Below are 144,179 nucleotides of genomic sequence, written 5' to 3'. Positions count from 1 at the left end.
ACTATCATTTATTCTGCATTTCCCCTCATGGCTAGAAATAGCGATATATATATATATGTATATATATATATATATATACATGCATTCCCTTTCATTTGTCACATTCTACGAATTTCACACATTTTTCGAACAATGAACACATAAATGATGGCTATTAGAACATAATCTTCATTTATGACATTTTATTTACAAGACATGTACATACATGTATAAATCTACCATTTTCCATGGAAATACAGTAAACCTCGCATGAGTCGAAGCTCTCGGGACTGACAAAAATGCGTCGACTTAAGTGAACTTCGACTCTCGCGAGAGTCGATTTTTTTTTCGACTCACAGTTATGTACATGTATTATAGTACATTTGCATGCATGTGTGTGTGTGTGTGTGTGTGTGTGTGTGTGTTTGTGCATCCGTGTGTGTGTTTGAATTCAAATTTGTCTGTTCTTGAAGATAACATTCTTATTTTGTTCTAAATTGAACATGGAATTTGTATCAATACTAGTAGTTAAACATAGTTCTGAGAATGTCTGCGCTAACGTGGCAATGTGCATGTGCTATGTCTATGGTGCAACATAGCTATAGGTAGCCATCTCTGTCAACCTACCCTGAGACAAACACTCTCCCAGGCCCATCCCACCTCCATTGAACAAAACTATACAGCCAGCCGGGCACGCACAAACAAGCTCCGCCCACTTGGCCTGTCACTAAAATATCAAAGCAGCGATTGGTTGACCAAGGAGTTCTGGCTAGACATGGATGAAGTATGGATGTGCTGTGTGTATGGATAAAGTATGGATCGATGTGCTGTGTGTATGGATAAAGTATGGATCGATGTGCTGTGTGTATACATGTATACATGTGTATGTATTCGACATGCGTGCGGAGCGGTACGGTGAGTGTGCATGCTTACCTGCAGCAGGGCAGGGACGGGGTTCTGCGACATGCCGATTTTTTTTGTTCTCATGAGAATGCCAGACAAATCTTCTTCGGCTCAAGTGATGTATACTACGTGTATTTTGTACAAAAGGGACTTAATTTTTTACTTCGACACAGCCGAAATTCGACTCTCGTACTTCGGCTTATCCAAATATTTCTCAGAGAAAATACATAGGGAAAAATCGGGACTTTTTATTTGGCTTCGAGTTAAGTGATTTTCGACTCACTCGACGTCGACTTATCCGAGGTTTACTGTATACCACTCGGGAATACAAGATTTTCAGCTCAGAATATCTGTGATATAAATCATTAAATACACTCCAGACACCAGAGAGAGAGAGAAAAAAAAAATAATATAACACAAGGGCAGAAGTTTACATGGGTAATGCACTAATTAACAAATTTATCCATTGCTTAAATTTCGTCCACAAACTATGTTGTATACCAAGCAAAGAATAGGCACACCTTGCACGTGATCATGCAGATCTATGTGATCATGCAGTCGATATAAGATGTGTGCTGGCATACTGATGTGTTTTGTACATTTATGCAAGGTCCAAATGTGCATATTCCACTGACTAGATATGTACACTATATTTGTGAATTCTGGCCTGATTTCTAACTTTAATGAAACATAGAGAGCTTTAAAGTATCAACTGAAGTAATATGAAAATAGTCATGAATTGAGATTTACTTTGCAAAACCAAACTGAACACTTCATTTGTCAAATTAGCTCAGGAAGGCTATCAACTAAAAACAGAAACATTTTCAAGATAATGTGGAAAAAGTCATGAATACTGGTCTCTCCTTCTTTTAATATACATGTACAATGTACCTCTTCTTCAATTGTTTTAATTTGATGAGGCAACACACAGTACTTTGGGCCTAATATTCTCTTACTATTCAAATATGCATTTCAGGCATCATTTTCCCAAAAAATTTTCAGATACCAATAACAAAATGGCAAAAAAAAACAAACCACACACACACAAAGAAATACAGAAACAAATACAGAAGCAGCTAGCTTGCACCTATCTTGGGAGATCAGGGACACAGTGATAGCTTTGTGCTAACTTCCACATGACATTTGATTCTTATGATTTTTTTTTGTTTTGTTGTGGATGTCACTTAGATGTTTGACAAGATGTTTACACTTGTGTGCTGTCTTGGAAATGGTCAATATTTTAAATGGCACAGGTGAGCATTAGAAAAACATGTATTGATGAGAGAAGAGTACAAGAACAATCAAGGCTTAGCTACACATTACCATACATTCAGCAGATGGCAAAGGATTTGCAAAATCATTTCAGAGCTTTTAGTACATTGGAACCTACTTATAACAAGCTGCTTAGGGCCACCGAAATCTACTCGTTAAATTGTGTATTTCATTTTTTTCAGGGTTAAAGACAAAAGCATAAAAAGGTTGCGACCTTCAAAATGACCTCTCTATATCAGGTATTTTGCTATGTCTGACCTCGTTATATGCGGTCCCACTGTATCCACATTTGTACTTCTTCATTCATGTGTACAGTCTGAGAATATCTTGAAATTCTTTCTGTGCCAATCCCACCAATTACTGGCATTTTCTTTTATACATGAAAGAGATTGTGTTTGTTTCATTGCTTGAGATCTTGATGGTCATACAAGAATAGGGAAATAATTGAAGAAAATTAAAGCAAACACATCTATAGACAACACAAGGGTTGACTATGTATGTGAGTGGTATTACTACTAAATGCAGTTTACATAACTGCAACAAAAAAAAAATGTTAGTGCATCACACGACTTTATATGTATTCATATCTAGTGATAAAAGCAACAAAAAGAAACCATGTACACTCATTATATACATGTACCAGTACAGGTTACTCATTGTCATGAAAGTGGACAGGTGATATGTAAACTCATCCGAATAAACCTGCTGAGCAAAGAACAAGATATTTTTTCTAACCATTCTGCTTGGAGGAAACAAAATTCCACACTCAAATACTTTTCTTTTTAACCTGCTCTGTAATTCTATGTAAGATAAAAGCGAGAGCGCCTGGCTATTTAATACTACATGTACAGAATGGCAATGCATGCTTTCTTTGATACATGTTGCTGACAATGCAGGATTGTGAATTTTCTCCATGCCTGCCCACCCTTAATTTCATCAGCAAGGAATGCACAAAAATGAATATTCAACATCTGAATTTTCACCCACTGTCCAAAATGTTTTACTATTAGTAGAGTAAACAATACTAGGAAATCAAAGTTGAATAAACACGTAGCGCTTTCTTACCTGGAAAAATGAGGAATACTAGTACTCTTTTCATCAGATAGGAATAACTAACAGGCATTCTACACGATGAACTGCCGAAATGACAGAGAGCACCATTTGAGAAGGAGAGCTGAAAGCATGGCACTAATTTCAAGTGAGGTTATGGGATTGTCATCAAGAAATGATTGAGTGATAGCAGGGCAGTACCGCATAGATATGATACAGCAGATGGAAATTAAAGGTAGAGGTTAAGCACTGAACACTAATGCATCTTAATTCAAGAGGATTTACTATAGAGTGTTGCCAAAGTCTGATCTTTTCCACTGCAATCAGAACTGTGCAAAACCACAGCTTTGTTTGATGCTTTCGTATCAGATTTACAATCCTTTGAAGTAGAAATTACTCTCACTTCTAAGTGCAAGAAAGTATCATTTCCCGTCACAGAGGCCATTTGTCATTTGGTTTTTAACTTTTGAGAAAAACTTCCCATCAATCATGGATCGTTCAATCACACTGGTGCCAAAGTGCCACTGTTTTGTACTGTACATCTTTACGGTTCCCCCACCAAATGTCAAAATTATCACAGCAAACATTCAGACATCAAACACATTACAAAAGAAAGATAATACAAGTATGTTAAACTCAGTAAAGTGCTTTCTGTTTAGATGTGTGATTAATCTGTTCATACTCCGGGGTGTGACGCATGTGTTCAAAACTAATACTGAGACTACATTCAATGTATGGCCAAAACAATATTTACATACTCCCTTTTCTCAGGACGAGGAAATATTTACTCATTGATACACTGTTTTAATTTTGAAATACTACTGACTGGAATATTTTCTCATGCATTCAATAAACCATATCAGCTTTTTGCATTTTCAATAGCTATGAAGCACCTCACATATGCATAAAGGAATAACACAATCAACAAAGCACCCACATTGCTAATCAACTGATATCTTTGCTTTCGCTGGATATATTAAATTCATAACTAAATTGAAAAAAGAACAAAAAAAATGTCAGTTAGTACAATATGGTCCTTGACATACATCTCTACACACTGATGTTATCTAAAGTGACATTGATGTTTTTCAAATTGACATAATGTCAGATTCCAGTGTTTCTCTTTCTTTTGTTTGTTTGTTTTGGGGGTTTAATTCATACTTCACAATGTTTGATATCTGTACATGCATACTGTACAAGAATTTTTATTTTTTCCATTTTTGTCTGTGGTTTTGATAAACATTATCAGTAAGAGTCCGGCAAACAAACGGAAGAACCATCACATTGACAGCTCAGAGCTGGTCCTCCTCTCTGTACCGCCCCCCTTTGCTTGGCCCCTTGGGTCTGGCCGGGGTGGGGCGCCTCTGGTACGGATGGGCGTCATCGGACGTTCGCTCAGAGCGGTCAAAGCGGACTGAGCGGTCGGAGCGGTCAGAGCGGTCGGAGCGGTCAGAGCGGTCGTAGCTGTCGTGGTGTCTCGTGGGACGCTGCTCTCGGTCACGCTGGTGTCTGAAACGAGTAAGATAATGAAAGAGAGTGTGTAAATGGTACACATCAAAGGGAAGGCAGTCATATTGTAGGCACCAATGACTGTGATTCCTATCCACTGTATCAGGGCATTTATCCCCCCCCCCCCCCCCCCCCCCCCCCCCCCCCCCCGAGGACAATTACCCCCAAGCTTAATACTGATTAGTGATAAGGTCGGAGTAAATAGTTCAGACGACAAGCCCTAACCTCAAGGTTAAGCTCTTGCCCCCTAACTTCGACGTGCATCCACACGACGAAGCTTAACCTCGAGGTTAAACTCCTGGCCCTTTGAGTGCGTTGATTTTTGTGTCCACACGGTGCTTAACTACGAGTGGGGACCCCCCACGGCTCGTGGTTAGAGCGCAATCCATAAGATATCTTGTGGCTCTTAACATCGAGCTAACCTTGAGGTTAGCTAACTACGAGTGCGTCTACACGGTCCCTAACTACAAGCTTAACCTCGAGGTTAAGGCTTGTCGTCTGAACGTAACTAATAGAGTTAGGGTTAGGTTTAGGGTTACAGTTTAGATAAGGATTAGGATTAGGGTTTCGGTCAGGGGAAGGGTCTGGGGTAATTGCCCTAGAACCCCTATCCACATCACCTTTTTCATGTTATAACCTGCATTGTGCCCACCAAGTTCTCCAATAGTAGCAAGGAGCCAATTATCCTGTGCTAGATTTCTGTGGAGACTTTCAGAGCAATTCAACTTTATGCTCATGTTGACTTTGAAAAATGAAATAAAATCAAACAAACAGACTGGACAAAATTTAACTTAACCTGGACACAAAGAACATCATGGAATTCACCATACAGTTTATAAATATTGGTCAACAATCATATTCATAAAGCAAACTACAATTGTACATGCAGCTGAGGTGACACTGTTATCTACTCAACACCTCTGCAAACAGCTAGGGCAAAGGTATCATCAAAATTATGTGTTCCATTGATAATTTAGCAACTAACAAGAGTAATTTCTCCCCACCCCCCCCCTCCCCAAAAAAAGTCACCATTGCTTGGTCATTGCAACTATTCAAACATATGTGAATACAAGGTGTTAATTTTGTTTGTCTGACTTTTGTTATAACCGTGTTCGTTATAATGGGAGTGCACTGTATAATCCTTTGCACCTTCCACTGGAGCAGGTAAATACTTGGTAGAATTTGTAGTAATTTGTGGAGCTTTTGTAAGGGAACAATATCACTTACTCTCTTCCATCTGTGATGGCAACCATGGGGGGCGCGGTCCGCCCGCCGGTCACTGACCGCCCCCCGTGGCGAGACCCCGTCCTTTGTTTCCATTCAGTGTCGAACGTATGAGCCTCACCTGGTGAAGGATGGAACATAAAACGATAGCGTCTTCACATGCATACATGATGAAACATATTATTTGATTCGGTGACAGGTTGGGTTATCAGTGGTTGTTTGTCTGTCTGTTTGTCTGTCTGTGCAGGAGATACACGGACAATATGCTATGTTAAGCCCTGGCACATTTTGCAGCAGTTGCATCTGTGCTTGGAATAACTTAATATTATTCCATATGACCCTCAAAGTATATTACACATCATACACAACTGCACACCACATCATATTCCTAGAAGCCCATTTTCAGCAATACATTACACACAATCACATGTAAGTCACTTGCATTATATATCTACAACTGTACATATCAGTGCTACTTATGTATGTCTGAATCCAGTGGATTCTTTTAAATATCCTGTTCACTGCTATTGGTGTTGCACAGTATCTGGACATATTTACTTCAGGTGATTCAAACTCCCTCAATAACACAGAATTTTTTTTTCAAACTCTGAACCTGCACACTCAGATGCTTCACATCTACGGTTATGTTGCAGTGCATTACTCTGTCATACTTCATACTGGTATCAAATCCTGACTGAATTTTATTCAGTATCCTGTTACTCAAGAAGGGATGACCCTGTTTACCATATTAGTGATACATGGCTGAAAAGATAAAAATATATAAATTATCGACTGCTGTAGGAATATGGATGGAAGAAAAAGAAACGGTCCTAGAATTTTCCCGACTGTCTACTTTACATTAAGCTTCTAATACAGCAATTGAAAATTTCCAAAAGATAACATGCTGAGTTTTTCCTCAAAAGACTAAATACTGAAATAAGATGCCTCACACACAGATACTCACCCTCATCGATGTTCAGAAAATCCTGCTTTTCCTCCATATCACCAGTCCTGCTATTTCGAGATTTCTCAATCACGTGTCCCCTTTCACCTTTACCACAATGTAAGGAAGAAAAAAGTGACATGGCTATTGATAATTGACATACAAGAGAATCCCAAAGTAAATCATTAAAAGAACCAAAAACATTTGAAATGCACAACTTTTATTGCCATCCTCATATTGAGCAAATAAATATCTGTTATCAGATGTGTGTCACTGCACTTTTCCACCTTGTCACAGTGATCAAAGTATAGTTATCTTGCCATACACTATCATATGTATGGGTTAATCAAATATCAGTCAAATATCAGTCAAGTATTTGCTGCACACGATCATGACCATGACTACGTAATACTGCATGCGCTAAATATTTCGCGAGGTATTTATTCTAATGAATTTTGCAAGTCAGGTGCTATTTGGGAAATTAAAGACACGCGTATCCATAAAGGCTCTGATCCCGATATAAATGTGACATACACATATGTATTTCTCTGTTCAATACAGCACCCCATGATCGCGAATTTAGCCACTTACGATATCGTCAGAAGTCTCGATTTGCGAAAATTTAGACTCGCTATTATATAGCGTATACAGTAGCAGACCACATAGTGTTCTCCTACGTGCAGTTCATTATTATAGGGATGCTCTCCTTCATGAAAACATTTTCATGCTATCAAGTGGCAAACAATATGAAAGGAGAGGGAGGATTGTACCTGTAGCGCAATCCACAACATAACTTGGTATAAGTTCTACGACACAGACATGGGCTGCTTTACGGGGCACTGTTGATATTATTGCCACACCCCACGGATCTCAACTCAATGCTATAACCTGACAAGCATGCTCCGAGGGTCCTAGCATGGAGTCCAGATCCAATGACAAGATCCACTGCTGACTCCACGGGGGTCATAAATTCAGTCAGCAATTCAATTCAATTCAATCATAGTTTATTTCCAGTCAACGAAAATCAAAAACATAGTACAAAGTACACTGTATACATGTCATGAAATGATACTGTTCAAACATTTGCAAAAGATTCATGTAGTATACGAGATAACTTTCAGAACAACATGTATATACAATAATTAGGAGGAACAATGTATAGATACTTCGTGGGCGAGCGGAAAATAAATTCGATTATGGAAAATAGTGATCCACTAAAAAGCATAAAGCTTGTTGGACGTGGATCGCTAGAAAAATAATGAGTGAATGATATACTATTCAAGTATTTAATATAAGTTATTCAAGTCATTTATAACAATATACATTTAGTTATTTTGAGATACACAGGTCGGGAAAAATAAAATATGACAAGGACAACACATTCATACACACATTCAATTACCCACACGCATATATACACTGTAAGACGCGATGAGGCAATGAGGCTTAGTTCATGGTACAGTACCACTTAAGCTTTCAGGAGATACCTGTACTAGAAGAAAAAAAAAGGAGAAAGGGAATTATGACCAGTGCCACTCACCAATATGATGCCCAATGGCCATCTTTTCAATACCCCTCTCAGAATCTCGGACCGTTCTTCTTGTTTCACGTACCTGTAAACGAGATACAATCACATGTCATTGATGAGTGTGTATTCCCACATTAGGAGGAAAAACTACAACAGAAATACAAGTTTTAGGTACGGCATCAGTCTACTTTTATATGCTTTCTAAAAATGTCCCCCATTCAATCACAGCTCTGAATCAACTTGCCTCACAGAAATGCATGTCTTTAAAGAAGGTCTCTTCTAATTTCTTTATGGGGACTAGAAAAAAATCACGTCCGGACTCCACTTCTCCAATTCTAAAAACACTTGCACGAGATATTCCTCAGTTACTCTGCACTAAAATCAGGTACAATATTACAACTATGGAAAAAACAAAGAAAAAAAATGACAGGCTGCATAATCAACAACTAAACTGTCAAAATACATCAACTAACTAAGTGTACCGGTATGCAGATTACAACCTCAAAACCACTTCTAGAGTTTTCTGAATGACTCATATTGAAGGTACGAATACTACTCTTTCTACTGTTATCTCATATTAATATCATGAATAGTATGCTCCCAAGTTTCATCATGGAATGCTGTATGTCGTACATGTACATGTAGGCCAAAGCAAATCTTAGAGTTAAGTGTCAATAAGGGTTGTAAGATAATGTTTGTAAGAAATACACTGTACAAAAGTCACCACAACCAAAGTGTGCTCAGAAGTCAGATATGACTTCTCGCATATGGTGCTGCTTCAATACAACAATTACCTATAACATCTTGACCAACTTAGCTTTAATATACAATGTACTTCTATGATCGAGCCATGGGGATAATTCTAGTATGAAACATACCCCTCCTGGTGCCTGCCGGGTAGATGAAGATGCCTGGTAGACTTTAGGTGCGCCATCTCCAGTGTTCGAGTAGCTCATTACCGTTGAAGATGAGTAGCAATGAGCATTTGGATTATGTGCCAAGCTCTCCTATAATATACAAAAAAGAAAAAGGGCAAGTCCAAGATAAGGTCCCCTCAGAAGGCCAAATTTCATCTTTGCTCAATATTGACATGTTTGGTATCATTTTGAAGCTTATGAGTTGAAGTTTTGATTTCCGTGGAGGAAAAAATGATATTATGTAAATTTATGCAAATTTCAAGGGCTTCATTTGCATATATGTGAAACACAGCGTTACGTATGGGACATTTATAAAAATTCATATTAATTCAAAGGAAAGCAAATGATATTTGATTAATATGTGGACATAAGAAGTTCATCACATAGTTTAACTTGGTATGAAAATTTAGGGATTATGCAAATGATTATGCAAATTAGCTCGTGTCCTATCATGAGATGTCCCATACGTAACAAAATGAAGTCATTTTTTAGGTTTTTTCTGAAATTGCTAAGGTTATTTTAATGCCCTTTTGGAAAGTTCTAATTTATTGTTTAGAGATATTAAATACCAGAGAAAAAAGAAAAAAAAGTAAAAGAAATATTTTTTATTAGGCATTGAAATAATGTTACGTATGGGACAAATGCATTACGTATGGGACATCCTCATACATATTGCATGTGAATGCATGTAGCTAGCTGGGAAGGTCTCTCAGTACACAAATGGTCAATCATCCTGAAGAAAGCATCCCAACATTGTCGCTACTTTTTGAGTTATAGACACTTGAAACAATACATGAACTTGACTGAACAATTTTCAGAAAGGGGGAGGGGAAAATGGCAAAATGCACAATGAAAAATCAGCATTAAAGGGATGGTATAGTTTTTTGTAGAAATGGGGATTCAGTTTTGAACATTTAAAGAGATGATTGGAAACCAATTATATGAATTACTTAAGAACATAAAATCCTAAGACCAGAGGAATTAAAAGTTTATATGATGGAGATCCAATTTGAAATGGTTGTGATATATATAGGAAAAAAAAAAGTAAAATGATTTTTTTTTATTGCAAGTGATACACAAATTGTCCTTATTCAGTTTTCAGTAGTAGCCACAACAAAATTCATGGGTATACATACTGAGGTGTGACTCGAATCAATGACCTGACTGCTAGATAGACATCATATATCTACTCGATCACTGGGTTCCACGCAGCAGGTATTGCTTATTTATTAAACTTAGTATTTCTTGTGTCAAGTTGTTTTTTATTGAAACTAAATGGCAAACTGCCCTTCATCAATGGAAGTAAACACTTTAAACTACCAGGTATTCAATTTTTCAGCAGTAACTATCCTGATGAAAATAGGGCATACAAGTGTACATACTCAGGTTGGTCATAAAAAATATAGAATATGATTGAATGTGATTATGATGGTAAATATCTGGGGAATATTGTTCCCATGTCAATCTGGATCAGTATTTGAGTAATTTCAACCGATTCCACCTTAATAAATATGCAAAAATTTGTTAATGGGTATTTTGCAAAATCATTTTGCAAAATACCCATAAACATGCTTCTCCACACACTAAATGAATGGGGGACATAGGGCATGCATACCCAGGTTGGTCAAAAAAATATAAAAATATGATTGAATATGATTATGATGGTGAATATTTGGGGAATATTGTTTCCTTGACAATCTGGATCAGTATTTGAGTAGTTTCAACTGATTCTACTTCAATAATTATGCAAAATACCCATAAACATGGTTCTTCACACACTAAATGAATGGGGGACAAACTGTCCCATACGTAACGGTCCCATACGTAACGCGTCATGTCTGTCTTTAATTAGAACCTGTAATTAAAGCTTTTTGCCTAATGACATGAAACTTACCTGTGATAATCTTGAGTGTTGTCACTTTCATCACAGTGAGTTACAAGTTGTAGAATGATATACTTTCAGAGAGTTTTGAGGTTGAAAAAAATGTTCAAAAAAACAAAATTTTTCTGGTCCCATACGTAACGGCACATATTTTCTCTTCTAGAATATAATTGCAAAGGTCATTTTTCTCAATTTTTTACATGATTATACTTCTCCTAGATATCAATCACCATGATGAAGTTCAATATGATCAAAGGCCATTAACACTATTTTTCAGGTCATAAAAGTCTCTGAATGTCCCATACGTAACGTGCGCGTTATCTTGGACTTGCCCAAAAGAAAAAGAGAGAATGGTCACTATTGTATCATCAGTCGATCATTGAAATTTGTCTCTCATCATGCCTGAACATAAGCAAGGCCCAAGTCCATTTGAGAGAAATTTGAGGAAAAAAAAAGCAACAACAATACAAACAAGTTAAAGGAGATGGCTAGTAACTGATCAGTGGGAATCAGTGGGATTGCTGGGGGATTATTGTTCCAATCCTTGTGGGATTTATTTAAGAGTACATTATATATCTATTGTTGTGTGAAAAATAATTGCTTCAGAATGGTCTCATATATATTCAAGTAATGGGCAGTTTAATGTTTCCAGGTTAGCGTGCCTGGTCAGTGACAGGGCATTAAACTGCACATTACTTGAATATGAGACCGTTCTGAAGCAAACAATTTTCACACAACAATATATAATGTACTCTTAAATGATTCCAACAAGAATTGGAACAATCATCCCCAGCATTCCCACCAATCAATTACTAGCCATCCCCTTTAAACATCCCAATATTTTTAATTTTCCAGTTGTGGGAAAGTTATGTGTACAAACAAAAATGTAACACAGCCATCTGAATGACTGCTGTATAAAAGCTGTTATTTTCGGGTACAGATATTTTTGCTAATGAGGAAGTGACAGACATTTTCGCGAGATGTTATTTTCATAAATTGACACCGAGGCTAATGAAAACATGCTAATAGTACCATAGCACATAATTTGCATATCATTGAATTCGCGATCCCACTGTGCTTCACAAAACTCATGAAAATTCAACCCTTGCAAAAATAAAAGCTTATATACAGTATCTATGCATTACTTTGCAAGGGGTCTCCAAAGCAAAGATGAAACTCAAATCTGGACTTGGGCCGTTCCATCAATTTCAAGTACAAAGACCATGTTGTGCATTCAACCAACTCAGTTCCAATGGCTGTACTTGTACATGTAAATACTCCAAATAGAAGAATACCACTGCAGCTGAATCTCAACTTCATATACACACAGATCATAGATGGTGAGCTGGGAGAGAACACATTACTGCACACCATTTCTGCATTCACACTGCAAATACCCCTACAAGATTAAATGTTGCAGTCTCTACTTCCAGAGAGGATAATCTCGTGAACGTCACACTTTATGGTGTGATTTGAATGAATATGTGGTTCAGCCATCACTGTCAGTTGCAAATTTGCTAAGGAGCACCTTTGTAATTCAAGAGAAGTGAAAATGAGATCCTCACCATGTTTCTGTGCATGTTGCCCATCATGGAGTTCAAATTTCCAAACATGGAATCCATCATTCCAAACGGAGACAAAGCCTAAATGATCAAATAAACAAACAATAACAGAAGTTATTATTGCCTTTCTGTAATCACAAGTCAAGACTGAACATACAGTAACTGTACAAATTTTGTACAATGTGAACAGAGACGAAAAAATAACATCAAATGAACTTTGTGACTCAGTCAGTAACAATGCACTGTATGCCTATCACTAGTTTAATCAAAATGAGGGTCCAAATAAATATTGGCTGTATTAAATGAAAAGTGAAATGAAATGGAACAGAAAATTAAGGCATTACATTGTATATCATTTTTTTTTTCTATGTAGCATACCGGTACAATATTGAATCAGAATTATCTAACCTTTTTGGGGTTTAAAATGTTACTAATGAAGCTGTTTTTCCCCCCTTTTTTTTCTTTCTTGAGCTCCATGGTCCATACAGCTATACACATCTGTAGTCCCAGCGACAATGGGTTTTATACAAATCAAGGCGTCAAGTTGAAAGATAAAAAAACAAACAAATAAACAAACCCCAACAAAACAAAAACATGTTTTTCTTTCACAAGCTTATCAACCTTCACAAAGTAGGGGTGATATAATGGAGATAGATCACAGTCAATTCTTCAAGAAAATCAAATGCGCCTCACTGGCCCGACTTACCAGTGGGCCTCGGTCTCTCTGTCTTGCTGCTGCGGACCTTCCCCCTGCATGAGGAGCCTCCACGGCTGGGAACATGAATGGATCACGTGCAAACATGCTCTCCATGGCTTGCATGTGCTGTCTATGAATGTTGTGCATGTCACTGTAAAAAGAGAATATCGACAGTGACAGCTGTCACTCTGTTGTATTAAAGGGATCGTATAGTTTTGGTTGAGACCTAATTTCAGGTTTCTAACATTTTTTGATGAGATAATTTAGAGAAACCTCTTACGAAATATGAAAGAGCATGTAATTCTATGAGGAATTCAACGTTTATTTGATGAAAATTGGTTTTGAAATGGCTGAGATACCCAAAACAGAGCGATTCTAATAAGTGTGGGACCCACACTTTTTTACAATCGCTTTGTTTTTCTTTGTTTTTGGATGTCTCAGTCAAGCCAAACCCGATTTTCATCAAATAAACTTTGAATTCCTCTTAAAATGGTATGCTCTGTACTATTTCATAAGTGTTTTCTTGGTATCTCACAAAAAGTTAAAAGCCCAATTCTCATCTCCACCAATACTGTACCATCCCTTTAAATTCAACGAATGGTACCTAGCAAAACCAATGTCAATGATGATCTGTATTGACATTAATGACTTCAATGGTAAGACTGTGAGTGGCAGAAGTTCAATCAACTCTTTAGCTTTATTTAAACAGATTCTCTCTCAGTCTCACACCATCATTTCCAAAATCAAATGAGCATAGATTAATCTACATTGTAATATCTACATCCATCTACATTTAGGATTTTAATGTTACATGTTGGAAGCATGCTCTCTAGACGTTAGACTGACTGGGTTATAATCATAACAGTTACAGCTTGTACAGTATTGTACATGTTCATCCATAACCACAAATAATGATAGGGCCTAGTATTAGGGGACTGCGACCAGACCGAACGCGAAGTAGGCCTACCGCCGTACCAGTATAACAAGTCAACAACCAACTCTGGGAAGAAGCGCCCTGGGGTTATGGCTGCACGTCTTCATTTCATTTCATTTCATTTCATTGTTTCTGACAGTGACTTTCTGTATGGTACAAATAATCAACTATGATCACTTTCAGAAATATACACATGGTTCATAATAATTCATAGCTGATTTTGCACATTAAAGGTAAGCAAATCACTGACATTGTGACAGAGAACGCGGAGACATAAAATTTACGGTAAACTTTATAGTTTAACAAAAAAGAGTCAAGGTCCAACAAGGCCAAGGACTCGTAATTCATCTAGATCTAGCATCTACTGATCATGATAAAAGACATTATCAATATCATGTTTAATAAAGGTAGAGTTTCTACATTGTTATGTATCTAGTTTTCTACACCGTTTTTACACAGATTGGAAATAATTTACGCTGAAACCGTGGCTGAGCAGCAAGTAAAGTCAACCCAGCGCACCCGGATGCATGCCATTCGAGTCCATGCATGCATGCACCGGTGCAAAGCACCCGTGGCCGCCTTGCACGACCGACCGCGGCACAAGTCCGTGCCCTGGCGTGGCCTACTACTGCGCTGTAGCTCCTATATGAATCTAACGTTAGTGTTATCTTGCTTACCTGAAAAATGGATCGTCGTTCAAGAAACCACCTCCAAATGGTGAGCCAAACATGGTGCAATAGCTTTATATACCCTTGCAAATTGGAATGTAGTGAGACTCACTGAAGCTGTTCAATCACTGAATCACCTAATTGGCAGATATATTTATATTTGTGCGTCAGTGACCCTAAATTCGGAAAACCGGCAACCTAGGACATTCATGCAGGACCTCGAAAATTCGCGAAAAGTGTAAACATACGTACGTGTAAATACGTAATCAACGCGTGCAATTCCAATGAGACGCTGATTCCTCATCAGTGCGTTGAATGAGCTCTGGTACGTAGAATCAGCGAAATGATCAGCCATTCATCACTCCGATCGATCGGTGATCGATCTTTAAAATATCGATTCGATCATGCGCAGTTTAGCACAGTGTGGTGAAGAATTAATGAACCCAAAGAGATTCTATGATGTTACATGTAGAACCTCTTTCAGGGGTGTCACCAGCTTTTTTTCAAGGGGGGTGCGTTTTGACACTAAATGTTTACGAGATTTTTTGGACAGACATTTGGAATATAGGAAGCTCTCAATCCCTAGACTTTTACTGTTTTTGAGGGAAACCAAGCGGGAAAAGGGCACCGGCGTAGCTAGGATTTCATCTTTTTTTTTTCTTTTTCTTTTTTTTTTTTTTGGGGGGGGGGGGGGGGGTAGTATGCGAGGGAGCGAGCAAGGGTGGGGGGAGGGTGTGGAAGTGCCAGAGGGGGTTGTACCCCCTATAAATGGATTATGGAATGACGATGTGAAACGACAAATTACTGGCAGCTATATCAGGAGAATGGCGTAACGACTACATGCGAGCGAGGGGAGCGAGCGAGCTTGAAAATTTTGACATTTTACAGTCCCAAAACTGCCGTTTGTAGCCATATTTTTTTTTTTTTTTGCTTTGTTAATTAAGGGGGGGGGGGCGCACCAGGCGCAACTGCTGGCAATTACTGGCAGCAACATCAGGAGAATTGCATAATGTTTGAATGCGAGCGAGCAAAGAGAGCGAGCTTGGACATTTTGACATTTTACAGTCCCAAAACTGCCATTTGGAGCCATGTTTTTTCGCTTTGGAAATAAAGGAGGGGTGGGGGCGCAACGGGCGCAACTGCCGGTAATTACTGGTAGCAACATCAGGAGAATTGCATAACAATTACATGCGAGCGAGCGAGCTTGAAAATTTTGACATTTTACAGTCCCAAAACTGCCATTTGGAGCCATATTTTTTCGCTTTGGAAATAAAGGAGGGGGTGGGGCGCAACGGGCGCAAATGCCGGTAATTACTGGCAGCAACATCAGGAGAATTGCATAACAATTAAATGCGAGCGAGCGAAGAGAGCGAGCTTGAAAATTTTACATTTTACAGTCCAAAAACTGCCGTTCTTAGCCATATTTTTTTCGCTTGGGGGGGGGGGGGGCGCACCCGGCGCAACTGCAGGCAATTACTGGCAGCAACATCAGAAGAGTGGCATAAAGATTAAATATGAGCGAACGGAGCGAGCGAGCTTGAAAGTTTTGACGTTTTACAGTCCCCAAACGGCCGTTTGTAGCTATATTTTTTCGCTTTGGAAATTAAGGGGGGGGGGGCGCACCAGGCGCAACTGCCGGCAATTACTGGCAGCAACTTTAGGAGAATGGCATTACGACTAAATGCGAGCGAGAGGAGCGAGCGAGCTTGAAAATTTTGACATTTTACTGTCCAAAAACTGCCGTTTGCAGCTATTTTATTTTTTTTTTCGCTTTGGAAATTAAAGGGGGGGGGGGGGACGCCCGGTGCGCCCCTCCCCCTGGATCCGCCACTGGTAGTCAAGGGTGTGGGTTTATGTTCATGACTGGGGGAGGTATGACCAGCGAGGTGGCGTCGAAGTGACCAAGCGGGGAGGGAAAGGATGTCCAAAATCTGCACTTTAGAGCATCCCCTAAACTAATTGTGCGTGTTTGTTTGTGTGTGTGTATTATAAATTATACATGGAAAAGTTAGGAATTAGCCCAGGTCAAGTCTTTTTATTGGGAATGCAAAACGACGTGCGTGTTTGTTTGTGTGTGTGTATTATATACATGGAAAAGTTAGGAATTAGCCCAGGTCAAGTCTTTTTATTGGGAATGCAAGACATTTTTATATAGACTAGTATGTAAAGCAGCACTGCAAAATCAATGATCTAGCTTTGATATAACGAAGCGCAAGGTACAAAGGAGTATACATTCTACATCACATTGCGCAACATTGTAGCGACTCTTCGTTCGGATGTATAACTGCGCACATCCTGCTTATATGCAGAATGCCAATCAGGAATCACAATCTTTTGTCGGGTCCGGGCTTTGTGAACAATGTTTTACACTATATACCTATTTAATTATGGTTAAAAGAAATCATAGAAAAATATCTTATTTCTGGATCACCCTTTCATTCAAAAGCAGTTTACTAACACTTGAACTACTATTTCGGTAAATCTTTTTTTTTTTTTTTTTTACCAGCGGATTGGGAGGGGGTGCACCCCCTCCGTAGTTACGCCACTGCTTTTGGGTGAAATAATTGGACAGATTTCTTGAATTCTAACAAAAAAGCAAGAAAATCTTTTCATCGCGGGAATTATGATTATGTGGGGTGGGGCAAATGGTGCGCTTGCCTCATAATATTTTTATGGGGCAACATTTTTGTTTTCTTTCAAAAGCAAGAAAATCTTCTAATTTCGGGAATTATTAATTGTGTGTGGGGGGGGGGGGGGAGCAAAACTAAAATATGCTTGCCCCTCCAATTTTTTTTCTTTTTTTAATGAGGCTAAGGCTCGCTCTTGGGCTGGCAATATGGATTGGTCAGAAGTAACGTACATAGACATACATACATGTACTTGTAAGTAGCACACGTACATGCAAACGTGTATAAGTGCTCCGTATCGTACGGATGTACAGTACGGTCGATAAATAGTAAACACTGTAGAATACTAATAGATATGTATAAAATCAGTGCTGCCAGAACCAGGGGTGCGAATTGTTTTTGCCGACGATTTTGTGTGTGTGTGTGTGTGTGTGTGTGTGTGTGTGTGTGTGTCCCTGGTGCAGACTGATTTTTATTTTTTTTTAAGGATCTGAAGGGGGGTGCGTTCGCACCCAACGCACCCCCCCTGGTGACGCCCATGTCTTTGGATGAACCCTGGCCTTGATAACGCTCCGCTCATAGCCAGTTGACATTGTTTCACATACAGCACAATCTGAGGAAAATCAAGAAGTTTCGAGTTTTGAAGTTTCATGTTTTCAAAGAGACACCATAATATGGCAACTGAAAATCCATTTTATGTGGCAGAAAGATGTTTTGGGCAGTTGCCTAATTGTATCATTCCATTTATCAAAAACTTGAACATCAAGTACACTTTGCTTTTTGTCAATGATTTAGCAACCATAACCACTCCCCCTGTAAGGACATCATAACTGAGTTATCACAACTCTGCAATAAGTTGATACGAAGAGTACGGTATGCTTTTTATAAATCCAACAGGAAATATGAGAAAAATAAGCTCAGTTTGAGACTTCAGGACTCTGGTAGGTAATGAGATGAAAAGTCACCAGCTCTTCTACTTTGCTTGCAATTTTGATTTTTTTTTTCAACACTTGAAATGTAAACCTACAAAGCTTTCTCAGTAACTGAGACTGATTTAATGGCGAATTCTGTCTCTTTTATTTTACTCTGTTTATCATAACGACCTGGAAGACTAGAGAAAGGAACTGAGCAAAAGAATGAGAGAGAGAGAAAAAAAAATACAAACAACAAAAGATGGGATAAAGCACTGTTTAGGGCACGGATGGAGCCTATAGCTTTCACAGTCGATGTACCGGTACCGTAATATATCTTTGTGATTGAAGATTGTGCTATAATGTTCATCAAACTTCTCCTCTTAATTCTTCCATTTACTTTTCAGATAAGATATATAATTCATGTTTTTTATATGTACCAGGTAATCGAAATGGGCATTACCAATCATCATAACTAGTGCCACCTTTTCTACTACCAGGGGCGGATCCAGGATTTCTGTAAAGGGGGGGGGGGGGGGAGGGTGGGGCGTGACTAATATTTCTGGTGCCACTTCCGGGTTTCAGTTCATTTTTTTCTTTTTATTTCTTTTGTTTTTAACGAAAAATAAAGGGGGGCGTGCGCCGGTTGCGCCCCCCAACCCCCTCTGGATCCGCCACAGACTACCACTTCTTCAACCACAACTCTACCACATTTCACCTTATCTAATGCTATAACACTCTTATTATTCACCCTGCATCGTCATCAAACTCCTGAAAGTCTGCAATATCTTTCCCCAGCATAAAAACTGCACATTTGCTCTGATGGAGTGTTGATCGACCTCTTACAGACTTCAGCCACTATGAAAGCCATAATCAACATCATTACAAGAATCATTATTACTATCACGAAGTATCATTATTACCTAGCTTCACCAGTTTGCATCACCATTATAATCATCAACATGTTTTGTCAACATCATCAGTTTAAAGGGGTGATATAATTTTCGTTGAGATAGGAATTCAGGTTTTTAACTCTTTGTGAGTTAGAAACCACTTACAGTATATGAAATATTATACAGCATAGATTTTTAAGGAGAATTAAAAGTTTATTTGATAAAAATCCATTTTGAAATGGCTGAGATATCTAACACAAGCAAAACAAAGTGGTCCTGATAAAAGATGGGTACCACCCTTTTTATCAAATAAATTTTGAATTCCTTAGAATTGAATGATTATTGACATTTCATATAAATGGTTCTACTCATCTCACAAAGAGTTAAATTTTGAATCCACATCTCAACCAAAACTATACAATCTCTTCAAGTACCGTACATACTCGTACAATCATAATCACAAACGTATAAATCAGAGATATCATTACAAACAGTATTGCCACAGTCATACCATCATTGTTTCTATTGTCAATGGATCTAAATCATAGTCACACCATCATAATCTTTAACACGCATCACCATTATCGACATCAAAAATTTGTCATGAAACAGATAAAAGGGGGTGAGAAAGGAGGGAGAGGGACAGAGAACTACTCCCTAGTAAGAATAGTCACTATCAACATGATTATCAATCGTTGAAGCCAATACAATCATCATCACCACCACCATCATCATAATCATCATCACCACCACCACCATCATTACCACCACTACCATCATTTGAAGAGTTTGTTCACAAAAACCGATAAGTCCATTTTTGAAGATTGTGAAATACGGTCTCTGTCAGAAAGTACAAAATAATACCTTTTAAATGATATATTGGTCATTACATATAAAGGTACATTTTTGAAGTTATGGTCAAAAGAAGCAAAAAATTTCTTATTATTCTCTTTATTTTTCTTGACCTTTAATCGCAAATATCTCCATTTGGCAAATATGGACTTATCGGTTTTTGCGAACAAACTCTTCATTTGTTCTTTACAATGAAACTCACAATTAACAAACGTGTCTTATTTTCCTCTTGCAAATCCTTGATTAAATATAATTGTGAAGTCTAGCTCATGTCTACGTACGAGAGTATAAAGAACAAGACCGACAAGTCACTGATACACTTGGCATCTTGTCTTGTTTATAATATGATGGGTTTTCTTGTTTTTCTACTGAAACAAATGAAAGACATGCTCTTACACACTTGTCTGAGGACTCTGATGGTTACCCTCAACATGATTCCTAGCTCCATGAGCTTCTGTGATTTTACTGGTAAATCAGAAGTGTTTCGTTACCCACAAAACGTATGACTTGATGCAATGACCTCTCAGAGAGAAACATGAGGACCACAAATTCAAATTTCAAAAATTAAAACACACTATTTAAAAAATATCAAAATATGAAATCTACAAAGAGAATCAATACACCATGACTTGTTACTGAGGAGACAAGCACTTGAGATCACATGTGATCTATTAACAATCTTTTGTCATTTACAGCACTGCAATTTACAAAAGCTTCCTATACAGAGAACACGTAATAGAAAAGGGACGGAATGGTGAAATCAAACAATTTACACTCATAATAAACAGAATGTCACCTTCATTATAAAATATATATCATTAAGGTATTTACATGATCTTGAAATATACACATACATATTTTCCTACAGGGCTACATACAGCTATATAAACATACCATGCGCTGGTACCTATTTCATGTCTGAATACATGTAATATCAAATTACACTTTTCTATTCTGCACTTCACAAGGCCGCAGGATATATCTGGAGGAAACGAAACTTGACACAAGGAGTGATTCCATATCCAAGTGCACACAGGCAGGTCAGGGAGTTGTAGGAGTTTTTATGGCCTGGTGGACCTCTGGAACAGTTAAAATGAGTTCATTTGAGGAATACACTTTCATAAGGTAAAAACAGTTACATGAGGAATAAGTATACAATAAATTTCTATACAAATTTCTATTTTGTGTTTAATACAATGTACAATAATTTTGTTTGCTAAAACTTCATTATGTGATGCACACCTTTTACATGCAGCTGTAATATCTCAGATTTGTCGGGTTTTCTCTACATGTTAACAGAAATTCTGCAGTTACTCAGACATTGCTAACCACTGGTCTAATGCCCGGTCAGACACAAAGAAAAATCACTTCTGCATTTTTTTTTTCTACAGTAATTATAAAAAGCTTATTCATGATTCTTACAAGTATGGTTTTAAGCTTTACTTACACATTTCTCTCCTTTCAACATCTATTGTTGTTTTAGCTTCTGATAATCCATACAACAAATGTGAATCAATAGTGCCATATAATCAATGGAAACAGTATTGAGTCATGGACACGAGCACTGCTTTGCCGATCGGAAAACATGGTAAGTATTACATGCCTAGCATGATAGAACGTATGATTGGTTATCATAGAGAACCTGACATTCCTGCTCACATCCAGCCCCACAAAATGTGTAATCGAAGTGTGCGGAACCTTCAGAACAAGAGCAATGACAGATGAATGAGAAAACCACAGCAGCTGTAAGGCAGCGAAGGAAATTCTGCCAGATGTACCCGAGACCCTTAGATCCCCACCAGGCCCCTTTTGAGATAAAATGTCACTTACAACATCAAAATGAGGACGGACCACTTGAGACTTTGCTTGCTTGAATAAAAGGCAAACTTGTTCCTCATGGCCATTGGGCAGTAACACATTGAATCAAAATATCAATTACATTTGAAACTCGATATAAAGAGATCTGTTACAGCAAAATACTTGATATAACAAACTAATTTCTCCAGACCGAATAAATTTATTTCCTTTGTTTTGAATTGTTTACTGACTACTGATATCAAAACAAAATATCTGATATAAAGAACAAATTGTCTTGGTCCAAAGGATTTACTTATATTGAGTTTCTACTGTACGCTGGCTGTTCAACAATACTGCACATGGAATATTGTGCTGATTGAGAAAGACAAAGGTGATAAGTATGTATCTAAATTGATGCTTTATACACAATATCTTAACTCTTTATTTCATGCTTTTTTACAGTACAAAATTCTTTGAGCAATCATGATTCAAATATAGAATTTGAAAGCACAGCTAGTAGTTGGAAATCAAGGTGTAGTCAAAGAATACAATCGAGTTGCTCTATGTTTGTGATTAATTCCATCAAATGATCAAAAAATCTGCACACTTGATGGAATATATATCTATTATTAAGAAGTTGATAATATGTACTCCATAATCACATAAGCAAATCAATAAATATACAAACAGTTTTTCATCAAAAATAGATATTTACACAACACACACACAAAATGCAGTTTCTCTTGTCACAGAAAACATGAAGGTGAATACAGCATTGTTCTATAAACAAATGTTTACATGCTAAACTACCATATACTACACAAAAATAGCACTACTCTATCTGCACAATTTTGTACACGCAGACATTGACAAAAGTCCTCTATATTCTGTCAGTATACACAACAACAAGGCACTTTTTAATCATGACTTGCAGAATCTCTCTCAAACAGAGTGGAACCTAGATTCGGAACCTCTTTAAAGATTCCCACCTCCCTGGTTAGATACAGCGAAATACCTGATATAATGAGGTTATCTTACAGGTGGAATTCCTCATCAATTCTCCTCTCTCCAGGCTCTTCTTTCACTAAGCAATGGTCCCTGCAAGGACTACATACACATGGTGTTACCGCAAACCTTTCTTCCTCCATACATGTACGACATATTCTTTTGTTTGCATCCATGATATAACACAGAAATTTCATGGGTCCCAAGTATCACAATATAAAAGGGTTCCTATGTATCTCATCACGAACCTGCACACACACACACACACATGATCACTTTCTGGAAAATAGCCTCATTTTATTTGATATTAGGCACAAATTTGACACACAGATAAAGGGCATGAATTAGCCCCCTTAACCCTAAAAAGAATCGAGGGGGGGGGGGGGCTTTTTGCCCCCCTCCCCCCGACATTTTTCACGATAAATCTGTAGGCCCCTATCGTGAAAATCTCGCGCCGTGACTTTTCATGTCTTTTTCCTTTGAAGTCTTGCGCAATTTTTGAGACCAAATTCGCGACGCCCGGGTACGTGGTTCTGAAGTTATGCAATATTTTGTAAGTGCATGTCAGACCCGAAATTGCTCAAAAACGTGATTTCATGTACAAATCCAATGCAAATTCTGTTTCTAGCCAAAATTCATAAATGTATCATTACTTTTACTTTTGCTGATTAAAATCAATTAATTTCATGTTGTTTATGATCGGAATAGTGTCGCCGATGATTTCCATCGAAAAAAAACCAATTAAAATCAAAAACATGAAAACAGTGAAATACATAAGAAATTTTAAAAACAATAAAATACATAAGACAAAAAATTTCAACACCACCATTTTTTGATGTACATTCAATAAGAATCCTAAAAAGAGTACCTCGACCAAAAATTAGCAGAAATGGACTTTTATTTACAGATTTACAGCCAATTCTTACATAATAGATAGTTTATTAAAAACAAATTTGAATAATTACGGAATAATTACCTATTCAGTTTTGTAGATTACCTTGTGGGTGATGTGCGTGCTAATTTTCCTTGCGATCATGCGGTCAACGGCCAAGATCTTGAGGGGGGGGCTCATTCAGCCCCCCCCCCCCCCCCCCCCCCAGTCTTGCTAGGCATCAAAATAGCCCAGTCTTTTTAGGGTTAAGCTGCTGTGTTTGTGTTTTGCTTTTGTTGTCATTGTTGTTGTTTTACAAACTGGCCAGGGGGCATTTTGTGAAGCGTTCTGTCAGATAATTTTTCTGACAAACTGTCATAAGCTACTGAAATCCTTGCATCTGACTGGCTGAGAGCAAATATGTCAGAAAAAATATCCCACAAAAGGCTTCATGAAATGCCCCCCAGAACTACGGTGTGCTGTTTTTTCAACAGTAAAGACAACGCTCTTTCAACTCTTGGGTCTAGAATGGTTTTGAGGAAATAGATTGTCACTAAGACTGCCTTGGTGGGACCAGTAACTGTTTCCTATATGACACCATATCAACATGGCCGTCAAAGGATTATCCCTCTTAGGACCACAGAATCAACATATTACTCATTTTAAACGTGTATATACAGGCTGGCAGGGAGTTCAGAACGGATTTCGGGCACATTGCGACAAATCACTGAGTACTGATATCAAACTCATTGGCCTAAATTCACGAAGGTGGTTTAAACCTGGTTTAAACCTAGACCATGGTACAGGTTTAAACCTGGTTTAAACCTAGACCATGGTACAAATTTAAACCATGGTCTGAAATAGGCATGAAATAGGCGTACCTCTGACAAGAGCGTATCAATGAGCATTTGTTACTGTATGTCTGTTGGCATACGCAATCTGTCAATGTTTTTACACAAAAGAAATTTGCATAAGCCCTGGTTTAAATTTGTACCACTTTCATGAATTCGGGCCATTACGCCCAGACAGATTTGTGCATTCACAGTCCCAACATGGCCAGGGTAGTGGCTATATCACACACACATACACACACACATACACACCCAAGCAGTCAGTCCACCAATTACATATATGTTCTGATGCATTTACTGAGCACTGGTAACCAGAGCAACAACTACCTGGGAGGACAGTCATTTGGTTTGCTTCTATTTTCTTTTTCTTTTTTTCATGGCCAGGTTTTTGATAATAACATCATTACCTGGTAATGAGTATCATATGCGGCCTTTGTCGTACTCTTGGAAACCAAAATTTGACAAGACCATCCCCTCTCCCACCCCCCCCCCCCCCCACCCTCTTCCTCACGCGAGCATGTGGTCCCGCAGCTGATCCTAGATATGCCAGAGGCACGAGCAGCAGTTCGTTGGCTCGTAGCAGACTCCTGTGCGCTGCTTCCGGTCCAGGACGGAGCCGGGGTAGAAGTGGTTGATGAGCCAGAAGGGCAGCATGAGGACGATGAACACTGAGGGAGGAGCCAAACGCAGAGAAACGGAGAACAATGACTGACATGTAGCTATTCAACAGATTTCACAACTTCATATCATTCATTTACACATGATGAGAAACATACAAATGCAGGGAATATTGTTCCTGGTATTGCATCACAAATTTCATGATTGCTATACGAAATTTCTTGTCTGTAGCAGCTTTTATACATAGGACTGTTCAGAACTTTGATAAAAGTATTTCCCCATTGATCAAATCAACTTTAAGATGTAAATTTCTTCCCTGAAGTAACACTTTAAGATGCACTCTCTTTGCTGATTTGAACATCCACAGTCTTTTCTTTGCTGACAAAGCCAACTTGTTTCACTTCAGTCTTGAAATTTGAAAAGACCACAACAAATGAGGAAAATGTGTCCATTCCACTACATAGGTGCATTTTGCACCCCAATTCACCTTCATCTGCCACACCTCATAAGTTTCCATTAAGCTACAATAGCTTATTTTTCAAGTACTTCTGTCCCCGGTTTATCGTTAATATCTTGATTCATCAAAGTGATTGTGCTTGAGATGGTCTAATCCATTTACAGGTGTGAGACAAATAGCAGGAGGAAAAGTGCATTATTTTATGGCTCAAAATGGAATACCGCAAGAATCACACATGGCAGAAATAGAGTTAAGAGAATGTTTTCTCACCTGTTGCCAGCATACACAAGATACATGAAGCCAAAGAAAGGTAGTACAGCTCCACAGTACTGTTTTTCTGTGAATTCAAACCAACATGATTGAAACTTGATTATCCAGCAACAGATATCACACTCAACCAGAGAGGTTTGTTCTTATCCAGTATCTCAAAGAAATGAACTGGCAAACCGGTACTGGGGGGAAAAAAAAATGTCATACAGTCAACCTTGCTTAAGTCAATCTCGCATTAAGTTAAATAATTGTCTAAGTCAAAGGTCTTTTCAAGTCCTCTTCTCTTTATAGTCTATTGATTTTAGTCCCTCATAGGTCAGATTTTCTGTTTTAAAGTCAAACCTATTTCTTCAGTCCAAATAGATTCGACTTGGGCAAGGTTGACTGTACTACATGTACTAGTACTTCAAATTTATGCCAGTGAATACAAGAATAACCACATGTACATCTGTCATATAGCTAGTTAGATTATGTATCCATAAGCATACTTCAATCTTCAAGTCATACTGAGTGAGAAGAGTGAGGGCGCAATGTACATTTCTTTGTACAGACACGGCATGAACAGCTCTAGTCTAGATTCCAGACTTTGGCACTTGTAGTAGTCTAAAATAGACCGTGTCAGAGCAGCAACTCACTCCAGAGTCCAACTACCTGCCTTCTTTAAAATGGCGCCAAAAACAGAATCTACCAATGAGACGATAGTTTGGACGACAGCATTTACATGATTATCATCAACATCATCATTTTTTTCCATCATAGTTAATAAATCATATTTATGTTCAAAAGTTCCTTCAACTTTACAGGCAATAGAGTGTGACATACATGAACACAAGAAAACTAGAACTATCACTCATTGTGATTAATATACCCCCACCCACAACTGAGGGAATTAGCTCAACCAGGACTAATTTCTTTTTAATTTTTTAATAGCAAAAAATGTTACCATGGCAATGCACTGTTCAGAAGTGAATAAATGTATTGCTCACTGTTAGTCATATGTCCCACATCTCAAGTCAAGTGCTCAAAAACTGAGTGAGCAAGATAAATAAACTGACAATTTGTATGGTTTTCATTAAAAATTGTGTGTTATCATGGCAACACAATGTTGGACATTAAGAAAAAATGAAGTTTGCACAATAGCCGTTACATGTGCAATTTCAAGCCAAATGATAAAAGGCTGAGGGGCTTAGTTGAATTCACAATACCAGTGTATCATTTTCATTCAAAATATATTGTTACCATGGCAACACATTTTCAACACTGACAAAAGATTTTTTGCACATCTACGTAATGTAGAGGTAACATATGCCAAATTTGAAGCCAAAATGCTATAACACAGAGAGTTAGGAGAATCAAAATGTTTGCATGATTTTCATTCAAAATGCACTGTTACCATGGCAACACATTGTTCCACAATGATGAAATACGAAGTTTGCATATCTCTGTACTATAGTGGTTGCATGTGCCAAATTTCAAGCCAAATGCTCAAAGACTGAGGGAGTTACCTGAATCCACAATATTTTTGTACGATTTTCATTCAAAATATGCTGTTACCATGGAAACGCATTGATCAACATTAACAAATGGTTAAGTTTGAACATCTACGTACTATAGTGGTCACATGTGTCAAATTTCAAGCTAAATGCTCAAAGACTGAGGTAATTACCTGAATCCACAATATTTTTGTACGCATTTTAGTGAAAAGATGCTGTTACCATGGCAACGCATTGTTCACCACTGACGAAAGATTAAGTTTGCACATCTATATGCTATAGTGGTTACATGTGCCAAATTTCAAGCCAAATGCTCAAAGACTGAGGGAGTTAACTGAATCCACAATATTTTTGTATGATTTTCATTCAAAATATGCCGTTACCATGGCAACACACTGATCACCACTGACGAAAGATTAAGTTTACACATCTACGTACCACAGTGGTTATGTGTGCCAAATTTCAAGCTAAATGCTCACAGACTACGGGAGTTAGCCGAATCCACAATATTTCTGTAAGCTTTTCGGTAAAAAAAACTCGTTACCATGGCAACGCATTGTTCATCACTGACGAATGATTAAGTTTACACATCCATATACTATATAGTGGTCACATGTGCCAAATTTCAAGCCAAATGCTCAAAGATTGAGGGAGTTATCTGAATCCACAATATTTTCATTTGATTTTCATTCAAACTATGCCGTTACCATGGCAACACATTGATCACCAATGACGAAAGAGTAAGTACGCACATCTACGTACCACAGTGGTCACATGTGCCAATTTTCGAGCCATATACTTAAAAACTGAAGGAGTGAGATTTATCTACACATTTTTGTATGATTGGTTTAAAAAAAAAACTGCCGTTGCCATGGTAACAGATTTTTTAACGCACACACCAAAGATGTTTTGGCACAACTATATAGTACATTGATCACATATCCCAAATTCAAACTGAATTGTCACAAAACTGAGAGAGTAGTTCGATCCACAACATTTTGTAAGATTTTTATGAAAATCTGCCGTTGCCATGGCAACGCAGTATGAAATACTAATGAAAAAGGTGTCTTGCACATCGGCCTGTGGTAGCAGTCACACATGCCAAATTTGAAATTAATTGCTCAAGAAGACAGTTGTTCGATCCACAAGATTTTAGGAAAATTTGCCGTTGCCATGGCAACGCATTATGCGATATTAACGAAAAAGGTGTCTTGCACATCTACCTTTGATAGCGGTCACACATGCCAAATTTGAGGTCAATTGCTCAAAAAATGAGAGAGGAGTTCGATCCACAAAATTTTGCAAGATTTCTTTAAAATTTGCCGTTGCCATGGCAACCCATTGTGCAATACTAACGAAAAAGGTGTCTTGCACATCTTCCTTAGATAGCGGTCACACATGCTAAATTTGGGGTAAATTGGTTAAAAAATGAGAGAGTAGTTCGATCCACAAGTTTTTATGAAAATATGCCGTTGCCATGGCAACGCATTACACGATACTAACGAAAAAGGTGTCTTGCACATCTACCTTTGATAGTGGTCACACATGCCAAATTTGGGGTCAATTGCTCAAAAAATGAGAGAGGAGTTCGATCCACAAGATTTTGCAACGGACCGACCGCCCGACCGCCCGACCGCCCGCCCGACCGACCGACCGACCGACCGACCGACCGACCGACCGGCCACCCGACCTCAGAGTGATTCCTATATACCCCCCCTACACACTATGTGTGGGTGGGGGTATAATAATCTGTAGAGCGTGGTTTCAAACTAGCAGTTTCAATACCGAAACAAACCCTCCACAGTGGATGTTGTGGCAGGTTTACCAGTCACAGACAATCAACAACATGCTGATGATAACAAACCTACGCTGCAGAATCTAGGTACCATGGTATGCATTTCCTCTTATGACTCAAGGTTGCATGGAGATCTCCTTCCTGATGTAGGCTAATTAAAGGCATCATTAACCATATGCAGACGAAACAAAAACCCAGTTTCAGTGCTTAAAAATAGCTCTATGAGTTAGGGATAGACACAACCAATGTAAAAATGGTAATCAGTAAAATCCATGTTAATTATTGTCAAATATACCAAATATGAACAATAGTTATAATAAAATTGTTTCTAGAATAAACCATCTACAGTTATAGTTTACTGAGGAAAAACAGTTATAACTCCTTATATTTTAGGATATGTTGCAAAATTTCTATATGGTAGGATGTTTTGTGATACAACTAACCTATAATGCATCAAATGTGATACTGTATATGCCGAATATTTCGCGAGGTTTTTATTTTCGCGAATTTTGTGAGTCAGGTGCTATTTGCGAAATTAAAGACACGCGAAAATATTGACTCTGATCCCCGATGTGAATGTTACGTACGCGTGTACATTTCTTCGTTCAGTATAGGACTCCATGAGCAAATTTAACCACTCGCAAAATCGACGGGAATTTCGGATTCGCGAAAATTTAGACTCGCGAAATATATGGCGTATACAGTAACCTGAACATTTTCAAATCACTGCTCCTAATAGTAAACAATACCTTCAAAATCAAACAGCCCCCATAAATACACAAACAAGTCTCCTATCAAGAGACCACACAAACTTAACATCTCTGTACATGTTTTGATGCTTTCACTCTCACTATTGAAGCAAAAACTGCCAGCACTCAACGACTGCTTCTTGTTACCTTAACCCCCCCCCCCCCCCCCACACACACACACAGGTTACATTACACTGTACATTACCACAGCTGAAAGGTGCAAATTCCAAAAGAATCTCACTTTTTAGAACAACTGAAATATCATAAAAAACATGGTATCATGATATCATAGCAAAATGGTATCATCACCAACAACATTGTCGCCTAGTGAAATACCAGCCCTGAAGCATATTTCTTTTCAATCGACTTTAACCCGTTGAGGATGGACTGATTTTGCTAAAACATGCATTTCCCATAGTCACCTGCCTGAGCATTCTCGGGACTTGTCTTCAACATGTTGAAGTTTTGCACATACACTTTGTAAAGCTTTATTTTGAATTGTTCCAGAAGGGCAAAGATTTGCAATGTACATGCTGTGTTTGTTTCTCTCTGTTATACGGGGGACATCTATTTCAACAAAAATCTTCAGGATGTTTTCTTTCATTATATCGAACAGTAGAGTACACAACGTTGCAAAGACAATAATTTTCGGGGAACTTGGTTTTTACTTTGTTGCAAAGAGAATTATGATATAACTGTCTTCATTACAATGGGATTTCTGTAAAACCATCATGCATTTTAATTCTGCGAAATTTAGCGAGAGCCAAGATTTGCAAGATTAAAATGCAGTTGAAAGTTCTTGTTTATATTCAAATGCATTGGATGCCAGTGGCAATTCGCAAAAATTTCAAGTTGCAAAAAAGGCAAGCATCTCCAATTCGTGAAAATTTCATGCCACGAATATTTCTTGCATTACAGTACACTGTATTTGACCTCTTTTTTTTTTTTGCAATAAAACTAGCAATCCAAACAGAGGCAGAGTAAAAGAGTGAGTGTGTGTGTGAGAGAGAAACACTTACACATTCTATAGCCATTGAGGTGAAGATGGTCAGAATGAGTCCGATGGCAAACGACAGACCACCAAAGATGTGGAAGACCAGCTTAACCTCAAACGGCACAGGGTCCATCACGGAGAAGAGCACGACGAATCCTGGGTGAAAAATTGGCATTTCATTATTTAATGGAGTGGCCCATATGATATATCATATTAGGTGATGTAAGTTAAACACCACATATGACTTCAGCAAATTTTGTTTGAAAACAAGCTGAATTATATTGAAAGCATTTATATTTCAACACAACAAAAACACACCATGCATTCATTTTTCACATACATGTATACAGTCAAACCTGCCTTAGTGGCCACCTGTCTATAGCAGCCATCTGTCTATAGCAGCCACCGGAAAATCCCCCCCGAGAGAAAAGCCCTGTTAGTGGGGTGGCTTAGTGACAAATATACTGATAATCGTGACACGCCGGACAAAAGTGTCATTTTTTCCTCAGACACTTGTATATATATGAGGATCAAAATTAGGGGGTGCTCCAAGAAATCTGCCAACAGAAAAAATGAGAAATTACCCTTAATTTGTACATAACAATAATGTCTGAATTCAAAGACTATACACAGGGCATTCGCCAGGTTTCTGTACAATGCAATGCAATGTACATGGTTGCTAGTCTTAAAATTTAGACCCTTAATACAACATATTATGTGCATGTTTACAATAATACACCGTTTTTACTGATTTTCCTATAGTAACAAGTGGTTTAGTCTGTGTTGCAGACCTGAGGGAGGTGTGTTGGAACAGTCCAGTTTTCTTAAGCACCTTTTCATTAAATGATTTGATATTATTTCTGGTAAAGGATCTTTTTTAGTACTGTCTACCTCCTGTAGAGAAATGGCAAAGAGTGACGTGTGACTCTGGCTCAGATACTTTAAATCTTGGGCAATGACTGAACCAGGTGTAGGACGTATGTCACAGCTCATTTTTTCTCCTAGTACCACTAGTTTACAAGTAGAAGAGCTGCATATTCCATTGAGAACTGAAGGTTTTGGGTATTGCCCTACATATTTCCAAACAAATTTAACCCATTTCCTCCACGATTGTGTGAATTCCATATTAGCGCACGGATTACCCGGTTCCCGCAAGCAATTTTTATAGTCCGCACTTCCCCTCTCTATATGTTTCTTATTTCTTATGGGGGTCATTCAAATGTTAAAAAAGGGTAAAATTCACAGATGAAGTTGAACTTAGACAATTTGAATATTTTTAAATATATATTTATATTTGTAATTTCACTCATAAAGACTTAAAGCGGTTTGAATATTTTTGGTCTGATAGCTATGTATAGACATGTTATTCAAAAGTAAAGGCAATGTTTGATCGGTTCACATTATCCAAAGGGGGTGGGATGTAGTTGGCTTGTGAACAAAGTCTATGGGGAAGTTTACAAAGTTGATAAAAATAAAACAAAATCGGCATAGAGCAGAATCTAAATCACAATATAATATGACAAAATTCCCGACCCCAAAGGCGGTTGATTCTATGATGCTTTATGTCAAAGTACATTCCACCCAAAATACATGTGATTGATAGGAGGAAAAAGTATGGTACATTAAAAACAACAATCGTTCAACTAACCCCTAATAGTCCAGCAGCATATGATTGTTAAGTTTTATCGCCTTGTCGATTGAAGATGATGTTACATAATGACAATTATCAAAGTCAGCTAGATCTACTTGTATATCAAGAAACCAAAAAGAAGGGGTGGGATGGGGTGGGGAGAGAAGAATGAAGTAAGTTAATGGTATCCGTAGTTTTGGTTTTCAGTATATTCATTTTAATTTCCTTAATTCCCGTTAGGTCACCATGGATTGGAGAGTTTGTGTACTAGTACTCTGCCAGGAACAAACACAAGAAAAACTTAAAGGTCCTATGTATACTTTTGGGAGAGTGACTTGAAAAAAAAAATTTCAGGATATCACATTTCATGCATAATATGTGTAGGTCTGGGGGCATTTCATGAAGCATTTTGTCCGACAAGTTGTCAGACAAATTTGCTCTCTGTCAATCAGATGCAAGGATTTCTGTAGCTTGTAACAGTTTGTCAGAAAAATATCCGACCAAACTGCTTCATGAAATGCCCCCTGTTGTATCACAAGACATCCTCCCATACAGTTTTTGCAATCAAAGCAAACATATAAGGAGATATCAGTATTTTTCTCATTAAAGTATAAATTTCGGATGGTTTAGTCTGGAAACATTTTATTATAAAAATATTGTTCACATTTTGTGTTATTAACAATACTTAACATTGATATATATACAGATTCATTCTTTTTTAAACAGAGGTTCTTTCTATCCGTAACTCACACTTAAGAATAATATTATTTTCAAGCACTAATTCTGGGTTTTTGCCTTTAATTGTCCACAAAAAGGAGGACTCAAGGCATAAAAGGTGTATGCTTTATTTTTGGAAAAATGTTGAGGAGATCAGGAAAATTATATATTATATTGATGTAGATTTTGGACCTGAAGGAGCAGTTGAAGCATTTTTACGAAACAATGCCTTGTGGCATCGTTCTTATCATCAAAAATTAATAATGACAAACTCAAATGAAAATTTGAGGGGGGGGGGGGGGAAAGAAAAGACGAACATAATGACATGAGACAGCTTTTTAAAGATTAAACGCTACAATAGACAATGCAGCCTCTTTTCTCAGTTCATACTTATCCAGAGTGTGTGCTTTCTTTCCAGTACCGGTATTATTATTCAGATAGGTTAGGGGAATCCATTTGAATTGAGTGATACATCATTTTAAAACTTAGAGTCTGCTCTTTCAGAAGCTGTCCTTCAAGGACAAGTCCACCTTCATGCGCACGTGGATTGAGTGAATACAACAATATTAGTAGGACACATCACAGAAAGCTTGGAAAAAATCGCACAATCCGTTCAAAAGTTATGATTTTTTAAAATGTCTGCACAGTCGCGGCTGGATGAAAAGACTACCACAGTGTATGATGTCACATGCGCACATTGTAAGGAATATAAAAAGAGAATTTCACAAAACCATACTTTTTGAGTAAAGTTCACATTTCTTTGACTTGCTACTGACGCATGTTAAGGGTAATATTATTCCCCCTGCCTTCTGAAAGAGAAGTCGAGTATCCTTTTGTAAGTGAAAACATTTTGAATTTTGTTTATTCATTCTTTATATCGTTGTACACATGTGACGTTACAAGGTACAGTAGTCTTCTCATCCAGCCTCGACTGAGCAGAAACTTCAAAAATTCATAACTTTAGAACGGATTGTCCAATTTTCCTCAAAACTCTCACTGATGTGTTCTACTATTGTTGCTGCATTCACTCAACCCACATGCTATGAAGGTGAAAAATCTTTGTCTGGCGACTTTTTGTTGATCAATTATACCAACCCTGATGGAAATCTCTTCAAATTCATGGACGTTCTAAAGTCTCCTTTAAGTTTAACCAAAATCTATATATGTAGTTGCCATGGCAACGTACCACTTAACACTAATCAAAAGTATTTCAAACCTCTATACATCCCGTCGATCAGTTGTACCTATTCACATGGAATCTCTTCCAAACTGAAAAATAGCCTCCTGTAACTAACTTCAACTACAAATCCTATTTTTGGGTTGCCATGGCAACGTAAAAATCAACAATTATATTTGACCCCTGCTTTATACTCTTGGTACCTTCTATATAACGTTCATATCAAATTTTGTGAAAATTGAATCTTCCTACCTGGAGAAATAAACAAAAACATGATTTTTAGAAAAAGTTCATTGACCTTTGACCTTTGACCTTTGGAAAATTCACTCCAAATTCAATCAAAATATCTTACTTGTTCTCAATATTCTTCCTGCCAAGTTTTATCCAGATTGGATATTCCTGACTTGAGAAATAGCCAAAAAACCTATTTCACAAATAAAGTTCATTGACCTTTGACCTCTGACCTCCTTCCCAGCATCAATTTTTTTGGAGCACCCTATTTTTTGAGAAGGTACGTCATGAAGTACCTTTGGTGAAAAAATCATGCTTTTGTCCGCCGTGTCACGATAATTTCACTAAGCTACCCCACTATGTTAAAGACCCTGTGTATAGCAGCCACCTGTCTAACGCGGCCACCGGCCACAAATTTTTGTTTCCCACAGTAGACTTTAACCTCTCTATAGCAGCCTCAGACCCCATGGAGCCGTAGCGGAGCCGATAATTCAGTGTGTTTTTCTGCTTTGTGGCCATGCCAGTCATTATTGGGCAACGTTCAGTGATCACCACCGCTGCATTCATCACAAATTCAGTCACAGTAATGCACTAGTGTTTAGCTTTCTTCATGACTGTACACACGCTACTGTGCAACCGGTGATAAATGCCGCCATTGTCGAATGCATGAAACACACATGTGCATATGTTATACACATATAGTGTATGCACATGTGAATACTTTATACAGATACAACGATGATACATGTACATGTACAATAGGCAATGCACACAAAGTTGGATAACCTGTCTATAGCGGCCACCTGTCTATGATGGCCACTTGTTTCGTCTCCCTTGGGTGGCCGCTATAGACAGGTTTGAATGTATATGTATTCTTATAAGCCAGTTCACAGTTAGCAGTGTAGGATCTCTGAACCACAGACTTTTAAAAAACCTTAATTACTCTTTTAATCAGGAGAGTAATTGAAAACAGCCAAACACGAAGTGTCAATTTACATCTGTGCGTGTTGCATGAATGTCGTATGTCAATTTGGTTGAAAAAAGAATAAATACTGAACGTACATGCAGACACTGATCTAGTTCATCTGTGCACATAGGATACGTAACATATGTGTACATGTATTTTTCAAGCAGACCTATACTGTTCTTTAAATATGTAAGTTTACAAGGCATGCAATGGACATTGCCTGCATATGCTCAGATTGTAACGGTGAACTGGCTTATTTAATGAAGACTTAACTCTCTTGTCTAAAACAAATAATGTCAAAACTGTAGCATTCTGCATCATGTTAAGCAGAATAAAAATCAAAGGATCTAGTATAGTCTGTAAATTTCAGAGGAGAGAATGGTAAGTAACGTAACTGTCTCCACTGAGGTACCTAATACTGAGCTCATGTATTATGGCAAACTCACTTACACCATGGTAACTTACACACAACAAAACACTTAAATAACTTTGAATGTACTGAAACCAAGACTGTCGGATGTAATTACACATGGCAAAAGTATCAACTTGAGTGTTGTTTTAGTTGGAGTTTCCTTTGCTGTCACTACTGTTGTCGCTGTTTGCCACATATTGGCAAAAAAGTCTGAAGGTGCAATGGATACGCCTATGAGATATCGTTAAAGGGATCGTATAATATTGGTTGAGACCTAACTTTAGGTTTCACAATTTTTGGGGGGTGAGAGAACGAGAAACCTCTAATAGTATGAAAGAACATGTAATTCAAAGAGGGATTCAACATTTATTTGATGAGAATTGGTTTTGAAATTGCTGAGATGTCCAAAACAGAGCAATCGTAATAAAAGGCGGGACCCACCTTTTATTAGGATTGCTTTGCTTTAAAGTTTTTAGATATCACAGTATTTCAAAACCGATTTTCATCAAATAAACTTTTGATTCTCCTTAGAATTGCATGCTCTTTAACATTTCATAGAGTGGTCTCTAGATATCTTGAAAAACGATACCAGCTGAATCCTCACCTCAACCATTAGTGTACAGTCCCTTCACTAAAACCTGACAGAAATGAATTACTACACTCATGAAACTCACCTGTCATGCAGAATGTGAAAACTATGGACACAATGAGCAGATCAAAGAGGTGCTGGCCACAATATCTTGACGAATGTTCCCTTGGGGTAGAGAAACATGAACATAGGATTATCGTCTTCTGTTTCATATTCAAAGAAATAATCAAAGTCTCCACAATAGCCATTCATTATCCTCTTGCAGAGCTACCAACTTTTGTAAAAGCCTTTCAGTACTTTGATGGCTGAAAATCAGTAATTTGCAACTTTTTTTAGTGAAAATCAGTAATCCTCAACAGTGCAATAGAATACATCACAGACAATGATTTCTAAAATCAGTAATTTGCTTGTAACCTTTAGTATTCTTTCCCAATTTCAGTAGAAATTACTGAAAATCAGTACTAGTTGGCAGCTCTGCTCTTGCCCACAACAAGCTGTATAGGTGACTCCACGCCATAGATTTATTATATTGGGTCGTAAGCAGTCTACAGACTCTACGGAGCTTTCTCTACTGTTTTTTCTTTGAGTGTGTGTGTGTGTGTGTGTGTGTGTGTGTGTGTGTGTGTGTGTGTGTGTGTGTGTCATTGTGCCATTGTGTTTGTAAGTGTCTGCTCTTATGAAATGAAGATGGCTTATGAGAATAGCTCAGAACAAGTTTCTGCTGAACTGCTTCACAGTACAGTGTACTCCCATTACAACGCACAGGTTCGTAACGAAATACAGGTTACAACGAAATAAAAATTCAGACTGCAACATTATCTACCCTATGTTTTTTATTGTTTATTTGATCGGTTATAACAAAATTCGATTATAACGAAAGAAAACTGTCGGTCCCGAGGACTTCATTATAACGGCAGTCCACTGTAAGGCATGTACAGATACAGTAAAATGCTTTTTTTTAGCGCTAAGGCATCACCTCATCCCTTTAAAGTACAAATATGGGTAGAAATAATTGTCAAAAATATAACATGGTATTGGCAAATGAGATCGTTGCATTCAATATCTAATGGAAAAAGAGTCTTACCTTGTAAGAACAAAGAATTGTGGAAATATCAGGGCAAATGCAAACAGGAAGATCATAATCCGGCTGTGGAAAGGAGAGAGATCAGGAATTCAGACTGTAAAAAAGTTCCTGTGGGATATGAAAAAAACACTACTAATTATATTGCTACTGATCAGTAATTGCAGGGTCAATATGAAATGTATGTCATGAATTATCTGTAATGCCAGCTTTTTATTGGAAATTACTTTCAAGCTAATTAAAAGCTTCAATTCATTAACACTTACAGAGAAGGCTCTTAAAAAAAAGTGTAGTTAAACTTCCATCTGTACTGCTCCTACACACACATAACTGACCAAAATTTGATCAAGAGAATACACTGTATCTATAAAACTAAAAATCTTACTGAAATCAATCTGTCATTGCCTGTCCAGTATAAATTGGAAGAAGCATGTATGTGTACTTACAAAGTGTACTATACCATGCTTTGAATTGTCAGCCATTTCACACCATGGGTTACTTTTTGTTTGCTCACAAACATATTTAATCAACATACAAATATTCTATCTGTGCAAGAATTGACATGAATTACAGTGTACCAAGAGCCAATGTGAGATATGACTAAGAAAACAAACAAAACAAAACAAAGAAAAAACACTATAATGCAACCTGCACATTGGCATTGGTCCAACAGTCCAGGACCAGTAAAAATCAGTCAGACTAGTAAATTTTTCAGGAATGGACGAGTAAAAAATGGAAAAAGTGGGTACCTATTGGTCTTACAGACAGGTCGGACTAGTACAAAAAAAAACAAGGAAAAGTAGAAATTACGCGGTGCGTAAAATATGTCCCCGCCGGAAGTACAGTTGTAGCATTTAGTAGCAAAATGTACAATATCGGTAAAAAATCAAGGTCAATGGTCAAAGAAGTCAAAGGTCAAAATTCTGTGTAGAAGTTTTGAAGCCCTCACCTAGTGCCATCACAAAAAGCAAACGGAATCGAAATCGGGTTAGAAATGGCAAAGGAGTAGCATTTTGTAGCCAATGTACAATATAGGTAAAAAATCAAGGTCAAAGGTCAAAGAAGGCAAAGGTCAAAAAAACGGAATCGAAATCGGGTTAGAAATGGCAAAAGGAGCATTTTGTAGCCAACGTACAATATAGGTCAAAAATCAAGGTCAAAGGTCAAAGAAGTCAAGGGTCAAAATTCTGTGTAGAAGTTTTGAAGCCCTCACCTACAGACTGTAGTGCCATCACATAAAGCAAACGGAAATGAAATTGGGTTAGAAATGGCAAAGGAGTAGCACTATAATGCAACCTGCACATTGGCATTGGTCCAACAGTCCAGGACCAGTAAAAAAGTCAGTCAGACTAGTAAAGTTTTTCAGGAATGGACAAGTAAAAAATGGCGAAAAGCATTTTGTGGTACAATATAGTACCTATTGGTCTTACAGACAGGTCGGACTAGTACAAAAAAAAAAAAAAAAAAAAAGTTTCAAAGCTCCCATGTAGTGCTATCATATAAAGCAAACAGAATCAAAATTGGCTCATAAATGACAGAGAAGTAGCAAATTGAACATTTTGATCACACACGGACGCACTGGAGACAGACAGACGGACGGACGGACAGACAGACGGACACACGGACACACACACGTACGGAGCCCGTTTCATAGTTCCCTGCTCGAACTCGTTCGGCGGGGACAAAAATGGGTACCGGTACCGTGAGTGTCCAGCCCTGTATTATGCCAGCCATCTATTAAAGTAACCTTTTCCATTACAATTGTTTCACCTTTTATCAGTTTTAACATTGACCTGCCACCTTGAAATCTCACGAGACATTCCCTCAGGCTACCCAGTTACAGTGTCATTGCTTTGTTTATATGTATACATGTACTTCCATCTTGTACTCAATCGAATTCCATGTTCACTAATCTTTACTTAGTAAAAGCATCTTTCCTACACAACACAAGTAGCAATACTAAATATGGCTGATATCAAAAAAAAAAAACAAGAACATCATAACACCTTGGAAACAAAACTTACATCTTTATCCTGTTGTTCTTGGGAAACCATCTGGTCAGGTGGTATACACTATGTGCTATAGTGTACCACCACATTGTTGGAGCCTCAAATCTGAGCTTTCACTGCAAGGAGCATAAAAAACAGAGCAGACTACAATTGTAGTTCTAGTACACGTACTTCATTTTCAAGTGTAGTCCCAAATCCAAATATTCCATTTTGAATCTCCTCAAGACACCCTCTAAATGTTACACACTGCAAATCAATGTATTAAAATCCCTAGACCTATAGCAAATTTACAATGACAGCTACACTGTCCAGTCTGTAGACTCGTCTATAAAAAGAAGATGCAAATGACAAGAACACAAGAAAACTAATGGTGCAAAAATATTCAAGTGTGAAGTATAGATGAGCAAATAAAACAGGTTTGGGAAGAGGAAAAAACACAACTGTCAGTGTACATTTAAACAATATTTAGCAATAATATTATGATTCAAGTGCAGCAGCGATCACCATACATGGGATGAGTGTGAGACTGAAAAGTGAGAGGGTGATGGGGGCGGGGGCCATAGCAGTAGACAGATACATTTTGTAGAACCCAGTAGCATGGTCACTGAGATAACATCAAGGGAGTGTGAGGGCTGGCCCAGCTCAAGAATATTCAAGAATCCCTCAACAAATTTTGAAAAGCTTTGATCTTTAGTACACATATAGTTAGCTGAAGAATCTCAGTTGGAGTTGATCATTGCCAATGCAGTATGCTTCAAATCAATTGAAAAGACTTCATTAGTTATGTTCTGCGCCCACCGCCCCCAATTTTAATATTCTGCCTTTCCTCTCTTTGACTCTGGACAGCACTGTACACTACCTTACCATTGCTAGCTTAACATTGATGTGCACACTCACACACATTGGGGAGGGAGTCCTGGGTAAATGGTGGGGCATGAGTCGGGGCCATGGGGTGCCAGTGTGGGCTTTGGGGGAATGTTGTATAATTCATACAAGCTCATTGTGTACACTGGTACACAGATTAACTGTGACAAGTGTACAAGGAATGCCACATGGTTAACATGTCATTAATAGGTCTACTTTTATCAGTAACTACATCAGGAAGACTTGCCATCTACATTTTCCCCTCAGAGCTAGAACATGGCATGTCTACTAGACTAGATGATAACGGACTGTATGTGTCCTGTAAATCAACTGCTACAAACCATCGCATTTCTAAGGCGAAACCTACATGATCATAAAAACAGAATCAAAGATATGATGTATAAGTCCCCTGTAGCTGTAAGACCATAATTACTAGTATAGTAGATTACTATGCCACACTATTACCACACTCAGACTCTACAGACAGGTTGAAAGCTGTGCAAACAGAGCAGTGTGATTTGTTAATGTTAGAGGTGACTACTCAAGGTACAGTAGTCATGGAAGCATTTGCCATTAGTAAACAATTGAATATGAAACATGAGCTGGGCTGGGAACTGCTGAAACACCAATGCAGAGGTCAGAGTAGAAGGCATCACAACATTTAGCCCGACCAGACGCTGTTAATCCGCTGTGTTGCGACGTACAGCGACTGGGCTGTGTATAGTATACACAACATTCCGTGAAGTGCTTGCAGGTCGCCTATCCATCCCAGTTCGAAAAACCCTGCGTCCGGTTTGAAGGGTTCTCCAGAAGTCATCATCTAGTCACTGTTGTAACTGTTGTACGTTAAATTATATCCTCATTGCCACAAACAAAAACTGTAGGGCCCTAGTCAGCCTAGAATCCCCGAGCTGCCCTACTCATTCATCGAAAGAACTAAATTCACAGATTGGAACGCACTCACCAACACTAACAACAGTCACGGGCATCACAACAAAGACTCCTTCAACTAATCAAAGCAGCAATCCTTTGTTACATCCACGAGCAAAGCAACTAGTTGCTAGGACTCGAGGAGCCTAACTCATGAACTTGTTCGTTTCTTAAAAGTAAACTTCTCATCATGCTCTCTGGATCTGACTGACTCTCTCCGGCTCCGCGCAATAAACAAATGATCACCAACAAGAGCCAGCGCACCCCGTCGGCGTCCGGTTCGGCACAGTATCTAGACAGAACTATGTAGGTCTAGCAAGTAGAAGAAGAAGTGTGGTTCTAGTGCAGACTCTTTCGCTTTCGTTCCATATTTCGTGTAGAGTCTATGTAGAATCGAACGTCTAGCGTCTAGATTTTATTATTCTAGGGCCGGGTTTTCTAGTCTGACTGTGCTGTGTGATCTCATCTCCGTGAAGTGCAGCCAGTGCGAACTGAAGGGAAACTGCATGCATAGCAATGGCAATGTAGTAAAGTACCACGTCAAAAGAAGTATTCGGGACTAAGCAAATATTAATTTTGTAGAATCTAAGCTCAATGCGTATGCGTCATTCGCAGTTTATCTTTCAGTAGGCCTATCGAACATCCTTCCATTACAACAAACAAATACAAATATGAAACAATGCTGTCACAAAACTCACCCTTAAACATATAAAAGTCGTCATACAGGGCCCTCAAATTAGCAAAATAAAGCTAAAGTAACAGGACTTATCACGATTCCGAATGACGTCAGAACGTTGCTGCACGACGTTATGCTCCACATTGCGCAGGCGCATGATGGTTTGGCTGATTAATCTCTACATATTTCAGTACTATTTGGAACAATTTCTTATCAAGTTTTTGTTCAGTGTGTCTGGGAAGTCCTGAAACATCTTATATTTTTCTGAAGCGAAGCGCAGTACCCCAATCTCTGAAAAGGACAAACATTTCTTAGTTTCTAGGATTTATTATCTTATTAGGTACCTCCTTACTCGCCTAAGTCCCTGTGGCGCAATGGATTAGCGCATTGGACTTCTAATTCAAAGGTTCCGGGTTCGAGTCCCGGCAGGGATGGGCCTTATTTTGCATTTTTTTGCTGCAACGTCTTGTGAGCCCATGTCTGCAAATGTAACACTTACTCCATAGCGTTAACATAATAGGAAATAAGATTTTACTCTAAATATATTCGTAACTGAGTAGACAAAGGTGCCTCCCAAAGAGAAATGTAGATTGAGTGAAAGCAGCAACATTAGGAGAACACATCAGTGAAAGTTTGAGGACAAATCGGACAATTACAGATGCAAAATTTATGAAATTTTGGATAAATCTATGATATTTTGGAATTTTGGTGTTGGATCTTTTTCTCGAAGTGTGACTTATTTTTATTGACGGATGGAAATAATTTTTTTGTGAATGTTCGTTCGTTGTTGTTGTTGTTGTTGTTTTACCGCCAATGTGTTTTTGTTTTTGTTTTTTGTGAGCGTGAGAAAGATCCCTGAGGCATGAGACTCAAGCCTAATGCGTGACACTTAGGAGAACCATCAAAAGTACATGAACTTAGTTGAAGTTTTTCGCTTAAAAGTTTCTGAAATTCACGTAAGACAATATCCCAAAAAAGTTTCGTTCAACAATGTATTTTGTTTTTGAAATGCAAGAGTAAGCCGTATTGTGGTCTTCAACGTAAATCTTTTGCGGGTCCTCCTCTTTTGTTTTATCCATTGGTGTCAGTCCTGACTGTAACGTTATTGCTTTATCAATCTATTTGATTGGTTACATTTTGCCAAATAAATTGTTCTCCAGAAGACTCGCATTGTGATAATTCTTATCTTTACTGATGCATTTACGATAAAATTGATCAAAGAAACATACAGACCTTGCACTGTCAGGCCCTGGTCAAGCCAAAGTTACACCCTAACCATACAGCAGTAGCAAAATTTGTGAGACTTTACTATAGTTTTATTTAGCTTTTTTTGTGTGTTTTGTAATTGAACATGAATTAAAAATGAGTTGGTACAATTATAATGGTGTAATCGATATTCGACGAAAAACCGGTGCTCCATGGCTCCCACAACAGTTCTTGTTCTCTCTCTCTAAAAAAAGAAAAAAAATCGAGTGAAAATATTCACTCTTACAAGAGTGAATACAAAAAAAGAGTGAATTTAGAGTGAAATTGGAGTAAATTTAGAGTGAAAATGTTAATTTTCACTCATTTTGGAGTGACCTCAGGGATCACTCGAAGAATTTGAAGTGATCCTTGAGGTCACTATGAAAAGAGTGAAAATGAACATTTTCACTCAAAATTCACGCCAATTTCACTCTAAATTCACTCTTTTTTGTACTCACTCTTTTAAGAGTGAATATTTTCACTCGATTTTTTTAGAGAGTTCGACATGGTGCAGAAGATGCATAAAACATAAAGAATGTAATTACAATCTGTATGTAGGCGTACTAATAGGAATGACTATAAGTAATTTACTTCAGTGGACAAGAAGCTGAATTAACTGATAAGACAATACTGTATAGAAGAAAGTGAAGACCTGAATATAAGAACGACCCAAGTCCAATTTTTGGCCAAATTCAGTTTGACATGGGAAATTGTAGCTAATGCATGGACTCATCTTGTGTATAAATGATAAATCCTAATTACAACCAGAAGTGCCTGAAATGAATGAAGTAAATCTCATATTAATGTAAGAATGAAGGACTTGGGTCATTCTTACATTCATATTATAGCGCCCTCTCTCATCCTTCTCTCATCTCTATAGCAGAGTATCATGTACATTTGTATATAAATCAAAGAACGACCCAAGTCCACCACACAAAATGGCCTCTCCACAATTAATGTAAACGTTAATTATCATAATCATATATGTTCTAATTTGTATATACAATGTTGCCTTCCCATCACAGTAATATTATTGGACAAATAAAAAAGATATGAAGTTTTTTTTTTTAGTTTACTCGAAATGGTCTTCCATAGACTTGAGTCGTTCTTTAAATTTACTCTATTGTTTGTCCAAATTGGAGACATGCAGAAGCAGACATGGCAGACCCGTGTCTCGTCATTATGCTATTTGGTCCGTCAATCTTTATGAAGAATGATATGTGATTACTCGAGTCTTCACACACACACACACACACACACACACACACACACACATATATATATATATATATATATATATATATATATATATATCAATAATAATGTCACAATAGAGGTATGCATTAAATGCCAATTGCCTTGATTTTAATTCAAAATCCGTATTTTCGGGGGCCTCCCCCTTCGTCAGGGATGACAGTGCTAATCGGATTTTGAATTACAATCAAGGCAATTGACATTTAATGCATTCCTCTACTGTGACATTATTGTTGCTATTTCTAGTACTGCCAACACGCGGAGCTACTACAATATATATATATATATATATATATATATATATATATATATATATATATATATACACTCAGCAAAAAAGTAAGTTCCCCCCTAACATTTTTGGATATATCTCAAAAAGTATTTTACGGATGTTCATAATTCGAACGGGAATGGATAGGGAATTTCATTACTCATAACATGAATGGCATATCATTGCCACCAGATATCATTATTGGTGTAAAAAATCGCATTTTATGTCAAAATGCATGGGGAAAAAAGTTGCACTTTAGGCAATAGAGAGCATATTATATACATTTCCTATGTAAGTTATCAAATGATCTTTTTAAATTGTGTAATTCTCAGGAATTTCTTCAGGTACAATGTGCTTCCCTATTAAACAGATGTAAGCATACTTTTTGAACAATAGGCCTTCTCAATATGAAAATATTGGTAGAAGCCATGTGATTTGTAATTCCAATTCAGGTTGATCACATTAATGTGCCTGTGGGCATTTTGCATCATGCCCTCAAGTTGTAGATCAGTTTGCTGAGGGAGATGGCATCGAACGTATGGAGTGGCCTGCAAGATCCCCTGACTGTAATCCAGTAGAGAATCTTTGGGATATCATTAAGTGGAAAGCGAGCAAGAAGTTGAAAGATGACACTTCACTGCAAGAATTTCAGCGCATCTTGCAGAGAGCATGGACCAACATTGAGCAGCGCCAAGTACAAACTTTAGTTAACAGTTTGAGGAGGAGATGGCGGCTGGTCATTGCGGGTGGTGGACATATCAATTATCAAATACTTCACTATATGCTCATGAAAAGAAAGAGATAGAGAAATATGCAATAACCCATGCTTAAATGTTCAGAATCATGAGTGATTGTTTGATTATTTGTGTAAAAGTCATTGCAAATCACTAAAATGCAACTTTTGTTTCCATGCATTTTGACATAAAATGCATTTTTTCACACCAATAATGATATCTGTCGGCAATGATTTGCCACTCATGTTATGAGTAATAAAATTCTTTATACATTTCCGTTTGAATTATGAAAATCGGTTGAATACTTTTTGAGATATATCCACAAATGCTAGGGGGGAACTTACTTTTTTTGCTGAGTGTATATATATATATATATGTACTAGGTGTTTCAAAAAACATTTCCCACTTTTGATTCTTAATAATTAAAAAACTATATATCAGATAGCATTGTCATTGATATGAGTGATAGCTGAATAGTGTACAATTTGGTTGAAGGTGGTTTAAATATGAAAGCATAAATCAGTTTCATGAAATCCATGATTAATTTCACAGTTAGGTTCCAGATTTTGCTCTATTTTCAACCCTCTGTACAAAATTTCACTTTGCACAGGGGTCTATGGGTGTTTATGTGAGTGTGTGGTTAACACCCTGACAATGGTCCTGAACAATAGCCAGGGTTTGAATGCTTCATTATTTATTCGTGAGAAATTCCACTATCACAACTAGTCTTTATTCAGCCTCTGGCAGTATCTGTGTAAAGTCAAACGCCTGCCGATACTGTCGCTGAGTCGTGACAGTGCTCTCCCTACTTCTGAAAAACGAAATTGCAATGAATACCTTCTGTTCAGTGTCGTAAACATGGTGACAGGAAGCAAAGAGTATACACTTGTGTATATGGAGCCTTAAATTAATCTACTGTGAAACAAATCGCCCCAATGATAACTTTGTGCTGCTGAACTCTTTACCAAAAATGATCTCTTCTTATCGAAAAAGCGAAAAATTTGTCAGACTATTTAATCAGTAGACAGTTGTATCAAAATGAGGAACTTTAGATAATTTATTCTTATTTATGTCCAAAATTTAGTGACATGTGAAGCAAAATTTGAAAACGATTGCCAGCTGGAACGAAATGTGGTGTTTGCAAGCACTTTACCCGTGCATGAATTCAGACTAGCAGTGCCCAGGGCAATCCACATGAATTATTGATTAAGCATTCATGGGCCAGGGAGCGCGAGACTGACGCCTAGTCAACAGGTGGTTCAGGCATGTCCATTGTTCAGGGCCATTGTCAGCACACACTCACATACACATCATTGGTTCCTGTGCAAAGTTCAATTTTTGTACAGAGGGTTAAAATTTGACCAAAATCTGAAACCTTACTTCAAAATCAATCTTAGATTTAATGAAACTGATTTATGCTTTCACGTGCAAATTACCTTCTACCAAATTGTACACTATTCAGCTATTGCTCATATCAATGACAGTTTTATCGGATGAATAGTTTTTGAACTATTAATGATCAAAAGTGGAAAATGTTTTTTGAAACACCTAGTATATTGTTATATAACTAGGGCCTAACTTAAATAGGCTCCTATTATATATAAAGATATAGACAGATATATACGCGTATCTATACATACACAAACATACTATGAGGGAGCCATCGGATCCCTACACACACGCAAACACCATTAACACTAAACGCGCGAGCAAGACGGATTGTTATACTATACATTCGAAATTTAAATGAACATCGAATTTGTAAGATGAAAGGAATCATACGGTAATAAAATGTCTTGACAGGTTTGTGACGCACATTTATTTTTTTTTTGTATAATAATTTATAATTTTCTCGTGATTATTCGTTCTGTCAGGAGTATAATTGTATGTAATTTCATTGTGATACGATTTTACAATCAAGTGAGAAACAAATCGTTGAATGGACAATGTCGAATTAAATCAATGCAAATGTCCCATATTCCTACCCTTTACCAAAGTCATAAATAGAGTTGGGTCCAAAGATGTATAGACGAATCCTGCCGGAGACATCGGTGAGTGGCGCATCCAATCTGGGGGGGGGGGGGGGGGGGGGCACCGCGCGCGCTACCCGTTAGGGCCTTTATTTTTTTTCTTTAAAAAAATAAATATAAAGAAACAAAAATGAAACTTTTGAACGGATTATCCGATTTTCCTCAAACTCTCACTGATGTGTTCTACTATTGTTGCTGCATTCACTCAACCCACGCGTCTATGAAGGTGAACTTGTCCTTTAAATTTCGATTGTATAGTTGCCCTGGAAAATTACGCTGAAACCTTTGTTTGTTTGTTTGTTTGTTTTTGCTCGTCAGAAAATAAACCCCGAAAGTGGTACTTTTGTTTGTTTGTTTGTTTTTCCTGTTCTTCTCAGCTGACAACCCGGAAGCGGAGTGGCACCAGAAATAATTATTTACCCCCCCCCCCCCTTTACGGAATTCCTAGATCTGCCCCTGTCGGTAATGCCTCTTGATAGGTCCCTATGATATACAACACTGTGCAAATAACTCACCAGGCAGGCTTTCTAAATGCAAGTTATCTCGAACATAATATATAGACGGATGCAAAGACAGTTAAAAAAAGATCTCTACCCTATCCCCATTAAGCATTGGAAATTTCTTTTTGTGAAAAAAAATCGTGAAACATTGCTATGGAGAGATATTATACTTGCCTCATTTGAATGATGAGAATAGCGCATACGTCTTTAATATCCAGTGCAGCACGGATTTTAATGATAAAAAAAAACTTATATGAAATTAAGAGGTTGAGAGCAGCGACCACAGATGATGGCCTCGGGTGTCTCTGCTATAATACGAAATTTGTATTGCTTGCTTCTCTAAAGTGTATAGTCAAGGCTTTTATACGAGGCGCTGGTCGCCATGAGCCTATATAGAGTAGTAAGAAAGTTTAGTCCTGATTCGACCATACTGGTAATTATATGATTACCTTGAAAGTTCCTGGTTGAAACTATGGGCACATACAAGTATTATTAACTGAAAGACGCAGACGCAGTCCGTATTAAAGTAAATACTGTAGTACTCTTATAGAGACACTGAAGCCCATACCGAGTTTTAACCATTAACTCGGAATTTGGGATAGGCAGAATATATTTGTTCTACATTTGAGATCACAATTTTAAATAAAAGAAGGGGCAGAGCCTACACAAAAAGAAAAACGAAGTCGTGTGGTGGATGCCTTGTTGCGCATGGTGGAATCCTATACAGTATGTCCAAAAAAAAAATTACAACGGGGCCCTCAGCAATGATATCTTTAAAAATAGTGAATCAATCTAAATACAAATTCAGGGTATGAAACTATAACTCATTGCCCACATCTTACAGAAAACCCCATTCGATTTGCTTCAGTGGTCAAAGAGAAATACGGAATTTTGTAGAGGATGTCGGGAATCTCTTCTGTCCAAGTTCTGTCTATTGTTCACACACAAAATCATCGAAATGCTAAACTCGGAAGAATCTGATTCATGACATGCTTTAAAACAATCCACATTTCTCTGTGACCGCTTAACCAAATTGAATGGGGATTTCTGCAAATTAGAGCTAAAATGTTATATTTCAAGACCCTGAAGTAGCATTTGAAAAATTTAATTATATTGGGCATTATCAATGCGAAAATCTTATCGTAATTTTTTTGGGGACATACTGCAGTAAGTCGCCTCAAAAATTACAATCAGATTTTCGAATTGATAACACCTATTATGATCAACCTGTGTACGTGCTACTTCAGAGTCTTAAGGTATATCATCTTAGCTCTATTTTGCAGAAAACCCCATTCAATTTGGTTAAGCGGTCACAGAGAAATGTGGATTGTTGTAAAGCATGTCATGAATTGGATTCTTCCGAGTTTAGCATTTCGATGATCTTGTGTGTGAACAATAGACAGAACTTGGACAGAAGAGATTCCCGATATCCTCTACAAAATTCCGTATTTCTCTTTGACAACTGAAGCAAATCGAATGGGGTTTTCTGTAAGATGTGGGCAATGAGTTATAGTTTCATACCCTTGATTTTTATTAAGATTCATTCACTATTTCTAAAGATATCATTGCGGAAGGCCGCGTTGTAATTTTTTTTGGGACATACTGTAGGCCTATACAATGACCATGGAAGCAAGGCGTGATGCTCCATTAAATAATTGCTTTGTGCCAGTTCACAAAGTGACCTTACGAAGCAGCAAGCGATGCCAGGGCTTCTTTTTGATGTCATAACTGGCATGCCAACACTCTGAAATAGTTGGAAATACATGTAATCACTTTAAACTCTTTCATTAAACCAATCATCACAGGATTAATTTTTGATCCATAGTGTAAAAGCAATATCCCAGTTTTCAAATGATTCTCGGGAGCAGACGCTCGTAACAAGCTCGCCAGCACTATAAAATTTGTAACTACAACCCGGGGACTGCAATTCGGCTAAGTGGGAGCTTAGCGTATTAATAGATTCACAAAAAAAAAAAAAAAATATATATATATATATATATATATATATATATATATATATATATATATCCCGGCAGGTTTCGACTTGATAAAGAAATATCTGGACAAAAATCGACGTCTTTATGCCTGTATATTACAGTGTACCGTTCTGCATAAAATGTGCATTTAGAGCATATACATGTATTGCCTATGATATCAATCAACGGTCGATTTCTCCTAAATTGGAATATCTTATAGCTTAGGGTATACTCTTGTGATACCGTTGCAATCGATTTTTAACTCGATAACGACATCATTGTTATCGAACGAAAAGTGTTAAGTCCACACCTAGGCGTAAACAATAATCTCATGCTGTGCAAAGTCTGTGGGACATTTATTATTTCAGATTTTCATAAAGAATGTCAAAGAGTATCTCCATTAATTTTGACCGTGTCATTGAGTAGAGTTTACCATGTATAAAGAGCATGGATCAGTTTGATTGACAATGAGCTACACAGAAGAGTGTTTATCATACTATGATTGTCATGAAAATATACCTTCTCTATTATTTAGCAAACCTGATGACAAAATAGTTCATCTGTTGAAAACCCCAGTTAATATCATTTCGATTTTGGCAAACTGAAAGTCCAACGGGTGCAGGTTCAAGGGCCTGTCTGACTGGAGGTGAGTTCACCGCGACTGCCGCGACTTGAAAGACCAAAAGAAGGCGACTCCCCGGCAATGATGGGCCTCCGAGAGGTCTCCAGACAAATGGCAATTTCGCCGCACAGAAATTTTCAGTTGAGAAGACGTCTCCGAGACGAGATGGAGAATCGGAAAAAGTAAAAAAAAAAAAAAGCATCGAAAATGTTAGACTCTCTCATGACTCTCCGGAGACCGGGGTGTAGTCTCCATGGAGACGTCGCGGAGACGAAGAGGAGACGCCGCGGAGACCTCACTTGGTCGTCACCTAGTATAGTATCGATACGCCAATGAGGTGCCCACTTCACTGAACGTCATCAATTTTCAAAGCGCTATCACGTCCTGCAACAATTGGAATGCGCATGACCTCTGACAAGATATTTTGATTTGTCACGCGTCAGACCTAGGTCTATATAGGTTGTGTTGGTCTCATGATCTTTCGTATTTCTCTTTCTTTTTTGTGCTCTTTTGTTTTGCATTTTGTTGGTCTTGTTTGTTGAAATCTTGAGTAAAAGTCATGGGTCCATTGTGCCACACTATCCACCTAAGATGTACCACAGTTCTTTTGCAACAGTCTTTGGGACTATACAGCTGTACATCATTCTGGACGGCTGCAGTCATCTCCGTGCCATCCATGAAAACATCTACAGGAACAAGATTCTGCAAATTCTCCAGACTGTGATCCACTGTTCAATACAGGCATCAACTCTGGGCGTTTTCTGTTCAGACGAGAAGTTCCCGGGCAGGAGAGAATTTTACCGACGCATCGGCCATGTCCGGAACACACTCTGCTACTGCACGCCTCAGCCCCATCTCTCGCCATCAGCAGCGTCGGGCCGAGAGCTTTCTCGATGTAATCACGCAACTCGAGGCACGCTTGGCGATTGCCGTTATCGTAGGCATCACCCCAGAACACAACGCCATGGGTTCCAAGCTCGGCTGAAGTCAAAATGGTCGCATTGAGGTCCTCCTAAATAATATGGAAAAACAAACAGGGAAAAGTATAATAGATGAAAAGGCCCATCGAGCAGGTACGCAAAATATGGCTCGTAACAACGTTCAATTGGGCAGAGCTTATTCCCCCATCTGCTGCTGCATTTTTGCCTTTTAAATCACAGACTGGTGTATGCAAATCAGAACGTAGTTCCTATGAATTGCTACACCACAAAGTAGACAAATTTGAGAAGTATATGTGAAAGGTCTTTGTGCCTGGTTTTATTTTTTATTATTATTATTATTATTTTTTTGCAAACATTTCACGTCCCGAACTATGATAACAAAAAAAAAAACTCCTTTGTACGATTTGGGTGTATGCGTGTGTGTGTGTGTGTGTGTGGGTGTGTAGGCCTATATCACTCCAAACTATTTTGCTATTCGGTTCAGTGAATACGGTCTCCTTGGTCAAACTTTTCGCATGAGAGCTGAGGTGTTATGGTCAGGTGTTCTCTTTAAAGCCCACAGAATCCAGCAGTGGCAAGGTTTGTTTCCTTCATATTCAACAAACAAACATCGTCACTTGAAAAGTGGAATGCTATGCCATGTTGAGTACACAAGACATAACCACTAGTAAATACAGAGTAAAAGACGATCAGAATCGTACATTTTGGAGTTTTCATGAGGATCGAAGGAAAAAATAAAAATGCATACAAATTATTACTCTAAATAAATTGTCACATGTTTTCAAAGAATGGTAATGTGGTGACTGCTCTTTATTCCGATGGTCTGCTATTCTGAAAGTCAATTACTCCGATTATGTCCGCTATTTCTACTGCTATTTTTCCTGATGTTCAATTTTCCAAAAATGGGATAGGTTAGTTTGACAATCAGGAAACGAAAAAGGTTCCATCATGTAGCTAAATGAATGATTGTCTTGTAAATCTAATTCGATGACAGGCCATTTTTCTGCAACACGATAAAATCAAACTGCTTACATGGGAGCAAAATAGATATGCTTATAATCATAATTGTAATAACTTACAAACGTGAAGTAGTAGCCGGTATCGCTATAATTGAACCTTGTGTAGCTCAGGACCACACCCCTTGGATCACTGGAGCGCCCTCTCAGTCTGAAAGCCTCCTTAAGTCTGGCGATAACGCTCTCTGGGCCATAAGACTTAGACGGTCTGAGGTAGATACTTGGGTACATGGCTGTTGTCTCGTTAAACATCCACAGCATTTTATTGTTGAATTCGACTAGCCACTCATCGCAGGTACTACTGTTTATCTTATCGATATTGCAGTAAGGGTAATGATAGAAACCCCACAAGGCTTTTGGGCGGAGCTGCATTGCCAATTTGACAGTGCTCTCCAAGAAGAGTCTGGCCCCCTGCATCCACTCCAGAGTCGCGACGCTGGTGATGGTCGCATCATCCCAGTCTGGATGGAGATTGCGGACGTGGGCGATTGAAAATTCGCGGTAGATACTGTGAGGGTCTAAAATCTTGTGTGGCAGCCACGCTTCCCAATCTATCACTCCGATACCTAGGAAGTCAGGATCAGGTATGGCGGTGAGAAGATCGACCGCTGCCTTCTCGAGATGAGCCGTGATATTTGCGAGCTGATACGAGAGAGGAAAGGACAAAATGAGAATAAGAACATTGTGGTCAGTTGTGGTATAAAGAAGATTATAATATGGTTCCCTGCATGAGTTGCGAATCTGGTAACAGATGACTGACATTGTCCATACCATTTTATACCACTGATGATTTTTTTTTCTTCAAGGAAAAACAGTCAAATAAAATACATGTAACTCTTCGGTCAACATTCCATCTACATAGCCCGTAAATGTTATGTATAAGTTAGCACTAAAACTTTCAAGGTTGTTCGGTTGCATTAAATTTGTCATCCGTGGACATCTTCAGCCTCGTTGGTAAAATGGAACCATCCTAAGAATGTGTTCATCTGAGTGATTAACAATATCTATGTGCTGTCAGGTAAATTCGGGGGGGGGGGGGGTGGCGGGGATGTGCGCATCCATTGCTTAACGAATGTTCAGCGCTTCGCACTATTCCAGAATTTAGACTGTAGGGTGAAAGCGTATATATATATATATATATATATATATGATAACACAGCTATTTCAGCCATGGAAACTGGTTCTAAACAACCTAACACTGCCAGGATATCGTATTCTGTAAACACTATAACTGTTAATTGCTCATCATGCTCGCACCTAGTACGTACCAGCTCACATGAGCTAAAACAAAAGACTGTGACATCATCACTTTGGTCTCTTATGTCACATGACCTCCACTGGCACTGGCCCATTGCAGGAAATGCACTATCGCTTGACTCAGGACTGTGCACGGCCGACTGAGTGTCTTTGTTGTTGCTGTTGTTGTGCTCGTTTTATTTTGATTGCATCCCTTTAAACAGTTTCCCCACGACAGCCGATCTTTGCCTATTTTCTGATCTCTTGATTTCATTTCATTTTTTCATTTAATTTTATATTCATATTTCTCAATGAATAATAAAAAATACATCAAATGTAACAAAATTGAATAATACATGATGTCCAACTAGGAGACATACATAGAATACTGTAGACATATAACACATAGTGGTCGATCGATTAAAGTTGGAATAAGGGAATGAATGCTAAAGAAATATGAAGGAACCTACTAAAAAGCAAGCTTGTGGAGCGTAGGTCCCAATCTTCGAGCTACAGATTGATATGAGGAGCATGGGTACAACAGATGACCGAAACATAGAGGAAAAAAAAAGATTATACAAAAACACACACACACACACACACACACACACACACACACACACACACAATTAATGTACAGGGATATTGCACATTAGCCTATACAGTGTATATAGACGGAGAAGTACCAATCATCCATGATCAGATCGCAATCGCCTGCCAATACATTGATTATAAACAGAAGCTTGCAATGTCGTTTTACAAGACAATATGTCATCTTTTGATTTTTGTGCCCTATAAGGCCAATGTGTTTCTCCCTCCTATTATATAGTTTATCGTAGCGTGCTCACTCATGTATGTTTTTCATAAAGCTCCGTGGTCCACTAGATATATCGTTTCGATTATTCCTGCAGTAGCCTGGGCTTGGATCTGTTCAAAGCATGGGACAGTATATTTCACCCAAAGAATTCGTCGATTTGCATTTTTGTGGCTTCCAATACGCTTAGAGAGTATCAAAGCGTGATGTCATAGCCATTCATCGCCATGGAAACTGGTACTAAAAATAACCTCATCAGGTGACCTGAAATGTTTAGGCTCGCACCTGTCTCCAACCAGACTGAGACATCATCACTTCGGTACTCTACTTAATCGTATTGCGGCAGCTTCCGCGTGTGAATTGATAGTATTTTGATATAGCTAGATCCGAAGAAATAAACGCAGTAATTTGGGACCCTCCTGGACTCCTTGGGTGATTAAAATGTGGCACATACAACGCAAATCCTTTTCAGGGTCTTTGGGCCATTAATATAATTTGTACATGAGTATATACTCTCATTCATATATATATACATATATGTATATATATGATATCTATATAGATTTAAATATATTTATATACACATATAATAATAATGATACTAATAATAATTGTTATTATTATTATTATTTTCATTATTATATGTTTATATCGTATATATATATCTATATATTTAAATATATATATATACATACACATATAATAATGATAATTATTCTTATTATTATCATCATTATTATTATTAATATTATTATTGTTATTATTATTATTATTATTATTATCATAAACATCATCATCATTATATATCTGGGCAAGTTGTGACAATATCAACTCACATATTTTCATCAAATTAATTATTTACATCAACTGTTGAGGAACTGTTTGGCGACTGAAATTTGCGACACTTCACATTTCACATAACTTCCCTAATTCTTTAATATCCGATCATGATTAAATTCTCAGTGTTGTGTTTGTGAAAATGTACTCTTTCTTCACCCCCGGCCATCTTTATACAAAGACAGACCTGCTTTAAAATATTTTCTTGATGTCTCAGTGCACTTACCTGTGGTAGACCGCCATTTATAAACTTCAGGGTATCGGGATCGATAAATGGATAAAGCCCGATCTGAGTGTGACCGAACACATTCACTACATCTCCAATTTGTCGCTGCCCGTTGCTGTTGTATTCGATCCCAAACTTCCTCAAAGGGAGTTCAACGTCATACTTCTCCCCGCAGACATTGGGCACGTTCCAAAACGCCCTGAAGATTGATTCACCAGCGACGGCTTGAGAGCTAGCCCCACGGCCAGTGCCCCGGGGAAAGTTGTCAGGATTGACCACAAGGGACTTGTCAGGTGACAGTGGAATTTCACTCGCTGCTACACTACATAACAGAAGGAGAGGCATGAAACATCGCGAAAAGTTGACGGTCTCGAACATATTGACAAAATATTCCACACATAAATACTTGCGTTATTATACAGCCGAGCCTATAGTGCAGTATTTTAGGCGCACAGAGAACTAAACCCTCTTAATAATAAAAGTTACGGTCTAGTGCAATTTGGGTCGTTCTCTTCCAAGGTTTGCTATTATTATAACCAGCAAGAACACTGTATACATTACTTTGACCATTGAGCTGTGTAGTAGGTCCACGCTTTGTGCTTTAGGCTCCGTTCACATAGAAGTATATTCGGGTAGGCCTATGCGGTGCTCGTTTTCGAGGGCACGCGTATAGCTTGAATCGAACGATAGGATTTCCTAACACCGGTTCACATAAGAGGGCACTATTCGAAAGTACCGAATAGCATAGAATAGTATAGCATAGTGGGAATCGAGCTTGTTCGATTTTCTTGCAGCGTATACCGTCTCTCGTTTATGAAATAATGACAATTTTGGCCTGGATTTGCCCATTAGCAAAAATAAGCATGTAGACTAACATTCTGATGCAGCCATTAGAAATTGTTAATAAGATTTGCAGGGATGTAGGAGGAAGAAATCCTCACTGCATGGGATGTTGAGATAACGGTGCGGGTGATGGTGTACTGGGTGCCCGAATAGCGAATACCGAATACCGAATACCGAATACCGTATCCTTCTATGTGAACGCAGCCTCCGGGTTGCGTGTGAAGCGGAAGTAATCTTTAGTGCCCAGAGCTGCAATTAGGGACAATGCCGTCTTTATGTTTGGTTTGGTTTTTATGCACTTCTTTTTCGTAGAATATCTCCACTATCTCTTCGCGTTTTCGTGCAGTAGAATCCATACAGTCTCTTGATTTCGATGGTACGTGTACTACAATCCATGAGCACACGTTTGCAGAAATTTAGGTGTAATCTTGGATGAAAAATTGCTCATGGAAAATTTTGTGTCGCCAAAATGTCGCTCTGCTTCATTTGCACTTTACAAAATTGGGAAAATTCGAGAGTTTATTGACAAACACACCGCAGAACAATTATGATAGTTCATGCTTTCGTCATGTGCCACCTTGATTTTTGTAATGGATTGCTTTATGGGCTGCCGTCAAACAGACAGAGATTACAATAAATCAAAAACTCTGCTGCACACGTAATATCCAAAATCATGAGAAACATGAACAAATATCGCCAGTTTTAAGAAGCTTATACTGGATTCCAGTCAAAATGTCGGATTCAGTTTAAGATTCAAGTGCTATATAGTACAAATATATTTGTACTAGCATTTGAATGTTTTTATGTTTGCTTCACATTTTAAGAGAGTTACCTATTCAAATCTACACACCAGAGAGAGACCTTCGTTCATAAAGGAAATATCATTTCGAACAGAAGAACCACATTTTACGGAGAACGAACATTTGCTTTTAATGCCCCTACCTTATGGAAAAATCTATCCCAGAATTTAAGACAAATCACTGATACGGTGCATCTAAGTCTGCTTTGAAAACGCATATGTGTACAAGCAAACATGAAACTCCGTACACAGTGGGTATGTTTTTGTATAATATTTCCATTTTTTGAGCGCATAGGGACATTATCACTATGTGTTATGTGCTATACAAGCACGTACTGTCAATTACTATTAGTAGTAGCAAGGTCAGCAGGCCCGTAACTATAGGGGGTTTCAGGGGGTTCGAACGAACCCCCCCCCCCCCCCCCCGCTAGCGAGCAGGGTCCTCTTGAACAACAACAAAAAAGTGAAAACTTCTTTCCAAAGCTCCAAATACGACAGAAGAATGATACGATTATACGAACATGTTCAGAAAATGCTCACACTGATTTGTAAATTTTAGCAAGCTTTTTGATTCAATTGTCGCATGATCTGTTATTTTATATACAGGGCAAGCCACCATATAACAGTGTGCCAGCATTGTATGATTTACAAGTACAACGAACTATGAGATAAGTGCAATGTTTCCTACACAGAAATATATGCAAATTTCGGCTCACTCGCTCGTATTAATTTAGAGTATTTTTTAAAGTCCTCGGTCTGTTGTTGGTATATTAATCGTTTAAGGCCGTTACTATTTCTTGATTAGAATTGTAAGATTTAATAAGCAAAAAATGACAAGAATTCCATGTTTTGTAAGCTGAAATACAACAAATTTTCAGTTCGTTCGCTCCGCTCGCTCGCCAAAATTTATCAAAATTTATTACATTTAAATCACGCTCAAAGGACTTCTTATAAGTGCTTGAAAAGCGTATCATGTGGACTTTTTAAAGTCCCTATACCGGGATGGGGTTGCGGTTGAACACTTTTTCAGAAATTAGGGGCGCAATTTTCTAGCTTGCCCCGGGCGCCGTTTTCCCTAGATACGCATAGGTATATAAGAACTATTCAATATATATAGGCAAGAAGATGATCAGAGACTTTACTTCATGGCTGATACATAAGTGTCAAACCGAACTATTAAAGGTGAAGAATTGATTGTTTTTACGTCTGAAAATATACCCCTCCCAGAGTGAGACCCTATCCCGCTTGGTTGCTTAACTCCCTCAGAAAAGTCCACTATTTCCAATTTTGAACCCCCCCCCCCCCCCCCCCCATAAAAATCCTAGTTACGGGCCTGGTCAGGGAGATAGGTTAGTATCATGGTCAAATGTCCAAGCAGTGTCGTTGGGCCACTGGCGCCATTTCGGGAGTCTGCACCAAAATCATAGAGGTTGCAATAATTAGGCCGCTAGAGGGCGGGCTGTGTAATGGCACTGCGTGTATTTTCGAACATGGGGGGGGGGGGGGGGGTGAGAGGGACGGGGAGGGAGGCGGGGAGGGAGGCTTCCCAAAAGTAACTCAATTCAATTCAAATTTCATTTCCAATAACACATGTTGTCGATACAGATTCAAAGAAAACAAAACCTACAATGTATTACTACAAAAACAAAAACAAATGCATATGGAACTAATTATTTGCGTTGATGGAAAGAGGTACCAAGGTAAAAGACAAGCTTGTATAGGGATGTGGGCCACTCGCCTGAGTAATTGTAGGTAATCGCATTTCGCTGTACAATCGACAGAGAGTCGACACCAAAAACTATATAAGAATCGACTAAAGGACGCGTGTTTATAATAGAGAATAATGTTTATAAATGTGCAGATGATATAGTAAACTCACTGAAATGATCATAAGGTATATATTCGAATTTGTTGCAGAATTCAATAAAGAATAAATATTAAGATATTAATGAACAGAAATAATCATAATCTTTATATGTTCATGTTTTACTTGTTCATTCGTATTCATCGATGTGTTAGCTTAAAGGGGAAAATCCAGTACAAATATAAATTAGTCTATTAAGAAAAAGTAAAATATTACGAGCTCATTGGTATTGATTGAAATCGGATGAAAAATAAGGAAGGACATTTTGAAGTTTCGCTATTTTTGGGGGAAACAGTTCTTGAACAGTGGTATGAATATGCAAATGGCAAAGTGAGCATGTCATTCCCTGTACATAAAATTTTGAAATTTCCAGGTTTTTATTTAAATGCAATAATGCCCCCGAGGCTCAAATCCTCGTGTATGTCTAACTGATCACTACTCTGAATATTCAACCAGGGATAACATCATGTTTCAGACTTCAATGACAGAAACATTGAATTTTCGTCATTCCTTTGTACATGATCAATGGAAAATTGTGAGGGTATGACATGGTTAGCTCACTCATTTGTATATTCATATCTACTGTAGAAGAACTGTTTTGCAGAAATTAGCAAAACTTCAAAATGTCATTACTTCCTTATTTTTCATCCATTTTCAGTCAGATTTTACTCTTTTTTTATCTGACTAAATCATGTTTGAACGGGATTTAATCTTTACATACTAATTCATAGATTTCCAAGGACCAAAAGATGCCTGTCATGGTTAATGAGGAAATTAAGATCTAATTATTGTTTTGCTGAATAATATCAATATTTTTGTGGCGTTTTATTGGTGTACTGATTTCCTCGATCTCGTATCGCAAATAATGTGCATTATGATTTTCCAACTCATCCTTAATTTCCATGCTTCAATCATGGACATGATATTTCAATCATCGTCTTTACCAATCTTTTTTTAATGTACCTTTCTATCCATTCTATCTTTCTTATCTCTCGTCACTCACTCAGTCTTTCGTTTATTTTTTCCATTTCCAAAAATGGAAACATAACTCATTTACAGAAGTTGAATGCGTTGATTGCATTGCAATGTACTAGTACAATAAACGAATTTTATAAGTTTGCAAAATATTCAAACTACGCTGAAAAATGGCGGGAAGGAATGTTAAAAGCAATGCTTGGAGGGGAAAATTTCGATTCTGAGCATGCGCAAAATCGCCTATCAAAATCGATCTATTTATAGCTTGCGTCGTCTGAGCAGGGAGGTGTTACAGAGATGGAGTGGCAACTCTTCGTAATTCATGCAAACACATGTTTGGGTTCAAGGCGTTACAATGGGATGTCTAGCATTCCACTACGCTTTGAAGTCATGCTCGGCACCGCTCTAGTTGCAAGACGAAGTTCGGAGACGAAGAGCGCATTTCACCTTTCGTTGAATTACAAGCTTTATTTCAACCCAAAATTTTAAATGAAATACTCGAATTGATTTAGAATATTTTAGGAAAGAGTTCAATATAATAAACATGTATTTCTAGTTTCTTCGTAATGCGCAAATCGAAATGAAATGAAAATTAGGCCCTCTTAAAAACCTAATATTTTTTTCTATAATGCGCACATTTCCGCATGTTAGTTTTCTATCATTTAATCTGGTATATTTTGATCTTTCAAATAAAGTACTCCGCTAAAGCGTGTTCCAGCGTGCTTTTAAACTATTTGCTGTCAAAATTGTCAGATTTACACTGCATTTCGATTCGCTGCTCCAATTCAAGGTACACAAATTCATTGTTGCTATCACATTGAAAGAGAGAGCGAATTCCAGTAGGGGCAAGTATTTCTAGATGTGAGAGCCCTAGTCTCGATTATTGATGCTCTCTTTTGTCAGAGCACATGGGTAACACCTGTACTTGAACGCATAACTTCTCGGCGGTGCCGTGCGTGACTTCAAAGGAGAGCAGTAGTTGTCTCTCCTTCTCTAGCACCTCCCTGGTCTGAGTTTTCACTTTGCGTTCTTGGCTATTTTTACGTCCCTCAATTCACGACGCAGAGAATTACTTGATGCACCGATCATGACATTTATGGGGGCGCCATTTTATTTAGTACAGGTTGCGTCTCTAATCTAAAGCTACTTTTCAACAGGTCGCAGGAAGAGAGGAGAACGTCCAACGCACTTGTCGTCTCAAACGTCCGCGCCGCAAATCTAAAGCTCCCATCATCCTACCAAATGTGCTCGAAATTAGAGCAATTCCTGTTCTACGTTATTTTGGTGGTCCTACGTTGCATCCGTGCTCCTCATCTTTATACTCTGTTCAGAATTTGGGACCTACGCTTAACAAGCTCGCTTTTAAAGGAAAAGTTCACCTTCATAAACATAAGGATTGAGAGAATGTAGCAATATTAGTAGAACACATCAGTGAAAGTTTGAGGAAAATCAGACAATCCGTTCAAAAGTTATGAATTTTTGAAGTTTTTTGCAGTAACCGCTGGATGAGAAGACTACTGCAGTGTATGAATAACTTAGATGTCACATGCGTACAACAATATAAGGAAAATACAAAGAGAATTTCACAAAATTCCATCTTTTGAAAAAAATACACATTCCCCTGACTCGTTACCGACAAATGTTATGGGTGATATTATTCCCCCTGCCTTTAGAAAGAGGCAAGTCAAGAGCTCCTTTATTATGCGAGAAAAGTTAAAATATGTTGAATTTTCTTTTACATTTTCTTTATACTGTTGTACGCATATGACTCACAAGCTGTAGTAGTCTCCTCATTCAGCGGTTCCAACACAAAAATTTAAAAAATTCATAACTTTTGCATCGATTGTCCAATTTTCGTCAAACTTTCACTGATGTGTTCTACTTTTATTGTTGCATTCTCTCAATCCTTATGTTTATGAAGGTGAACTTGTCCTTTAAGTAGGTTCCGTCATATTCATATTTCTTTAGCGTTATACATAGAACCAAACGTACGATGATTGACCACTATATGTTTTATATTCTTACATTAATTTACTGTACATCCAAGCCGGATATTATGATTCACTATGTTTTTATTATATTTGATGTACATTCCTTCATTGAGAAGTATGAAAATAAAATTGAAATTGAAATTGAAATTGAAAAAAAAAATCTTCTCGCAATCAATATATCACTCGAATTGGACATTTACTTTTGTTCACCGAGTCAACTTTTATTATGTTACCACAAATCACAATTATTATACCACAACTCACAATTATTGATTTATATAATACTGTAAAATCATAACAATACAAATTCAAAGGTATAAAGTTAGAGTTTTTTCCTCGTATGCCACACTACTAAACATTTACATACTATCTTCTTTCTTCTCTGAGGTTCCCTTTTTTCAGGCAATTTCTAAACTTCTGAGAGTACTATTATTTTGCTGGTCTATATCCTTATTTCAATAAAATGTTCATAGAAATGAATATTTTTACTTGAATATCGCAGGCGGTATAACAAGTCATTCAAAGCTGCACTTTACATGCAAGAGATGACAGAAAAATATACTATAATGCAATTATGTGAGTATTAAGTAAGTCTCCAAACTACACTGGCAGTGCACTCCCGTTATAGTAAAGTCCTCGGGCCCAGCCGTTTTCTTTCGTTACATCAAAAATTCGTTATAGATAAACAAATAATTATACAGGATATAATAAAAACACGCAAACCTTGCGTATATTGTATGTTGTTTATAGAACATTCCAGATGATTCCCTGGAAAGCTCTGTCAAATGGGAGGCTATATAACTCATTAATTTCGTTAAGATTTTCCATTCAAGAAAGTCGTGTACTTTCATGCTTAGTTTGAAAACACGTGTATGGAAGTGGTGGTTTTTGGATTCGGTTACAGTTGATTGTTATTCCAATAAAAGCTTCGTTATTACGAAGGCGCGTTATTCCAAAGGTTCGCTATTCCCAAGATACGTTATCAAGAAAAAGCGAATTTTGCTCCATAGACTTATAATGATGATGATTTTGGGACCTGAAGGTTTGCTTCCTTGTAACGACATTTCGTTATAACCGTGTTCGTTGAAACGGGAGTGCACATTAACATGCACTGTGTAAGTATCATTATCCTTATCCGTTATCATTTTGGAATACATAAAATGCATAATTATTTTCACCCGATTTCGTCTGGACCGTTTTCCATTACAGTCTTCCAACTTCACCACCCTTACTTCTAAAAAAAGTGCAATGACGAATAGAAATCAAATTTTTAGTGTCTTCTTCCACCATACAACTATATAGCAAAATATGATAATATGTTATAATAATATAATATACGTGCCGTGTTGTTGAAACACATTATCGCTCATATTTCGTTGCTGTCGGCATCATGAATCAACCACATTTCGGTAAACAATAATAATTAGGCCTCCAAATTACTTTCCAAATTAGAATAGAATGGAATTCAACCTGAATATGTAATATATTTACCCACATCTTCATGCAATTCTTGGTTTTGTCATTGACAGTCAAAATGTTGAATTTTTACAGTCAGTTATATATCATAATTAACCATATTTTAAATATTTCATGATATTCATTGGGGCATTTCAAACTTGAAAAGCCAGAGTCGATTTCTTCCTATAGTATTGATATATTGCAGCTGTGAGAGCATATTTTTATTGTTGCAATACTTTGAACTACTCTGTAAAAGTGGATATTTTCGCGCGACTAAGTTTTCACGCTCGTAGGGGTAAGAAGAGTTTCGCGTGTTTTTAATTCTGCGGAATCAAGATATCATACTGGAACATTCTTGCAAGCAAAAATATTCGAGTGCTTTTATTTTCGCGCTAGTTTCGCGTTGCGTGAAATACGCGAAAATCTCAACACCGCGAAAATTTCCACTTTTACAGCAAATGACGACATCGTGTTACACACTTTTCTCCTGTGTAAATAAATCATTGCAAAGATTATAAAACACACACACACACACAGGTTAACCACGCTTTAGAGGATTCCTTCTCTCTATCTTGATGCTGACCTCATGTCAAAAAAAAACGAAAAACAAAAAACAAAAACGAAAACAGTGAAAAAGACGGTCAAGGGTTGGAAACATATTGCTTCATCTGTCAAAATCACCTTTTAATATTAGTTTGAATTTGACAAAATGAAAGATAAGGATAAATGATGGTTTACTTCACCTTACGAATTTGCTGAACTTTGTTAGTTTGTTGAACGTATTAGTGTGCTAATAACCTATGATTCCTTGAGATTATAATACGAATCACGTCTATAGCATGCATGATTTGTTTGTGTTGACAACTTTGCTGTTTATTATCTCTTGCTTTTTCTCGTTTTTGTTCTGTTTTATTTTATTCTTTTTTACCGAATTGTTGAAGTTCTGATAGAAAATAGAGTTTAATTAATGTAATATTGGATACGGACTGGGTTTTGGAAGGTTGTATACTATTAGCTGTTTATGTGTACACAGTATTTGTTGAATTATGCAGGCTCTCATGCGCCGAGAGTATCAGTAATGATAGATACGGTGCATTATAAATGTACTTTATTATCATCAATATTATTATTATTAATTGACTGTGCCTCACTACCCACCCCAAATGCACCATGGGTAAGTTCGCTTATAACAGCCTTATTTGGACTACACATTATTCTGGACGGCTACAGTCGTCCCCTTGCCATCCATGGAAACATCTACAGGAACAATAAGTTTCTTCAAGTCCTCCGGAATGTGACCAATTCTTCTGTCCAGGATTTAACTCTGGCTGTTTTCTGTTTAGACGAGAAGTTCCCGTGCACGACAAAATTTTGCCGACGCATCGGCCATGCCCGGAGCAAACTCGGCTACTGCACGCCTCAGCCCCATCTCTCGCCATCAGCAGCGTCGGGCCGAGAGCTGTCTCGATGTAATCACGCAACTCGAGGCACGTTTGGCGATTACCGTCATCCTGGACACTACCCCAGAACACAACACCGTGGGTTCCAAACTCGGCTGAAGTCAAAATGGTCGCATTTAGGTCCTCCTGTAAAAAAATAAAATGGGGAAAAATGAATGAATACAAGAGCAGAGTATGGGAGCAGGTGCGAACTGTTCTGAAAGTGGATCATCGTCACAATAGACGAGATTTGTATGGGAGGCTGCCTATTGACTGCCTCAGTGCAAAAGTGAAAAAAGATCTTGTTGTTTTTATTTACAAGGTTTTGAATAACCTCTTGCCTGATTTTCTGACTTATCAAGTGAACGTAAAAGTATCTAATTACAATCTGAGGAACTCGGCATTTAAAGTATTGTTACCAAAACCAAAGACCAATTTCTGCAAAAGTAGTACTGTTTACATAGCAGCTCAATTATTCAATCAATTACCGGAAGCCACGAGAACATGTACAAGGTTAGCACAATTTCTGAAGGATATCGATTCTGTTTTCTTACTTGATTTATGAGTTTTTCTATTTCTGAGTAATATCTTCTTCTTTTTTTTTAATCACTTCCTTTCCGAGATTTTTTTCTTCTTCTTACTGCATTCTACTGTCTGACTGTTTTGTAAAGAGTGTTGTGTATATATGTATTTTTTTTTCATCTTTTTGTTTCGTTATACCGATTATTGTCTATGTATTATTTTATACGTTGATTGTACCACATTATGTTTTTTGTGCAGTGTATATCATACGGACTTGCTGAAAAACAGCCTAACGGCTGAGTGCAAGTATTTTTTACCCGTGTTTAAATAAAACAAACAAACAAACAAACAAACACAGAATGGCTTATCGCCACTAACTTGGTCTGATATCAGATGGTCTACTTCCAAGTAAACTGAGGGTATTAGATGAAATTAGCATAACCCACATGACTCATTTGGAAGTAGGCGAAGTGGTATAGGCCTAATGAGGCCAAGTGGCAATTGGACTAAATGTTCATTAGACGAAGTGGTTGTAGACGAAACAGAATAAGCCAGTTCGGGGTTCCAGTTTGAGCATGAGCAGAAAAGAGGTCATTTGTATATACCGAGAGACAGGTTGGTTTTTCATTTCAATAGGCGTTTTCACATCAGCCCGATGTTTCGAAATAGCGCGATATTTTTCTGACTTGGGATATTAAAAAATATCTCGAGCTTGGATTGTTATCGGGCTGATGTGAAAACGCCTACTGAGATAAGCATCTGTAATGCTATGATTATTCATAGAATCCTTATAAATGGTGCCTGCCAGAACATCCACCTGACAGCAAGCCTGGTATTTGGCAATGTTAACAGAAAAAGTTTCTTAACGTATTCAAAACAGCACAATGAAATAGATGCTTCCCAAAGGGTTGATCGACGAACCATTCTGGTCACTAATCTCATCTACACAGGTTCATTCTTTGTTAGAGTACGAGTTCAACAAATTGCTATGTTCGGCAAGCTGCTGCATTATGTCGCTTTAAATAGAGTGAAGTGCCTAACCAACTGACAAAAATGAAAGGTCATTTGTACCAATGTGCACATGAGCTATCTCCGAACTGGCTTATTAGATCATGTGGGTTGAGACGAAATGGCTATTGAGATAGACGTAGTGGGAGAAGAGTAAAGTCCCTGTCACACTTTGCCGGATACCACAAACGCACAAAAGAAATGATTGTCGATTTTTAGCATCCGTCGATATCCGTTAAAATGTGTTTCATGTTCTTCGTATCATTTGGGTGGAAGTTTATCTTCCGATGATTTCCGTCACAGCGGCCAGAAAACGTTATGCATACAATTTTTCTTTTCTCGCCAAAAACGGATAGCGCGATTTGACCGTTTTGTCCGATAGTTGTACGTTTTCTTCTGTATTCTGCACTGTGCTTTGTCGTTTTTCCATGCGTTTCGATCCGCTAAGGTCAAAATTCTGTGTAGAAGTATTGAAGCCCTCACCTAGTGCCACCACACAAAGCAAACGGAATCGAAATCGGGTTAGAAATGGCGAAGGAGTAACATTTTGTGCAAAATGTACAATATAGGTCAAAGGTCAAGGTCAAAGGTCACAACTGAAATTCTGTGTAGAAGTTTCAAAGCTCCCATGTAGTGCTATCATATAAAGCAAACAGAATCAAAATTGGCTCATAAATGACAGAGAAGTAGCAAATTGAACATTTTGATCACACACGGACACACGGACACACACACGTACGGAGCCCGTTTCATAGTCCCCTGCTCGAACTCGTTCGGCGGGGACAAAAATGTAGTTACGGATGACAAACGGACAGATCGGCCATATAAGTGACGATTACAGCATATCTGCAGGATATCTACAGCACATTCACATAATATATTATGGTATAGTATGGTATTTATTTCCGTATAAAAACAATAAATACGGGTGGATTGCCCATATTCAGCGTTGCCAACATGGCAACGCTGTTCTTCCAGGGGTCCACATACAATGAATACAATATACTATTTAAAATGGACACGTACAAAATGAAACCAACGTTTATACAAACATGCAGGTGGAAACAAAAACAGTAAAATGAGAGATAAAAAACCAAATGATAATGGAAAGGTCTTACAGGCAATTAAGTATAACAATGAACAAATCAAAATATGTTTAAATATAAAAATGGAGTGTTTGGAAGTAAAATCCTCAATCATACTTATGCAGTGAAAGAAAACAAAAACAGAATGTTGTAAGGTAATTACTTTGATAAATTTAGATAGAAATACGTAGTAAACGAATGAAAAAGAAACAGGAGACTTGTACAAAATACTTAGATGGATCTATGACAACTTTAGAAAACTAAAATTCGTGGCAAGTGATATGTTAAGGAAAACTAAACGTGAGGCATATAATAATTGCATCGAAATCAAAGGATAATAATTCAGTGGATAAAACAGGTACAATTTGTAAACAGTTTTTAAGAAATATTTTGAAAGATGGAATGGGTGAGAAAACTGATTCGGAATTTAAAATGTCATGAGTTGTGAGAAAAAAAATAATGAAATAGTATTAACTGGTACGGATTGCATAAATACTCATTTACATAGGGTTAAAATCATAAACAAATGACAGAGATTCAAGAGCAAATTCAAAGAATAAATAAAACAATTGAAAATTACTACTAGGCATGCAATCACAATAAAGAAATGAAAAGAAAAAAAAATTAAGAAAAACGCTACTCCAAAACAGATTATATCACGTTATATATAACTAAAAAAAAGTGAGATTTGAAAAACAAATATGAAATAAATCTAAGAACAGAAAAAACGCATCGAAATCAAAGGATAATAATTCAATGAATAAAACAGGTACAATTTATAAATAGTAATTAAAAATATTTTGAAATGTGGAATGGGTGGGAAAGCTGATTCGGAATTTCAAATGTCATAAGTTGTGAGAAAAAAATAACAAAATAGTATTAACTGGTACTGATTGTATAAATACTCATTTACATAGGTTTAAAATCATAAACAAATCATAGAAATCCAAGAGCAAATTCAAAGAATAGATAAAGCAATTGAAAATTAATATAGGCATGCAATCACACTACTGAAATGGAGAGAAACAAGTTAAGAAAACATGCTACACTAAAATAGAATATATCTCGTTGTATATAACTTCAAGAAAACAATTGAATGAAACTTAAATAACAAGTATGACATAAATCTGAGAACAGTAAAAACACAATTACAAAATCAAGTACGAGGGTTGAATAACAATTGAAGACCTGAATATAAGAACGACCCAAGTCCAATTTTTGGCCAAATTCAGTTTGACAAGGGAAATTGTAGCTTATGCATGGACTCATCTTGTGTATAAATGATAAATCCTAATTACCCCCGGAAGTGCCTGAAACGAATGATTTAAATCTTATAAATGTAAGAATGAAGGACTTGGGTCATTCTTACATTCATATTATAGCGCCCCCTCTCATCCTTCTCTCATCTCTATGGCAGAATATCATGTGTATGATTCAAAGAACGACCCAAGTCCATCACACAAAATGGCCTCTCCACAAAAAACGTTAATGTTAATTGTCATAATAATATATATTCTAATTTGTATGTACAATGTTGCCTTCCCATCACAGTTAAATAGAATATTATTGGACAAATAAAAAAGATATGAAGGTTTTTCTTTTAAGTTTACTCGAAATGGTCTTCCATGGACTTGGGTCGTTCTTATAATACTCAATTGTTAGCGAATGGGAAAAATGAAGTGGTTATGGTCAAAATTTGAACAGTACATGTACTTGAATAGCTTGAAAGTTTTACCTCATAGGATGAAAAAATAAAAACAAAAAATTCATAAATAAGTTTAAATTTAACTCTAACGGAATTAGTGCTATTTTGGATCTGAAAACATCAATATTGTGGTAGAAGATTTTATATGAGAAGGTAAGGCGTTGTACGCCTTCGCACCTCGGTATTCAAATGACTTCTTTAGAGATTCTGTTCGTGGTTTCGGTAAAAGTAGTTTTTCGCCTGTAGTCGGGAAGAGTAATGTTGGGGAGCAAGGTCGAATTCACTACGTAAATACGAGGGAGTCAGTTCATGCATTACCTTGTACATAAATAATATAACAGAATGATGATGTCTTCTCTTTTCGAGGAATTTCCAGTCCAGTGCATTATGCATTTCAGCGGTAGATGATTCTGGCTTTACTGTGAGTATAATACGAGCCGCTCTATTTTGTAATTTTTGGAGTTTGTCAACATATTTATCATAGGCTGAGATATTAATTATGTCACCATGATCAAAATATGGTAGAATAAGGGCTTTACATACTGAGTTCACCACCGACTCATTCAAAGAACGTCTTAATCGTCCAAGAAATCCTACCATTTTACCAGCTTTCTCAAGTAAAGTTTCAATGTGGTGATTCCAGCTCAAATCAATCCTAGGTACTTAAGTTGCCGTACTTGGTTTAATGGGGATTCATTTAAAACTACATTTAAAACATTTTGTTTAGCTAGCATGTGTTTGCTTCCAATCAGCATGCATTCTGTTTTCTTACAATAGACAGTTAACTTGTTTTTGCTCATCCAGCTGTTAACATTCTCAAGATTAGAATTAAGAGCTGCCTCAATTTTTTTGGTCGATGAGTGTGAGAAATAAAGAACAGTGTCATCGGCGTACAACTGGACCTGGCATGACTTAACACAATCTACTAAATCATTTATGTAAATAATAAAAAAACAAAGGCCCAAGTAATGAGCCTTGCGGGACTACACAAGTAATGCTCGATTCGGTAGAAAGTTCTGAGTTGACAAGTGTCCTACAGACTCTACCCGTTAAGATAAGTACCTTTCCATCCATATCAATGCTTTACCTTTAATTCCAATGTTTCTAAGCTTTTCAAAAAGAATATCCCAATCTACGGTATCGAAGGCCTTTTTTAGATCAACAAACACCGCCCCTGTGTATTCCTTCCTATCAATTGCGTGGAACCAATCATCCGTTACCTTATATCAGGGTTGTAATCGTTGAGTGTTTTGCACGAAACCCGGACTGTGCTGGTGAGAGGATATTATGTTTATGTAAGTATGAAACTATTTGTCGCTGGACGATGCGTTCTAAGATTTTTGATACACACGGGAGGAGGGAGATGGGCCTGAAATTTGATGGAGTGTCTTTATCACCACTTTTATGTATCGGAATGATTTTAGCAATCTTCCATCGCTTAGGAAATTGGCCACTTATTAAGGAGAGGTTCATCAAGTAAGTAATGCTAGGAGCTATTTCATGGGCACATAATAATTTCAAAACAAAAACCGAGATATCATCTAGTCCCACAGACTTTGTGTTCCTTAGATTTCGTACAATATCTATGACGTCATTTTCCTTAACAGGGGTAAATTCAAATGGTTCATCTATTGTTTTAGTGTTTTCCTGAAGAAAGGGAATATTGGACAATTTATTTGCAAGATTACTTCCGACCTTAGCGAAGAAATTATTAAATTTGTCTGCAGTTTTTAAAACATAGTCAGAATTTATTGTAGAATCACCTTTTTGTTAGGTATGATTGATTTAAAGGTTTTCCGGGTATTTTTTGAATCATTACACTGTGCCAATTTATCGGAGTAGTATTTCCTCTTTGCCTTTGCAATCTCTGCTGCTACTTTGTTACGCAATTTTCTATATTCACACATAAGTTTATCATCATTTAGTTGAGAAGCTTTTTTTTCACTTTATCACGTTTTTTCATAAGTTTGTAGATATCAGATTTCATCCAGGGCGAATCCCTATCCCTAATCCTCTTAGTACGCATCGGCATGTGTTTATTTATTACATTTAACAGAAGGCTCTGCCATGCGTCAACGGCTTGATCGATTGTATTGCACTCGGTAATCTTTGACCAATCCTGTCCACGAACATCGTCCCTGAACTTGTCTGGATCAAGATTTTTGCCATTTCTAAAGGATATAAGTCTTGAAGTCGAAGTTGGTCCACAATTCCAAAATAAGTAGCTTAATAGAATGATCGCTCATACCGTTGTGAGCTACTCCAAATTTCTTTACCTTATACGGGCAGTTAGTAATCATGTGATCTACCAAAGTTGCTGAGACGGGAGTGATTCTAGTTGGTGTGGTTTCGTTTGCTTGTACCAGACCGAACATATTATTGATTTCTTGATATCGTTTACTCATAGCTGATAAAGATTTTGACAGAATATCACAATTCATGTCACCGACTAGAATTATGTAAAGGCACATATGAACAGGACATGAAGCTGATGTCAAACGAATATATACCGGCCTTTCTGCAACTGATTCCTGCAATGACATACAAAAACGTCGTCCTCTGACGTTCGATGTACGTCTCATACGTCACTCATTTTTGTTCCTCGCATTTTGTCTGGTGGGCATGAGCGCGGTTCATATTCGTTTCTCATGCCTTTGCGTACGTTCCACTGTCCTGTACACAATCGCCCCAAGTGCGTTATTTGTTCGTCTTGTTCCGCAACTAGACCGTTCATATACGTTCCTCCAAAACGCAAACGACTGTTTTTCTGCAGTGGGTGTTTATTGCTGTGCCACATATTTCACATCTGGAACGTGTGTGGTGTGTGTGTGTGTGTGTGTGTGTGCGCGCGTCACACCGGAAATTGAACTTACGTTATGTTTGTATAGCGTTTTGCATGATATCGGATGTCTTTGTTCTAAGCCCAATACGAATATAAAATCATTGGCCAAGAATAGTATATTCCCTTATATTTCTTGTTCAGCAGACCACTTTTATAAATCAAAATACAATTAAATATATTGTTCGAGTGGAATTCAAATCAGACGACCAGCATAAAACCCAAACATTATGGAATTTTACAATATCACATACCTCAAACTTATCAGTAATACTGTTACAGCTCCTTTTATACGACGGCCCTTCATTCTGAGGGTTCGTTATTCCTGAGATTCATTATTCGAAATGATATGGTTATTCCTACGGCCCGAATGCAGCAGTAACTGTTTAGCCAAACCTTTTTCACACACCCGTAAATACGCATGCAATAAAAAGTTGCTAAGATCATGTTGAACAGCCTTAAAAACACACTTCACTGCATATCATGTCTATACGTTCAGTGCTCAGTCAAATGCAACGCATAATGTCTTTGTGCTTTTGTTCTTTGTTGTTTACATAATGTATGATTTTACAATTTAGATTTACACGAGATGTTTTATCAATGTTCTGGGCTTTTTTATTGGCACACACACACACTCACACAGTGCAGAACAGTGACACGATGAAATATAGCTTAACTGCAATGACACGACTGATGATCACTGCCTATTCACAGGTGGCCTCTTCTTTCATCTGATCTTCTTCATTTCTAACTCAGACACACTTGCATTTATCACCATATTCATATTCATTTGTATGGAAGGATATTCATCTCGTCAATAGAGGATACAATGAAATATTTGTTTAAACACTTTTTTTTTGTTGCTTACATGTATTTTGTATTCATCTGTGTATGAATACTTTATAACGGAAACAACACAAGCAAATCAACCGCCGACCGATCGAATCCGAAGACAAACATTAAAAACAAACAAACAAACACGATCCAGCACACGAGATCATGTTTTTTGAGGGCACAAGTTTCTTGTGATGATGATGAAAATGATAATAATGATAGCAATAAATCAGTGTAATGATGTTTCATAAAGGATCATCTCTGGTGTCGAGTAAACAGAAGGCGGAAGCTTTTAACAGGTATTTTATAGGATTACCCGCTAAAATAAGTAGAGAGATTCCTTCAGTTCCACAGTCTTTTTATGAATAAAAGGGACATTCCAGATGATTTTCATGATTTCACATCATGTAGTACATAAATTGACAATTCCATGTATAGAGTTGTGGAATTTATTGTGGTTCTTGAGCAGAGAAACAATACTTTGAAAAACCTTAAACAAATTACACTGAACAAGGATGATGACATAAGCCATGTTCAGACGTATTTCTAGTCGGAGTTAACATTTATGGCACGGCAATTAAAATTCAAATTGATGCATATCTTACCACGACCCTTGTGTCCACACGACGGTCGTGGGAAGAAACTCCGACCAATTTATATGCGAGGGTCGGTGTAACTTCCGGAAGTGGTAGCGTCGCGCACGTCGACCATGCGATTGTTTTTTGTCTGTGGCATTAGTCTTCTCCATTCTTGTTGATGGAAATTTCTGCATGAGCGCTAGCTTCTTCGTCGCGATCGACTAGGTTAGAATTGCACTGTACACGCGCACGTGTAGTTGCAAAATGTCAACATTGCGATTTGACCCCGGAAGTTTTACCTAGGTCGTAAGGTATGTAAGTTCATAGATACTCCGAGGGCTTGTCCGCACGGGCAATTTACTCCGACCGGCTAGTCGTGGTAGCGAGATACTCCTGAGAAAACTCAGGAGTATCTCGTTCGGAGGAAGAGGTCGTGGTAAGTTCCTCCGGTCGGAGGAAGTTACCACGACCTTGTTCAGACGGGCACTACTCCGACCTATCCTCTGAAGTTACTCCGACCTAGCTTCCTCCGACCCTTCCTCCGAAGTTACTCCGACCAAAACTGCCTCCGTCTGAACACAGCTATAAGAGGTTCACATATTTCAGAAATTAAGCAGTGTAATTTCATTACAATACCGCTTGCTTGCGAGTTCACCTGTGCATAATCTATGCGTGCCTTCTTCTTTTGTTCTGCAGCTTCCATGAGCCCCAACTCATGCATTCTTATGGTGACTCTGCCATGTCATCATCCTTATTCATTGCAATTTGTTCTAAATTTAGAAAATATTCTTATTCTTCATCCCAATCATCACAAATTCTGAAACTCTGTCCTCAGTATAACTAATTTATAGTTGTTCAAATATAAAAATCTGAAAATCATCCGGAGGTCTCCTTTAAAGCCAAGTAGTGATAATTCATCCTTGTTTTTTAGTCCAACTTCTGTATTTGAAATCACTAAATTTGTATCCTCGCTTAAGTCATCGAAGTCAAGTGGGTCGGATGATAATGCCCCTCGGGTTATCAAGGAATTCATTCATTTTATTGCTGATCCATTATGTGATATTTTCAAAAAAAAATCATTATTATTATCAATATCATTATTATTTCGTCTTATTTATACAGGGTGGCCCCGTCAGTAATCAAGTACTGTTTTCCAGGGGGCCCTGTAAACACATACATGCAAAGTAACAATCACAACAAATAACATGAACATAACACAATGGGTCATACATCATACAGAACAGAACTGTTCATAAAAATGAGAAAATAAGGAATGAGATATCAGTTTGTAACCAGGATGAAAAAAAAAGAATCTAACTGACTGAGTTTATAAAGAAAAATGAACCTTCTATAATAAGTATAACAATAAAAAAATATTCTTTTTTTTTCTTCTTTGCTACAATGTACCCAGTTCAGTAGATTCAGGGCACCCTCCTGGTAGATTACATCAATTGATTGTAGAGCAGGCTTCAGAGATGTGTGTCAGCCCCTTTGTGGGAACATTTTTTTAAGGCGACCATCCATCCCCAGTTATATTTTTTTTATTGTTTTAACCCTCTCCTGGAATATACATATATATTTTTTTTCAATGTAAACATGGTTATGACTTAAACGGACAAAATATCATTAATACCCTTTATGCAGACGATTAAACGTCATTACCAAAGTAAACAAAAAGTATATATAGATATACATTTTATTTTTATCAGATTTCAACGCTCACTCTCAGTCCATGGGTTTATTTCTATAGCATGCAAAATGTTAAAGTTTGTTGATTAGTATAGTATATGTGTAATATTCTATATTTGAATATGTAATATGGCATTAGATATACCGAAAGAAGGCTCATTTCAGTTTTTAGGACCACGGATTTTCTTTTTTTCAATGGGGAAGTAAATGGAGTTTTTGATTTTGTACGAAACGAAATCAGAAAAAAAAATGCAGAACATCGACTGATTATTGGTACGCCCGGAGTGTGAAGTTTCTATAAACGTCCGACATATATATATATATATATATATATATATATATATATATTCTAAAGAATTGATATAAATGTTATAGTGATTGTTAGTGTTGAACATTATTGTTGATACTGGCACATTAATCTTATGGATGTTATTTGTGTTGTATGTTCAATGTGTACCTGCAATTACCTAAAGAGATAATTGACCTGGTTATGTATAAACATTTTCTTGAATAAAGAAATGATTCAATCAAATATGTATCAAAATATACGTGCCTGAAAAAAAAAGATAACACAACCATTGATTTTTGTTCTATCAATATACCCCAAAAATAACTATATCTAAACTCTTAATTCACTTATACATTATTCTCTTCTATACTTCAAAATTCAGCATTCATTTCTAACAACGAAAATCAATAATAAACAACATCAATCATCTTACAATATTGAACAACATACAATCTGCTTCTTATACTACCCTTCGCTATAAAATAAATCAGGATCCAACGAAGAAGAAAAAAAGTGATAACAGTTATTACCCAGAACACCATTTCAAATACTGTGAACAAAAAGCGTTCTTACTCTGAGCATTTCGCACTGGGGGTGACAGGCTATTCCACAGTAGAGCACCGTCAACTGAAAAGGCACGTTTACCGCATTCTGTTTTTACTCTTGGAATGATAACACCAAAATTCTCGGAACTTCGTGTTCTATATCCGTGAGTGCGGGTGGACAATGTGAATATGTCACTCAAATAAGACGGGGCGCTGTCATTCATGATATCAAACAATGATTTGCTTTTCTGGAACTCCCATCTTTTTTCCATGTCAATCTATTTCATCATTGTCGCAAGGAATTTTGCCTGACAAGCTAAAGATATATAGCTAAAATAGTTCCTGTGTATAAAAAAGATAATACTAAGAATCTGACTAATTACAGACCTATAGCGCTTTTACCAATTTTTTCTAAGATTTTAGAGAAAATATTCTACAAGCGTTTAAACGATATTCTATTGAAGAGAGATGTTCTGATTCCACAACAGTTTGGTTTTCGCAAACATTTTTCGACTAGCATGGGCGTTTTCAACTTGTTGGATACTATCATAAAATCATTTGATGATGGACATTATTGCCTTGGAATTTTTCCAGACTTGTCAAAGGCATTTGACACCATAGACCACAACATCCTTTTGAGTAAACTTGAACACTACGGAGTACGAGGAACAGCATTATTATGGTTTAAAAACTACTTGCTTAACCGCTCACAACATGTAGTGATTGCTGGTGTCAAATCGCAATCTGGTTCCATTCGGTATGGTGTGCCACAGGGGTCAGTATTTGGTCCTTTGTTATTTTTAATATATATCAATGATATCATTGACTCATCAGAAATATTCTCATATTCACTATTTGCTGACGACACTAGTTTACTACTCTCTAATAAAAATATTGTTACTCTGATGACAGTTGCAAATGCTGGAATCAAAAAATTATTTGCTTGGTTTTGTTGTAATAAGATATTGCTAAATGCTCAAAAGACTAAATGTATTGTATTTCGGTCTAGAGGTAAAATCATTCCGAATGATATTGATACTTTAAACATCGGGGGACACAACGTTGTCCTTAGCGAACATGTTCAATTCCTTGGAGTTATTGTCGATGAGCATCTGACTTGGAAACCCCATCTAGAATCTGTTTGCACCAAGGTTTCTCGAAGTGTTGGTGTTATATGTAGATTAAGATATATATTGCCAGCGAGGATTTTAAGAACTTTATACAATAGCATTGTTCTTCCTTACCTGACCTATTGCAATGTTGCATGGGGCAATATGTTTAAGACCCACAATGATAAATTGAAAGTATTACTAAAGAAAGTAATAAGGCTTGTCACCAATTCCAACTTCCGACAGCCAGGTAAGAATTAGTATCGTTTCATTGTTTGGTTTTTGTGTTTAAACTTCAGTCTTGTCCACAATTTTGCCAGTTAAAAGAATTATTTGCCCTGAACTCACGGATTCATAATTACAACACACGTCAAAGAAACCTCTTCCATCGTCCTCATGTAAGGACTACTGTTTCCTTGAATTCTTTCCGAACCACTTGTATTAAAGAGTGGAACCAACTACCTGTTGACATTAGGAACAGTACAACATTTTCTAGGTTCAAAGTTCAGTGTAAAAAAAAAAATATCTATTAGACAATTTGAAATGAATTTGTTAAACTACATGTTAAACATTTATTTGATGTTATGTATAGATTGGTCAGCCTACTTTAGTTTGAGTGCTCTGTGTGGTGTGGTTGTGTATGGGGGTGTGAGGGTGTGTGTGTGTGTATGTATATGTGTGTGTGTTTATGGTCTCCTTTTTATGTAGGTTTATCTGTTGCCATTGTATATACATTATGATTGTTCTGATATATACTTGCCATGTCGTAGTGTTAGTGTGTGAACTTACGTGGTACCTTGGTCTGCTGTCGGTGGTTTCAGTGACTGATCTGAATGTTTACTCACACTGATTATTATGATGGGGAATGTCACTTTACATCATTGGCGGTTGGCCTTTGTGCTGCTGAGTCCCAACTTATGTGTACCTTGCATAGGGCCCCACTCACAAGCCTTGCTTCTTTCGGGGTCCGAAAAACCATGTGAATTTTTGTATCAGCGATTTGTATTATCTTGTTATTTATGTTTGTTTTTGAATAAAATTGAATTGAATAATTGAATAATACGAGAATAATGATGATAGTAATGAACATAATAATGATAAAAATAATAATGATAAAAATAATGACAATAATGATAATAATAATAATGATAATAATAATAAAAAGAAGAAAAAGAGGATCCAAAAATAGAAGAAGAATCTTATCTACACTGTAAATAATACCTTCGGGGTAATCTCCTAAGTTTAACACTGCACATGTTTGTTTGTTTTTTCAAGAAGACGATACTATTGCCCCATCAGCATTCCAGTAATCCAATCTACCCAAAGACATTGTTTGGGAACAAATACCTTGTGCCAGGACGTAAGCCCTGCATATATTCTTCAAGAACTTAATCCTATCATCCTAGCATTCCAGTTATCCATTCCAAGGAGGTTTTATACATGGAGTTCCAACTGGCTGTAAATTATTCAAACAGTTGTCAGATTTCTATTGATGTACAAACGAATTCCACGGGTGCACTTGTGCCTTTGATGATGGATGTTCCACGCCGCCGTCTTGCTGAGCAATCTGGAGATTCATTTTGAACGTTATCATAATGTTGGCCATATTTTGCTTATTTATCTATTAAATGAAATGAAATTTCACTTAGTGATAAACTATGTAAATCAAAAGTCAATTCCGTTCAGAAATTTGCGAAAAAGTGTAAATCAGAGCTGTATTATGTGAAAATGTTTAAAACTGCACCATCCTGGAAAGCTGGTTTTATCACTTTTCCGCTTAATTTCCACAAATGAAAACTAATATGGAATAATCTTCAAGTATCATTCTTAATTGATAGATATATCAGATTAGTGCCCGGGTTTGCCCAATCCGAGTAATTTTCATCTTCATTTCAGCATTTTTTGCTCAATTTCTATTCGCGCATACTCGTGTCTGTACCACCTACCTTTTATAAGAAGGGATGCGAAAAGTAATTACCATCACAAAGACATATCTTCCTTTGAAAGTGGCTGGTGATTATGCAATGAGAACACGAGTCAATTGTCTTCGTATCTGCGGGGCAGATCCTGTTTGGCACATGCTTCAAATATTTTTGAGCGGCGGCTTCGAACATGGGATCAAAGTTAATAACTCTGTTGTTACTCCATCTCTTCAACCTCCTTGGCTATACCCACTGGTAGGCCACCCAATTATGCAAACTAACGATGAAACCAGACCTCAAAAGGGGAGCAGAACAAAGTGTATATACACATATAACTTACCAAAGTGAAGTAATAGCTGGTATCTGTGTACTTAAAACTTGTGTAGCTCAGGACCACACCCTTTGGATCACTCGAGAGTTCTCTCATTCTGAAGGCCTCATTCAGAGTGGGGATAATGGTATCTGTGCCATGTAACTTCACAGGTTTAATGTAGATACTTGGGTACATGGCTGTAGTCTCGTTAAACATCCACAGCAACTTATCGTTGAATTCGACTAGCCACTCATCGCAGAAGGTCCTATTGTCCATCCTATCGATATGGCAGTAAGGGTAGTGAAAGAAACCCCACAAGGCTTTTGGGCGGAGCTGCATTGCCAACTTGACAGTGCTCTCCAAGAAGAGTCTGGCCCCCTGCATCCACTCCAGAGTCGCGACGCTGGTGATGGTCGCATCATCCCAGTCTGGATGGAGATTGCGGACGTGGGCGATTGAAAATTCGCGGTATATATTTGTAGGTTTCAAAATCATGTGTGGCAACCAGCTTTCCCAGTCTATCATGCCAATCCCATCAAAATTAGGATCCGGTATGGTGGTGAGAATATCGACCGTTGCTTTCTCGAGATGAGCCGTGATATTTGCGAGCTGATATGAGAGAGGAAAAGGGAAAAAATGGGTTTTGGATGATTTAACAAGATTAGCATACATAAACATCTTTCTTCGGAATGCTTTTAACGTGTGTGTGCGTGCGTGTGTGTGTGTGTGTTTTTGTAACTCGAACGTGCTTTTTTTTCCTTCGCACATATAGATGGCTAAGAGCGATGTATTTGTTTGTGTTCTTTTTTTTAAATTTTCATCTGACCAGACGGATATGGGTATTTAGTCCACATTCAGCTATACTGGCTGGTCTTCCATGGTCATCCCACGAGACCGACATCGAAAATACACGTAGGTCCATGAGTCACCCAGCCATCGAGGTACGCCCATAAGTCATGCAGCCCATGATTTCGACACTAGGCAAATAAAGCCTATGAGTTCAACACTACACACACAAAAAAAAGTTCACTCGACCGACACTACGCAAAGAAGGCGTGAGCGACCGACACTACGCAAACAAAGCCCAAGATACCGACACTATATCGAACGCAAAAGAGGCTAACGAGAACGATACTACGCACAAGAGGCTCACAAAACCGACACTATAGGCAAAGAAGACCCACAAGACCGACAGGATGAGCAGCATCATCTATGTGACATGTCAACTATTCGTATAGGGTGTTGCTTTATAATATCATAAAAGGGGAAAATGACAAGAACGACGTATGGCGTCAAGTTCAGGTCTTTTATAATGACATCATGCTAATATCAATAGGCTTTCCCCATTTCTTAAACGATACATGGACAGAGTGTAAGATTTTTTCCCTTTTCTTCACCACTCCAAGAGCTAGTTAAGTAGGCCTATCTACCCGACTCCTGTAAATGTATGCAATTCAATTGATGAAAACTTAATATCGCAGCGATATACATCCTCTATTTTTGTTTGTAATATAATCAATTCTTCTTAAAGCGATACATTTTTTATGGAATAAATAACTGTTTTCATGGCTGCATCTTCCTTTCCTGAATCAGAAGAAAATAACTTGAAAGACGACTTTGTTATTTTCTGTAAATTCACACTAAATCTGCTTCTGATGACTACGTCCCCTCCAGATCATGTGTAGAGCAGGTGTGCACTGCGACATTGTCCTTTTTTTTTAATAAACTTTTTTTTTCCTTGTAAACTTCATTTTCCAACCGGACGTTTTCTAGTAGGTTGATATGAATATGCACATATTTCAGAAAGTTTGTTGTCTTTTTCTTTTGTTTGTTTGTTTGTTTTTCTTTTTTTGCTGAGTGAGTGTACTATGGTCTGCTGGAATAGACGGTGCGGCTTTGGGGAATGAATTCCTCTACCTTCTTTGAATAATAATACTAATAATAATAACAATGACAATACAATGGACGGCGAAGGTACTTTTATTCATATAGAGAACTGCTATAAACTTATGCCGCCACCGGGACACCCTATACCATATTACGCCCTCTTCATTGTCTAGGGTCAGTCTCGTGAGCCTCTTTTGCGTAGTGTCGGTCTCATGAGCCTTTTTAAAGGGACGCAGTCCTCACGAAATTTAAAAAAAAAATATGTTGTTGTTGGTACCTCCAATGAACTACTTTCATCAAAAACAAATCACCAAATAAGCTCGTACATTTCGGTTAAAAAAGTGTGACTCTGCAAATGAGCAAGTCTTGGCGGAGAGTCATACGTCATCGATGTACAACTCTTTCCAGCGGTGTTCTGCTCGTCATCCCTAGTTATTTATAAATACATGTTTACTATTTATTTTTATATTAATTGTATATATAAATAGGCTTGAAATATTTTGTTTGAAATAATAAAACCACATATTGTCACATTTTATCAAAAAATCAGATATGATCATTTTGAACACTTAAATTGATTTTCTGAGGCAGGCTGTCAACTTGAGAGTAGGGCATCAATGACGTTGCACCTTTTGGCAGGCTCTTACACGATCGCTTGCAGGAATTATTTTTTAAAAATCGCGTACGGAGACAATTTTTGATGTCCACGCGTATAAATTGGTGAAAGGTTATATTTCTTACTCTTCTTAATTATCAGTACAGTGAAAATCTCAGGACTGCTTCCCTTGAAAGGGGACCTCCGGATGACTTTTACATTTGAACGACTATAAATCAGTTAAACCATGGACCTACAACACATGGACATTCATCGCTCGTTAATTAATTCGTGCACCTGTTTTCTGTCAAAAGCGTCACAAACACATTTTGAACATGCTTTCCTGCTTTGATCCAGTGTTGTCCACCGACAGCCAGCCTGCATAAAAACAAGACGGCGCTTTGAGAAATCTAAAAACTACATACGCAGAAGCTAATGACTCTCTTAAATCAAGAAAAAATGCATGTGCAGTTGTAGTGTATATTGCGAAATCATCGCTGAAGCAATTTCCTTTGCGAAAATGCAAGTACTTTGCAAGAAAAAGCAACTAATGAAGCAGATTGACTGTGATTTGTAATATATTTTCCCCATTTGTCGCACATTGTTTCAGAGTAAACATGGGCATTGCTGTAGACGACATGCTTGTCTTGCCATTCAGGGATGTTACATGCATGGCCGCAAGTGGCCCGCTTCAGTAATTACCAATTTTGTGACGCAAAATTTGTCCTTGTTTCAGGTTTGCTGCTCCCCATCATTGGTGTTTATTTAAAGGCAGTTGAGTCTGAAAAGGCACCTCAGCCAAATATGACTGAAATGAGGGAAACCGAGTTCTTTTGTCAGTGATGATGCACGATTACACAATCGTCATTGTCCAAACGTCTGAATGTACTCATTAAGATGCACATAATCAGGAGGCGGTGGTGAACATTGGATCAAAGAAAGACCTCCGTTCATGGTCCATATGTGTAGTAGGTCCATGGTTAAACTGAGTACAGAGTTTCAGAATTTATAGTTATTGGGATGAGGAATGAGAATGTTTTCAAAATCTATAACAAATTGCAATGAACAAGGATGATGACATGGCAGCCTCACCATAAGAATACATGAGTTGGGGCTCACGGAAGCAGAACAAAAGAAAAAGGCATGCATAGATTCTTCACAGGTGAACTTGTTGAGCAAGTGGTATTGTAATGGAATTGCACTGCTACATTTCTGAAATATATGTGGCTCTGATGTCATCAACACTGTTCAGTGTAATTTGTTTAAGATTTTCAATTTATTGGTTTTTTCTGCTCAAGGACCACAACAAATTCCACGGATCTATACATGGAGCTGTTGATTTATATACTACATGATGTGAAATTATGAAAAATCGTCCGGAATGTCCCTTTCACGTATAGTGTCAGTAACATGGGCTTTCGGGGGCCTACTTTACTTGATGTCGAACTCCTGAGCTTTGTTAAAGGGGACCTCCGGATGATTTTCAGACTTTTACATTCGAACAATTATAAATCAGCTGAACTGAGTACAGAGTTTGAGAATTTATAGTGATTGGAATGAGAAATGAGAATCTTTTGAAAATTTATAACAAATTGCAATGAGCAAGAATGATGACATGGCAGCCTCACCATAAGAATGCATGAGTTGGGGCTCACGGAAGTAGAACAAAAGAAGAAGGCATGCATAGATTCTTCACAGGTGAACTTGTTGAGCAAGTGGTATTGTAATGGAATTGCACTGCTACATTTCTGAAATATATGAGGCTCTGATGTCATCAACACTGTTCAGTGTAATTTGTTTAAGATTTTCAATTTATTGGTTTCTCTGCTCAAGGACCACAGCAAATTCCACGAATCTATACATGGAGCTGTTGATTTATCAATGTACTATCTGATGTGAAATTATGAAAATCGTCCGGAATGTCCCTTTAACTTAGGGGGTGTTGCAAGAAAGTCGTGTTGCAATCAATTGCGATATATATTACAAACTTTGCAATAGATAGATCTATTGCAACTTGCAATCAATCGCAAGTTGCTGTTGCAAGAAGAGAGCTTACAATTTATTGCAACTATAGTGGGGCTGTATGACTTGTGGGCTGTATGACTTGCGGGCTGTATGATTAATAAATTGCTCTTGGCCTACACAGTCATGTTGCATACGCGGAACAATTAAGAAACTGAGATACCGCGATTTAGTCATTCAGTTATCTGCGTGAATATTTCTTTTTTTTTTCTTTTTTGATAGGGGGAAAATCCAAAAATTTCACCAGAAAAGTGTACACCAGATCGCTGAATTTCAGGTCTGAAAATGCAAAATTTCCCTGATGTGGGAGGCGTGGGAGGGGAGGAAAACGCCCTCCAACACCCTCCTCCCAGCTCGGCGGCTCCGCTCTCTCGTACAGATATTCCAAGACCCCGTTTACAGTGAGTGAAAAGGCCGGGCTCAGCCACGGCCGAGCCCGGCCTTTTCTCACTGTAAACGCAAACTGGACCAAATGCGGTACCAAATTTAGTCTGGCTTCCAGACCCTCTGCCCGTATTATTTCGCTATTCAGTATTTAACGCCCTCAATGTCGAAAAACTAGTATAGTTTAAGGTGGTTTTTGTCCTGCAAAGAATTTTTTCCTTCGGCACAAGCCTTTGCCGAACGGTGACTTCATCGCCACGGGAGTCCGATCCAGTTGGTAAAGGGTCTGGAAACCAGACCATACCAAATTGCGTTTGTTTCAGAGCCTCGAAGGCTCTGGTTCGTTTCAGTGCCGTATCAGTGCCGTATATAAAGAGAGTCTGGCCAACTCGGTTTTTGGCTTATGTTTTTTTTGGAGCCTGTGATTGGTCAAAAGCTGGTCCCGTGATCTACAGGCGCCATGTCGTCAATCACGCGGGCGCGAAGTTTAAAGTTTGAAGTTTGAAGTTTGATTTATTACTCAACGACCCTCATGGGGTATGGGAGTACAATGTCAATTGAAAATACACAAAATAGAAAAATTTCAAATAAGAATGAAGATATATACATGTATAATACAAATATATACAAGATATCAACATACTTTTCAAATAAAATTTGCATAAAAGTATGTTATAAATAATATATACTATACAAATGTAGATCTATCACATGAATTACGAACAATGCAGGCACTGCCTGATGCAATTAATCACGCAAAGGGTATATAAGATAAACTAAATCAAACGAAATGAGAAAGTGCAGTAACTAACTAAAAAAGGACATTATTACCTTACAAAACCTTGAGATGTTTAACAAAGTCTTTTTCTTAGTGGAATTGAACAATTGATCATATTCAAATGTGTTATGATACTTCTTATAATACTTTTCGAGAAATCTTTTACGTTCTGTCTTAAAGAAGGGACATACAAACAAATAATGAAATTCATCACCAATATCATTTTTAGAAGAATAGGTACACAAACATTCAATTCTTGGAATGTCTTTGTAACGCTAAGACACTATTGGAAGCTTATGATTAAGGCAACGAAAACGTGTTAAAGATTTCCTATTATTTTCATTAAGACGAATCAGATACTTTTCAAAGCATAATTGCTGCTTAAAAGTTCTATAAACAGTGCATTGATTGTTTAACTCAACATCACTGTGCCACTCCTGTTGACTTCTATCTTTAATTTTTGTATCTATTATTCTTTTGAATGAAGATAAAGATAAATTACTTGCTTGACTGTTCCACACGTCAGAAAGGCCTAATATACGGCACTGGCCTAAGCTATCAAAGCTCATTGTTCATTACGCGCAGCTACGCGCTAATTTTGTTTGCCTTTTGGAAATCCCCAATATCAGTCACGGTGCAGTGGGGGCAATGAATTGTCATTACCGTTGTATACTTTATTGAAGTAGAAGCTTATACATACAAAATATAAATTTTGATATCTTTCTGCGATAAACTGAAGATTTGTCATGTCTTAATTCCTGCCCAGCATGGCGTTGCTTGAACCGACCTGACTCAAGTGTAATGATGCACCGCTTTCCGACAGATCCAAAACGAAGGGAAAAAAGTGGGAAATCAGAGTGCGACGGGAAAACTATATGATTTGTTTTCTTTGGATTCCTCGCGGTGTCTTTCAGACTATCCAAGTTTTGATTTACATTTGTATGTCACCGCTATAACGTACGAAGTATCGCCTGATGCATTTGTTTTGGTCGTCCGTCCGTCCTTCCGTCTGTCCTTCATTCCGTAATCAATTTTTTTTTGGACACCGTTTGCAATGAAACTTGACATGTATGCATGTGTGAGTAGACGGAGTTGTTTGTTTGTTTGTTTTATTTCCGTACTAAAAATCAACATATTTCATACATAAAGGTCCAGTGACGAAAGAAAAAAAAAATGCATACGGAGGGTAGCCCATTTTCAGTAGTGACAATGACAGTCACTTTTGGTCTTCCATGAGGCCCTGTTTTGTCTTTAGCTTAAAGAATTTTATGTAAACACGCTAAAAGTGAAAGGTCAAAATCATGTACATAATGGTTATTCTTAAAATATACTATTTCCCCCATATTCATATGCAATTTGTGAAGGTGAGTACATGTATTTCCAGACGAACTGCGGCGACCGTGATTCTGTTGTGATTTTTTTTTTTTTTTTTTTGGGGGGGGGGGGGCAGCGGGGTGAGCGGGGTCATGGGAGGGGCAAAGGTCAAGGATCAATGTCAGGTAAAATGTTAAAGTTTTACTATATATTGTTGAAATATTATTACTCAGTTCCTCCATACCTTGACCCAATGCAAAAACTTAAAACCAAAAACACGGTATTTGCGTGCCATCATTACTACACAGTTACGCGTAGGGAAAGATTTTGGCCATGATAGTCGAAGGTCAAGTGAAAATAGTAAACTGACTAGATTTTCAACATATATTTAGAATAACCACTCAAAGAATTGCCATGAAAATAGGTCAACTTACGAGTAAAAAATGCTCAAATTTCTTAATACTTGTTCTCTTAAACAATAAGTCATCCATTCACACCTAGCACTGCCTAGTTCAAGGAAAGTAAACACTCGACGCATTAAATTTTTTTGACAAACATGCCATTTTCTTCTGTCAATTATATGAAACTGCCGTGTAACATTGTCAAGACGTACTCTACACCTGCTAAGAGAACAATGTAATATGGCTGAGGTATACCGGTAGCCATTTGGACAATTTTATTATTTTGCTAAAAAAAAAAAAATTGTTTCATATCTATCAAATGGTCCTGATCGTAGTTTGTATTTGGTACGGATGTCACTGAGAATATCAATCATTATCATCATGCTATCCAGGTATTTGTACTCTCCTTCAATTACAGGTCTCTTTAAAAATCATTTCTAAACAATTTGAGATCATTTGAATACATACCTTAATACGCAGTTGACGATGACGTTTCATGTTGTACACTGTACATACGTATAGACGTATTCCTTTTGAATTACAAACTAGTAGGCCTTCATGTCAGTTTCATACATAACTAAATGGTATAGTAAATAGGATGGTAATTGTTGGTTATATAATGTTCAAACTCATATTGCTGACCTACAAGGCACAACATAGTTCTTCCCCAACATAATAATCTGGCAGATTGTACTCAAGCAGTATCACCCTCCTGTCCTCGCAACCTTCGCTCAAGCACCCAAGCGCTTCTTCACACAACCCGAACCAACACGTCATATTACGGGGGCAGATCTTTTGCATTAATTTTGCTGGACCTAATCTTTGGAACAATCTCCTACAAAACTTTCGACTTGCACCCAGTTTTGCGAATTTCAAATCCAGTCTTAAAACTCATCTTTTTCGTCTTCCTTGATTAACATTCATTACCCCTTTTGTTAATCATTGTATTTATTATGTTGATTGTTATATTTATTAGTCATTTGTATGTTGTATCTTTGTCTTTATTGTACAGCGCATAGAGAAGCATGTTATTATCATGCGCTTTATAAATGTATTATTATTATTATCATCATCATTATTATCATCATTATTATAATTAAAACATTAATAACCGTGGAATTCGTCTATCACCTGTGCACTGCTAGAATTGTAAATTTATATATCAATTTTTTATACAATATTCTTGCTCCCTGGATAGCTTGCTAAATACAATATAGCACAATTCTTGTGGAAGTTTAAGACAAGTCATACTGTGAGTTCTTCTTTTATTTTTACAGCAAAAATTAATCATATTTATATTCAGAAATTATCTCCTTGAGCTTCCCCATTATTTATATACCTGGGTTCTTGTGTCTACAATGGTCTATTTGAATCAATGTGTAAAAATTAGTGATTGTTGGCTTTGTTCAACATGGATGGAATGAAAGAATGTCCCTCCCCAAACCTACACCCTTTCTCTCTCTCTGTCTCTCCCTCTCTCTCTCTCTCTCTCTCTCTATGAAAAAAAAAAGTCAAGCAACACAGTGCCTTGCGCCTTTGGGACACCTGCGCTTACTGCGCACTAGTCTAGCGGGCAACGTATATTTAGCCTGAATCAGTCCTTGATTGGCAGTCTATAGAGGGCGCGACGATGTGGAAGTCAAGTAGACTAAAAATACGTCTAGTAAGAAACCTCCGAATGGAGGCGTGGAACCGGGCGTGGCTTGACAGTTGCCAGTCTTTAATATCGAAGTTTCATAGGTTGAGCACCAATGTCAATCAAAGCACATTTTAGAACCCAAAGGAATTCTAGTCCTAGGTAAAATACATATTTTCTTTCAGGGAAAATAGAATTTCCCTGAATCTTCCACATTTTTATAGTATTTTGTCATTCTTTCCCATTCATTTTGAGGTGCATAACATCTTATCTTACTTCAACTAAGAGAATGATAGCAGTCAATGCCACTACATGCATTTGAAAATTCATGAAGGTTCTGCCAATGGAAACTACACCAAAATTACTGCCGAATGCAAACCTCTCACTGTTGTTGTAAAGTCTTCGAGATATTCACTGTCATTGTCGGTTTTTAAAGTGTGATTTATGAATTTTTCCAATTGGTATATCTTTTATCTTGAAATACTTATATATTTTCATATTAAATCTACTAAGATGTTTGCTAAATATCAATTAAATCTGCCTTCAAGAAAACAATCTCTATTGACAAGCGCCATCTACATTAAACAGACATTTCGTGAGTGATCACACTGTCATAGGAAAACCCGTCCGTGGTACATTTCCTGTGAAAGGAGCGACACAAAAGGATTCCTGCAAAGCCAAAGGCCTAGGGAAACATAGTGCATTCTTTGCAATCCGCAATTACGAGACGCCAGTCTTACAGATGGCGGTACAGGTATACTAGAGAAGGGAAGTCGATGCTGATTGACATTCTGTACACAAATAATTATGGAGATGAGGACATCTTTTTTTGTCCATTCGGAATGCATGCTTATGCAGAAAACGTGAAGCTAAATTGAGTAACACCAACAAGTTTGTGGGTGATGCACAAAAAAAAAAGACATGTTGGGAAAGTGGGGCGCAACACGCAAAAATCTATGACTGCACCGATCAAGATCCGTGTGGCTCAACTGAAGCGTTTGACACCTTTTTCACCGGAAATATCTCGTTTAGAGGAAAGCTATTGCTGATTACGTAGAGATACTTATTTGTTTAGACCTGTCAGAAATAAATTTTTCCCATCTTTCTCGACATGATGTTATTAATACTGTGTTCTTTCATTTTCTTTGTCGAAGGTATTCGAAGGATCGTTAATCAAAAACCGAAATAAAATTCAAATTCCGAAAATGAAGTGAACTTGTTTTAGAGACAAAAGACTGTAATATTTTATTATTGTTACTCCAAGGTTCCACAATTATATTTTCTCAATTTACTTAACGTTGTTTTGATTATGCAACCTTATTCTCTGTTACAAAAAAAAACCCCGAAATGGTTGTTCTTTTCGAAAAATGAAATAAAATTTGAATTTATTTGAACATAACAAAAGGTATGATAGGCCTGTTACGCAATGAAAATTGAACGAGAACAGAGAGAGTGTGTGTGTGTGTGTGTGAGAGAGAGAGAGAGAGAGAGAGAGAGAGAGAGATGTGGAAAATACACAAACTCCACGATACACTCACTGGCGAAATGGAATACAATCGTACAATTTGCAAATTGCATTTTTCATGGAAACATGAACAATAAGAGTTTCCCTCTCCGTCGTATGCTCCCATAGTTATCTATGGCATCATTATGATGAGCCATGCATGACGTATAAATAGAAACAAATATTAGAAGAGGCCACCTAAGGGCTCCCCCCCCCAAAAAAAAAAAGTCACGCATGCGTGTACTGATGATACCCTCTGAAAGACTACTGTGTACACCCTTGATCATTATCACCCCCTTTCCACCCTCATATAACTACAGTTACTATTAATCTACAGAAAAGATGACCATCCCTCTTCTCGACAGTACCAGCTTCTCACAAATTGATATAGTGTTCGGATTAACGAACCTTCATTGTTGGATTGACGAAGCTTAGTTCATGCTGGGATTAACAAACCTTTATTATACATTTTGAATTAATGAATCAATGGAAAACCGGACCTTGTTTTATTTTCGTATTAACGAACCTTCGAAAAAGCGAACGCAATTTCATTTTCAGGCCATCACACTTTCGGAATGTCAACCCATATATCATTTTAGATTAACAAATAAACTTTAGGAATTATGAGCCTTATTTCATTTTCGGAATATCGAAAGGGTCTATAGACCATTTATTTTAGCAATATTCTGGATGAAACTGATTTTGTCAGCCTTATGTGAAGGGTTTGAGTTCAAACAGGGTAAGATCCCCAAAGTATGCTTTTACGACATTGATTTGGTCTAGAATAATGCTCTAGTAATGTAAATTGCATACCAGTTAATCATTGCACGTGCGATATCACGAAGTTTCCACCAAGAGACATGTGTTATAGGTAAGAGGAATTAAATACATGAGACACGAAAAGGTAAAAACGGTGACGTAAGATCCGTAACATAAATTTCATGTTAATTCGAAGTTATTTGTTACCGTCGCTCATTAGGAAGAGTGGAAATCTGATATAAATGTTGGTGTATTAATATAAAGGCGAAACTTCTTTCGTCATCCCTGCCGGCCTTCTCTCGAAAGTCTAAAGTTCTCCTTCTGCTACCCAATGGAAATGTCAATTCTGAGCGTTGATGAAATGATTTATCGAATGGAGATTATTTCTTGTTATTACCTATTCAAAACCGTACATCTTTGGAGCTACGACAATACTCCCTTATTTCGCCATATCCTGGGAAACATTTTTCTTCGTAAAATTTCTCCTAAAATCCGGAAACATTTTCATTATAACTACGATTTGAACAATACTTCACTTCGATGATCTACTGAATCAATTTTTTACTGTGGTTGTTTCTACCCCTAACTCACATTCTAGAACTACATGTATTTTAAGCACTAATGCTGGGTTATTGTTTCAACTTCAAATAGTAAATAATTATGCCTTTAATGAAACTTGGCAGTCCTGTATATATATGCGTTGGTGACGTTATGCATATCAACTCCATATCTTAAGAATCCGCGAACGAATTAACTTCAAGATTCTTTTGTTAACTTTTAAATGTTTGCGAAATATTGCACCGGTTTATCTTCAACAGTTGATAACTGAATACCTACCCTCCCGGAACTTGCGGTCTAACAACAAATCACTTTTAATACCTCCTCCTGTCAATACACAATCTTATGGTTCTAGAGCTTTTCAGTCAGCATCACCTCAACTCTGGAACAGTTTACCTGAATGCTTGAAGCAAACAGACTCAGTAGACAAATTTAAATCCATGTTAAAAACGTATTTGTTTATTGAGTAGTATTATGACTGTGTTTCATGTCTTATACCATTACTGAAACTGTACCTTCTTCTTCTTTCTTTCTTTCTTTACTTTCCTCTTCTTCCCTTTCTATTGTTTTCTTTTTCCCATAGCGCTTAGAGACATTTTATGTAATAACGCGCTATATAAATGTTGTGAATTATTATTATTATTATTATCAACTGTCAACTTTTGGGCACACATGCTCAAGGTCAAATGGTCAAAAAGGTCAAATGCCAAAAATTGCACTATTTCCCCCATATCTACGCAATGCCTGAAGGTATTTCTTGAAACTTTGTGTATACATGAACTACCAAATGAAGATTCTCCAGAGAGTTTTGTGGTCGTGGGGTCAAAGGTGAAAGTTCAAGTGACAATATTAAAATTTCACTTTTTCTCCATATCTCACAAATGGTTCAAGATGTCTTCATGGAACTTAGTACATTTATGCATGCACTGACTGGCAGTGATTGTGTATATAGGGAATGTAGGGGTCACGGGTCAAATGTTAAGGTCAAATACTCCAAATTTCACTATTTTCCTCTTATCTAGATACCATGCTTGCAGGATTTTTCTTCAAACTTAATGTATGCAAGTATTACCCAATGAGATTCTTTTGGAAGTACCTTGCCATGATGAGGTCAAAGGTCAAGACGTTCAAGGTCTAGTGAAAGTGCTAAATTTCACTTCTTCCCGTAACTTATGAAAGGGTCAAAAGTTAGGTAAAAATCCTCGAATCTTCAAATACACGCACTTTTAGACAATATAATCATTCATCCAATTAAACCTACTCCAACGAAAGTGAGCATTCAGCACATTTGTGACAAACCTGTCATTTTAATATCTTTTTGATAGGTATTATGTGAAACTGTCATCACACGTCAAGACATTGTACTATAAGCCTACAAGGTGAACCATGCATTATGGCGGTAACATACCAGTCGTCATAGTGGCATTTCTATGTGTGTGTGTGTGTGCGTGTGTGTGTTTTGTTTTGTTTTAAGTGGCCCTTTAGTGCAATAATTGTTTCTACGTCACATATGGCTCATCCTGATGATGGGTATACAGAGGAGAGGAGAAAAATACCTAATTTTTAAGTCATAATACAATTTACAAACTACGATTGTATTCCGGTTCGCCAGTGAATGTGTGTATCGGTAGTGTTTGTATATGTTTTTAAACACTTGTGCGTGTGTGTATGTGTGTGTGCGTGCATGTGTGGGGGTATTTGTGCATGTTTTTGTTCAATTTTCACTGCGTAATAGCCTACTTCTTTGTCATATCGCCATATTTTATCACTAAAGACAGCTTAGTTTACTTCATCTTCATCAATTACGAACAATTCTCAATTCACAATTCACAATTCTGGAATCTTGGCATAAAAAGGCAGACAGTGTTTATCCCTGACAGATCTAAACTAATTTGTATATAATACGTAATCAACAATTCATGGCTTTCCTCTAAACGAGATGTTTCTCGTGAAAATGGTACCAGACACTATTGAGCCACATGGGTCTTTTCTGGCGCTTTTGACGTGGTCATAGATTTTATGTGTTGATGTGTTGTGCTGTAGTTTCGTAACATATCGTGTTTTCGCTCATTGTGTGTGTATGTGTGTGTGTGTGTGTGTGTGTGTACACCATCCACGTTGGTTAGCTCGTTAATGTTATTTCATTTTTTCAGCTTCACATTTTCTACATCTAGGCATGCATTTCGAATTGCCAGGAGAGATGTCCTTAATATCTACATTTGAGTTGAAAATGTTAATCAGTACTTATACACGTATAATTCAGTCTTCTGTGAGAATGGCGTCTCGTAATTTCATAATTGCAAAAAATGCACCATATTCCCCTGGCACTTTGGCTTTGCAGGAATCCTTTTGTGTCGCAGATCCTCTCTTTCCCCTTTCACAGGAAATGTACCACGGACGGATTTTCCTATGACAGTGTGATCACCCACGAAATGTCTGTTTAATGTAGATGGTGCTTGCCAATAGTGATTAGTTATCCTGACGGCAGATTTAATTGATGTTTAGCAAATATCTTAATAGAATTAATATGATAATATAAAGTATTTTAAAATGAAAAAAAAGCCAATGGTACAAATTCATAAATCACACTTTCAAAACCGACAATGACAGAGAATATCTCAAAGACTTTACAACAACAGTGAGAGGTTTGCATTCGGCAGTAATTTTGGTGTAGTTTCCATGTGCAGAACCCTCATGAATTTTCAAATGCGTGTAGTGGCATTGACTGCTATCATTCTCTTAGTTGAAGTAAGACAAAATGTTATACACCTAAAAATGAATGGGAAAGAATGGCAAATTCTATGATAGTGTGAAAGAGACAGGGAAATTCTGTCTTCACTGCAAGACAATATGTGTTATACCTAGGAGAGTAGACTAGAATTCCTTTGGGTTCTGCAATATGTCTTGATTGACATTGGTGCTCAGCCAATAAAACTTCGATATTGAAGACTGGCAACTGTCATGCCACGCCCGGTTCCACGCCTCCATTCGGAGGTTTCTTACTAGACGTATTTTTAGTCAACTTGACTTCCACATCGTCGCGCCCTCTATTGACTCCCAATCAAGGACTGATTCAGGCTAAAAATACGTCGCCCGCTAGACTAACTGCGCACACGCTAAAACCTTAAGCGCACTGTACGCTGGGTAACGACATGGCGTCCAATCTATGAGTTGGCCAGACTGTGCCGTATCAGTGCCGTATATGAAGAGAGTCTGGCCAACTCATAAATTGGACGCCATGTCGTTACCCAGCGTACAGTGCGCTAAAGGTTTTAGCGTATGTGCTTGGGGGTTAGCGTACGCGCAGGCGTCCAAATCAGGCGCAAGGCACTGTGTTGCTTGACTTTTTTTTTTCATAGAGAGAGAGGAAGAGTGTAGGTTGAGAGAGGGACATTCTTTCATTCCATCCATGTTGAACAAAGCCAACAATCAATCCTTTTTACACATTTAAATAGACCATGGTAGACACAAGCACCCAGGTATATGAATAATAGGGAAGCTGTCTAAAGGAGATAATTCCTGATTATAAATATGACAAATTTTTGCTGTAAAAATAAAAGAAGATTTCACAGTATGCCGTGTCGTAAACTTTCACTAGACTGCATGCTATATTGTATTTAGCAAGATGTCCAGAGAACAAGAATATTATATAACAAAATGATATATAAATTTACAATTCTAGCAGTGCACAGGCGATAGACGAATTCCACAGTTATTACTGTTTTACACGTAAATGATATTACCATCATATTTAGTACCATAATATAGTTATGTATGAAACTGGCATAAAGGCCTACTAGTATGTAATTCAAAAGGAATACGCCTATGTACAATGTACAACATGAAACGTCATCGGCAAGCGCGTATTAAGGTATGTAAAATGATCTAATATTGTATAGAAATAATTTTCAAAAAGACCTGTCATTAAACGAAAGCACAAATACCTGGATAACATGATGAGGGATATCCTCAGTGACATCCGTACCAAATATGAATTACGATCAAGACCATTAAATAGATATGAAATAGGTAAAAAAAATGAAATTGTAAAAATGACTACCGGTATACCTTAGCCACATTGTTCTCTTAGCAGGTGTAGCTAGTACGTCTTGACGATGTTACACGACAGTTTCATATAATTGACGGAAAAAATGGCATGTTTGTCATAAAATTTATTGCGTCGAGTGTTTACTTTCCTTGAACTAGGTGTGAATGGATGACTTTTATTGTTTAAGAGAGCAAGTATTAAGGAATTTTAGCATTTTTTTTACTATTAAGTTGACCTATAAAGATCTATTTTCATGGCAATACTTTGAGTGGTTGTTTTAAAAATATGTGGAAAATCTTGTCATTTTACTATTTTTACTTGACCTTTGACCATCATGGCCAAAATCCTTCCCTACACGTAACTGCGTAGTTATTATGGCATGAAAATTACGTGTTTGGTTTTGAGTTTTTACATTGGGTAATCTCCAAGGTATGGAGGAACCGGGTGATAATATTTCAACAATGGATAGTAAAATTTTAACATTTTACCTGACATTGATCCTTGACCTTTGCCCCTCCCATGACCCCCCCCCCCCAAAAAAAAAAATAGAAATAAAAATAAATAATAATAATAATAATGATAATAATAAACCACAGGAGAATCAAAGTCGCCGCAGTAAGTTTCGTTTTGAAATGCATGTACTTACCTCTTCAAAAATTGCATATATAGATATGGGGGAAGTACATGTAGTAATATTTTAAGAAATTAACCATTATGTACATGATTTTGACCTTTCACTTTGAACATGTTTACATAAAAGTTTATAAGCTAAAGACAAAACTTCGTCCTCTCACACATGCATACATGTCAAGTTTCATTACAAACGGTATCCACAAAATTGATTACGGAATGAAGGACAGACGGAAGGCCGGACGGACGACCAAAACAAATGCCTCGGCGACACTTCGTACGTTATGGCTGTGACATACAAATGCAATTAAAACTTGGATGGTCTGAAAGACGCCGCGAGTAATCCAAAGAAAACAAATCACATACATGTAGTTTTCCCGTCGCACTCTGATTTCCCACTTTTTTTTTTCCTTCGTTGTGGATCTGTCGGAAAGCGGTGCATCATTACGCTTGAGTCAGGTTAGCCTTTAAACAAGGCGACTCGCTCTGCGTGCCCCCGTATAGCGCGTTTACCCCACAAACCTGTTGGCCGGCGAGTGGAGCGAGCCGCCTTTATCCACTCGTTCAGGGATGTGTACTTTTGTCGTTGTTGTTGCTTTATATTCTTTGACAAATTTGCGTACAAATTTGACGCAGAAAATACACACGGCACCAAGGCAAGCCTCGTTAATATTAAGTAACTATTCTTATTCTACATAGTTACTTAAATATTAACGAGGCTTGCCTTGGTGCCGTGTGTATTTTCTGCGTCAAATTTGTACGCAAATTTGTCAAAGAATATAAAGCAACAACAACGACAAAAGTACACATCCCTGAACGAGTGGATAAAGGCGGTTCGCTCCACTCGCCGGCCAACAGGTTTGTGGGGTAAACGCGCTATACGGGGGCACGCAGAGCGAGTCGCCTTGTTTAAAGGCTAGAGTCAGGTCGGTTCAAGCAACTCCATGCTGGGCAGGAATAAAGGCATGACAGATCTTCAGTTTATCGCAGAAAGATATCGAAATGATTCTAAAATATATTATAATTATACCTTCTACTTCAATAAAGTAGACAACGACAATGACAATTCATTATCCCCAGTGCATTGGGGATTTCCCAAAGGCAAACAAAATAAGCGCGTAGCTGCACGTAATGAACAATGGGCACTGCGTATGAGCTTTGCTTGCGCCCGCGTGATTGACTTTGGTAACGACATGGCGCCTGTAGATCACGGGACCAGCTTTTGACCAATCACAGGCTTCAAGACACATAAGCCGAAGACCGAGTTGGCCAGACTCTCTTAGTATACGGCACTGTGCCGTATATAAGCAGAGCGCCACTACGACAAATTATTGAAAGGTTTGAATTAAAAGCCCGGGCCGAGCCCGGCACTGTAAACGGACAGAATTGAGGCCGGGCTCGGCTACGGCTCGGCCCAGCCCCGCACTGTAAACGGGGTCCAACTCCAAGTTTTGCCCCCACCCCCCACCCCCACCCCACCCACCCCCCCCCCCCCCATCGTGAAAACGGACCAGTATGGTATACCACGTGGTTACTGGACAACAATTGATGCTGCAGAGAAAGTCATTCAGCACACTTTGCAAGACGCTCGAGCAAGATGAGGTACAGAAAAAGAATTTAGAGCACCTGTTATACAAAGCTTGCATTTACCCAGAGTTTCAGACTTTTTGCTGGTGTACGGAGACTGTTTCTTCCACGCTATTACGCTAGAAGATTGTTTCACTTATTCAGACCACAGTAAGTTTACTAATTATGGTATCGGAAATGGAAACATTGTTAATTTTGTGTGTGTTTTTTTTTAGGTTCATCAATAACTTAAAGGACAAATCCACCTTCATATACATAAGGATTGAGAGAATGCAGCAATATTAGTAGAACACATCAGTGAAAGTTTGAGGAAAATTGGACAATCCGTTCAAAAGTTACGAATATCTAAGTATCTGCGCAGTCACTGCTGGAAGAGAAGACTACTACAGTGTATGATGTCACATGCGTACAACTATATAAGGAAAATAAAAAGAGAATTTCACAAAACTTTTCTTTTTGAATAAAGTGCACATTTCTTCGACTTGCTACTGACGTGATGTTACAGGGAATATTACTCCCCCTGCCTTCTGAAAGAGAGAAGTCGAGTGTTCTTTTGTTATGCGAGAAAAATGGAAATATGTTGAATTTTCTTTATTCTTTCTTTATATCGTTGTACTCATGTGACATCACAAGCTATATTAGTCATTTCATCCAGCCGTGACTGAACAGAAACTTCAAAAATTCATAACTTTTTAACGGATTGTCCGATTTCGCTCAAACTCTCACTGATGTGTTCTACTAATATTGCTGCATTCATTCAACCCACATGTCTATGAAGGTGAAGCCGAGTCTAAGTATACATTAATATCAAGTAGGGTCCTGGATGCACCAGATCGCACAATTTCACAATAAGCAAAACAAAAAATATCCATAGTCTCGGAGGGGGTGGGAGGGACATCCCTCCCCGACCCTTCCTCGCTCGCACATCTCCCTTGCAGGTTTTGTGACTGAGCATCACAAAACCAACAAAAAGTCGCACCTTTTGATTTTACCTTACAAAAAAAAAAAGGTGAAACTTGTCAGCCAAGTCAATCTCGACTTTTTCATAAAATACTTTCTGAAAGAGCTATTCTTAATTATTCTACATTATCCCTAAGTTTGGGCTCATGAAGTGAATGGGAAAGTCTGTTTTCAGCAGTTTTTCTACAACTTTTTTTTTTTTTTTTTTTTTTTTTTTAGAGTGGAGAGATCAGGTATGCCTTAGAGGCAATTTTTCATTTCCTAAGAAAAGTCTGTACATTCTTCCCTTTCAACTCTAGTTACTTTTGGAAGGAGAAAGCTACTGCTTTGAAAGTTGTTATTAGTCACGGAAAGGAATTCCACCCTATAATTTGATGATTCTTTCATTGTTGTTGCTGCGGAGATTTACAGCCTGTTTTTTGGTTCCATTCATCGCACAGGTAGCACGGCTTGATAAGATTAAGAGCTTGAATAGACCTTACACTTTAGAGCCTCTTTTCTCAGTAAACACTTTTCCAGATTATGTCTTTTCTTTTCAATGTTTGCATAGGTTAGGAGAGTCCATTTGAATTCAGTTATCCTAAAGGGATGGTATAGTATTGGTGGAGCTGAGGATTTGGCTTTTAACTTTTTTGCGAGACACGAAGAAACCCCTAATGATACGGAACGGAGCATGCCATGCTAAGAGGAATTCAAAGTTTATTTGATGAAAATCGGTTTTGGAATGGCTGAGACATCCAAAAAAAAAAAAAAAAAAAACCTGAAACAAAACGATCGTAATAAAATGTACATGTAGGTCCCACACTGTGGCACACTTTATTAGTATTGCTCTGTTTTGGTAATCTCAGTCATCAACCAATTTTCATCAAATAAACTTTGAATTCCTCTTTGAATTACATAATCAATTTCCGTTGAATTCTTCTTGGAATTATATGCTCTTTCATATTTTATAAGAGGTTTCTCATTATCTCATACACCCAAAAATGTTAAAAACTTGATGTTGGGTCTCCACCAAACCTATGTATGAGCCATTAAAGCTTAGAGTCTCATCTCTCAGAATCATGCTCTTCACTAAAAACTCATGACTGGCGACTTTTTGTTGGTTTTGTGAAGAAGGGTTACATTGTGTATACCGTCAAAACGCACCCCCTTGGAAAAAAAAAGCTGGGGACGGCCCTGAATAATCATGGACAATGTTCTTGGTGATAAGGTGCAGTTGTAAGAACACTACTGTAGCATGTATAGTGCGAATGCTAATGCAATAATGCAGTCCCAGCATTACTACTAGTATCCGTGCTACTGATACAACTAACCAGGGAGGTGCTAGAGAAGGAGAGACAACTACTGCTCTACTTTGAAGTCATGCGCGGCACCGCCGAGAAGTTATGCGTTCAACTACAGGTGTTACCCATGTGCTTTGACAAAAGAGAGCGTCAATATAATCGGGACTAGCGCTCTCACATCTCAAAGTACTTGACCCTATCAATTCGCTCTCTCTTTCAATGTGATGGCAACAATGGATTTGTGTACCTTGAATTAGAGCAGCGAATCAAAATGCAGTGTAAAACTGAATATTTTAACAGCAAATAGTTTAAAAGCAAGCTGGAACACGGTATAGCGGAGCACTTTATTTGAAAGATCAAAATATCCCAGATTAAAAGATAGAAAACTACCATGCGGAAATGTGCGCATTATAGAAAAATTTAGGTTTTTAAGAGGGCCTAATTTTCATTTCATTTCGATTTGCGCACTACGAAGAAACTAGAAATACATGTTTATAATATGGAATTCTTTCCTAAACTATTCTAAATCAATTCTAGTATTTCATTTAAAATTTAACGGTGAAATAAAGCTTGTAATTGTAATTCAACGAAAGGTGAAATGTGTTCGTCGTCTCCGAACTTTGTCTTGCAACTGGAGCGGTGTCGAGCATGACTTAAACATGTAGTGGAATGCTAGACATCCCATTGTAACGCCTTGAACCCACCGGTGTTTGCATGAATTACGAAGAGTTGCCACTCCATCTCTGACCCCGTTTACCGGCCTCAATTTTGTCCGTTTACACTGCCGGGCTCGGCTCGGACTTTTAAAGCCTAAGGCTGCGTTCACATAGAAGTATTCGGTATTCGATATTCGGTATTCGCTATTCGCTATTCGCTATTCGGGCACCGAATACACCATCACCCGCACCGTCAACTCACCATCCCATGCAGTGAGGATTTCTTCCTCCTACATCCCAGCAAATCTTATTAACAATTTTTAAACTGCATCAAAATGTCAGTCTACATGTTATTTTTGCTATAGGGCAAATCCAGACCAAAAGTGTCATTATTTCATAAACGAGAGACGGTATACGCTGCAAGAAAATCGAACAAGCTCGATTCCCACTTTGCTATACTTTTCGCAGCTATTCGGTACTTTCGAATAGTGCCCACTTTCGAATAGTGAACCGGTGTGAGGAAATCCTATCGTTCGATTCAAGCTATTCGCGTGCCCTCGAAAAACGAGCCCGAATACCCGAATAGTATACTTCTATGTGAACGCAGCCTTACAGTCGTGGCGAGTGGTTTGTGCAGCACGGAGAATAACGCAACACGCTGCCTCCCCCATTCTGTATCAAATGTCGTGACACCGAATGTGAATAGCGCTGGCTTAATGGGCCAGCGAACACACGCTGGGGTCTAAATCACCTGGCTGTCCGAGCCACGAGAGCTTCCGATCAGTGCCGAATGGACGCACACTTACAGTGCGCATGCGAATGAAGAGAGGCCAAAAGAGCCACGCATCTTCTGGCCTCTCTCTTCCAATCACCGCCTAGTTGCCGAAGGAAAAATCCTTTGCAGGACAAAACCACCCTAAACTATACTAGTTTTCGACGTTGAGGGCGTTAATATCCTGAATAGCGAAATAGTACAGACAGAGGGTCTGGAAGCCAGACTAAATTTGGTACCGCATCTGGCCCAGTTTGCGTTTACACTGAGAAAAGGCCGGGCTCGGCCGCGGCCGAGCCGCGGCCGAGACCACCTCCAGAGCGTGGCCAAATGCGCGGCCAATTTTGGCCCCGCATTTGGCCTTTTGCGCGTTTACACTGAAATGAAGGCCGGGCTCGGCCGCGGCCGAGCCCGGCCTTTTCGCTTACTGTAAACGGCACAAACCATGCACAGCCCTGTCGCTTTACACAAGTGTCGATCGCTATATAATGTACACTCAGCAAAAAAAGAAAGTAAACACTTTTTCCAGCTAATATTTTTCATAGAAGATTTTGATAGAAATGAATGTGTCATATACAATATCAAAGCTTATCTAATTGGCTATCAACCTGGTAGGTTTATATACAATGGGAAATTTTACGCATGAGTGAACACATTCGTTTTTGTCCTCCAAGGCAAAAAAGTAAAAATTGCAGAACTGGACATATTGAAATTCATTTGCAAATATCTTCCAAGATAGCAATGATAACAAAAGACCAATTTAACGCAATTAGAGATATGAATGAAACACCAGAAATAAGTTTCCGTTCCCTTGTTTCCCTTTATATTCAGAAAAAAAGTGGGGAACCTGAAGGTGGAACATGAGCATTTTCCATCAATTCAAACTTTAAATGACATAGAAAGTAAGCCGTAAAGGTGATACAATCGACAGAATTTCTCCTTTCTTTATCTTTGGAGGGTTGCAGAGACATCATTTAGATCATAGGTTGATGTTTTCAAATTAATTTCCATTTCTATTGTGTTGAATTTGTCTTTTTTTGTTCTCATTATCATATGGAAGGGCAAATACGCTTGAATAACAACTTGTCCATTTTGAATTTTTACTTTTGTGCCTTGGAAGAGAAAAATGAATGTGTTCATGGCCGGCGCAGCCGTGGGGCCGTGGGGGCTCCGGCCCCCACACTTTTTGTGCACCATACAAAGGAATACATAAGGTGTAATCACTTTGGGCCCCCACACTTTTTTTCAACCCGGAAGTACGTAAGTGGCACTAAAATAGAAATAGATAGAGATCTTGAAGTATGGCGGCGGTAAGGTTATGTTTTTTTCTCCAGCGGAAGAAACCCGGAAGTGGACGGGTAGAGATGAGCTGAGGACACTTTTTTTTTTTTTTTTTTTTGCTTGTCAGCTGAAGAAACCCGGAAATGGACGGGGAGAAGAGATGAGCCGACGTGTTTTGTTTGTTTGTTTGTTTTTATTGTTAGCTCATGAAACCTGGAAGTGGGCCCCCACACTTTTGAAAAATGCTGCGCCGGCCCTGTGTGTTCACTCATGGGCAAAGTTAACATTTTCATTCACCTACAAGGTTGATAGCTAATTAAGTTACCTTTAACATGGTGTATAAAACACCATTCTTAACTTAGTCAGATAGTCTGTGAGAAAGATAAACTTGAAAAAGTGTTTACTTTCTTTTTTGCTGAGTGTACGATCTGTACTATTATCAGCACTTATACATTGTACATTGTATTGTATACGTAAAATCTATCTGCATTTCGACAAAGTATAACATTATCCTCCACTATTTTATATTATGAATAGCCTACACATTCCGTCGTGTGATGTACAGACAATGATAATGATAACGCACTATATAATGAAGCAATGTAAATACGACTAATAATTAAATCATTAAAGTTAACGATAAACGATATACAGCCTTAGATTTCCCTTCTTTACTGCCGGAGAAATTATCTCTTAACGGCAAACAAGCTTTATCCCCTTAAAAACATTAATGCCTTACCTGTATAACTTACCTGTGGTAAACCACCATTTATAAACTCCAGGGTATCGCGATCAATAAACGGGTATAATCCAATCATCCCCTCTCCAAACACGGTTATTTTGTCTCCAAATGATCGACGTCCGCTGCTGTTGCACTCAATCCTGAATTTCTGTAACGGGAGTTTAATGTCATAAAGTTGTTCGCAGAAGTTTGGGACGTTCCAAAAAGCCCTGAAAATCGGTTTGCCATCAGAGAAGTGAGTACTATCCTCACGGGCAGTTTCCCGGGGGAAATTGTAAAAAGTACCCCGAGGGAACTTGTCCGGTGACAGCAAAATTCCTCTCGCTGCGACACTAAATGTCAGCAGAACGTGAAGCATGATACAATGGATAAAGTTTGCAGTCTTGAACATCTTGGCATATATTCCAAAAACTTGGAACTCGTTAGCTTTGCAATCAGATACTTTCTCACGCTCATCCACTCGCGCTGTTGTGAGCTCCGAAGATATCTAGCGAAACAAACGTATCACGTCCCAAGCACCAAGCGCGACGCTCAACCTCAGGACCTACTTCCCTTTTTTCGGACCTTATGGTTTGATAGGTTTATATTCCACACAGTGCGAAATTCTTCAGTACACACTGTACCTCGATCCTTGTTTGTTTGTTGTTGTTTTTTTTTCTCTCTCTCCGGGGAAAAGAACAAAGCACGTGGTGACACGCTCCTACGGAGATACTTGACTATATCTTCTTGGTGGCAACGACAATACGGAAATTCCTCGGCAGGACGTTGTGACATCTCGTGTTCTCAACTTCGCTGGTCCAAAACGGCGAAATTAAAGGCACGATGAAGTTCGTCTTCTAGCTTTTCTAGTCCGACATATCCGACTTATAATTACGGTATGTCCGCGAAAGCCAGAAGAGATTGGCGCCACGATCTGCAGTTTATTCTTCCTCAATCCTTTAGCATAAACATTGCATGTCTCGGAAAGAGACTATCATCAGAGAAACGCTACAGGTATAGAAGGTGCTTGGCCTCCATGCATGAACGCATGGACACTCTTTTTAGTCAATAGAAGACTTATATGGACCTATGGAAAACGTTGACAGAAATTACGTAACCTTCCCTTAATTCAAGGTATGTGACTTAGAATTTTTGTCACTTTCGTTGACGCCAAACACTCATCCTTTTATTCACTGTGTCAAGAAAATTCCATTCCATTGTTATCCCCTCCCAACAACTCTTATACTCTCTATTGATACCTATACTGGGCATTAACTTAGGATTCTTGTTGTTGTTGTTGTTGTTGTTGTTGTTGATGTTTTCTGCCCAGCCACCCGTGTCTTGACCGATCTCTGACCATTAATGAGTTCTTTCGGGAATGCTTTGCGCGACCGCGCGTATACATCATAGGGAGGAAGCTTTTTGTCCCGAAGAATATGAAGTAAACCCGAGAACCAACGTGGAGTTACGGTCTTCTCATCATAACCCGTTACTGAAAATGCTGGTGCTGATACGGGCCTATTATTCTTAACAACAACAACAATAACAACAACAACAGCAATTATGACAATATTAATGATAATAACAATAATAATAATAATAATAATAATAATAATAATAGTGATAATATATATAATGATGATGATAATAATAATAATAATAATGATAATAATAATAATAATAATAATAATAATAATAATAATAAAACAATCATCATAATTATAATAATAATAGCAACAATGGCAATAATAATTAAAAACATATATTTTTTTGTCCTGTCGCGCAGCAGAGTTTGCTGCTGCTATGTACTGTATGCCCCCCTCCCCAATACAATCGAACTTTCTGCAATAATATTAACTTTAAAATGGAGAATCACAAAAAAAGCAATTTCACGGTGTGAAAGTTTCACTTATTACGTACGTCTTACAGAAAATCCCATTCGATTAGCTTCGGTGGTCACAGAGAAACCGGGATGTTTTGAGAGCATGCCAGAAACCCCTTCCCTCCAAGTTTTGTCCATTGTGCTCACACCTTTCAAAAAAAAAATGTCAAGAGCATCCAAGTGCTAAACTTGGAAGAACGGACCCATGACATGCTTTACAACGAACCATGTTTTGCTTTCTGCATGATGCAGGGAAGAAGTTACAGTTTTATACCCTGAAATAACATTCAGATTTTTTTTGATCATTTTGAAGGTTATCAATTATTTGAAATTTTGAGGGAACATCTGTATTAGGCATAATACGATATCATTATACTTTACTGCACTGCGTGCAATGGTATCGAGACTCCTGTCTGCCATGGTTTTGCTGTTATACCTATTTACCCCCTAGAATACAGTAATTATAAACAAAAAGGAACGTAAACTGTACCACAGAGATAAAAAATATAGGTACTTCCACCACTCGTACCGGAGTGCTCGGATAACAAACACAACATTGCTTGTAAAAAGGACTCACTGGGATTCGAACCCTCGGCAGAACATTACAGCAGATTCTCACGGTATACCGACTGAGCTACCCGCCACAACGAGCATGCAATGCCCCCATGCGGGGACCCTCGTCAACTTCGCTTTCTTGGAACAGATGGCGCCTTCTATTCCTGCATTAGTGTTCCATTCGATTTAACGATAAAATGCGATCAGTCAATTTCCAGCATGACAGACTTAAGTGGTCACCGAAATCAGCATTCAAAGTCAAGTATACGTGTATAGTTTGATCTGGTTAACATACAGTATATGATTTTCTCACGTGCATGAATGTGTTAAATAGATAATTTCAATATAAATATATATATAGGGCCTATATATGAAGAAACAAACTGGTAATGCATTTTCGGCCAATAAAGAATTAGTTTATTCGAATCAAATTTTCGACGTCCTACGCCTTCTTTAGGAGTCTGACATATCAAATTTTCGGCGGAGGACGCCGAAAATGCATTGTCACTTTGTTTCTTCATTTCTTCGTGAAAACAATACGTGGAATCTCAACATGTATAATATATAACGCCTGGAGAGATCGATCCTTGTCATTTGATTGGTTGTTTGACATTGATCATTCTGCCCATTTCACTATGACATCATCATCCGTGCAATTGTGGCTCCATTTACCGTGCAATGTTGGATCCATACGATTTGGTCCATTGCAAGCTCGCTGAGAGCCCGGCACACACGCGTGTAAAACGCTTGCGTTTGCAGTGTGTGTAGCAAAGTGTATTATAAAATGGGTTCAAGAATGTAGCCAATTGGAAGCGCTGAAATGAGTCACGCGTGCGTGCATTAATTTCTCACTAACATGCACGGCCTGACTCACAATAGCCGGGTTCACACGTACACCAATTAGCGGGATACAAATCTCGAGATTTGCATCGCGATCGTCATCCCGAGTTTTTTGCAAGTGTGGACAGAAAAAACCCGAAAATTAGCGGGATAAGCATCGCGATGCTAATCCCAAGAAATCTTGCGCTGGTTCATCAATTAGCGGGATAATTGGCGCAGCGCTGGTACGTGTGAACGGTCGGGATTAGAATCTCGAGTTTTTACATCCCATCATGCAATACGCACATCACAACAGCGAGGCCTCTGCGAAGAGGTCCTTCACCTCTTTGGCGCACCAAAACAACAGCGCGCGAACCACACCACTGACGCGTAAAAGACAATGGACAAAGGTAAGTGCGCGCAGGCAGTGATAGAGAAGGGCGCTGCGTGTATTTACAATGTAGTGCAACATGCACTCGGCTTCTAGTAGACGGCGAGTTGTCACAATAGCCGGGTTCACACGTACACCAATTAGCGGGATACAAATCTCGAGATTTGCATCACGATCGTCATCCCGAGTTTTTTGCACGTGTGGACAGAAAAAACCCGAAAATTAGCGGGATAAGCATCGCGATGCTAATCCCAAGAAATCTTGCGCTGGTTCGCCAATTAGCGGGATAATTGGCCCTACGCTGGTACGTGTGAACGGTCGGGATTACAATCTCGAGTTTTTACATCCCATCATGCAATGCGCACATCACAACAGCGAGGCCTCTGCGAAGAGGTCCTTGAGAATACCCTCACTGCAGATATGTCGCAAATCGCGAAGTACTTCAGGATCTGGAGACTCAAGATTAGCATGTCCAAGACAACGGTAACAGCCTTCCACCTGAACACCAAGGAGGCTAATCGGCAACTCAGTGTCATTCTTGATGGAACACCTCTTCCATACAATGCTACACCAACCTACCTTGGAGTGAAGTTGGATAGGCAGCTGACCTACAAGGAACAACTCAAGGCCATAAGTGCAAAAGTGTCTTCAAGGAACAACCTCCTTCACCGACTTGCAGGCTCAAAATGGGGTGCCAGTGCAACCACTCTCCGCACTAGTGCGCTAGCACTGGTATACAGTGCCGCGGAATACGCCTCCCCTGCGTGGTGTAGGAGCTCTCACACCAAGAAACTTGACTCAGTTCTGAATGACACCATGAGATTAATAACAGGATGTCTCCGGCCTACACCAACAGAATTCCTACCTGTTCTCTCAGGCATCGCTCCTGCCCCCATGCGCCGAGAACATCACACACATAGGCTGGTAACCAAGGCCTCCAGCAACCCGGACGACCTCCTCCACGACGTAGTTGAGGGCTCTGTAACTCTGGGTCAGCGGCATCAGCGACTGAAGTCTCGCCGCCCTTTCTCCCGCCATGCAGCAACGCTGAGAGGATCAGACTTCAACATCTGTCAGACATGGAGAACAAGCTGGGAAGACACCCAACGACCTGCCCAACTCGTTGTCACGCCCGATACATCTGTCCCCCCAGGAGCAAACCTCCCAAGGAGTGAGTGGGTGTCTCTAAATCGGATTCGAACGGGAGTTGGGCGTTTCAATGCAGCCATGCATCGTTGGGGGCTACGCCCGTCAGCAGCTTGCCAGTGTGGTGCACCAGAACAGACTGCTCAACACATCTTGAGTGAGTGCCCTGATCTCCGACCTCAACATGGACCTGACACACCCTACTCCACAGACTGTAATTTGGCTACAACAACTGAAGGACATTACTTAGATGCTGCTGCCTCATAAGCAAGAAGAAGACCTCTTTGGAGCACAACAACAACAGCGCGCGAACCACACCACTGACGCGTAAAAGACAATGGACAAAGGTAAGTGCGCGCAGGCAGTGATAGAGAAGGGCGCTGTGTGACCCAGTTTGCCGGCTTTGCTGTTATCTCTATCGGCAATTAGCGGGATAATTCGGTACGTGTGGACGCTCGCCAAATTAGCGGGATACCGATCGCGATCGCTATCTCGCTAATTTGGTACGTGTGGACGCTCGCAAAAAAACTCGGGATGAGCATCGCGATCGTCATCCCGCTAATTTGCACGTGTGAACCCGGCTATTATTGGGGTGTTCTTAAAATTTTCTGTAGATTTTGATTTTTTGTGCTATTTCCCCTATTCGCCTCGTGCATGTTTCACAATTGTAAATACCCTCGAGTTGGCTACATCTTCACTAACGCACTCTATCCTGTGCATCATTTGTATAGTATGCTACAGCGCGCTATAAGCTTGCGTTTGCAGTGTGTGTATGCGACAGCGCGCTAGCGTAAAGCGCTCAGCGAGCACTCTCGCGATCTTAGATTCTCTCTTTGTTTTTGAATTAATAAAACATTAAAATAACTAACAGGGATCTATGTTAGGCGTTATATAAAGCAAATAATAAATGTTTTTCATTCGTGCAATGGACAAAATATTTCATTCGGTGAAAGATGAAATGTTTGATCCATTTAACTCGGCTGCGCCTCGTTGAATGGATCATTTCATCTTTCACCTCATGAAATATTCTGTCCATTGCACTCATAAACATTCATTATATGGGTCTGATCCAAAAATAGGAGCAGACGTATACCCTTGTGTGTATGTTCTGCTTCAGAAACGGATTTTTAATCTAACATCACATCGCATCCTGGTCGCTGATGAAGAATGCGATGACTAACCTGTTTGGTGTCTTGTTTCTAAAACATGCGCTTAATTTCCTCGCCAGGATATTTAAAAAGCGTTTTAATGCCATTTTAGGTTTTAATCTCATTCACTTCTGTTCGTTATTGATCAGTGACTACCAGGAAAGGCTGGTTGACTATCAGGTAAAGTCTGATTGACTATCAGGAAAAGTCTGATTGACTACGGGAAAGACTGTTGACTATCAGGAAAGTCTGATACAGTTTTCCATCACGGACAAGGCACAACTACTAGCTGGGATGTCTCTATGGGGGCCGGGAGGTGTGAGTTTGCGTCAGTGAAAGACAAGATGAGGTTGGTCTCTGAACCGTTTATCTTCGTGATAGTAAATCGGAGCATGACGTTGGCAATGTAAGTCCATTGAAAAGCTATCAGGGATTCATATTTGTCATGTTTTTTTAACACTGATTTCATCCTTTCACCTTTGGCTCTTCGTGGAGGGAACCAGTCCATGGATGCGTCGTTGCTACGCCAAACGCGCACATACACATTGCGCGGTTACCATGCACTGTGGCAGCAACTACCAGTCTAGACGCATTCCATCACAAGCAGGGGGGTGTTTCACAAAGATTTAAGTTTGACTTAACTCATGCGTAAATCCCCAAACCCTGCGTAAATCCCAAAGTCCTGCGTAAATTTACGCAGGACTTTAAATCCTGTTTCACAAAGCTTAAGTCATGCGTAAGTTTGTTTGAAAAGATTTTATTTTCTGCATTTCATATTTTCTTTCAGAATACAAAAATAACAAAGGCAGGTTCAATTACACAAATACAATTCTGAAAATTATTGACATATTACATAGTAAGTCATATTTTGTATATAAAGACAACTGAAACGTTAAATAACATACAAAATGTTTATATGGCCAATAATGACTTGATTCACAGTACAATATATAATATATACATATAATGCAGAGGGCCGCCGTTATAAGCCGTGCTTGAACAGACGGACAGCCAGAGTTAAATTACCATTTTTTATTGTAGTACTTGAACACTAATACGGATGGGCCATGTTAAAATGCGTGTAAATCCAGTTTTATACAATTACTTGGTAAACAGGAGTGGTGCCTGTGAGTGCGTGTGCAGGTGATGAAGCGCGAAAGTGTTGATGGTCAGCACTTCTAAGAAAATGATTGAATATGTTATAATATGGGCGAAGGGTCAAGCAGCAAAGTAAAAGAAGGGGAAAAGGGGGTGGACCAAAATATTGCCTTGTTGTTTAGTATAAGAGGTACATGTTTAATGATTACTGTACCGTATGATATTGTGCCAAGAAATATTTCTTTGTATTTGCCTTAAAGGAATAGAGAGATGTGCACTGTTTTATGTGGAGAGGGAGTGAATTCCAAATATCAGGCCCACCAAGTCCTGCGTAACTCTACGCATGGCCTGAAGCCATGCGTAAAGTCAGACTTAAATTCCAAAATGGGAAGTTCAAAAGCATAATCAACTCCTAATATTCATTAATTTCTTCCACTTTATCTTATCCTGAGTGAGATGGCAGTATTTTTAACAAACTAGAGAATCACTAGTTTCGTAGAGGGTCTACTCCTACACTATTCACTGAACAATGGTCCAAATTAAAAATAGTCATAAAAATAGATCCCTACCTACAAATGTACTGGTAGTTTGAACTGTTAAGTTAAACCAAAATTTTAGCTCATAAAGAGCTATATAATCTACATGTATCTGGACTTTGGAAATTAATTATATTTCTACTAATCCTTTCTTGCCTGTGTTATCTTCTTAGCTGCTTACCCATGAATATTAATGCATGCCTATCCATTATAAATATATCATGCATTCACAACAAATTAGAAAAACCTAACAAATTAGTTAGACCTATACTTGTTAGAAATATTATACCTCTTGTGTACAGGACGGAGCTGTGTCTATCTACACTAACTGGTTAGACCGATAAATTTGTCTCTTGTTCGGTAGCCTAATTGTATCTGTACAGTCTGTAATACGGTCGACTGCATTAGCGACCGTATATACAATTAACAAGAGGCTACCCAACAAGAGGCAGATTTATTGGTCTACAGTACCTCTACACATGACTGCCAATGAAATTAGCCAAGTTCCATTTCTACGGTACCAGTTACATCTTAATGAATGCTTTTTTTTTCCTGGAAGCAAAAAACAAAACAAAATAAGACATAACAACCCCCCCCCCCCAGCATTTTGTGTCAGTTAGAGGAAACGGTTAGCCAATAGACAGTCACCTCTGCCTCGCATCAAAGGCTACAGTATTAAACGTATACACGGAAAACGTTAGAGGTCTAGTAGTTTCTATGCCTAATCTTGATTGATGCAGTTCTCAAACACATTCCAAAATCCGAAAATGCATAAATTCATCAATTACTTTCCAATTCAACTCAGGGCCCAGCAATTGGACTTTAAAATTCGACCAAAATGATTGCCATAGCCATGATTTATTATGGTTCTAACTAACCTTATACATGCAGTCTAGGGCAATCATGCACTTTGTTTTCTTCAAAATCATGAAGATGTGGCACTGTGCCCCTATCTTGATTAATAACACAGTGCACAGACTCTACACTAACTGTTAGGCATAGCCATGTTTAATTGATAGTCATACTAATACTAGAACTGATAAGAGTTTATATGTAGACATAACTATACACAGCCCAGTTATTCGCACATCGTATTAACAGCGTCTGGTCGGGCTAATGTAGACATTGTCTAATGACATGATATTGAGCAGACTCTACAAATTACAATACAAGTATCGGTACAACACACACAGAGTTCATAATATTCAGTCCCTTCCTAACCTTCGATGAATCATCTCTTGCTCAAATTACATAATTTCAAGGACCTACCTAATGACTAACAGTAGTAACAGATTAAGCTACACTCACTTCTGTAGTTACGACCAACCCTAGCTAGTTGGAAAAGAAAACTTCTCTTCGTGTGCAACAAGAGGCTAGCCAGAATCCTCTTCTACCAAGGTCCACAGTTACCAATTGTGCAATGTGAATGGTTGTACAGAATGCAGAGATCATATCATCAGTGCCAGCTAGCTGCTGCGAGCTGCGCGAGCAACCCCATTCATCCTAACTTTCACACAGTCCAATACATGTGGGACTGGATTAAAGAGGCCTCGTGCACAAAACATCTGTTATATCACAATAATCATCAAACGAGCGGCTACTCATGTACAAAAGAGAAATAATATGAGTCAGTAAATGAGCACTGTGAATAACGAATGATACAGTAATGTCATGAATCGTACTCGTAGTTGCAGAAAATCAAAGCAATTTCCCTTCCAGAAATTACTCAAAAATCATCAGCAGACAACAAATGGCTAATTTGCATATTTTTGGCTCGTACATTATTATTCAAATCGAATAAGTCAGTCTTAGCCTAAGATTGACTTTGTGAAACAGACTTAAAAAGTCGCACTTAGACTAAGATTGACTAGCGCTAAGTCTGACTTACTAAGTGCGACCTTTGTGAAACAGGCCCCTGGTTAGTTTTGAAATCCGTCCGACCAGGAGCAGACGTATACCCTTGTGTGTATGTTCTGCTTCAGAAACGGATTTTTAATCTAACATCACATCGCATCCTGGTCGCTGATGAAGAATGCGATGATTAACCTGTTTGGTGTCTTGTTTCTAAAACATGCGCTTAATTTCCTCGCCAGGATAAAGCGTTTTAATGCCATTTTAGGTTTTAATCTCATATATGGGTCTGATCCAAAAATAGTGTTCACTTCGACTAAATTTTCATATGGACACTTGTATTTCATGTCATATATCATATAAAAGCTGAGAATCTGCAGTTTTCAGAAAAGTACGTGTCTAATTTATTTGACGTCAGACTTTTCCGTAAATTAGCGGTAAAACAGGAAAAGCACCCTCTTTGCGCGACAGGACGGACTTTACTTTTTCAAGTAATTTGCACAAAAATTACAAAAGTAGGGGAAACATCAATTCTTATAGAGTGCCCTTCCTAGGAGCAATTCATATCTGGTATTCATTTTTCTCATTATAGTTACATTTTGGGTCAAAATCTTCATTTTTCTTGAAAAAACATGTTTTTCAGTACTTTGACACAAAATTATTATTTTTTTCTGTATGATAGACTTGAGTTTGGTCACTCATATTCCATAATGTATCAATGAATTAGTAGGGCTCTATATCCATGACACTAAATCAAATAATTCTCTATTCATAAGAAAATCATAATTGTCCAACATAATGTCCGTCCCGTCGCGCGACGGGACGGACTTTACATGATGGTAGGCGCGACGGGACGGACTGCACATGTAAACAATGATAGGTGCGACGGGACGGAATTTTTATACCATAATGGGCTAGAAAAAGAGTGTCCCTAACTTGGAACAGAATAAAAAGACTACAATGTAATGAGCAAACTTGTGAAAAGAGTAACCATCGTATGTGGTCAAAGGAAGGTATCAGTGTAACAGCTCAATCTTCATCTCAACCAATACTGTACTCTCCCTTAAAGTTTGATGTTCTGCTGATTTGTAGTTGCATTCATTTTACATGTACATGAATAGCCTTTTACTGTTTGGAGTAATGTACTAAGATCTATGCTTACTTTTTGTTTCATATTTGTCCATGATGTAATTCACCAACTTATTTTTAGCAAGGCAATTCCCATTTAGACAGAGAAAAAAATAATAATTGTAAATTACAAATGCACAGTCTACTCTGGTAGTCAATACTGCATTAGATAAACCTGAGTCTCTTGTTCATGTGTTCTAACTGTATTTTTTTTTAGATTGAGATTGATATTTATCAACATGCAGATTCTTACCATGTCTGAGAAATGGGGAAGAAACATTGCCACAAAAAGTTTATGAGAAAATGGGAAAAAAAGCATTCTAAGACAATTGTTTGCATTTCAATACTGAAACACTGATTTTGAGCATCCCCATGTTGGAATGCACATGGGTAATTGACAATTCAAAATTCTTCATCTAAAAAATACATAAACCTGTTTCAATTCTTAGACACCTCAGACATACAAGTTTAAAAATACAATTTATGTAAAAAAGAAATGTCAACAATATTACCGCAACTCAAAAAAGAGGTGAAGTTTTAAAACTGAAAAACTACAGCATGGTTGTCAAAAACTGTGATCCTAGATGCTCAACCCCTTGTGGATGGAAATTGAAAAAAAAAAAAAACAGCATCTGGATACTAAGATAATCACAAAATTACTTCCCCAAAATGATTTGCCACTACTCTGAGTGGCGTTGTTGCTGCTGAAAACTTGTATAGATTTTATAGCAGTCAGCCAAATCGTGGAGGTAGAATCAAAGCTTGTGCACATGACGTGCAACGTATGAGTCTCATTTTCACTCATAACAAAAAAAAAATATATATATATATATAATATGTTCCTGGGAAAAATATAATCAAGGATTACTATACCATAAGTGTAAGGATTTTTGTGTGATGAAAATCTTTAACTATAATCAATGATAATAGTGATAACAGTTACTGAAATTTTCCATCATTTCTCAGTAGTTTAAATCTTGGCACTCTACACTAAAATGATATAAAACTGTGTTAACCACAGGTTTGAACACATTTTGATGAAAATTAGTCAGTGTTGAAAATTTCACATTCGTTTTGTACATAGTGTATATCGTTTCGTCCCGTTGCGCTATGCATGGGATGGAATTCAACACCTTTCGAGGAAATTACTTAAAAACTATAATGTGTTAGATCTGTATGTTAGCTCTTTTGTTGAAGTAATGTAGGGAATAGTAGCAAACAATGCCACATAGCGTGGCAAGTCTGGCTCATCAACGTTGATACAATTCTCCTTTGAATTTTATTTTTTTTTTAAAACAGTGATTTTTTTTAATTCCGTCCCGTCACGCCAGTAAAATTTTTGGTTCCATGGAAATAAAACAAATGTCTGCCTTGTTTATAGTGCACTTTCATGCTTTCATGTAAGCTTGATACATATAATGACTGCTATAATGCTAACATTTCTTTTTGTGAGCAAAAAAATTCTCTTAAATTCCGTCTCATCGCTGTCCCTTGATTTTTTGGATCAGACTCAGAGGCACATTTTTGTTTTTCTCTCTGGAAATTGGGAAAAAAAAAGGGAAGAGAAAATGAAGAGTATCCACAGTTGCCAAGATCGGCATTAAAGACAGCCTTTGCATTGGTGATCAAATCTTGGTGGAAAGATTCAATCTTTGGGCAAATGAAATGCCATTGCAACATCATCATTCATGAAAAGTAATTTTCCTCAAGAAAGAAAATCAAGGATTACCGTACCAAAAGTGTAAGAATTCTTGTAAAATGAGAATTTTTGGCCTTATGATAATAATTGTTGATCAAATTTTTCAGCATTCATTAGTAGTTTGAATCTTGGTGTCCTTAATCTACACTAAGATGTTATAAAACTGTGTTTTCCAAAGTTTAAATACATTTTGATGAAAATTAGCCGATTCCCTAGAATTTCCCATTCGTTTTGTACATAGTTCATTTTTGTCCGTCCCGTCACGCGACGGGACGGACTTCAACAGCTTTTGAGAAAATTACCTAAAAAATAAAATCTATTAGATCTAGATGTTTCTCTATTTGCGCAAGTAATGTTTGGAACATTGACAAACAAACACCATATGACATAGTCTGTATTGCTCATTAACTTTGAATTAATTCTCCTTTGAATTTTCTTTACAAAAACTAGTGATTTTTTCAGTCCGTCCCGTCGCGCTAAAAAAAATTTGTTGTTGCCATGGAAACAAAACAGATGCGGATCTTGTCCATAATGCAGTGTGATGTCTTCATGTAAGCTTAACACATTTGTAGTAATAAATGGCTGCTAACACTTAAACTTTTTTTTTGTTTTTGAATAAAAAAAAAAACATTCAAATTCCGTCCCGTCGCGCTCCCTTGATTTTTGGATCAGACCCATATAATTATATATATGTATATATATATATATATATATATATATATATATATATATATATACAAGCTCGTTTAAAATCTATAAAGATGCAATTGAGACGCATTCAAAAATTCAGCACCGAACTAATTCACGAATAGGCAAACGGTTACAGCATTTGGGGCATGACTACAATACTTCATCTATACGTTTTCCGACCAGTGAAGAGTTTGTTTAAAGATTTATTTTATCCTAATAATTATGTTTGCATTTGAAAGATGTTGAATACATGTAGTCTATGCGACGACATCTTAATAACACAACTTAAACATTTTCTCAATATTCGGCGATCATTGCCGTTGTCCCAAAACCACACTGGACCAAAGTGTATGTTTGGAGTGATGCTTGTATGTCAGAACCTTTATACCCTGGGTGAAAATTGATATAATGTTGTGAATGTTAATGACATATTTAGAATGTTGTCTGCATAAATGAATACTATTTATGTTTTTACCTTTAAGATTAATTGTGTTTGATTAACGTCAGTATTGTCAGGGGCAAATTATTTGTTTTCTTAGTATACACGCACCTAATTTTTTCTCTCTCTACTTTTCTTTAAAACACAACAATACCCAACAATGATTTAGTCTCAGTTGAGAAAAGTTAAACGGAGAAATTTATAAAATATATTACATAAAAGTACGGTTCTAATTTAACCCTGTGGAATCCCCGATTGAAACGTACCGAAATGCTTATCTCGCGCCTTTGTAGAAAAAAACTTGCTCTCTCCTCATTACGTGAGAATCTAAACCATTTTCTGTTAAATTTCAAGGATGCAGACAAAAGGAAGGAGAAAAAAAGACGCCCTTTTTCTGAAAAGAAACCTCATAAACTAAAGCAGAAACAATCGTGTAACAAAAGACATAACTTAGGCCTATCTACAAATAGAGACAAAATTTGGTCATAATATTGTTATACTCTTTTACATATAATTTTGACTTCCGTAGCATCCAACTCATCATATCTGTCACAATGAGCCACAATGTGCACATTTCAGGATTTCAGAAAATAATCTCACTCTCTTTTTTTTTTCTCAGTTGCTTAGGCACCTCACCAGCTGCAAAAAGAAAAACTTAAATGAAACCCGGAAGTTGCACCAGAAAAGTATTAGTTGCGCCCCCTTCACAGAATTCCTGGATCCGCCGCCCCTGATGAGTGCGCCTTATAGCCCAGGTGACCAGCGAAGACTCTCAAACAACAATCGGTGAAGCATCCATTTCATGATTTGCAACAAACTATTTCTATTCTTGTCAAAGTACCCTAGACTTTCTTCTTCTTCTTCTGATTAAGTCTGCCTCCTTCAATAGGCTGAAGATTCTTGCAGACTGTGCTATTTATATTATAATACAGTTTATTTACAGTTATACTGTAAGGAATACTTGGTTGCCGTCAAGCACTATAAAGGATTGCATGAATTATTATCATATACATCACAATTGCTTTATCTCAATGAATTTCAAACCAACATCAGCTCATGCGCAAAGACGAACTTCACGTAGCCTATATACGAAATGTCTTATTTTGACAATTGATTTTCAGTACAATTTTCTTATCTTATAACATCATACTTAATTGAAATTTTCTAATAATTTCGTAATCAGTGTAAGCTTCTATATATTCGGTAATAACTTTGGTGATTAGAGACTTTTCAAAGTATGTCTGCTACTTTACAGTTTACATAGAACTTTACAGAGGCCAACTCTCTCTGATATATCGTCATAATTTATTTTCCACACATTTTGCCACAGTACTCCCTCCCCCTAAAAAAATAAATAAATAAAGGTACTGTTTACAATCGGGAGCAGTGATTTAAAGAAAAATGTTCGAGATAGCACATTCGGAGGCATATGTGTATGTCAGCTGCATCATATCAAACATCTAATGTAAAAAATTTGCAATTAAGCCTAAAATACAGGGAGGTATCATTATCTTTATCAACAAACCATAACTGCATGTTGAGAGTTTAGTCTGGAAACATTTTCATTATAACTGTTGTTCATATTTTTTAGTGTACTTTACAATTTTCATGTAGCATTAATTACACTGATTCAAACTTTTACATTGGTTGTTTCTATCTCTAACTCACATTTTGTAACTATTTTGAAGCACGAAAGTTGGGTTTTGTTTCATCTGCAAATAATAAATAATGCCGTTAATTTCCTCTTCCCCCTCTTCCTTCTCCTCTCATTCTGTGCGCCTCCCCCCCCCCCCTTTCGTTCGCTCGCTCATTCATTCGCTCATCTCTCCTCATCGATCATCTCCCTCCCATTACTCCCTATAATATTTTGTCTCAAAAGTCTACCCGTACGGTAACTCCGTAAAGGTCGCAATAATCAACAGACGCTCAATGACGTAGCTGCATGCAAGGTGATTGGGTGCGTGTTTAGTACACTGTGTACTAGTACTTTACGATGCCAACGCACGACGCACCGTACCGTACACACAATAAAAATGCACTGAGCAGAGAGGGCATTTAAATCACGTGACCACGTTGCGCGCTTCCATTTTTCAAAGAGTGGAGACTTTGCACACGCCACGTGAGTATACTGAGAGCTTTGTTTAGTTTCCGTTCTTAGAGACGTATGTCAGAATATAAACTTTATAATCATGTATCCCATGCAGTAATTGTTCACGGTTGATTTGATTTACTCTCAGAATGGAATATATTCAGCATTCTGAGGAATTTTTGTGTTGCTTCCTTCTATCGTTTTCACCAAGGCGCATAATGGCTGGCAAGGAATGCATGGTCCCATGTATTGAAATTTCTGTAACGGCAGAGGTTGTGTGAACTTCCATGCAGTACAGTAGTGCCATGCCTGGTGCGCGTGGCGTGGTGGAGTGGTAGACGCATTTTTACAGTAACTTACAAGTAGAGTCTGTAGAGGGTCAAGGAACATTATATTAGTAGAAATCGAGGTTGCAGGATTTGAGTCTTTACTTTCTTCTAGACTAGACTAGTCTAGATCTTCTAGCTGTTAGATGGGCTCTAGCTATAAATTTATTGCTGTAAAGTTCAACTGTGTACTGTTAGTCGATCTAGCTTTGGGCTGGTAGTGTAGTGATGCTTGGGAATTTATGAGACAATTCAATAGCAAAGGCAAAGCCACCGTTTGGCAAAGGTCGAGGGTTAGGTTAGAGTCTGTGCCTAATCCTATGGGCCGTTAGCTCAGTGATATTTTCTAATGACATAAAGCAAGCTGCCCATGTTCTGACCATATTTCCATCCAAAATTTGCTTCCTCAACGAAATGATAAATTTCTTCGATGAAATTTATAACGAAATCAAATAGAGTAACTGCGGCATGGCAGTAAGCGGCCGTGCAGCCGTTCGCGGCAGGTACAACATACACGGTAATAAACTAATACCGCTAACCAAAGCATTACACTGTTACATGCACACTACACATATACTATCACACACTAGCAATCGACAAAAACCAACTGCTAAAATGGGCACGATCTCTGAAGAAAGTGAAATTTTCTCACCTAAATGACAACATGATATCGCATCCAAAATAAAATTTTCGGTACCGGTACTGCTTAACATAACAATTAAGAAATGATGGTCCAAGAAACTTGATTTTTTGTCGTTTTCCCGATGCTCATGGATTTTGAAAACATATCCTCACATAAAATAGGAACTTTCGCGAGCCGATGTGGGCGGCCATTTTTGTTCGGAAAGTGGATGTTACCATCGAAAAAATTCAGAAAAACAGAAAGACAACAACACCGCCAGAATTGCGATCTTGCTTGCGGCCAATGCATGTGCGCCCGCTATTTTCACGTGCTTTTGCAATGGGAATTGGCGCTTACGCAATGCTCGCGAGACATGTGAAGGCGTTCAGCTAATGATCACGGAGCATGCGTGTATTGCATAGGGATTGTACATCGTGCCGCAAGCAAAAATACTATGTCGCATATCGCCCTTATCGGCTAAAATTGTGCCGGGTTTTGCCCTGGTAAATCGTGAAAAGTGCGTTGGTCAATGGTAAATTTCTTTTATGAAAACAATTGCGTTAATGAATAATCTTGTCTATGATACAATGTATATGAAATGGTTGAAAATAATTTGCCTGATTTGTTTACAAGTTGGAAAAACCCTTAACAATGCCTAAACTGCTGCAAACGGGATATTTTACTCTAGGCCATGCGTAACTACACGCAGCCGCTGTCGTGAAGCGACAGCGGCTGCAAGTCTATTCCTTCGCAGGCGTTATTTTTCAGCGGTGGGTGTGCGATTCCTTCATGAATATCTTTATTAATCGTGGAAAACTAAAATATAAGGAATCCCCGTAATCTATGATAATCATTCAATAATCGGTATGCGATTTTTTGTTTAATTACGTCAAAAACTAACCGAAATCTGTGGCTAAAGTCAGGTCTGTAAACGTCCGTATTGCTTCACTCCTCATCTTCTGCGTGTTATTGAATGGCAATCACTCTCCCATACTACAACATAGCGAGTCGGAGCGAAAGTGATGAGCTAGTTGGAGCGGAAGTGACCCATGTAAAGGTCAAATCATGAGAGCAGCACGCGCGGAAATACATGTACGTAGAAGACAACAAGCTTTACGGAACACACGAAACGCACGGGCGTACGTAAAATGCTACCACGGTACCTCGGGTTGAGCGTTCGTGGTAGTTCGTTGATTTTGTGAATCATCGCACAATCTACTCCGAAAATTCAACAATAAGGTTTGGATACCAACAAAACACCAAATTTAACTCAACCATCAGCAAAATACAATATACATACTGGAGGTGAGTGGTATTACTGTTAAAATCAAACAAAATAAAAGACATTTTTTGTGGTCTTGCCGTCAAAAGCGACGGTCGTTTACAACGTTTAAACACTAGTACATGTCAGACTGCTGTGCTTTGCACAGCAGTCTGGTCAGGCTAGGCCATGCGACACTTGGTGCCCCATAAAAAACTAGAGTAAGTGTCCCGGTTTGCAGCCACATAAGGGTTTTTCCACTCTGAAACGCAGACTTGCAAATTGCTTTAACCCAGGTAAAATTTATATCATACAGGCCAGAGGTTGACCACGTACCAATTTACATCAGTCCGGGAAACCTGCTCATGAGGACTGCTCCCCCGTACGAGGACTGCCCCGCCTCATGAGGCCCCCGGGGGAGGACCTCAAGAGGCCCCCTATTCACTTCTTATTCATGTCACATCTGACATATAAATTGTCGCAACTTTGCACAGTGATTTTTTGAATACACACACATGTCCACTATCCATGATGTAAAGAAGAAAAATCCTGTCTGTTTTTTTCTTCAAAAATCGAGTTTTAATCAACCGATGCAGAGCGCCCATCAAAACACGGGTGCCAGCGTGTTCGCACAATGCAAGACTGCCGCACCTAGCGGCCTGATCCGACTACATATTTTCGGTGCTTTTTTCTACGGCTCTCACCTCTCCACGCGCGAATCAGCCTCGTGAAGCTGAAGTCTGATATCTTTTTACACAAATTCGTAACGAGAAAAAGAATATCAGTACTAACCTGATCTTGTGCATATATTCCAAATTACTATTCCACACTGATAGAGTAGGTGGGTACTCCAGTTTGTTAGCAAACTAATCACTTTGTAGGTATGATGGGTTCACTTTCTTCGTCAATTCCGCCGTCCGCTAAACTTTGGGCGCTTTTTCTGGAATCCCGCGACGAGACGTCACATCACATCACGCATCCCCATTAGCACATACAGAAAATCTCATAGCTTGCGCGCTGTCTGTATGTGCTTATGGGAAGCGTGATGTGATGTGACGTCTCGTCGCTGCGCTTGATTCCAGAAGCGCAGCGCGCTCTGCATCGGTTGATTAAAACCCGATTTTTGAAGAAAAAAACAGACAAAATCTTTTCTTCTTTTCATCATGGATAGTGGACATGTGTGTGTAACAAAAAATCACTGTGCAAAGTTGCGACAATTTATATGTCAGATGTGAGATGAATAAGAAGTGAATAGGGGGCCTCTTGAGGTCCTCCCCCGGGGGCCTCATGAGGCGTGTACGGGGGGTCCTCATGAGGCGTGGCAGTCCTCATGAGTGGGTTTCCCGGACTGACATTACTGTAAAACGAGGAATTTTCGTGTGCATTTTAATTTTGCGAATTTCGCGAGCACCAAAATTCGCGAAATTAAAATGCACGCGAAAGCTTTTGTCTGCACTACATATATTGAATGCCAGAAGCAATTCGCGAAAATTTCATGCCATGAAAAAGGCTGTCGGCTCCAATTCGCGAAAATTTCATGCCGCGAATATATCATGTTTTACAGTATTATTATATCGTAAGACCAATGTCCATCGCAATAGTAAAAAAGGCGATGGCTGTGATCCAGTACAGCGTCTGCCGGTTCACGACCGTGATAGTCCGGTTCGCAGTCTGATGTACAATTCCTACACAATAACGCGAGTGTTCCGCGATCTTCTGCTGAACGCCTTCATTTGGCTGACGAATGTTGCGAAAGGCTAAGTCCCATTGCGAAAGCACGTGAAAAGGGCTGGCGCGCGTGCACTGACCACAAACAGGGATTGCAGTTGTGGCAGTGTTACTGTTGTCTTTTTCATGTTTTTGTATTTTTTCAATTGTAACATTCACTTCCGGAAAAAAATGGCAGCCCACATCAGCTTGCAAAAGTTCTATTTCCATGTGAGGACATGTATTCAAAATCCATGAACATCGGGAAAATAACAAAAAATCCAGTTTCTTAGACCCCTTGTTCCTTAACTTTGATGTTAAAAAGTACCGAAAATGAAATTTTGGATGCGAGATGTCATCATTTATGTGAGAATATTTCACTTTGGTTGGAGAGTTTGTCCATGTCATCGGTTGATTTTTGTATTGTAGATTAGCAGCGTGTTAGTGAATGTGTGGTATACATGTTGTGCATGTATAGAGTGTGTCACTGTGTTCAGCGTTACATGTATATTACCAAATAGTGCTGTAGTGCTGTATTGGCCGTGAAACGGCACCTGGCCGCGAACTGGGACATTTACTCTATGGTCGTTGTCCATGGTTTAAGCCATGGGCAAGATTGTACCACCTTCGTGACTTTGGGCCATTGTCTGGATAGGAAGACTCTTTGTCCGGGTAGTGGTAAAACAAATATTCCATGGGCACAGTGGGATTGTGAACAACATGTTCTCTTTCCCATGCTATTGTGTACTGGACTTTACTGTCACAGTACGTATTTATGAAACTGGTGAGGAGTGGGGCACATGGACAATACTGTAAAACGAGGAATTTTCGCGTGCATTTTCACTTCGCGAATTTCGCGAGCGCCAAGATTCGCGAAATTAAAATGCACGCATAAGTTTTTGTCTACACTAAATGCATTGAATGCCAGTGGCAGTTCGCGAAAATTTCATGCCGCGAATATATCATGTTTTACAGTAGCTGAAGGAAGCATCATAAAGTGTGTATAACGAACACATACACTACAGCAAAGGTACAACAGTAGCTAAGGGTCAGCAGGGATGCCAAGTTCAAAAAAATTTTATGAGTGAGATTTTCATGACTCGGCATCTCGGCATGCAAATGTACGCGCGAGCGAGGGTGTGGGAGGGGTTTTTCCCCCCTGTGGCCTCCCACGGTATAGAGTTTTTTCAATTTTTAGCTCTTAATGGTGCGATCAGGTGCGTACTTAAGTGACTATTTTTTACTTATTTTGAAAGACAAAAGGGAAATATACCTTCATTTGCAACTATCACTTTAATCTTGTGAGCTATACTCATTATTATAGGCCCAAGTTGCAGACTTGGCCCGATGCGTGAGAAAAATGGGTGTCTTGTGTGAGATCGTGAGATTGCCCCTAAATGCTTGAGTCTCACGCAGAATGCGTGAGACTTGGTAGCTCTGGGTCAGTGATGCACACAACTCAACCTGAGTGTGTCTGCATGTTTATGTCATAATTTATGTTTGCATTGACCTCGGATTTGTGTATGACTATTTGTGTGTCTGCGTGTGTGTGTGTGTATCACCAATGCATGTTAGTCTGCATGCTGTGGGGGGTCCTTATCCAGAGGAAATCTGTGGGTGTTATAAAAGGTCTGCCAAACATGTACAGGATAGGCTCCAATTGTAGTCAAAGTTGGCATTGTTTTATTACAAGAAGTGTCCTCAAAAAGGGGGTTTGCAGGTTACTAAACCAGCAACCAACAATGTGACTTTTGTAACACTTTCGTGTAAACTCTAATTGTTGAATATTTAGAGGACATGACATTAAGGCCTCATGTTAATTCCAAATAAAATCGCAAGGCATATACAACATGTACACATGTATGCATCACTGTTATGTGAACACATTTTCAAGTTTGAAAATCCACAACTTATTATTGTGTTCAAGTTGAATGAAATGTCTTCCATTCTATATGTGTGATTCAATATACAAATTGCATATGTATACTACTTGTATCAAGCAACCTTTGACATAGATGTCTTGCACTTCCATAGTTGATACACTCTTGTAAGTAAGCAGTTGGGCATATCATGGGTTTGTGGGAAGTCAAGTGCCCTGCATTCATGTTAGTTGTGCATGTAAATGGCTTCAGTTTGGAACTGGTCTGAAAACTGATTCTTACGTTTTAGTTACAGCACTTTTTTTTTTTTTTTTGAGTGATACTTGGTTATGACTTGTGAACTCATATGACAAACATTATTTACACATTCCCCATGATTTAATCCAAGCACTTTCAAAATTCTGTATCAAGCTCTATTGTTGTTATTTAGTGGAGGAGTGTCTACAGAATTCTACACTGTGGTTGTAAGTACCATAAAGGCTCAAATTAATGTAATTACAATGCATTGCTTTCATTGTTATTTTCCAAGCAGACCAAAGGCAGGAGCAGCAGCAGCGCAGACAGCTTAGCAGTATTTTGTGGAGAAGAAAACTTCCATTTTGAAGATGGATTCCAGACAGAGAAGTAAGAATGAGAAGCACGTGTACATGTACATGTACATTGTACATGCACAGCACCCAATTGACTTGTTTGCTGTCAGAATGTACAATTACCTCCCCCCCCCCCCCCCCCCCCCCCCTTGCTTGTGCAATTTCATGATGGGACCATTCAGATATGAGTTAGATTATTAAAGGGGACCTCCGGATGATTTTCAAATTTTTACACTTGAACAACTATAAATTAGTTAAACTGAGTACAGAGTTTCAGAATTTATAGTGATTGGGATGAGGAATGAGAATGTTTTCGAAATCTATAACGAATTGCAATGAATAAGGATGATGACATCGCAGCCTCACCATAAGAATGTGTGAGTTGGGGTTCAAGGAAGCAGAACAAAAGAAGAAGGCATGCATAGATTTTTCACAGGTGAACTTGTTGAGCAAGCGGTATTGCAATGGAATTACAATTCTACATTTCTGAAATATATGAGGCTCTGATGTCATCAACACTGTTCAGTGTAATTTGTTTAAGATTTTCAATTTATTGGTTTATCTGCTCAAGGACCACAATAAATTCCACGAATCTATACATGGAGCTGTCGATTTACTACATAATGTGAAATTATGAAAATCATCCGGAATGCCCCTTTAAGTAGCAGTGCTGATGATTCTTTATTATTTCAAATTTGCAAACAACATGTGTAACAGGAAGAGAATCTGTTTGTGATTTCACAATATCAGTCCAATTGCAAAATTCACACCCCACCAAAATGAAAAGGGTCCCCTGATCTATAGATTGAGCTGATAAATTTGTGATCAGTCAGTTTCCATGGATTATGCGAATTCTGACCGTGTGATTGTGCATGCTACATTGCATACCAGCTCATTGCCAGGAGGGACTTAACAACTTCTGAGTTATATTTGATTTCACTATTCTTATCAAAGATAAACCTATCCTCGATGAATAAAGATGGGAAAATATTTTCTTCTCATATTTTGCTCTTGCCTTCTTTGTTGTTGTTGTTGTTGTTGTTGTGGGGGGGATGAGGGTACTGTATACGCCGTTATTTTCGCGTACAGATATTTTCGCGAATGACGAGGTCATCGACATTTTCGCGAATTGATGCCGACGCTTACGGTAATGCTCCATCAACAAAGTGCATGGAGACAATTTCGTGTGTTGTTAAATTCGCGATCCAACCGCAATTCGCGAAATTCGCGAAAATTAAACCCTCGCGAAAATAACGGCGTATACAGTAGTTCCCTATCAGGAGCTGCAAAATATCAGTGTTTGGAAACACCAAGAGATATGCCCCCATCTCCATGCCCTTCTGGCGAAATTCAATTAATGCCCTGAGCTCTGTTTGTTCCGTGTGTGCAGGGAGAAGCGAGAGCGAAGATGACCGCACCCTTTTCGTCAAGGGCCTGTGCTACAGCACGACGGAGGAGACCCTTGTGGACACCTTCAGGGCCGTGTCGGCCAGGATCCCCCTCAACAACCAGGGACGTTCCAAGGGGTAGGTTGCTTCCAAGATGTGCCCTTTTGACTGCAGCACTTAATTAGTAGCTGATTCGGAGCTCTGTGGTGATGTAAAGCAGAGCTTGCCCCTTCAGTGTTTTATGACATACAAATGCATGTTGATTTGTGTTGATTCATGATACCCTCAACCTCACTTTTGTGGTGAAACGAATATCTATACATGTATTGTAGAAACAATCCATATATTTTAAAATAATGTTTGTTTTTTTCTTCAGAGTACTTGGGTATGTCCACAAAAAAAAAAATCCAAACTAAGATTCTGGTTGTGACCTCATCTGTCAATCATTTCTAAATTACTGATATTTTTTAACAAAAGATATTGGAATGCACCTTCCCCTCGACTCAGCATAACTTGCATGTCTCTGTGATATTAATGTCATGAACAAAAGACATGGCAAGGGAACACTTAAGTTATGCTCTCGTTCTCAGGGAGGGTGCATTAAATGTCTTTTGTCAATCATATTAGTACTTAAGCAATGATTGACAGATGAGGTCACAACCAGAATCTTGGTTTGGAAGTCTGATTTTTTTTAATTTTTTTTTGTGGGTGTATCCAAGTAATCTGAAGAAAAATAGAAGAAAAGTTATTTTGAAATACATGGATTGTTTCTAGATATTCGTTTCACAACGAAAGTGATGTTGAGGGTATCATAAGTCAACACAGATCAACATGCATTTGTATGTCATAAAACCTTTAACTTTTTAAATAGGAGGAACCCTACTTAGTTTGCAAGTAGTAAATAAGTGCTAATCTCTGTACACAGAGATTCTATACAGTCTGTCATATGAATCAGAATAAGTCAAAATGTTTTACTTTTTGGTTTAAATGTTGTAGTCTTGGTGACAGAGTTAAAAACAAATGCAAAGGCCGTGTGAAGGGGGTTTGTGGGACGAACACCATACTGGGGCTTTCTTTAGCTCAGTCGGTAAGAGCACATGTGAAGCCATCTGGCTGTGTTGAGTCTGAATCCTGATGGAATCCCATTAAATTTGCTCATTTTTCATTTTAATTTTCAGCTGGTACAATATACTGTAAAAACGGAAATTTCTTGCCAGAGTAAATGTTTGTGCTCAGTTGGGTAAAATGAATTTTGCATGTTGTAAATATGCAAAATCTAAGAGATAGTTGTATTATTTCATTTAAGAAGCAAAATTATTTGTGTGGTTTTATTGTCACGCGATTTTGATGTTGCATGAAATGTGCGAAAATTTCCACATGCAAAAAATTTTCATGTTTACATTAGGTTGTGTACAAAACAATGTAGCATCAAGCTGATGAGCCATTTTAAAGGGGTAAATAGTATTAGTTGAGGTGAGGATTAAGCTATTAACTTTTGGGGAGATACTTAGACACCACTCTATGAAATTTTAAAGAGCACACAATTCTAAGAGGAATTCCAAGTTTATTTGATGAGAATCAGTTGTGAAATAGCTGAGATATCCAAAACCAAAGTAGAACAAACTATATAAATTGTGATTAAAGCTGGGTCCCATCTGTTATTAGGATTGCTTTGTTTTGGATATCTCAGCCATTTCAAGACAAATCTTCATCACATAAACTTTGAATTCCTCTTAGAATTATATGTGACCGTGCACCACAAAACAAACAAAAAGTCGCACCCCTTAATTTTAAGTGAGGACTCAAGAAAGGTGAAATGGTTCAACCAAGTCAGTCTCTAGTTTTTCATATTTTCTGAAAGAGCTATCCTTCTACATTATTCTTCAGTTTGGTATCATAACATGAATGGGAAAAATTGTTTTTAGCAGTTTTTCTACATCCCGTTTTTGGGGAAGAGTAGAATGATCACGCTTGTCTTAGAGGCCGCTTTTCATGTCTTGAAATCCCTTCCACACTCTTCACTTTCAAGTCTAATAACTTTTGAAAAGATGACTTTACTGCTTTGAAAGTTAGCATTAATCATGGGCAGAGTGTGCTAATAGAACATGCTCAATTTCAGCTTAATCTGATAATCCCTTCATTGCTGCTGCTCTGGTGGTTTACATCCTGTGTTTTGTCCCTCTCGTGGCACAGCTAGCACAGCTTGGTAAAGATTAAGTGCTTGTTCTTCAGAGCCTCTGTTCTCAGTTCACACTTTTCCAAAGTGCTTGCTTTCTTTCCAGTATTTAGGTGGGTTAGGGGAGTCCATTTGTATTGAGTCATACATCATTTTAAAGCTTAGAGTCTGCTCTTTCAGAATTTGCCCTTAACTGAAAATCCATGTCTGGCGACTTTTTGTTGGTTTTGTGGTGCAGGGTCACATATGCTCGTACATATTTTAAAAGGGGTTTCTCATTATCTCAAAAAAACGTTGAAAAGCTGAATTCTCATCTCGACCAACCGTCCAGGTTTGCCTACATTGAGTTTGAGGATGAGAGGAGTGTGGATGACGCCATGGACGCGCAGCAAGGCATCGAGATCGACGGATGGACCCTGACCCTGGACTATGTGGGCCACAAGCGGAGGAACTTTGAAGAGTCCGGCGGTGGTGGCGGCGGCAGGAGTAGGGCCAGCGGAGGAGGAGGAGGAGGACGCGATCGCGATCGTGACGGAGGGAGGCGGTTCGGCGGTAGCTACGGCTTCAAGGCCGGAGGAGGAGGAGGAGGAGGACGCGGTGGATACGACTCCCGGCCAAGGGGCGGAGGAAGAGGTAAGCTTTGCAGCCAGGATTTGTGATTTCCCTTTTGCAGCTAAGGCCCCAGCCTTGAAAAACAAACCTTATATGCCAAAAGATGAAAAATCCTTCCAAAATGCATTCAAATTTTCGGATCACTACATAAATTGAATGAGGTGGCTCTACTGTCTAGTCAATATCGACTTTTTATGCAAGTTTGATTATAATCCCTACACAACCTTTTGAGTTATTTTGCAAACAGGCAACCCAACGCCGATGATCACTTAGCCTCCTCCCTTGGCGGAGGTAAAAAATGGAAAACACCATCATAAAGTCATTGGGGATCATAGGGCATCTCTTGGCCTTTGATCTCAAATTTACGCTCTGCAGGAAAGTTTTTGTTTGTGTATTCCAAGTTACAGATATCCCCCCCCCCCCCCCCCCCCCCCCCCCTTGAGGACGTGGTAACAGGCTATTCTATCTACCTGTAAATGCTTAGATCATTTTGGTACTTGAAATCCAATTTGCAAGCGCTAGTTTTGGCTCTGTCCATACTGTTTTGTGATTTTTCAGTTTTGGGGGACAATTGAGTAGTACAGCTGTGCGGCCGTAATCTGGCAGAACTGCGTATCTCCTTTAACACATTACGCCAGAAATCGGGTTTAAAGATTCAATGTTACACCTTTCTAAACTGAGATACGATGAGTTGCATTTTTCCTCTTTTCTCGGTCATAATTGGTCTAAAGAATTTATTTCCAGCAAAAAATGACAATTTGACCTTTTTAAGTAGTAAAAATTACCAATTTAAAAAACTTACGCAGTTCTGCCAGATTAATCGTCGCCAAATTTTTGCGATCGTAATCTGGCAGAACTGCGTATCTCTGGTCACGTGCCCGGGTTGATCAGCCAGAACTGCGTAAGTTTTTGGCCATGCGGGGGGTTTTTCAGGCAGAACTGCGTATCTCTAGGAGATACGCAGTTCTGCCTGATAAGCACGTGTTTCATCAGGCAGAACTACGTATCTCTTTTTGTCGTCAACCACGTGCTTATCAGCCAGAACTGCGTATCTCCTAGAGATACGCAGTTCTGGCTGATAAACACGTGGTTTATCAACCAGAACTACGTATCTCGGTCTATTTTCTGCGGGTTGTCTATCGTATTTTACCATCCACCATCTTACTATTCAGCGGATGCAGTGTCAAAACAATGAATATTTTAGATCGAGTACAATTTTTTTGAAATATTTGTATTGTATAAAGTCATCATTATTGATTAACATTTAATTTCATTTTATCCATTCATTTGTATATGGAAAATAACTTGCTTTCCCCAAATGTTTTCAGTCTGTGTTCATGTTTCAGTATTATTTAGCGGCACAAGAAGTACTGCTACATCAAAAGCCTGGCTGCTGCTTGGGTTATTGTCGATCTCATGAAGCATTGCATTTGGATTAAGAATAATATTAGACTAGGTTCTAGATGTTAAGCTATATTGTTCATCAAGACTACAGGTACTCCACTGTAGACCGTCTAGACCGTAGTCTATTCAGGCCTAACGATACACTAGACATCTAGAGACTAGTACTAGTAGAGCGGTACGTAGGAATCTGCATACGATAGGCCTACTGATCTCATCATTATCCTAGTATTCCTACTCTATGCCCAAAGTAAGAGTAAGCCTAGACCCTTTTGGCTGAAGGCCTAAACTCTATTTAAACTAAAGAATACTAGGAGCTAGGCCTGACTAAAAGTTTATTTACAGCTTTATTAGAAAATTAAAAAAATAGACCCTAGTTCTCGTTTGTGTCGACTCCTAGTCCTACTGTAGGCCTTATTGTCACTACAGTACTAACGTTAGGGTAGTAGTGTTCTAACCGTTACTATCTATTTCTACGCAGGCCTATTAAAAACGTACGAGAACTCTCGAACTCTGTCTACTCGATTGTCTAGGTCTATGTAACATCCAGACGTCTATTTTTGGGCGTCATTTTAACAGACTAGTAGATCAATGAAAATTAGTTTCTAGATTTTCTAGTCTAGACTCTAGATCTAACGCTAGACTCTATATCCAGGTAGGGGCTAAATCTAGCGTTACAGCTAGACTGTTTATTGGGGATCTAGGCCCTAGGCCTAGAAGGTATTAATGTTGTAGATCTAAGAACAACGTAAAGCCTAACATGCCTACCTATAATGACTAACGGTAAGTCTATAAAGTCTATAGCCTATAATGTCTAGTAGTAGGCCCCTAGTACTAGTAGTAATGTATAGAACACAGATCTAAATCTAAGTTTCAGATCTATTTCTAGGGCTAAATGTTTATAATTTAGCGTTTAACCTGTAGATTCTAGATTCTTCATATTACAGACTTCAAGAATGTCTGGCCGAATCAAATCTAGAAAAATAGAAAAATGAGTAAAGACAGAATAACCGGCGATTCAGCCTAAGTTATTAGTAACGGTAGGCCCCAGTAGTCTACTAGTAGTAGGCCCATACTGCACAATTTACTGGGAGTACCGGTACGGTACCGGTATTAAAAAGTAAACTGTAAAAGTGTTAGTATTGGTCAATTTCTGACGTCTGTAGGATTGGATCGAAAATGCCATCGTTATAGACGGTATCCTAGATATTCATTAAACTTCTCGAGATCAATCCCATAGATCCAAGCCCACTAACCGCTTATTACAATGAAAAATAAAATAAGAAGCTATGGTCAATGGATTACAGATATTGTTTTTCGCGTGACCTACGCTACCGCACAGTACATTGATTTCACGTACACTAACAATGGACAAGTGCTGCAGCAGTACTAAGTAGGCCTAAAGTTGACTGGAGCGTGATGTCAGACAAGATGCAAACTATAACGTTTGTTAGATCTAGAAATGCTCTAGGCTTAAAAAACACTAGATTGTAGCAAAACTTAATAGTAAGGCATACCGCATATTGACCTGTTTTGAAGCCTGCCAGTCTATGAAGGGAAAGAAAGTGGCAATTTCCCCCAAGAGTAACGAGGGTTATTGCTTTAGCGTGACTGTCGTCGTGTACAATACACGTAGCCGTACGACGTGTCTAGCTAGCTAGCTAGCTAGCTAGGCACTGCTAGCCTGAACGCGCAGCGCGTTCGTCACTACCAATGTCGCGCACGCGCGTGTTAAGATATACCATGTCCGTGCGGGATGCAGGAACACCTTGGTCCAAGTGTTGTCGTAAGTCGACTTACGTAGTTCTGCCTGATTAACATCGGAAAATTCATTTCGAATCTCGACTTACGCAGTTCTGCCAGATTAATCGCCCTCTCTCCTCAGGAATTTTGCCAAAATCACTTTCTAAAAATAACTTTCTGTACCGATTCACAACTTATTTTTTGGCCCACTTGAAAAAGCATGAGAAAAAACACACAAAACACTCAAAACCTGAAAATCGACCAAAATCGACTTAGGGAGTTCTGCCAGATTACGGCCGTGTGGAGCTCCTGTCGATGTAGCAACAACCTTTTCACTGGCCAACTGCACTGGCCATGCATGCTGCTTATGCAAATATACGTGCTACACGATCGCAGGTTCCCCAGATATTGTGCCAGGAGAATCATGTATTATCAGTGCACTTGTCAGTGACATGACGTTTGCTCCTGCGACAATTGCTCTGGTTTTATTTTCTCCCAAGAATTAGGGGTTAGGGTTAGGGTTGTGATAGGGTTTTCGATTTAGTGTCACGTGAGGCTTGGGACAGGGTTAGGGTTAGGTTTGTGGGTAGAAGTTATGTTACGCTTTGTGTGCAGATATTTCTTTGGAGCAATTGCCATAGGAGCATATGTCATGGGACCATGCTTGTCACTCCACTGTCCACTGTGAGTTGGTCTTGTGTGTGTGTGTGTGTGTGTGTGTGTGTGTGTGTGTGTGCGCACGCCCATTTTTGTTGTTGTTGTTACTGTTGTAGTTGTTCTTTTTTTTTTTTTTTTTTTTCCTGACCTTGTTTGAGCTTTGTGGTGCCTGCTGATGTAAGCGATTTATTACCAGAGCTGGCCAAAGTCACAATCACTTCATCTACCACCTGTGGTGCTTATCTTGTCAATTGCAGATAGCAACCAGAACAGGACCTTGTACGTGAAGGGCATCCCCTATGATGCGACGGAGGACTCCCTCATTGACCTGTTGGGATGTGTCTCTGTCAGAATACCAAAGTACAGGGACTCGGACGACAACAAAGGGTAAGTCTCCAATTTTCCGTGTCCATTGAGAAATCTAGAAATCTAAAAATGTAGCTATCCTATGCGTATATATGAAACAAACAAGATAACAAGTGCACATGAAATCTTGCTACATCAGGGATGCCAAGTTCAAAAAATTGCATGAGTGAGATTTTCATGACTCGGCATCTCTGCGAGCGAATGTGCGCGCGAGCGAGGGTGTGGGAGGGGTCCCCCCCCCCCCCCCCCCCCCCCCCCCCCCCCCGTGGCCTCCCACGGTAGGGAGCTTTTTCAATTTTTAGCTCTTAATGATGCGATCAGGTACATACTTAAGTGACTATTTTTACTTATTTTGAAAGACAAAAGGAAAATACACCATCAATTGCAACTATTACTTCAATCTTTTGAGCTATGCTCATTATCATAGAGTTAGGGATAGAGACAACCACTGTAAAAATTTGAATCCGTATGAACGATGTTAAGTATTGTTAAACACACAAAATGTGAACAATAGTTATAATAAGAATGTTTCCAGACTAAACCCACAACAGTTAAATGGTTTATTGAGAAAAATACTGATATCTCCTTGTATTTTAGGATTTATTACAAAAATTTTATATGGTAGGATGTTTTATGATACAACAGACCTACACTTATACATCGAATGTGATATCGTGAAAATGTTTTAAATCACTGCTCCCAAAGGTAAACAGGACCTTTAACAATAAGTCTTGTGCTCAGCCTGTACTACTGCAGTTTGTGATGTCACATATAAGAATGAGAAAGTAAGTAGTAAACTCAGCATCTTTTCACTTTATGACAGAGCACTTGACTTGCCTCTCTCAGAAGTAGGGGGAATAATATTACCCTTAACGTTATATGTCATTAACAAGTCAAGGGAATGTGTACTTGTCATAAAAGAATGAAGTTTTTGTGGAAGTCTCTAATCTTTTTTTATTGTCCTTCACATTTGTCATCACAAACTGTAGTCATCTTCTCATCTACTGATGGCTGCACTCAAATCTTAAATATTCATAACTTTTGAACTCATTGTCTGATTTTCCCCAAACTTTCACTTACGGTATTCCACTGATATTGTCACATTCACTCCATCCGCACAAAACAGATTCGCATATGCCGACTTTGAGGACCACGCTTCGGCGCAGGACGCCATCGACCAACTCACGGGGCAGGACGACCTCCTTCTGGAGTTTGCCCGGGAGCGCCGCGGTGGCGGCGGTGGCGGTGGTGGCGGCGCCCGAGGTGGATTTGGCAGCGGCGGAGGCGGCAGCGGGTACAGGGACTCGGACCGTTCTTACAGATCGTCCAGACAGGATGACGGTGACTGTAAGTATCTTACTTTCTTCCCGATCTTCAAATCGTGACTTCCAGAGACGAGACAGTAAACAAGACACAGGAGTGGCCAATGTTGAATACTGTAAAACTAGCCATTTTCTGTGTGTGTGTGTGTGAACCTTTTGTGAATTTTGCGAGGAGCCAAGATTCGCAAAAGTGAAAGGCATGTGAAAATTCTTGTCTGCATAATGCACCTAATGCCAGGCGCAATTAGCGAAAGTTTCATGTCGTGTAAAAGGCAGTTGGGCCTTATTTTGTGAAAGTTTCATATCGTAAATATTTCAGGGTTTCACAGTAATCAGACTATCTGGCTCCATCCCCAGAATGATGGAGTAATGTGATCTGCTTCAAATTGTGCTGTGTAGGTATGGAGAATCGTAAGACGGATAGAAATGATTGAACAATTATATGCATAGCGATGATTAGAGTGAAAGGCTGAGTCTCATTATGCTTTGGCTCAAAATTAATTTCCTAACATTACTTCAGTTAGGACTGTCAAGTAATAATGTGATATGGCAGACACAGTAGAGATTTTGTTTAAAGGACCTTTGGGAACAGTGACCTAAAAAATGTTCAAGATATGACATTTAATGCATATGTGTAGGTCTGCTGTACCAAAAGACATCCTATCATGTAAAATTTTTGTGATAAAGCCCAAAATATAAGGAGATATCTGTATTTTATCAATGAACCATAACTGTAGACTGTTTAGTCAGGAAACATTTTTATTATAACTATTGTGCCCATTTTGTATATTTAAAAGTAAATAACATTGATTTCACCGATTCAAATTTTTACACTGGCTGTTTCTAACCCTAAGTCATATTTTAGAACTACTGTATTTGAAAGCACTAATGTTGGGTTTTTGTTTCATCTGCAAATGGTGGTAAATTATGCTTTTAACCTGATGTTAGATTCTTTGACATGATTTCCTCCTGTTTCCTTTGGCTTTGTTTCATTTCACTTAAAGGAGACTTCCGGATGATTTTCAGATTTTTACATTTGATCAACTATAAATTAGTTTTGCTGAGGACGGAGTTTCAGAATTTGTGATAATTGGGATGAAGAATAAGAATATTTTCAAAATTTAGAACAAATTGCAATGAACAAGGATGATGACATGGCAGAGTCACCATAAGAATGCATGAGTTGGGGCTCAAGGAAGCAGAACAAAAGAAGAAGGCATGCATAGATTATACACAGGTGAACTCGCAAGCAAGCGGTATTGTAATGAAATTACACTGCTACATTTCTGAATTTGTGAACCTCCTATGTCATCATCCTTGTTCAGTGTAATTTGTTTAAGATTTTTCAAAGTATTGTTTCTCTGCTCAAGAACCACAATAAATTCCACAAACCTATACATATAGTTGTCGATTTATGTACTACATGATGTGAAATTATGAAAATCGTCTGGAATGTCCCTTTAAGTTTGTGTTCATATGTTAGTTTTTGTCAGTTTTGTCTGCAACTGAAACCAAAAGTATCAAAATGACACCATGTCATATTGACATTTCCCATCCCTGCTTTGCTCCCCGCTACAACCCCCAGACGACTCCCAGAACAGGACTGTGTACGTGAAGGGCATCGCCGAAGACGCCACTGAGGATGACCTCATGGACCTCCTCGGATGCTCCACGGTGCGGATACCGAGACATCCCGACACGGACGAAATCAAAGGGTAGGCGCACAAATTCTGACGTGTGATTGTGTCCCTTGCCAGAGTTTTGAGCCATTTTGAAGCCACTGTTTACCATTGGGAGCAGTGATTTGAAGACATTTGAGTTATTACAATTGATGCCTATGTGTAGGTCAGTTATATCACAAAACGTCCAACCATATAAGAATTTGCAATAAATCCTAAAATATAAGGAGATATCACTGTTTTTCACAGTAAATCATATGTGTCGATGGTTTATTCTAGGAATAATTTTGGCAAAACTATTGTTCACTTTTTGTGTTTTTAACAATACTTAAAGGGGCTGTACAGTACTGGTTGAGGTGAGGATTCATGTTTTTTACATTCCTACGTGAGATAATGAGAAATCTCTTATGAAATATGAAAGAGCATGTAATTTTAAGAAGGATTCAACGTTTATTTGATGAAAATTAGTTTTTAAATGGCTGAGATATCCAAAAAAGTGATAATAATTAAAGACTACAGGCCACAACTTTATTAGGATCTCTTTGTTTCACCTTGTTTTTGGATATCTCGGCCACTTCAAAACCGATTTTCATCAAATAAACTTTTTATACCCCTTAGAATTGCATGCTCTTTGACATCTCATAGAGTGGTTTCTGAATATCTCGCAAAACGTTAAAAGCTAAATCCTCACCTGGACCAGAACTGTACACACCCTTTAACATTGATTATACTGATTAACATTTTTACATCGTTATTTCTATCCCTAACTCACATTTTATAGCTATTTTAAAGCACTAAAGCTACATGTAGATCTTTGTTTCATGTGCAAATGGTAAATTGTACCTTTACGCTTCACGGAAACTGAACTACTGCAGAGCTCTGTGTTGCCAAGGTGACTTAGAGCATTCCAAACCGTGCCATATGGCTCATTTTCACGGAACGAGAAGTCTTTTTAACACGTACTCTTTGATATTCTATGATACTTCTGATTGATCAGACTTTACTGATAGGAATTAGTTTATGGCTACAGGTGATTGAGTGATACATTACTGTAGTTATTAGATGCTGCTGTAATGTTCTACATTTTACATGTGAAAGCAGATATATTGCAAGTACAGTATTCATCGCATAATCGGGCATCTGATAATCGGGAACCTCACTTAAATGACATACGCTTCCCAGAAACATTTCCAATGCATGTTATTTTCACTGGATAATAGGGCAGATAATATATACTGATAAACGGGACAAGTTTTCTTCAAGCGATCTTTGATTTTGTTGATATTTTACACAAAAATCTACCAAAATACCACAACAATATTTCAAAGATTCCCTATCAGTTGTAGTTCACATCGAACTTACAAAGCAAGCTTCGGACTGGTGTGTTTTGACCTCTGTCCATCCAGTACACGTACATGCATAGCCATGAAAGCGCTGTGTATAAAGTATCCATGCCATTGCGAAACACATGCTTTCGCAAACATTCTTCTCCCCTACATAAGCAAAGCCATGTGCTCACTTGCAATTCGTACTCACATACTCATACTCAAACACGTTGAGGGCAAAGTCCAAATTCCTCGTCTCTGAATGTTTCAACTTTCAATACACTGTGATCTGTGTGTACGTCGCGCCGAGGGGTAGCGTGGTTGTGTATTCATGTACATGTACAGTACGTCAGTATGCATGTGTGTGTGTGTGTGTGTGTGCACTACATGTACAGGTCGTATGGCGTTAGTGTATGGTGAGTGCTCATCGCGAAATCGGGCAGCCGCTTAAAGAGGCCATGTTTGCTACTCCCAACCTGTCCCGATTTTGCGATGAATACTGTAGTATGTCTCTACATTGTTCGTTATGTTTTTTTCTACAGCAAAAATTGTATAAAAAGATTCTTTTTATAGATAAGACACTGCATATTTTGGAAGTAAGCTTAGCATGTGCCTTTTTTTTTTAGTGAATGAAAAAAGTTATGAAAATTCCATATTCATATAACAGTTTACTCTAAATGTTATGCATTTACCTGTGCATGGTAGACAATCTTCTTCTTTTTTTTTTAAAGATACAGTGATTGGGTGTAATGGGACAGTGTGGATGCTTTGTATGAGACTAATGGGAGATATATCTTCTCTCCATTCAGCTTTGCCTACGCTGATTTTGACGACCACGAAGCCGCGCAGAACGCCATCGACACTCTGTCTGGCACGGACAACCTGTTCATGGAGTTCGCTCGGGAGCGCGGAGGCGGACGCGGCCGAAGTAAGTACCGCAGAAAATTGGATCTATCTGTCACGCTGTCATGGAGAGCATTCCTTTGATCTAATCTGGATAATGCCATCCCATGTTAAGGCCTGAAATGATGCCGGTCTTCGAAATGCGTGTGGGCAAGCTATGGTTTGCTTGTAGTTGGGTGTTCAACTGAAACTTTGTTGAGCTCATTCTTCTGTATTTTTGTGGATAAAAGATTAAATTCCCTCAAAGAAGGAGTACCAATTAGGCTAATATGAAGTGTATTTGTCGTGGGATTGGGGTTCAAAGAAATGTCAAGGTTAAAATCATGGATTTTATCTTCATTAATGAGAAAATTCTGCAGACATTATTGACTTACACTAAAGAGATCATAACTGGTTGAATGAAAAAGAGAAAAAAGGGCAGCATGTCTATATTATTAAATGTTATGTAGATCCAACAAGCGAGGAATGATTTTGATTTTCGAAGTCATCTCTTCTCACCCAGGGCGTGGCGGTTTCCGTGGCGGTCGCCGTGGGGGAGGCGGAGGCTACAACGGATACTGAGGAGGGCAGACATCAAGACGAGGCGGCGGCGCTCGTAACTAAATGTATCAAACAGGGACGGACCACGACGACTGAGGAGTTTTTCTCTACACGTACATCACAGAAATCTTGGGGGAAGAGTGAAAGCGACTTGCATATAACAAGTGATGTACCTCTAATACTTTACAGCAAACAAGATGATGCCATGGCATTGTGTGTAGAGAGAAAAAAAAAAGAAACAAAAAATTAACAGATGCCTTCGTATCGAGAGGAAATGATATCTTTTTTGACGCTATTATCGTTTGACGAGTCGCTTTGAGTCAAGACTCGCACGTGGATTTAGGCGATGCTTGCATGACGAAAACGTGCAGCAGATGGACAAAAAAAAAAATTGAAGTGACAGTGAAGGGGGTAGCAGTTTTGTGCTTACAATTTTTGTGCTGAAATGTTATTTTTCGTGATCAACGACTTAACATGGGGGGAGGGGGGAAGGGGGGAGGGGGGGAGGGGGGAAGGGGTGCGAAATGTTGTAAACCTGTGGCCCAAGGGAGGCCGCATTTTTTCACTGGATGTACAAAATTTCCCCTTGTGGTGTCTTATATGTAAGTAGGCTAGTGTGAGTTTGTTGCTACTTGGGGGTTGCTCGCTGGAAGCAGATTGCAAATGAATGAATTTTCTGGTTCATTCTACACACTTTAATCTTTTTTTCTTGGCTCTCTTTTTTTTTTTTTACAGTTTCTGTTCACTCTTCCTCAAATGACAGGAAGGAGAAAAAATGTTATGCCTTCCCGGAATTTTGTAAGCATTGGCATGTAAGTGAGCCGTCTCTCAGGCGTGCATCAAACTGTAGATAGCATTAGTAGCTGACGATGATGCGAAAACATATGACAAGTGCTGCAAATATAGATGGACGAAGATTGCGCTTCACGACCTTTTTCAACCCGAGGCGCACTTTTGCCTCTACAAATTATTTTTCGAGCCCCATAGTCAGACGGAATATGAATCTTTTTTTTTTTTAAATATTTGGCCGTTGTCATGGCCCACCAGTGGGCCATGGATGAGAAGCATGGGACTAGGAGACGCGATTCATTACGTGGATACTTCTCCTTTCACCCTTTCCTTGGCGTGTGCTTCTAGAAAAGTGCTTGTCTGAGCTCGCCAAGATTTGCGCCTTTGTCCAGGTGTGCAGTCGTTGAGGTTGAGGGGAGCTGCATAGCTTTAAATATCAGGGTGGGCTTTGGGTCGTAGATGTGTGCGCAGAGTTTTGGTCGAGCTTCGAACAGCAAGATTTGTAGCCGCGTATTTTGGAAAACTTCAGGGAAATCTCAAAGGAGGACATTTGGGATAGATAATCAGATAAAATACTTACCTCCTAGGTGTTTTTTGTTCTTTGAATCATGATATTTTGACAATTAATTTCTCATTTCAGTCTTATTTCTTCAGGCATTTTTTCTTCTCTCTTTGATTTGCAAACGTTTCTTTTCATATCTGTAGGAAAGTCTTGAAGATTAAGTATGTATACAGGCCTGTGATGCCTAATTATATGAAGCATGTTCAACACAAATACCCCCCCCCCCAAAAAAAAAGCACTGTTCCCTTTAAACATTTGCAGACGAGCTGGATTGTATAGGGGATATGTATGATTTTCACGTAGGTTAGCCAATATTTTAGCAGAATAGACCACCCTCCCCTCCCCACTCATGTGAATCTTAGTAATATGATGATGCCCACCCCCCCCGATGATCTAAGTGTGGATAAACGCGCTTGCCCGGAAAATAAGTTGGTCTATGCGGGCAGAAATGGGTCTGCAGGACACGGCTATTTTAATTTCAAAATGTGGTCATGTGAGTCGTGGTCTTGAAAGCACATTGTATAATAATTGAGTGGAATTCATGTAGTTGTTGGTTTTTTTTAATTCTTTTTAGTATTGAGATGGAAGCAGTCACCTGTGTTGTGTGGATTGTCACCGTTTGAAAACCCTAATATTAATTGGTAGCTCTACTTACTATCAGTGTAAATACATTTCTTTTCTTCGTTTTTTTTTTTTTTTTTTTTTTTTGTCCAGTAGTATTTTGTAGTATTAGCATCAACTGTACGTTTTGAGAACAGTTACAATAGCACTGAGTGTATGTAGTGCATTTTGATACCGAGTGAATTTCACAGATACAGACCAAGAAATAGTTAAGTTACTATTTCACTGTAACAGATATGTATTGAAAGTATGTTTTGAAACCATTTTTTTTCCCCTTCAAGGACTTTTATTTATCCTTTTGCTGCATTTTGAAGGTGTTAGCCAATCAGTAAAGATAAGTGGGCAAGTTGTCCACACGACAGCCATTGCGAAGATGGAGCAACGGAGTGAGTTGCAAAGATGAGCTACAGAGAGCAATCTATATTGTGTGGCATGTATGAACACGTTAACCCTACCAATTTGAAAATCTGTGTAATTGCCCATGCCGACAAGTTCTCCATGTATAAGTAAACTATGCAGTGGTAACTTTTCTTTTCTTCTTATTTGTTAATCCCCCTCTAGAAGATTGTGACTGTCATGAGGAGAACTTAGCGGGCGTTTTGTCAGAGAGAGAATATCTGTATAGACAGATAAGATATGCACATGAAATATAATGCAATGTGGGGTTTTTTTTTGTGTTGGTGTTATTAACGCTTTTAACATGTGATATCAGCCTGAAAATGTACTGGGCAGTCTTGTGGATTTCTTTTTCTTGTCCAACGTGAATTTATAATTTTGATAGTAATATCATGACAGCCAGCAAAAATCTTCAACGTTTAAATTTTGACCTGCTCAACAGAGTACGCCCATCAATCATGCCAAGCCGATCACCTACGGTGTGATAGTAATCAAGTACATTATGTAACAATATTCAAACATAATACGAGTGTCGAGATGAGACGAAGGACAGAGGTATTCATGTAGTCTCGCAAAAGTCTTCGCAACATTGTGAGCAGTATCAGCACAAAGTTTGTGTGGGACTCGGGGGTGGTGCATAGGTTAAGGCTGCCCATTTTCATTTTCTTGCTTTAAAATTTGTTTGGGGGTATTTTGTTGTTTTTTGGTGTTTTTTTTTTTGGCGAGGGGGGGGGGGGTTGGGGAGGTGTGTGTTCTTTAATACTTAATTTAGATCGGAATATATAAATATGCTGCCCTGCTCAAGGACATTTACACTTGATTTAATGAACATAGCCTGCAAGGCTGAATTTTGATTCGATTTTGATTTGATTTTGATTTTGATTTGAGATACCAACAAGTCAAGTTTTGTGCGACTGTTGGGGCCCATACTTTAGCATTTGAGTGTCTCTCCACTTTCCTTAATGTGCATTTTTGAATATACCAAACTTAATTTATATTGAAGCCTCGTAATTGACTCCTTTCCTTTTAAGTTGCGTCGCTGGAGTTTGTAGTCGGCAAAGTCAGTATTTTAACCCTTTTTTACCATTTCTCATGTTGATTGTCAATCTTTAAGTCCATTTGCATATTTTGCTACAGTTGTGGTAAGTCAGTAATGTATATTTGTATTGGAATTATGGAGTATTACATTATTTCTAAGTCAATTTTAATAAAAATTGAAATAAAGGGGAGGTAGTAGAACTGGTTCTTGTTCAGTGGTTTTATTGTTGTCTGGAATTGAATATCAACCTTGCAACATCTTTTTGTTCTGCACCGATTCATTTTCCCCTGTACAGTGGAATCAGTGTCATCTAGAGTTGAGCTACGACCTTACAACAGTTTGTGTGTGTGTGTGTGTGTGTGTGTGTGTGTGTTTGTGTGTGTGTGTATGTATGCGTGTGTGTGTGTGTGTGTGTATGCGTGTGTGTGTGTGTGTGTGTGTGTGTATGTGTGTGTTCTGCACGTGCTCTAATTCATTTTTTTGAAGTGCAAGTGTGCAAGTGTGCCGCGTTCAAGCTGTTTTGGTGAATCGAGGAAAATCAAATGAGCAGAATGATAGAAATTTATCGAAATCAGATCTGAAAGTGAAAAAAAAAATGGAATTAAAGATTATCACACATTTTCACCAAATGCACACAACATGGAAGAGACTACAGTAATGGAAGAGAGAATATATATGCATATATATATATATATATATATATATATATATATGTATGTATATAAATGTAACGAAAAACATAATTCCGCGTCACTGCAACCTCTCTTCCTCACAAACTCGTTGTTGGGTCATCAGAAGACTGCAATGAAATGATGTGAAGATAGTATATCGCAGTCTGGTGTGTTTTTTTACGTCAAGAACGGAAATGTAGTTGAGGTTTGTGCCGAGGTTCACTGGGATGCCTGCATGGGGTTCAAGGGCAATTATCCCCTGAACCCTATCAGGGCAGTTACCCCCCCCCCCCCCCCCCCCCCGGCTAAATAC

At 38.3% G+C, this 144,179-nt stretch overlaps 5 protein-coding genes and 1 non-coding gene across 6 annotated transcripts; 2 read left to right on the top strand and 4 right to left on the bottom strand.

Annotated features, from left to right (window-relative positions):
* Positions 1–3,766: 3,766 nt before the first annotated feature.
* Positions 3,767–15,280, bottom strand: LOC139724409 (myeloid leukemia factor 2-like). The gene is made up of 8 exons (XM_071635553.1): positions 15,078–15,280; positions 13,476–13,617; positions 12,773–12,850; positions 9,287–9,415; positions 8,421–8,493; positions 6,902–6,988; positions 5,941–6,058; positions 3,767–4,713 (listed from the first exon to the last, which is right to left on the bottom strand). Exons 1-8 carry the CDS (start codon positions 15,128–15,130, stop codon positions 4,497–4,499), a joined length of 897 nt encoding a protein of 298 aa, XP_071491654.1. The 5' UTR covers positions 15,131–15,280; the 3' UTR covers positions 3,767–4,496.
* Positions 15,281–25,396: 10,116 nt separating this feature from the next.
* LOC139724408 (uncharacterized) lies at positions 25,397–40,191 on the bottom strand. The gene is made up of 6 exons (XM_071635552.1): positions 40,080–40,191; positions 38,059–38,121; positions 37,060–37,139; positions 31,277–31,407; positions 26,221–26,287; positions 25,397–25,543 (listed from the first exon to the last, which is right to left on the bottom strand). Exons 1-6 carry the CDS (start codon positions 40,151–40,153, stop codon positions 25,413–25,415), a joined length of 546 nt encoding a protein of 181 aa, XP_071491653.1. The 5' UTR covers positions 40,154–40,191; the 3' UTR covers positions 25,397–25,412.
* Positions 40,192–42,894: 2,703 nt separating this feature from the next.
* Positions 42,895–42,968, top strand: Trnar-ucu (transfer RNA arginine (anticodon UCU)). Its single transcript has one exon. It is a non-coding gene; the product is annotated as a tRNA-Arg (tRNA).
* An 8,838-nt stretch (positions 42,969–51,806) lies between these two features.
* On the bottom strand, positions 51,807–56,614 carry LOC139724398 (hyaluronidase-1-like). Its single transcript, XM_071635542.1, has 3 exons — positions 56,237–56,614; positions 53,187–53,765; positions 51,807–52,178 (listed from the first exon to the last, which is right to left on the bottom strand). Exons 1-3 carry the CDS (start codon positions 56,612–56,614, stop codon positions 51,807–51,809), a joined length of 1,329 nt encoding a protein of 442 aa, XP_071491643.1.
* A 655-nt stretch (positions 56,615–57,269) lies between these two features.
* Positions 57,270–80,568, bottom strand: LOC139724397 (hyaluronidase-1-like). Its single transcript, XM_071635541.1, has 3 exons — positions 80,071–80,568; positions 65,578–65,752; positions 57,270–57,328 (listed from the first exon to the last, which is right to left on the bottom strand). The coding sequence occupies exons 1-3, from the start codon at positions 80,566–80,568 to the stop codon at positions 57,270–57,272; spliced, it is 732 nt and encodes a 243-aa protein (XP_071491642.1).
* A 38,717-nt stretch (positions 80,569–119,285) lies between these two features.
* Positions 119,286–140,207, top strand: LOC139724407 (nucleolin-like). The gene is made up of 9 exons (XM_071635551.1): positions 119,286–119,320; positions 125,619–125,710; positions 127,067–127,202; positions 129,572–129,873; positions 133,911–134,040; positions 135,146–135,366; positions 136,927–137,056; positions 139,155–139,273; positions 139,751–140,207. The coding sequence occupies exons 2-9, from the start codon at positions 125,692–125,694 to the stop codon at positions 139,807–139,809; spliced, it is 1,116 nt and encodes a 371-aa protein (XP_071491652.1). The 5' UTR covers positions 119,286–119,320; positions 125,619–125,691; the 3' UTR covers positions 139,810–140,207.
* Positions 140,208–144,179: the final 3,972 nt, after the last annotated feature.

This window comes from Diadema antillarum, unplaced genomic scaffold (assembly GCF_040938485.1).
Source record: "Diadema antillarum isolate AM-2024a unplaced genomic scaffold, OU_Dant_1.0 scf00000212, whole genome shotgun sequence".
NCBI lineage: Eukaryota > Metazoa > Echinodermata > Echinoidea > Diadematoida > Diadematidae > Diadema > Diadema antillarum.
The sequence above is the reverse complement of the archived record's forward strand: the minus strand, read 5'-3'. Positions and strand labels throughout refer to the sequence as shown.

Excerpts from the sequence above, each read along its gene's own strand:
- LOC139724408 (XM_071635552.1), bottom strand. The coding sequence starts at position 40,153 with ATGTGGTGGTACACTATAGCACATAGTGTATACCACCTGACCAGATGG. Across the intron at positions 38,122-40,079 it reads AAGAACAACAGGATAAAGAT|CCGGATTATGATCTTCCTGT; the intron begins GTAAGTTTTGTT and ends TCCTTTCCACAG. Across the intron at positions 37,140-38,058 it reads CAATTCTTTGTTCTTACAAG|GGAACATTCGTCAAGATATT; the intron begins GTAAGACTCTTT and ends CTCTACCCCAAG.
- LOC139724407 (XM_071635551.1), top strand. Across the intron at positions 134,041-135,145 it reads GACTCGGACGACAACAAAGG|ATTCGCATATGCCGACTTTG; the intron begins GTAAGTCTCCAA and ends CGCACAAAACAG. Across the intron at positions 137,057-139,154 it reads GACACGGACGAAATCAAAGG|CTTTGCCTACGCTGATTTTG; the intron begins GTAGGCGCACAA and ends CTCTCCATTCAG.
- LOC139724398 (XM_071635542.1), bottom strand. The coding sequence starts at position 56,614 with ATGTTCGAGACCGTCAACTTTTCGCGATGTTTCATGCCTCTCCTTCTG. Across the intron at positions 53,766-56,236 it reads TAAATGGCGGTCTACCACAG|CTCGCAAATATCACGGCTCA; the intron begins GTAAGTGCACTG and ends CTCTCGTATCAG. Across the intron at positions 52,179-53,186 it reads CCGGCTACTACTTCACGTTT|GAGGACCTCAATGCGACCAT; the intron begins GTAAGTTATTAC and ends CATATTATTTAG.
- LOC139724397 (XM_071635541.1), bottom strand. The coding sequence starts at position 80,568 with ATGATAGACTGGGAAAGCTGGTTGCCACACATGATTTTGAAACCTACA. Across the intron at positions 65,753-80,070 it reads CCAGCTATTACTTCACTTTG|GAGGACCTAAATGCGACCAT; the intron begins GTAAGTTATATG and ends ATTTTTTTACAG. Across the intron at positions 57,329-65,577 it reads AGATGGGGCTGAGGCGTGCA|CTCTGGGCACTAAAGATTAC; the intron begins GTAGCCGAGTTT and ends CCCTAATTGCAG.
- LOC139724409 (XM_071635553.1), bottom strand. The coding sequence starts at position 15,130 with ATGTTTGGCTCACCATTTGGAGGTGGTTTCTTGAACGACGATCCATTT. Across the intron at positions 13,618-15,077 it reads AACGACGATCCATTTTTCAG|TGACATGCACAACATTCATA; the intron begins GTAAGCAAGATA and ends CTCTTTTTACAG. Across the intron at positions 12,851-13,475 it reads AGAGAGACCGAGGCCCACTG|GCTTTGTCTCCGTTTGGAAT; the intron begins GTAAGTCGGGCC and ends TTGATCATTTAG.